The sequence below is a fragment of the Pristis pectinata genome, chromosome 8 (genome assembly GCF_009764475.1).
Source record: "Pristis pectinata isolate sPriPec2 chromosome 8, sPriPec2.1.pri, whole genome shotgun sequence".
Taxonomy (NCBI): Eukaryota; Metazoa; Chordata; class Chondrichthyes; order Rhinopristiformes; family Pristidae; genus Pristis; species Pristis pectinata.
The window spans coordinates 6,305,679-6,449,857 of NC_067412.1; the positions used below are offsets into that span (position 1 = coordinate 6,305,679).

General features: G+C 42.1%; 1 protein-coding gene and 1 long non-coding RNA gene across 4 annotated transcripts; one reads left to right on the top strand and one right to left on the bottom strand.

The window, feature by feature from the left end:
• Positions 1-1,240: 1,240 nt before the first annotated feature.
• LOC127573492 (platelet-derived growth factor subunit A-like) lies at positions 1,241-44,967 on the bottom strand. 2 transcript variants are annotated; one of them, XM_052021767.1, is made up of 7 exons: positions 44,756-44,967; positions 42,795-42,891; positions 34,897-35,001; positions 22,247-22,434; positions 9,231-9,354; positions 8,005-8,134; positions 1,241-2,171 (listed from the first exon to the last, which is right to left on the bottom strand). In XM_052021767.1, exons 1-6 carry the CDS (start codon positions 44,813-44,815, stop codon positions 8,025-8,027), a joined length of 684 nt encoding a protein of 227 aa, XP_051877727.1. In that variant the 5' UTR covers positions 44,816-44,967; the 3' UTR covers positions 1,241-2,171; positions 8,005-8,024. The 2 variants fall into 2 exon arrangements, with proteins under 2 accessions (XP_051877727.1, XP_051877728.1); XM_052021768.1 differs by lacking the exon at positions 8,005-8,134 and having other exon boundaries at positions 1,242-2,171.
• A 2,203-nt stretch (positions 44,968-47,170) lies between these two features.
• LOC127573892 (uncharacterized) lies at positions 47,171-88,095 on the top strand. 2 transcript variants are annotated; one of them, XR_007956835.1, is made up of 3 exons: positions 47,171-47,329; positions 57,387-57,517; positions 88,062-88,095. It is a non-coding gene; the product is annotated as an uncharacterized LOC127573892 (long non-coding RNA). The 2 variants fall into 2 exon arrangements; XR_007956836.1 differs by lacking the exon at positions 88,062-88,095 and adding an exon at positions 68,796-68,834.
• The last annotated feature ends 56,084 nt before the right edge of the window (positions 88,096-144,179 follow it).

The window sequence follows — 144,179 nt, forward strand, 5'->3', positions numbered from 1 at the left end:
TCCTTTCCTTTAATCACTACACTACCATAACAATGTTGAACAACGGTGGTGCCTTTCTGCACTCTACTGTTCTATGAGCCAATGCAGGGATGTACAGAGAGAAATACTACATCACAGGCCAAACTGAGGGCATCACACAAGTCCCCCTTAGTCAATGAGCAGCATAGTGACTCAACGTTGGTGTTGCTGCTGAACAATTCCAGAGACTCGAGTACGATTCTGACCTTGTTCTTGTCTGTGTGGTGTTTACACGTTCTCCCTGTGACAAGTGCTCTGGTTTCTTCCCACATCCCAGAGGTTAATCGATTATTTTAACTATCTCAAGTCGCTGGCTGGAGAGTCATGTGGAGCTGACGGGCATATGAGAGAGAATAGTTTACATAGCTTAATGTGGGGAGATACAGTGGAAGGGATAGTTATGAGAACTTGCATAGGTTTGATAGGCCAAATGGTTTTTTTCCTATGTTATAAGGAAATATGAGATATGCTTGAATTTTTGGTTCAGCTCAGAGTTTTTTGTTCCGACTTTTAAAATTAATATTTGCCAAAATTAGGATCTTTTGGTTTTTAAAGAAATGTAGTCAAAATACGCATTGATCTTTGGTCACTATTAAGCTCAAGTAAATTGAAATTGATTATATTAACGGTGGCATATTCAAAAGATACATTAACTTATTAAAACCTATCACTGTTTGCCAGATCACCACATCATACCACTGACCAACACATTCCACACACCAGTGGGACTGGTCAGCCACATATATGTGCATTTTGAAAGCTATATGCTGTATTCTTAAAGCAAAATGAATGAAAATTTTTAAAAACCTTCCTGGTGTTTAGAAAATCTCCCTGTTCCTTATTCCTGGGACTGGCATAGAGGTTTATCATAAAAATTATTTCTTCAAGTAGGCACTTGGACTTTTTTTTTTGTTTTTAATATTTACCTAAAAAATTCAAGCCCTGACAATGAGAACGGCATTTTTTAAATCACTTCACCAATTAGTAGACGTCACTTTCTTGGGTATATTCAGGAGTTTAATTATGTTTGTGACCACATAAATCAGGCTTCTTGTAGAGCTTGCTGTCCATATAGTTAGAGTGCTCAATGCAACAGATATTCTTAACTATTTCACACAGTCACACATGTGAAATAAATGTTAGAAAATACTTTTCCTTTTAAAAAACGAAAATCATAAAATGTAGTTTTACTGAATGGCAAAATAAAACAAAAATAACATTTTGCAGCGTACAGGACAAGAGATAACTGCTTTTTTGTATCATTTATTAATGCAAAATAATTTTACTTGAAATGATTTAAATTAGAAAGTAGGAAGAACGGGAGATAAAAGAAAATATTGAACCAAAAAGAGTTTTCTGAAATTTTTTTTTGCAAAATTTTCTGAACATCTTAGGTTAAAGATCATATTCTTCCAGTAAAACAAATCAACAACATACTGCAAAGTTGTACCCTGCAGTCTCATAAATGCAATAAAATATACAAGTAGTCCACTGAATAATAAAACACTAAAAAGAGTACAGTAGAAGCAAGCTTAATATACACCTAATGGTGCGTTCATAAACTCTTAACATCCATCTTCAAAGCTGCCACCCCACCCTCAGAAGGAACTGCGTAGTTCATAAAAAAACTAGAACACTGTGCAAGGTCGCTCCACAGTCTCGTGGATATCTCTGGTAGGGAAGTCACGCTTGGAGGCTTCTTGCCTGCGCTGTGTCTCTCGTTTGTCTGTTCCTCTGAGGCCTCAATTAACAGCCTTTCAATTAACAGCACCATTATAGAAGTTCTTCATTATATATCCACCGTTCACTTAAAACCGTATCCTTTCAGCAGCATTTTCCAATATTCTTTGCACTCATTTGAATGCCTATTTTTGTTTGTTTCTTTTTAATGTATTTCAAAAAAAAACAAGATGCAGTGTTGCACCAGTTCACCATGCAGTCCCAGGTCTTCCTCTTTGTTGCCTCAGAGTTAAGTCAGTTTTTTTTAAATTGTCCTTTTTCAGTTTGCTGGGGAAAGAGTTTTGTTGAGGGCAAAAGGGAAAAAACAGTCAAAATAAAAGCACCTTTGGGGTACAGGCTTTGGAATGTAACGAAAGGGTGTTTGTCCTTGCCCTCCATTACAAGTCCTCGATTAGCTTATTTTCACCTCATATCTGCAAGAGAAGAAATATTAAGAATTAATTGGAACTCCAAAAAATGACTTCCATTAAATGGCGAGCTACCAAATTAGCATGCATCGTGGCATATCACAAGCAAAGAGGCATGATTGTGTCAAGTGTTTGTGCTGCTGGTTTCTTTTTGGCATCTCCCTCATCCAAGCCCACATGTGCAAGCTTTGTAGTCAAGGAATACTGTGACTGCAGACATAACAACCTGTTAACAACAGATCAGACACGAATGTCAAACATTGGTTTAAAAGACGTATAATTTGAAAGCTGCTTTAGTTTGCAATAAAACTTATTGCAGTTAGTTATTCAAGTAATGCCACTGTGTAACTGAGTAGGAGAGATTTCTTAGACTTCTATCTAAATCTTTTGGCCTCCCCAAATACTCTCCCAAAGGGGAGATTCACGATGGGGTACATTTCAACAGGAACTGGCTGCTCTTTGTTAATCCATCAAAGGGGTCGTTATTCGGCTGACTCCAATTTTGTCCACGCCCAACGACCAACCGTACTTTCCACTAGGAGTCTTGGCAGAGTGATTAGGGGATGGAAGCCTGCCTAATTTCCGCTCTCCCTTGCTGAGGGCCACAGAAGGGTTATAGCAATCTCTACCAGCACCCTGCTAACACTCTGGGTAAGTCAAGTGTGGGGAAGTACAATGAGGTGCAGTTTAACATCAGAGACTTTAGACGTTGGGGGGGAGGGGATTTGCTAAAATTCACAAGGTTGTTCTGGGATACAGTAATGTTGTGGGTAATGAGTTGCTTAAGGAACAGCAACTTTTGAACAGCGGCGAGACCATAGAGTGCAGCACACAAGATTTATTTTAAATAAAAAGATTTACAGAGCAGCCAATGATCAGACTCGGCAGGTGGTACCTCCCACGCTGTCAGGTGGTTCAGGTTCAAGTTGTTCCGAAGAGCTCACTACAACAGTTCGGTCTGAGGCTCTGCGTGCAGTACTGAGGAAGCTGCTCTTTCACAGGTGACATTAAACCAGAGTAAAAATCCCAGGGTACTATTTCAACAAGATTATCCAATATTCTGGCCAACATTTATCCCTTAACAAATATTCCTTAAAAGCAGATTTTCTGGGAGCCTGGCTACTGGACACAGGCCTGATGGGACCCTCCTATATGTGTTGGGTTCGGATCGGGTGTATACTCTGACAAAACATTAGTGTTCAGGACAGGTCAGCCCAACTTGTACCGACCCAGCTAGTAATTCATCCAGTATTGTTGCCCCTTGTTATACAGTCGTAGGAGAGAAACAACATGGAAACAGGTCTTCTAGTCCACTGAGTCCATGCAAACCCATCAAACACCTATTTTTACACTAATTCTACCCTAACCCATTTTATTCTCCCCACATTCCCATCAACTCCACCCACATTCTACCTCCACCCTAGTGGACATTATAATAGCCAATTAACTTACCACCCCTCACATCATTGAGATGTGGGAGGAAACGAGAGCAGCGGGAGGATCTGATGGGTAAATACGCATCACTTTCATTGAAGATGGAACTGCAAATTGAGGAAGTGGTAAAAAATATGGGTTCCTAGGCTTTACAAATGGTGGTACAGAGTACAACAGCAATCAATCACGGTGAATGGGTACAGCCACAATTGGAGTATCATGTCCATTTCATGCACCGATATTTTGAAAATGCGTGAAGGCTTTGAGGGGGATGCAGAAAAGAATTACTAAATGATTCCAGGGATGAGCAACTTTTGTTATGTGGATAGATTGGAGAATCTGGGCCTGCTGTCCTTGGAACAGAGGTGACAAGGGGATCTGATAGGGAATTAAAATCATGGGAAAAGTCAGGTTAGATAGAGAGAAACTTGCCTTTGGTGAAGAGGTCAAGTACTAAGGGATAAAGAAAAGGAAGCTGGATAAGTATCTAAAAGGAAAGAATTTGTAGGGCAATGTGGAGAGGGTGGGGGAGTGGGTCTAACTGAATTGCTCATACGTAGAGCCAGTACCTATTCAATGGGCCAAATGGTCTCCTTCCATGGAGTAACCATTCTGTGATTCTGTTAATTTAGGATGGTGCAAGGTCTGGGAGGGGAACCCAAGGTGGTGACATTCCTTTACATCTTCTGTCCTTGCCTTCTGGGCAGTTGAGTTTGCAGGTTTCAGAAGTGTTATTGAGGAAGACTTAGCTGGTTGCTGCAGTGCATTTGGTGGTGCACCCTGCAAACGCTGTCCGCTGGTGAGTGTTCGGGGTGCTGAACGAGGTGACAATCGAGCGGGCTGCTTTGACCATGATGCTGCTGAGGTTCTTGAGCTTTATGGAGCTATACTCATCCAGGCAACCATCCCATCGAACTCCTGACCTGTGCCTGGCAGATGGGGGAACAGTTTTTGGATTCAGGAAGCAGTGGCATTCACTGCAGGATACCCAGCCTCTGACCTGCTCTCATAGCCAAGAAGTTCCTGGCCAATGGTCCCCAGCAGCATTCTGACAATGTTGCACTGTTGAATGTTGAGAGGAAGTGCTTAGATTCCCTCCAACTGGAGACAGCCACTGCCAGCCGCAAATATTACTTCCACTCATCAGCCCGAGCCTGCACGTTGTCCAGTCTTTGCTGCATGTGGACATGGATTGCTGCATTATCTAAAGAGTTGCAAATGGATTTGAGTATCCATCAGCGAACATCCTTGCTTCTGACCTTATGTTAGAGAGAAGTCCATGCATGAATCGGCTGAAGATGGCTGGACTGAGGAAGAATGAAGAACTTCTCCAATAAAGCCTTGGAATTGATGCTTGCCTTTCCCTTTGTGGTAGATGTGCGCCCATCCATTGGGAAACAGACGGAAAACTCTCCGCTGACTAATTTTACTAACTCTTTTTACTCAGGAGTGCCTTGAGCAATCACTCTCATGGTCCTTTGGAATTTAGCATGTTTCTCTGAGCTCTAGTCCAAACGTCCATGTGGAACCCAAGCTGAACAGGTTATTTATATCCATGCCACTTGAAAGCACCATAAATGATACTTTCCATCTTGTTTGTCATCCCTGAGAGGAGAAAGAGCAGCCACGTTGTTTGGCAGATACTATGTTGCTGGCTAGAACACAAGAAAATAGGAGGAGTAGGCCCCTCGGCCCCTCAAGCCTGTTCCGCCATTCAATATGATCACGGCTGATCTATGTCAGCCTCAACTCCTCTTCTGTGCCAGTTCCCCACAACACTCAATTCTGTAATCTTTCAAATATTTATCCATCTCCATCTTAAAATAAATCTAATATCTGCCTACTATGCAAAAATCTATCTAACTGTGTCTTAAATATATTTAATGAGGTAGCCTCTACTGCTTCCCCGGGGAGAGAATTCCACAGATTCACTACTCTCTGGGAAAAGCAGTTCCTTTTCACCTCTGTCCTAAATCTACTCCCTTGAATCTCGAGGCTATGTCCCATAGTTCCAGTAAAAACTGTGCACAGTGCTCCGGGTGTGGTCTCACCAACCCCCTGTACAACTGTAAAAAAACCTCCCTATTCTTAAACTTTAACTGCATCGCAATAAAGCCCAACATGTTGTTTGCCTTCTTAACAATTTCTTGGACTTGGCTATGATTCATGCACTGGAATACCTAGATTCCACTGAACTTCACTCGTTTGCAGTCTCTTTCCATTTAGGTAAAAATCTGCCTTTTGATTCCTCTTACCAAGTGGACCTCACACTTTTCCACCTTAAACTGCAAATTGCCTGGTTTTCACCCAATCACTCAAATCTATTTATTTCCTGCTGCAGAATCACAATGTCCTCATCACAATGTGCCCTTCCACCTAGGTTCCTATCACAGGCAAACTTGGAAACCTTACATTTTGTTCCCTTCTCCAGGTCATTAATATAACTACTAAACAGTTGAGGGCCAAGAACTGATCCCTGGGGCACTCCACAAGTAAATCCCTCCAGCCTGAAAAAGACCCATTCATTCCAACTCTTAGTTTTCTACGTGACGGCCAGTTTTCAAGCCATACGAACACACACCCTCCAATACTTTGGACTCTTAAGTTATGCACCAGCCTCCTGTGTGGTACCTTGTCAAATGTCTTTTGGAAATCTAAATAGACTACATCTACAAGTTCCTCTCCATCAACTCTCCCTGTCACATCCTCAAAGAGTTTGAGCAAATTAGCTAAACATGATTTACCTTTCATAAAACTATGTTGACTAGCTCTATTATATTCAGCTTTCCTAAATGATTAGTTATTTCCTCTTTGATTACTGACTCTAGCATCTGGTCAACATTAGATGTTAAACCAACTAGCCTACAGTTCCCTGTCTTCTGTCTTCTTCCCTTTTTGAACAAAGGAGTCTGTTTTCCAACCTTCTAGTACCCTCCTGGAATTCAGCAACTTTTGAAAAAATTCAACCAATGGGTCCACTATCTCTGCAGCCACTTCCTTTAAAACCCTTGGGTGCAGGCCATTGGGTCCTGGTGACCCGTCTGTCTTTAGCCTCATGAGTTTCTCTAATACTTTATCCCCCTTCTATTTGAAATTAGCTCTTTGCAGTGTCCTCCACTGTGAAGACTGATACAAAGAATTGCGTTAACATATCTTTCATTTCTTTATTTCTTGTTATTAACTCGCCAGCATTCTCAAGAAGTCCCACTCCCACCTTAGCTGCCTTCTTCCTATTTATATATTCATAGAAACTCTTACAGTGCGCTTTGATATTACTTGCAAGTTTTCTTTCAAAATCATTTTACTCCCTTCTGAGTGTTTTAATCTTTTGCCGCTGGATCCGAGAAACTTCCCAGTCCTCTGACCTACCTCTAGCCCTCGCCACTTTGTACGCCCTACTCTTCAATTTAACATTAACCTTGACCCCCTTTGTGCTTCCTTCTCATGGAATCCCTCTTTGTAACTGGGATAAATTCCGGCTGAGTGCTATGGGCCACCTGTGTGACTATCTGCCACTGTTCATCTACTGACCTGTTTCTTAGTCTATTTTCCAAGTCCACCTGAGACAGCGCCATCTTCATACCATTATAATTGGAAGAATGACTAGTTCACTACAGCTGGAATGGCAGTGAGCACTCTTGAGTCCACATGGCTCTTTGCTGTATTCAATATGCAGAGAATTTCTCAATTTTGGATTGAATTGGCTTAAGGCTGGCTTTAATGATGGAGGAAGTCTCAGGGAGAAGTTGAGATTCATTGTGCACTTGGTATTTTTGGCTATTTGCAACAAATCTTCAGATGCTGGCATAAACCAGTGAGAAGAGTTGGTACACCCTCCGCTACTGATTGGTCTATTATTATTTACTTTTGGTATTTCTGTATTGAACAAGGTACCCAAGAGTGGAACTATTTATGAAGTAGTGTAAGTGGTGGGACCACTTACTATTACGTCATGATGTTTATTCTGATCTACCTCTCAGCGTGAAATTATTTTACAAACAAATGTTTTTTTAAATATCATTAAAAATACACAGTCATCTCACAAAAGAAAAAATCAATTTGCACACACGTCATTGAAATTTACACAAGAAATCAAGCAGGCAACAATCAACGTCAGTACAGGGAAAGGAAGCCAGGTTAGAATTGTGCAGGCACATGCCTCTTCAAATCAGTGAAGGGAAAATAAGCAGTGAAAGACTGAAATATCCAGCAGTGATCAGCTTTCAGAAAAGACATCTACCCAAGGGGCAGAATCAGTTGAGCCAATCAAAAAATAATTTCTACCCACCCTCAAGCTGAGACGTGCTAAGATTTGGAATGTGATTGTGTTAAATTATAGCATCTGATCATTTTCTCTCATGACGTACACTGGCTGAAATTAGTCCACCAGCTCAACGAGTCCTACCTGAATGAGTCCCAGAGCTTTTATGTTGGCAACACATCCTTGTCGGGTGAGAGTATTAACTTTTTACGCTTCCGTTTTTTAATTTTTTCACTATTTCTTCCTCTAAAACGCTTTGGTTTGGTGATAGGGCCTAAGAAAATGCACTCATGTTGGAATTTAACAAGACCTTGGTAAGTGCCAGAGCAGCCACTAACCAAACACGGATCACGATCTTACTAGTTCAGCAGCTCAATGATACTTCACTAACAACCAATAAACAGGGTTACCACCTCTGAAACCAAACCACTAAATGTATTGGAGTCTAAAGTCTAGTTGTAATGACTCCTCCCTCCAGTAAGAGTTGGCTGAATAAGGGAATCTCACTGTTAAGACTGAGTTGTTTAATTAAAATTGCAATTTTTTGTGCAGTTTCCTAATGTTTCTGTTTTATTTATATTGTTCAAGTGAACTTATTGGCTAATCATTTTTTAAGGTTCAAATGAGCCCTTGAATTAACACTCGACTGTAGTGTTAAAACTTAAGTGTGAATTCAGAACAAAATTAGAAATTTGGGGAGCATGGAATTCATTGAGCCACTGTGCGACATTACACAGGAATAAACAGAAAGGAAGCTGGAAACCAGAATTAAATAATGGAAACTAATACGGGTCTCCACTTGTCAAATGTCCTTCCCCTGTTCACACATCTGCTTTGTGGATGATAAGGAGCCTAATGCTTCAAACATTAACAAGTACAAAAAAAGCAAACTGCTTCAACAAAATTATCATTCCTTTTCCTTGGCCTTCATTTAGACAGAGGACAAAGGACTTACACACAAACAAGTGAGTACTTGCTTTTTCTATCACAGGGCAGAACCTCAACCCCAACTTTTTCCCTAAGCTTATCAAAGCAGGGGATTACATTATGGGGTGGGAATGCCCAGTTTAATAGCAGCTGTATGTAGTATTCCGCCTCTGAGTGTTTGCTCCCTTGCTTTCAATGGGAATCAATCTCAGACACTCAATGCACTGAACACTGAAGATGAATTTCCACAAATTGCATGCATCCCTTAAAATCTAGCCAGTGGTGGCAACCCTACAATTTAATTTGAAACCTCAGAAGCTGCTGACGAAACTGCAAATGATTGTTTTTTTAATACAGATATTTTAACAAAAAGAACACAAAATTCAACATTTTGATAAAACAAAATATTTTAGACATACAGAACGCTAGACTCAGTAAAGTACCTTCATGTTCTCTGTACTCTGAATTGGACTGTAGAGCCGTGCATGTACACTCCAGGTGCTCTTCTAACCTCACTATCACCTCCTTTAATCTTGGTTTGTGCCTTATATATTCCACTTTTGCCACCTGCAAGTCAACAGAGTGGGTTAATGATCTAATTCTGCATTTATAATTGTATTTACAAAACAAAGAAACTCAGGTCATTAGGAGTAAGAAAAGTACATATTATTCATTATTATGAATTTGGGATTTAGAAAGCGATAATCTAGTATAAATTGACATCTGGGCAATGCATTGCAAGAGTCTTGAAGTATTTCCCTCGGTATCCCATGAGGAGACATATACAATGCTGGGTTTGAGGACTGCTGAGATCAGATGAATTAAAAGTGACCCGATTCCAGCAAGCAGCACCTATTTCAAAGCAACAGGGGGTGCCAGCCAGCTCTGGCAGTGAACTACATTTTGAGCACTGCTTGCATGAAGCCAATGAAGTGAGGATCCAATTCCTCAACAGGCTTGCCAAAACAACACACAAAATAACCCGAAGCAAACACATTAGCCAGTGAGCTTTAAACTCTTTGGTTGGATGTGGAAATAGTTTTGGATCACATCGATTGAAAATATTTTTTCGAAAGCTACAATTATAGAGCAAACAAGTTAATGAGACACTTGAATGTTGTTCTGTTGGACCTCTTATTCTTTTTGTCCAGGGCATACAATCAATTCAGACAAAGTAAGACCAAACAAATTTTCAATAATACTGTGGAATCTAAACAAGATTCTATTTGAATCATGACATCAATGCAATTCAGGAAGTGTGGATCCCAGATAATAGAAGCAGCAAAAGTTTACTTTTCAGAAGTACTCAGCAGGTCAAGCAGCATTCAAGGAGACGGAAGCCAAGTTAATGTTTCGGGTTAGTTGAAACTGTTCCATCTCCACAATTGCTGACTCACTTGAGTATTTCCAGAATCTGCAATATTTGGCTGTTACTTTTCAGAAGACCTGCATTAATGTATCCCAATCTGGAACTAGTAGCAGCTCTGTTTTAACAAATTAACGGCAGAGCTCCTGATGTACAATAAGAGATATGAACCAAGTATCACCGTACAAGATCTTGTTACCTTGTTTGCCTGCTTTCAAGATAGGTGAAACGTGAGCATCTCTCAGGTTTCTTCTCTGCATTTTAAGTAGGGTAGCTTAGAGGTTCTGGGATTGGATTAACGCTGCCAATTCAGACCTCACCAAGCAGGCCAGCAAACTTGAATTCAATAAAATTTAGCTTGTCTTGTTTCTTGTCTTCATTATTCACAATGAATCATTTTAAGTGAGACGAAGCAATGGCTCCATTACTAGATTAACAGGCATGAGTTTGAATTCAATAAATAATGGCGCTCAAAAGTTTGGAAATGTCATGAAAACTCAAACTAGTGCCATTACCCAGCTGGCCTCACAGGTAACCTTCCACGGAGCAGTGCAGTCTAACATTCCAAAGTTACTAACAAACCATTCAGTTATACAAACAATCAGTAGGAATGGGAAATACATCCAGGACGGGCACATCCACAGGATCGTTAATTTCGACATCTACCTCACCCATTCAACACAACTCACCATGAAATACAGCCAAGGAACTGGGAGAACCCTCTTTGTGGTTACTTCATTTTACTGCAACAACGTCTCTGTTCCATGGAAATATTGTTCTCACGTTGAACAACTTCTTCAATTCCATTCACTTTCTCCAGATCAAAGCTGTAGCTACGGGCACTCTACTGACTTTCAACATAGGTACCTCTGGCATGTTGTCCTTCTTTCTGAACCACGGCTTCCCCTCTACCATACTTTACAGAGCCTTTGACTTGATCTATTTCCTGCACCTCTGCTCTCATCCCCTCTCTATCTGGGCAGAAAAAGGATAAAGTTCCCCTGTTCCTCATCTTCCACTCCACCAGCCTCTGCATTTAACAGATTATCCTTCACAGTTTCCACCAACAACTTGATTCCACCACCAGACACCACTTCCCCAACCTTCCTCTTTCAGCATTTAAAAGGGACCACCCCCCTTGTGACTCCCTGGTCTGCTCTTTCGTACCCCTTAAGGTACTTTCCTATGTAACCACAGGAGATGAAATGCCTTTCCTTTCACCTCTTCTCTTCTCATCGTCCAGAGGCCTAAACAGTCTCTCCAGGTAAAGCAGCAACTCACTTGCACTTCTTCCAGTCTAGTCTACCACATTCATTGTTCATAAGGTGGTCTCCTCTCCATTGGAGAAACCAAATGCAGATTGAATGACTGCTTTGTAGAGTACCCACGTTCAGTTTGCAGAGGAGAACCTCAGTTTTTAGTTCCCTACCACTTAATTCTCCACCTCATTCCCACTCTGATCTGTCTGTGGCCTCCTGCACTGTTATGATAATGTCCAATGCAAATTTGAGAAACAGCAACTCATCTTCCATCTAGGTACGTTGCAGCCTTCCGGCCTCAATACCAAATTATATAACTTCAGGTGATTTGCTTTCCTTATCTGTATCAGAACTGGCTACTTCTGCAGTAAGCAATCCAACTACCAGTTTTTTTCTTACTCCATTATACAGCCAGCCCTGCTGGGCATGACCTACATCCATGCATTTTACAACGTTTTCTACTCCCTTTGTGTTCTCATTCTCTGGTTCCCCCCAGTAACCCATCAAACAAATGCTCTTGGCAACTTATCCCCACAGCAACCCTGCCTTCACCTTATTGGAGATATTCTCTTTGTCCAATCCCTCCCTCCTCCTCCTTCTCTGCAGCTTAAAACTAACATGTTTCGCCTCTTTTCCAGTTCTGATGTGGGATCTCTGATCTGAAACTTTCATTCTGTTTCTCTTTCCACAGATGCTGCCTGACCTGCGGCATGTTTTCAGTATTTACTGTTTTTATTTCAGATTTCCAGCATCTGCAGTTTGCTTGAGTTTCAATTGAAAAATTATTGACTGGTCTTTACCCTGGATAAATACATCCTTTAACAAATTAATAAGCAAAATGGGTCATTTTATTTTAAAAGTGGGAGAATTTCCAACATATATTCCCACTAACTGACTGTGCAAATTTGTAAACTTATGAGTAAAAATACTCTTTCCCACTGCTGTTCATATTTAATCCAGACAAGTAACGTTGTATTTTTGTAATGCATAACAGTTTCTAGTATGAAAAAAATATGAAGAATTACACATGGTTTAAAGTTACTTAAAAGCATACCACTTTTTTGGACTGGTTCCCACTGGTCTCAATTGTTAATGACCAAAACAGTGAATGCTGCTCGATCCATCAGCAAGGAACTGAGAGAGTCTCCAGTTGCCATCAACAGCAAGCTTGCACATACAGGGATGCACACACTTTAAACTAGTTTGCACACAAGCACTAAATGTACAACTAATACACAGACACGCACACAAATGTACACACACACACACACACACACACACACACACACACACACACACACACACACACACACACACACACACACACACACATAATAGACCAGCATATTTAAAGTAACAAGCTACACACATCATCCACAAAACACTTTGCAACAACTCGCCCAATAAGTAACACTGGCTTCTTCAACAGCACACCCCAAACCAACCAGCATCGAGAAGGATAAAGACGCAACACCACAACTTGCAAGTTAGTCTCCAATTCACACACTAACTTGACATGGAAATATAACACCATTCTTCATCGCTGTGTCTAAACCCTGGAACTCCCTCCCCAACAGCACCCTCGCCACCTAGATCGTAGCATTCAAGACAGTAGCTCACCACCACCTTCTCTACAGAGATGGGCATCAGAAGCTGTCCTAGCCAGTGACACCTACATGAATAGAAGGAAAGTGAAAAGAGGACACTATCTCACAGGCATGCCCTGCTAGGACATAAATAAAGGTGACAACAGTAACGTTCTCAACATAACAAGTGTGATCAATGTGAAAAGAAAATTTTCAAAGATAAATCTATTTTGAAAAAGGGATGAAGATCACCAAGGTAGCCAGTTAGACAAGCAACCATCTCCATTTTGATGCCCACAGCATCACAGAAGGCAGAGCATGAATAAACCCAACATATGGATAATGTAAGAATGTAATTGTGGAGCATTCCCTGGCTCATTTATATTAATTCTGCTCATCTAAATAATTTTTTTCTTGAAATGATTCTCCAATGGCTCCTTCCCACAGCCATTCACATTTAATCTGGACAATCAACAACGTATTTTGAATGTATTGGTATTGGTATTAGTATTGGTTTATTATTGTCACTTGTACCGAGGTACAGGGAAAAGCTTGTCTTACAAACTGATCGTACAGGTCAATTCATTACACAGTGCAGTTACATTGAGTCAGTACAGAGTGCATTGAGGTAGTACAGGTAAAAACAATAACAGTAAAGTGTCACAGCTAGAGAAAGTGCAGTGCAATAAGGTGCAAGGTCACGACAAGGTAGATCGTGAGGTCAGAGTCCATCTCATTGTATAAGGGAACTGTTCAATAGTCTTATCACAGTGGGGTAGAAGCTGTCCTTAAGTCTGGTGGTATGTGCCTTCAGGCTCCTGTATCTTCTACCCGATGCAAGAGGAGAGAAGAGAGAATGTCCCGGGTGGGTGGGGTCTTTGATTATGCTGGCTGCTTCACCAAGGCAGCGAGAGGTAAAGACATAGTCCAAGGAGGGGAGGCTGGTGTCTGTAATGCTCTGAGCTGTGTCCACAACTCTCTGCAGTTTCTTGCAGTCCTGGGTAGAGCAGTTGCCGTACCAAGCCGTGATACATCCAGATAGGATGCTTTCTATGGTGCATCTGTAAAAGTTGGTGAGAGTCAAAGGGGACAAACCAAATTTCTTTAGCCTCCTGAGGAAGTAGAGGCGCTGGTGAGCTTTCTTGGCCGTGGCTTCTACGTGATTTGACCAGGACAGGCTGTTGGTGATGTTCACTCCCAGGAACTTGAAGCTCTCAACCCTCTCAACCTCAGCACCATTGATGTAGAATGTGTGACTGTTTTCAAGTTCTGTTTGGGTATTGAACTTGTTTGCTCTTTCCAAGGGAGCACTGGTATAGCCCAAGAATACAGAAGTCCTGGAGACACAAGAAACTGCAGATGCTGGAGTCCAGATGAAGGGTCTCGACCCAAAACATCGACGGTCCATTTTCCTCCACAGATGTTGCCTGACCCACTGAGTTCCTCCAGCATCCTGTTTGTTGCTCCACTATACAAGTCCTGTTACACGTCAGCAAATGCTGGCACAGAGGTAGCTGGGTGGAGCCTGAGAGACTGTGAATTGTGACCACACTAGCTTCAGAATATTCACCCTGCTGAGGGAGGTTAATTTTTCCAGCAGCCCATCCACTCCGATCTTGTAAATGTGCCTCTTTCCTCCTCAGAGACGAAGGCCAACAGACAACCTAACAAAGGTCTTTAACATGATGGGAGGTCTTGATTGAATGGACACAGAGGTCACCCAGAGACCAGCAAAATCAGATGGTCACCAAGGAATCCAATAGTAAACTCAGAAGAATCTGCATTACCCAAAAGAATTGTGAGAAGGTGGAACTTGCTCTCACTGGGAATAGTTGAAGCAAATAAGATATGCAAAGAGAGGATGGACAAGCATATATGGGCAAAAGGAATAAAGTGTTATGGTCAGAGACTTAGGTGAGAAGAGAGAGGAAGAGGCTCGAGTGGAGTATAAAGGCTGGCATGTACTGTTTGGGCTGAATGGCCTGCTTCTGCACTGTGTATTCTTTTGTGATTCTATATTACTGAAACCTGGAGCATAAACAGTGCTGCAATATAAATGAAGCGTTATGGAAGTTGTGAAAATGGTCAAAATAAAACACTTTACATGCAGAGGAAGTTTTGTCGGGGATCGGTGTTGGTTCCAGCTGCTGGTGATCTGAGCAGGTGCATAGCAAAGCTTTGAACCAGCGGATCAACTAATGTGTAACCCTAACTAATCTGGGCAAAAGCACCAAAGGGAGTAGAAATAATACTAAATCTTCCTTTGGATGCAGTGTTTACAAAATAGAAGTACCAGAGCTGCCCTTTCAACCAAATCCTGTGATTTTTCCAATGTTACTTAAAACTGCCCTGTGAAGTTTGAGCAAGTTTCCCATGACAAATTGTTACCCATAACCACATCAAAAAAATGATTACTCCAGCCTTTTTCCAGACAGTGTTAAAAGGCTAAATTCCAATTATCTTAGTTGCATTTGCTGTGCATTTTATATGGTTACCAAGTGGCTCACGACTGACTATTAACTCAATGCCAGTAACTGGAGCCGGGTTTTACTGAAATACTGCCTATTGGAAATTTCTCACAAAAGCTGAATACAATAACCTAATATGTTCTGAACTGATTCACTGCTTAGCTGTATCATCCAGCAGATGTATCATTTAGAACATATATTTCAATGTGAGTCATTAACCCATTCTTATCCTCTATCTCCTACGATAACTAAGCAACAATCTACATTCCATTAAGATCACAGGTGGAAGAATTTATATTGAACATATAAATTTATTTGCTACCAATGTTGCACAGTGTGCATTATACCCAATAATGTACAAATATATTAAAGCATTCTGTTACTGGGAAAACCTCTCTGGCTTTGACTGTGGGTCAGAGAACCAAGACATATAACACTGTAGGCATATCACCAACCTGGGTTTAAGTCTAGTAAGATTTTGTGCTTATTGGACACTTAGGTGGGAAAATTAGTCTTTGATTGCTAGCACTAGCCTCTACCCACATTTCACCCCACAGCCAAAAACGGGATTAAACATCCAAAGATATATAAAAATGGCAGTCAATACCCTCCCACATTTAGGTATAGATGAATTTCCTCTCGATTATTAATGCAGAAAGTTCTTCCAATATAGTGCACATTTCCTTGTGGCAGTACCTTTTATTCTTATATACCAGCAACAACTTACATTTATAGAGCACCTTTAACATTGTTAAACATGCTATGTTACTTTGCAGGAGTACTACTGAACTAAATTAGACATTGAGCCACTTAAGGAGACATTAAGCAGACGAACAAAGACTTAGTCAAAGTATTAAATATTTAGGAAAACCTTAAAGGAGAGGTAGAGAGGCAAAGGTGTTTAGAGAGAAAGAGGACAAACGGCATGGCTGACAATGGAGGAGCACAGAGATTTTGGAGGGTTGTAGGGCTAGTGGTGGTCAAAGAAAGAAGAAAAGGCAAGACCTTAGAAGGATTTGAAGATAAAGGTGAGAATTTTAAACTTGTTGCACCGTTGAATTGGAAGCCAAAGTAGATCACTAAGCAGAGGCTCATAGATGAATGGGACTTGGCCTGAGTTAGATGTTGTTGTAACACTTTGCTGATAACATTCCTGAAAATATATATATTCTGTGGCTCATTCTGAGCACAATATGACACACACACACACACACACACACACACACACACACACACACACACACACACACACAGCTTAGAAGTTGGTGGGCTGTGCAAGTTGAACAATTTGTGTCTGAAGCAGCAATCTTTAGTTCAAAAAAAGCCCCCGAAGTATTCAGTACTCCTACCCTCCACTGCACATTCATTTGCCTCTGAGATAGCCTTGAGCAGTAAAGCAGTCTTTAAGCTGCTAATGGTTTAGGCAATTGTCTGAGGTTTAAATGCAAGGTCTTTCAGGTTTTAGCTGTTGCATTAGCTTTGCTTTTTGCAAATTCCTCCCTTTCTTCGGCCTCTCAGACCCTAAACCTGCTGTTGCTGACGGAGTGGAGCAAATGGAGGCACAGACTTGTCCGCCAATGTCTCAATACTGCTCTTGCTATCTGTGTGCGTGTAAGGTTTGGTATGTGCATGTGCACTGATGAATGTGTGGGCTTGGCAGGTCTCAATTTTAATTATTATGGAATTTGGCTAAGAGTTTCCTTTACAATCTACAAAGATTTTGTATCCTTTCAAACTGACTCTAAACTGAGAATCAGTCCAAACTGCTGTAGAATTTATGAAACTACTCAAGCAACTTTTGAGTGGGTGTTGGGGAAATGGATGTTTAAAAATCAGTAAGCAGAACAAGGACTATCACATTATTTATGTGCTGTTGTAGTTGCTGCCTTGAATGTTCTTCTTTCGTTCATGCTATGTTGCAAACATTGCCCTAAAAATACTTCCACTAGATGTTTCACATCTTCTCATACTTCATCATAACTTTCCCCTCTCAACTTTGGAGTGCCACCCTTCCTTAATATTTTTCCCTTCCTGTAATCTTCAGGCTCTTAAACCTGAATCACTTCTCCCGAATTCATCTGGATTTCCCTTTAATTTCTTTCAACCAGTGTCCGTTGTGCTGTGGCCATTAACCCTTGGTCTCCCAGGAAGGTGCCCCCCCATCCAATTAATCCAAGCCCGACACAAAGGGACTTGGAAAGATATTGTTGGGTGTCAACAGGAAAGAAATTTCCCACAAGTAAACGAAAATCGAAAAAACTGCAGACGCTGGAAATCAGAAATAAAAACAGAAGACGAAAATTGTCGGAAGCACTCAGCAAGTCAGGTAACTTCTGTGGAAGGAGAAACAGTTAACGTTTCAGGTCCAAACCCTTCATCAGAACTGGGAAAGAGAGAAAGGAGTTAGTCTAGTAACCAGAGTGGTAAGGCAAATTTTCCACAGCAGTTCTGGTCAGTGCTATACGATGGCTGAGGGAGCTGCAGAGAGGGTGTAGAGGGGAGGGTGTATAGAGTTAAGAGTCATACAGTCATACCCTTTGGTCCATCAAGTCCACCCTAACCATTAAGCACCCATTTATACTAATCCTACACTAATCCCATTTTATTCTCCCTATATTCCCACATTCCCAGTCCATGATGCCGAAGCTGATAATCATGAGGAGAGAGTGGCAACAGTGGGATTGTTTTATATGGCATAATGGAAGCTGAGAGGAGATATAATCAAGGTGTATAAAATTATGAAAGGCCTCGACAGCATGAACACAAAGGACCCATTTCCTTCCAGGAGAGGAATCAATAGCCAGAGGCATAGATTTAAGATAATAGGTGGAAGGATTAGAGGCGAGCTGAGGAAACATTTTTTCATCCAAAAAGTGATAGGCGTCTGGAGCTCACTGGTTGAGAGAGCCGTGGAGGCAGATACTCTCATCACACTGAATATGCACTTAATGTGCCAGAGCTGGGAAGTGGGATTAGTCTAAATAGTTCTTTCCTTGCTCACCATGAGCTGAAAATACTTCTTCTGCATCATAAGTAAGTATAAATCTAACTGATTCAACAAAAGAGATTTGACCCTGCAGTTAGGCTCCTTCATCCAAAATGACAAGACTGCCTAGTGTATGTATCAAGTGCAAAACTTTCTGGTTTACACAGACTAAGACTTCCACCATTACAATCAACTGTCTATCTTCTGCTTTTAATAAAACAGTACTTTGTTTAAACGACATATCATTTGGTGCAGATTTATCAGGTACAATCTTGAATGCAAGAATCCTGTCAGTCAAAAAATGTCATCTGCCTCTACTGCAACTAAAAACAGAGAGACGCTTATACTCCCTTTGGGCAAAGATGTTTTGAGGAAGAAGATTTATATAGAACTTCAGACAGTTCATTTTACAAGTCAAAGCACAGCAAAACACAATAAAATTCCTGAAATATGTGCCCTGAAACACCTGCTACTGCAATGGAGACTATAATTAACAACTGAAGTCAAGTCATTGGTCCAAACTTTTACAAGCAATGAAAAAGCATAGTTTTTAGATCTTTAGTTAGAAGGGTCTAATCATACACACAGTGATTAGTCCTTCAGAGTAACAGACTGTAGAATCTAATCATAGACACAAGGTTGACAGAAAACTAAGTAAAACCATCAATGTAATGTAGGTTTTTCACTCAAAGTTAATGGAGGAAATCTCACAAATATGTTTTGTCAATGTTTCTGGCAGAACTTGTTACACAAAATGCATACCACTAAATCATATTACAATAACACTAATCCACAAACTCTATCTCTCTGCAGGATCTGCCGCTCCTCCCATCCTTCCCTTATTATACAGGTGGTGACAAAGGAAACCCGACAAATTTCACACTGGGAATTGTATCTCATTGTTTTAATGCATTGAAAAAAACTTAAGTTGGATCTTTTTCAAGGTTATCTCTCCAATGCCTTTCCTCCTTTTGAAAAGGCACCAATTAATCTTGGAATAGACCTCCATGAGTTATCAGTCAAATATTCCACACGGATTGCCATCTTTCACATGTAAATTAAGCCAAAAAGAATCACAGCACAGTCTTTCAGAACATTTCCGGAAGAGGTGAATAGTTTATGACCAGGTTGGGGTATACCCCACCTGAGGTCACTGGTGTCAAGGCCAAACATAGTACCCTAGAATTTGGATGAGAAAAGCTCCAATTGTGCCAATTTTTTGCATGGATTGACTTTGGAAACATTTTGAAATGTTTGTGCCTATTTTCTGTTGAAGTCCCACCCATCAGGAAATTCGAATAGGCTTTTCCTGTTGCAATTCAGGCCAACAGTGACATAATTTTCCCACTATATCTTACCCGTGATGATGTTGTCAATGTGTTCTCGGCTCATTAATTACATACTGTACTGAGAAAATTTGGACCAAAAATTTGCAACTTCTGACCTTCATGTAACTCACAGTTCAATAAGGAATGTGAATAATGGATATTCATAAGGAATACCTCGTGCTGAAAATAGTGAAAAGTGCGTGATTGAAAGTGTCCTCCTGTAATTTTGTTGCTGGCAGTTCTTGGTACAGATCAAGGCTTCTGTGAACTAATAACAGATTGCTCCACCCACACGCAATGGCTTTGTCGCAGGCATTGGCTTAAGGGTTTGGTACTAAATGCAACCACTCTACTCTGTTCTCTCTCCGGGAAGACCCAGACACCATTTTTCCCATCCCACCGCCATTTTCCTCCCTGCCACCCCATTTTTCATGGTGCCCATCTCCATCATTTGACCACATCACCTGCCTGTTGGTGCTGTTCATCCAGCAAGCAGCAGTGTCCGTGAAACATAGAGGTCTATAACATTTCAGAAAGAAAGTAAACCACCAATACAATTTTTAAGCAAGGTTGTCCCAATTTTACAGTCTTACTGAGTGACTTCTAATTTTGCATCAGCATAACATGTAATGTTTGTTCAACACACCTGAAATGAGGGAAATCCAATTTCTAGGCAAATGGAACACTAATATTGAACACTTAACCAGTAAGGGGGACCTCCTACTTCTAGTCCTCAAAGGACAGTACAATTACTTACTAATACACCTGAACACTTATTTATGTAATCCTATTCACCCTCAGGATGTGGATGTCACTGGCAAGGCCAGCATAGGTTGCCCACCCCCCAACTGCCTTTGAACTGAGAGGATATTTTAGAGGGTAGTTGAGAATCAACCACTTTGCTGTTGGATTGGAGTCACATACAGAACTGATCAGGTAAGTATGATAGGTCATCTCTCTAATTATTTATGAACAAGATGCCTTTTTATAACAACCCAATAATTTCATGATCACCATTAGCCTAGATTTTGTCTTTAATTCCTGATTTACTTAATTGAGATTAAATTCCCCAGCAATTTGAACTTGCAACTCCAGATCATCATTCCAAGTACCTGGACTGCTAGTCCAGTAACATAACCGTAAAGCTGACATACCCATGAGTGGCATTTAACCAATCATGTTTGGACTTCCTTAGTTAGATTGCCATGATATTGCATAAACAGTAGATAGAGCTGAAGATATTGTGACACTTTGATAAAACCAGCTTGACAAAGTCTGTGAGATATTTAATGGATGACTCACAAGTAATTTTTTTTGTTTCTTTATTAGAACATAGCTAAGCAACGTGTTGTCCAAGATTAAACAGCTTCTTCAATGACTGGATGAAAATATTTGGTAATTTATTCAGCAATTATAAACTGCTGCCCGTATCAAATTCACAACTTGGCAAAAACCAGAAATGTCTGTTGGTATCAAAACTCACTGGCTAATGTGCTTCAGAGCCTTTGACAAGTTGTCTGAATTGTTCTAATCTTGCCTAAGTCACTAACTGTACACTTACATCAATAAATTGAATGTCTTACTAATATCATTAATTTTATTCAATTACACGTAATTAACTGACTCAACATGGTCACTAAAAAACTGAACTCACATACAAGAATGACCAACATTTGCAATTGTTTATGAGTCATATGCCATGGAAACTAACCCCTCTTTGCTCTTAGAGAATAGCCCAGTTCTGATAAATAGAGGTATTCATCAAAAGATACATTTTCAAAAAAAAAATGCTTCTATTCAAATCTGAACACAATTAATTACATCAAAGGCCATTCGGTAATATTAAAAAAAACAGATAAATACTTTCCCCCATCCTGCCATTTCCATTGGAAAACTGGAGTCTGTTTGAAAATCCCACAATGGACTTTGTGTTCTACTCTCATCTTTAGTATTTTTGATACTTCACATTAAAAATATTAGATGTCTTGTTGCACCATCAACAATCTACATTAATATAAGAACCCTTCAATTCACTAATATTAACTGCAACACCATAAAACTATGGTTTTGTTAATAATGGTCTAAAAAGTAAAATTTATTTATTTTATTATATAAGGATACTGTTTAAATTTCTAAGGTTCCTCTACCCCTCCTCAGCAACTAAACTACCGTAGGGTACAAATGATCTATTTTCCATTTATTACCCTGTGCCAAAAACAGACAGACCATATCTTTGTTTTTTTTTCCAAAAATGTATTCTCCAAACTTTAAAAGGACCAATTAAAATTGCTTTAAGACTTATTACAAGATGGACCAGATGAAGTCAAGCTATTTTTCACACACCCCATGCCAACGTGGAATGTGTCCAAATTTTTCCCCGCTTCCCTCCTCCCTCAGAATGGGATGAGATTATGGATGAGTGAAATTCAATTACAACGCAGTCCGTACCGATCTTTTGTTCCTCACCTTGACACTCCGGTGATGTACCCGGGAAGGCTGGCATCTGACACTGCCAGTGTTGCAGCAACCAGTGCAGCGTTGGACCTCCACACAGGCTGGCCATATCATGAAGTTGGCAGACGTCGGGTCTATCTGACTGCGAGGTATTTCATAAATGACAGTCCTCGTTTTGCACACTGCAGGAACAGCTTCTTCTGAAAAGTTTCAACAAAGTGGCTTTGAGTGCTGGCTCAAATCAAATTATAAAGACAATTTCCTTTGAACCCTCAAGACATTTTTTATGCACAGAGAAAGCATTCAAATCTTATAACCCTGTTTCAACATCAACAAAATATGAATTCCAAGCACACAGAGGAGAAATTTGTCATCAAAACGTATTTGGAAAAGTACTGAAAACTCTTTTTCTGGCTATTCATGGGCTTTTTCTCCAGTTTTCCTGTTTTCACTCTCCTTCCCACAGACAGTGTGAACACAGATTTGGGACTGCAAGCCATCATGTATTTAACTAGTCAAACGTGCGTGAACCTAAAGGTGGATGTCAACTGGCTATTCCACTGTCAGAGGCTTCATCACTGCATCCAATCCTAATTTTATTTATTTATTTTTCAGGATTTGGGGTGTCGCTGTCAAGACCTGCAATTTTTTTGCCCAGCCTCAATTGCCCTTGGTGGTGAGTCGCTTTCTGGAACATAATGGCACAACAGAGTGAAAATCAAACAAACTGTAGATGCTGAAAGACTGAAATAAAAACACAAAATGCTGGAAACACCCAGCGAAGCAGGCAGCATCTGTGGAAAGAGAAAAAGAGTTAACATTTCAGGTCAAAGACCCTTCATCAGAACACTCAGGAACAATCGAGTGGCCATTGAAGTCAACTAGATTTGGTGGGTCTGGAGTCACAGATAGGCCAGACCAGATAAGGATGACAGATTTTCTCTCCTGAAGGGCACTGATGAATCAGATGGAATTTTACAACAACCTGGTAGTTTATGTGAACATCGTGACTAATGATTAGCTGTTGTTCTTAATTCCAGATTATTAACTAAACTTAACAGCTGCTGTGGTGGGATTGGTTTGCATTGCTGGTTTAGATCTCTAGATTACTAGCCTGGTAGCTTAACCACTGCACCACCACCATCATCCCCACATCTTGATATCCAGTGTGAGGCCTTGCAGAGAGGACTACATGGCTGCCTTTTCCCCTTCATCACCAAGGACACACGAGCTATTGTAGTATCTCAGTTTCAGCGCAGCCAACTCTGATCAGGCTTCAACTCTTGGACCTTCTTCAGATACATGGTTCAGTGCACATAAAGCCACTCATTTTCATTGTTCAGTCACCCATACAATTAAACGTTAATTATCATTGTAGAATGAGATTAGTTGGCATTATTTTACCTAAAAAAATCCGATAGACAAAAGGACCTGAGCAGAGGTAGCTTAGTGAAAATATATGCTGATACAGGCCAAAATTAAGCTTCATGCTTAGACACTTCTGAATTTTACCCTTTAGGGTTGGGCACAGGTACAGCCAGAGGAGTTGTTGCCTGGCAGCTCCAGTGACCTGGGTTTAAACCTGACCTCTGGTGCTGTCTGTGTGGAGTTTGCACGTTCTCCCAAGGACCACGTGCTGCAAGTGTCCTGGTTTCCTCCCACATCCCAAAGGTGTACAAGCTTGTAGGTCAATTGGCCACTGCAGATTGCTTCCAGTGAATAGATAAGTGGCAGAATCAATGGGGAGCTGATGAGAGTGTGGGAAGAATAACATGGGATTAGTGTAGGATTGGTGTAAAATGGGTGTTTGATGGACTCAGTGGGCCAAAAGGCCTGTTTCTGTATTGCATGATTCTCTGACTCTTTGACTTTGCCGTCTGTAAAGTCCGTATAAAGTTATTTTTCCTGGTTTCAACCCAAACACAATTATTTACTCTTAGACAGGGAGGCAGGGTGAAGAGAGGCCAATAAAGAACGATGTGCCAAATGGTCAAAGCATTGACACAGAACACTGTAATACAAGTCCTTCTTTCCTGACCTTCACCCTGGGTTTAACTAACCCGCCATCGGGACAAAAACTATCACATGCTTCCTTCTCTCTCTGCCTTCTTTCAGCAGCTCACACTGGCTTACCTTTGACCAACATACCCAGGTTTCTCTATACACCCACCTACTCCTACAGTTTTTTAAACAGACAGTTCGGTCACCCTGCTGTAGGAAAGACACGGTTAAACTGGGAAGAGTGCAGAGAAGATTTACGAGGGTGTTGCCAGGACTCGAGGGCCTGAGTTATAGGGAGAGGTTGGCCTGGCTGCGTCCTTATTCCTTGGAACGTAGGAGAATGAGGGGCGACCTTATAGAAGTGTTTAAAATTATGAGAGGCACAGATTAGGTGGACGGTAACGGTCCTTTCCCCAGGTTAGGGGAGCCCAAAACTAGGGGGGGCATAGGTTGAGGGTGAGAGGGGAAAGATTTAAAAGGGACCTGAGGGGCAAGTTTTTCACGCAGAGGGTGGTGAGTGTATGGAACAAGCTGCCAGAGCAAGTGAGTGAGGCAGGTACAATGGTCTCATTTAAGAAGCATTTGGATAGGTACATGGAGGGGTGGGGAGTGGGAACGGGCCGAACACAGGGAATTGGGACTAGCTGGGTGGGCACCGTGGTCGGCATGGACTGGTTGGGCCGAAGGGCCTGTATCCGTGCTGTATTGCTCTATGACTCTATGACTTTGAGAAAGTCTTTAAGAGGACATCAATGTGATTCTACTTCTCTCTCAAGAGATGCTGCATGACCTGCTAAGCATTTCTAGTGTTTCTGTTTTTATTTTGGGCATTACCTCTCTTTTTATAACAGAGAAATTTTACGAAGTACTAATAATTATCCTTTTATGCATCCAGTGGGGCTGTGTACATTCTGTCACATTACTACAATCCTGCTCAGAAACAAAGTGTGTCACGCATAACAAACACCACACATGTGGTTGGAGAAATTCAGCTTTTGTTCCTGTGGCTGACTTCATTACGCAGCGCACAGGTTACTTTCTGATCCATTGTTTCTCCCCAGCCTGCTCCTCTCTCTACATACATCTTTTTTTGTTTCTTTTACTTCTTGTTGCTCTGTTTTTAAACTATTGCTGAATTATAGTTTCTGCACACCCTGATAGAGTAAACCCACTCCCCTATGGGCACTTCCTTATTGAGATGTGGTGGGTGGGTGGGAGGGGGTAGTCTATGAGGTAGTGATTAGAAATCTTCTATGTTGATTGCTCCCTTCCACAACTCCAAAGGTTTTTTGCAGAGCCCTTTGCTCGTGAACTGCAAACAGCAATTTGTAGCTTGGAGCAATGTGTGGCTCAGTGGATGGTACTCTCGCCTCTGAGTCTGTGGGTTCAAGACGCTATTCCAGAGGCCAGTATGAAAATCAGAGCTGGCTCCTGATGCAGTACTGACGGGGTACTACACTGTTGGCGACGATGTCCTTTGGATGGAATTTTCAACTGAACCCTCTGTGGACGCAAAAGATCCCAGAGCCACTGGTGTACGGATGAGCAGGCGTGTTACCCCTAGAGTCCTGGCTAGAAGCAAGTAATCTGGTTGTTATCACTTTGCTATTTATGGAAGCTGGTTGTGTGAAAGCTGACTCCTGAGTTTCCTACAACAGTGGCAACACACTTCCATGGCACTTCATTAGTAAGGAGACCAAATCGATGCACAACACTCCAGGTGTGGCCTCACCAAGGCCTTGCATTAAGACCTCATATCTTCTCACATTTAAGACCAGATGTCCTCCTTGCTCCTTACATGTTAACTTCCAGCAACTTGTGTACAAGGACACCTAGGTCCCTTTGAACATCAACATTTTCCAATCTGTCACCATTTAAAAAAGTAATCTGCTTTTCTGTTTTGTGCATCAGAGGGGAAAAGCTCACGTTTTCCACATTATTGCCACTTATGACTACTTTGATCACTTTGCACTAAAATGCACTTTTTTTGTTCTAATTGTGTTCTTTCTTGTAAAAATTGTGTATAATTTATGTTTAAATTGTTTTTCTTGTGAATGCTGCTTATATGATGCTATGTGCCTGTGATGCTGCTGCAAGTAAGTTTTTCATTGCACTTGTGCAAACACGTACTTGTGCATATAACAATAAACTCGACTTTGACTTTGATTTTCCTCTGGCCATATTTCTGCTCTGTCCTTTGGACGTTGCTCTTTAAATGCAAGTCTTTTCTGCTTGCTCTACATGCCTCATTATCACTCTGGATTCACCCATCAGTTGGAAACCTATTTCATGCTTCCATCTCTCTCTGCCTGCCTTCTGCACCCCACGCTGGCTTAACATCGGCCATCGTACACGGGTTTCTCCAATGAACCATCTTCCCCCACGGTTTTTAAGGTTATTGTTAAACAGAGGAACTTCAAAACACCATCAACATGAAAAACACAGATGGTACAGTGGAAATAAAACCCACTTGTCTGCATAGAGATCATCAAGATGTGAGAACACCACAATTTACTTGCCATTTAGGCATATGGTATAAAGGGTTTAAATGTAACTTTGTTTTTTCTTGCCAATGCACATCTCTCTAATTATAGTTCAAGGGTTTTAGGCCATACTCAAATCGCAGTCTCAAGAAACCTCCTCCAGATCCATCCTTGGGAACAGGCTCTTTCTGAGTCCAAAATCAGTACATCCAACTTTTCCTGTAACACTGGTCTAAGTGGGTAAGGGAAATCACTCTAGGTTCCGGGAACATCCATTTCCCTCAGTGTTAAATGCAGCTGGTTTCTAATGTAGGGAAATTGAGCTCTCACACCACCAGTACAGAGCAGCAAAGCACATCCCAAAATCAGCCAAGGTGCACGACCTGAACGCAAAGATGTCATTGCTACTCTTCAATGAGTACAGTTTCAGGTTGCTGACATTGCTCTGTAGCCACCTTTCAATGTAGGAGGAGAAACTGCAGAGCCAATGGAAAAGATTCGACGTGAGGTTGAGTGCAAGGACCAACAGGAACATAACTCCACTCTTGGAAGCTAAGAATAGGGTTGATAAATATTTTAATTTCAGCCTCTTGTGGGCAAACCCTGGCTAGCTGTAGTTCTCCTTGATCAAAGTTTAGATAAGAGTGGAACAGGTGTCATGGTCAGGATGAATTCACACTGAAGGAGGTGCCTGACTTGCAGTGATGTCAATCGAAGTAAACGGAGTAAGCCGATTTTATGGGGCTATCATTTACCTCCACTGCCAGCTAAGGGAAAACAAAAGCATATTGTGCTACCAAGAGTGTTTCAGTTTGGACAGGTCTAACCTTGCTGATCCACCCTCCCACATGCACAGCTTTTCGTATTTAATCCTCCCATGGGTTGTGAGCCCTACAAGCTAAGACTCTCCTCTTGTTGCCTTTCTCTACACTGAGCAGCCTGCTGGCCCATTCCAGAGGATAATGAAGAATCAAACACATTGCCATGGTCTGGGGTCACTTAGATGCCAGACCAGGTAAGGACAGCAGATTTCCTTTCCTGAACAGGATGGATTTCCACAACAGTCCTGATGTTTCAAGGTCACCATACGTCACACAATCAGTGTTAGACGAAAGTCCCCCCTACATAAATAGTCAGTCAAAGAAATGTGAATTAAATCAGAAACACTTTCACTCCTCCATAAGTAATCAACACCAAAACTCACCCAAACAATGAGATGTGTAGAGATCCTGTCACTGCTAACTTAAAACAGTCCCCTACTTTAGAGACACATAAGTGACATCTGGATCCTTTGAATTCATACCCAGCTCCTACACCACATTACACCGCCTAATATGGCCCAAAATACAATGCAAAAGAGCCAGAAATTTTGTGCCTTCGTAACTGTGAGAAGTTTCAGGCATATATGAATGCAGAAGCCCCAAGCATCCCCAAGACTGAGCAACACTGTCAAGTCCATTACACTCTGACACGTGGGAATATACTGCTGATTTCCAGGAGTTTCCCACTGGGAAATGTGCCTGCTGAACCTGCCAGATTAGACCTGTGGCAGGTCCAGTGCTCCATTCATTTCAATGGAAAGCCATGGCTGGAAGGGGAAGAGGTAAGTTTCAGGTAATCTCCAACTCTGTTAATGCATTAATTGATTTAACTGCCCTTAACTTTTAAGTGATTGTAAATGTATTTTTCTTATTTTTTTTAAATCACATACTTAAATTAATAGCTTTTGAATGCTAACATTGGAGATATTCACTATCAAAACATTTCAAAGCAATGTCAGCACAACATTATGGGCTGAAGGGTCTGTACTGTGCTATAGTGTTCTATAAAGCATTTCTGTGGGATTTACGATCTCAGCACAGGATATCAACAATCAAGTCAAAGCAGGTTTCCTTGAGGGAGTTTTCATTCAATGTAAGCATGGGTTTCTAGAATTCTTTTTAGATCATCGTCCCAAATGGTTCACTCTGTTCTCTCTCCACAGATGCTAACTGACCTGCTGAGTACCCCTGGCACTTTCTGTTTTTATTTCAGACTTCTGGCATCGTTATGTTTTAAAAAAAAGATTAGTTCTCATACCACAAGTCTGTCTTACATTTTGTTAAATTATTCAGGACTTCAAAAAAGGTCAAATGCTACCTCTGTATAATAAATGCCACAATGGATTGTTCCAGCATACATGGATTCATTAAATGTCACAGCAGTTTAGTTTATATTCCAGTCGATCATCAGCCAGGATGGGCACTTGTCCCAGTTTTGACTACTGATGCAGTTCAGTAACTGCTTGCTCTAACGTAACAAATGAAAATCTATATAGCTGACATTAAACAATCTTGAGCTATCTGACTGTCTGCATACATGGGTGCAGATTTAAACAAGTTCTGCAGGACTGCAATGTGTCTTCAGCTACTCTGTCGCACGCTGGGACATGAATTTGAATTTAAGGAATTTATTGGGGCAGGTTTGTTGAAGGAGGATTTTCCACAGCACGTTCCAAGTGCACTAAACAACAGAGCATTGTAGAAAAAAAGTCAAGGGGGAAAATATTAATAAAAGTCCATTTAACTCTAGAGATTTGTCATATTACGCACTGCATTACAAGATAAAAACAGAAGTAGAATATTGCTGCTTTGTGCACTACTCTTGTCTAAATAACTGAGGGTTTACAAAGGCAGCACTTACTCAGGCTACAAAAGACCACGCATTACTTTTAAAACATTCTCTTTTGTAAATGCCACACATTTAAATGGAGAGCTAGAAATCTATCACTGCATCACTGTTGTGGGATTAAATTGAACTTATTAGCACAATGATCAATAAGTACCAGTTTTGAGAATTTTTCTTAGATAACTTAACTAATCACAATATTACTAATTTCCAGACTAACCAATCATATATTCAACAGCATTAATGTATAAGTCTCTAACTGTATGTGCTTTAGGGAGAGATTTCCTCATTCTGTTTTTAGATAGGTAAGTGTAAAAAGGACAGTGCAGATCCAGTTTAGCCATCAATTCACTAAGTAAGTAGTGAAAAAACAAGATAAGAAAGAGGAGCAAGAGTACACCACATGGTGCTTTGAGCCTGTACTGCTACTCAATAGGTTTTTGGTTAATCCCGCCAGCACCTTACCTCCACTTTTCTACCCCCTCCAAAATGGTTGACTCTTTCGTCCTCCAGTTCTAGATTCCCTTTTGAGGGGATTCATCCTCAGCTTCTGTGCTGTCAAGCCCCCTCAGAAACTTAAAAGTGACAAAAAGATCACCTAAACTCCAAAAAGTATCCAACCTGCTCAAATGTTCCTCAAAAGACAACTCATTCACCCCAGTGACAGCCTAGTGAAGCAACAGCCAATCTGCTGGAAGAACTCAGCGGGTCAAGAAGCATAGCAGGAAAGGAACTGCCGAAGTTTCGGGTCGAAACCCTGCATCAGGACTGAGAGTGGAGAAGCGAGATGGCCAATATAAGGAGGGGAAAGGGAGTGGCGAGAAAGACTGTTTGACCTGCTGAGTTCTTCCAGCAGATTGTCTGTGGCTCCAGATTCCAGTCTCTTGTGTCTCCATCAACCTAGTGGACTTGCTTTTAACTGCCTCCAAAGCAAGTATATCCCTCCATAAATAAGGAAGCCAACTCAGGTGTGGATTCATCACTGCCCTGCACAGTTGCAACAGGAATTCTCTACTTGTATCCCCCATCCCCATGCAATAAAGACCAACAACCATCTTCTGAATTATTTGCTGCACCAGAATGCACTATCCAGATTAGTATGAACAGAAGAACTTAATAAGAACATAAGAAATAGGAGCAGGAGAAGGCCAACTGGCCCATCGAGCCTGCTCCACCATTCAATAAGATCATGGCTGATCTGGCCGTGGACTCGGCTCCATCTACCTGCCTTTTCCCCATAACCCTTAATTCCCCTACCGTACAAAAATCTATCTAACTGTGTCTTAAATATACTTAATGAGGTAGCCTCTACTGCTTCCCTGGGCAGAGAATTCCACAGATTCACTACTCTCTGGGAAAAGCAGTTCCTCCTCATCTCCCAAACCTTGAGGATTCCTGCCCCTTAGTTCTAGTCTCACGTACCAGTGGAAACAAATTTTCTGCCTCTACCTTATCTACCCCTTCCATAATTTTATATGTTTCTATAAGATCCCCCCCCATTCTTCTGAATTCCAGTGAGTATAGTCCCTGGCAACTCAATCATGAAGACATATATTCCAAGGAGGTCCCAAAATCAATCCATAATCCTTGCAAAATGAACTGATATCAGCTGAGGCAACAGTTATAGGGCAAACATTTGTTACAGGAGATAGGGGTGGAGGTGAATAGGCAGTGCTCTGGTGGCTCTGGAACCTTATCACCTTATCTGGAATACTGGACAGCTCTTTGGGACTCCAGTGGTGCTGAACTAGCAAATTTTCCTGACTATTGGATATTAATGTTATTAATTCCCAAACAATTTTATTTAGTTTTTTTAAAATATGCACACAGCGTATAATAAATTCTCTAGTGAATCCAGTGAGTTTAAAGGGAATGGGAAATATACAAGCAAATCGGACCCCAGGTCCAGCCCCAAACCCACCCACATTGTTGATCCCTGGTGTTCTGGAACCCAACCCCAACTCCAGACAGTCTGGACCACGGCCCCAGTAGCACTCTGAACCCCTGGCTCTGGATGCACACCCTGCTTGCACACTGGATCCCTGGCTCACATTCCAACCTAGTGAGCTAGATGCCAAACCATCAGAGTTTCCAAACAATCGGATGCCACATTATCGGAGTTTCATAGGTGCAGTTGGGTGGCAGCGGATCATAGACTCAGAGAGCAATACAGCACGGAAAACAGGCCCTTCAGCCCAACTCATCCAAGCCGGCCATGGTACCTAACTGAGCTAGTCCCATTTGCTTCTATTTGGCCCATACCCTTCTAAACCTTTCCTCTCCATGTGCCTCTCTGAATGTCTTTTAAATGTCATAATTGTACCCGCCTCTACCAGTTCCTCTGGCAGCTTATTCCAAATATGGAGCACTCTCTGTGTGAAAATATTGCCCCTCAGGTCCCTCTTAAGTCTTTCCCCTCTCACTTTAAACCTATGCCCTCTAGTTTTAGACTCTCCTGCCCTGGGAAAAAGACTGTGCCTAGTCACCTAATCTATGACCCTCATGATTTTATATGAACTTTGATGTCCTGTTTTTGTTTTATGTCTTTGCACTGTACTGCTGCCACAACACAACAAATTTCACATCACTTAAATCAGTGATAACAAATCTGATTCTGATATACCTCTATAAGGTCACACCTCAGCCTCCTACGCTCCAGGGAAAACTGTCCCAGCCTATCCAATCTCTCCCTATAGCTCAAGCCCCCAGGCTCAGCTGCAGTGCTCACTGACAGTGGAACACTTAGTACCCGGATCACACCAGGGTCTAGCTTTCTAAGGGTTGCAACAACCCTGGAGTTGAGTCGGGCTGAGTTGGAGCCTTCAGGAGAGGAAGGGAGAATACAAAATTAAAGAAATTAAAGAAACCAATACAAGTGAAACGGATGTTTTTTTAGCATGGTGGCTTCATGGTCACCATTACTGAAATTAGCTGTGTTTTTTTTTAATTGCATGATTTTTAATGCTTCAGCTGCCATGCTGGATTTAAACCCATGTTTCTAGATCAACAGTCAAGAAATCTAGTTACTAACCTAACTCTTTAGCAACTACACTACCAAATTTGTGAATGGGAAACACTCAACAAGGAATTACATTTCCAAAAGCACTTCTTTTACCATATAAAATTGAGCAATCTCTTCCTCATGTTGAACTGCAATGTTTGCTGACAAAATCATCAATTATGTTCAGGTTAATGGATACCCAGATGCATATTACTAACCAGAAACACAGACACAGACACCATCATGAAGAGTGAGAACAAAGCTCAGTGTCTTATCAGCGCCATCGGAATCCAATCCCAAGAAACATTACAGCCTCACAATTGAATTTTTCTTTCTTCTTCCCAGTTTTAATTTCTTTTATGTTATCCATACTCCTTAATGTCAGCGTTCTGCACTATTCCATACTAAGGAAGCAGCTTGCAGAATGCAAATGTTCCTTTGCTGAGATGACTAACTCTCTGAACAGTACCTAACCACCCCCACCCCTGCCTAATGGTTTAAAGTACACAAGTGAGTCAGCATGCAAGAAGTTCCAGATAATACCTTATAGCCTGGCACTTCCTAACTTTTATTACAATACTTCTACTCCTTACCATCATTAAATGCTGATTCAACAATCCCACATGCCCAGGAAAGAAATTTGGAGGGATTGTAGACAGAGATATATTCCTGATTCGGTGCCACCTAACTGTCCACAAACAGAAGTCAACAGTAGCGGAGATAGGGTGCAGGATCACCACAAAAATCCACAAATAATTCCAATGTTTATTGATTGAAGTATAATTGTGAGTGCATTGACAATGCAGTATGACTCAAGTTCAGCAATATACAGTGTGGCTTCAGTTCAAGTTAAGTTAAAGTCCTATATGCTGGTACTATCGTCTGTATTCTGTCTGTTTAGCCAATGTTTTACCATGAATGTGGAAGTGGAGACCTGTGAGGGAATCTTATGGAGTCCTGCAGCCACTTTTGCTGCATGTGTTAATTGTCCAAGCTCTCAAAGAGTCACAGAGAATCACAGAGAGATACGGCAAGGAAACAGGTTCTTCAGCCCACCAAGTCTGCACCAACTATCAAATACCCCTTCACACTAATCCTGCATCAATCCCATGTTTTTTATGTCATGACAGTTTAGATCCACAACCCACCTTCCCTGGAGAACAACCGAATGGTTGGCACTGCAGCAAATACAGTGAGGTTACTGTGCTCATGTACAAGAGTATTGCTGGTTGTGAACATGTGTTTGAGATTTTGTGTTGTACCATTACAGTGCTGTCCCTGATACATGTCCCAGCCCCGGTGAAGTTCTAAAGTGCCACACTGAAACACTTGTGCCTACTGTCTTTTGAGAAGTGAAGCTAAGTTGGTAGTGGTGGTGGTTGTGGTGGGGGGTGGGGGGGAAGGGGGCAGGGAAGGATGGGGTGAGAATTCCCAGGAAGTGTTGGTATTTTCACAGAATTCTACAGGAAAATTTGAATAGCATCATGCTGTACACCAAAAAGGTTGCAAATATTGCTCTGATGGCTCTGCTGCCTGGTGTGCAACTGGACAAGTGTAAGGGAAAACAAGGTCAGCCAGCTCCCTATTCCTGTTTGCTTTCCAAAGTGCCTGCTACAAAATGTGATCGTGCAGGCCAGCCGAACATGCACCCACCCTGAAACAAGGGGCAGCGACCATCATCTACATGAGCAATGGACGTGTGGAGGTTTCCTGGAGGGTAGATAAAACAAAGCAGGAGAGGAAAGAGTTGGGAAAAACAAAGAAAATCTCCATGTTGTGTATTTCCTTTGTTTTGGCTTTCTTCTTGGGTTGGTTCCTATTGAAATTACATACAGTATATCACAGAGCAGCAACTTCAAGCAGTTCAGATAACAGCATAAACAACAAGAGAAGATTGAACACTTTGTCAATATTAAGTCAACCACAAGGTGTGCTATGTCCTTGAGCCAAATTACAGCTGGAATTGTTCCAGATAACATTTGCAGGTGGAGTTTGTGCATTTTCTTTGTGGTTTAGGGAGGTGGTGAGAACAGCCAGGCAGCTAATTTCAGCAGTCATATCACATGACCTGAACTATAGGGGCAACTCACCTTTATTCCATAGCAACATACAAAGGAAATAACACATCTGGTTTGTAGCACAGAGAAATCTCACCTCTAAACCTTAACTGAGGAAATGAGAGCTAAAATTCTGAGTTATTTTAACAATAAGGCAAAGTCTCCATGTCAAAGTGAAGTCACCCAAATAAAATAGCATTAATCTAATCTGCAACCAATCCAAAGCCAAAAGTCATAACCATGTTACCACTAGTGAAGGAAATTTATTGGTAAAAAGCAATAACGAGTAATAGTTCACTGAAAGTAATCACTTTCACATTCACATTGTTGATTATTCTGGGTTGTCACTGTGGTAAAAGAATCATAAATGCATCAGTATAGCAAACACCAGATCCAAAATCATATTTATACTTAGAGGATTTATTAAACATAAAATGTTGAAACTAAACTTACCAACACTTCGCTTTCTCCTTACAGGTGCTGAGCGTTTTGTGTACTCATGTTTTATTGTGTTAATACTGTGGGACCTTAAATTAGAGTCTGAATGATCATCATCCCCTGTAGTATAAGAAAAACAAAACATATTGGAACAGCCATATCATTTGATGTATAACAACGTTAATGATGAATACAGATATTTTATTACTTGGTGTTGATTTATATCACTTCTTCAATGGGAAACCACAAAGCATGTTTTATACCTCATAGGTGATTCAATCTCAAACAAGACACAACAGTGCAATTTTTCAACTACAAGGTGCATCTACCCTCATTTGATGTTCAGACACGCAAGTTTCTGATCAGGAGCCCAGGAATTCAAAAGACAATTCTAGTACTCTGGTTTTTACCATGCATGAAATCAGTAAACTTGACATAGAAGAGATAGACACACAGGAGACTGCTGATGTTGGAAATCTGGAACAACACGCAAACTGCTGGAGGAACTCAGCGGGTTACGCAGTATCTATGGAGGGAAACGGACAGTCGATGTTTCAGGTTGAGATAGAAGCAATGACCCTCTGCTCTGTTTGCCTCCGTATCTCACCAAGCAATGTACTTATCTACTAAGCTAACACAGGTGCAACAATATACTTACGGAACTGCTGCCACAAAACTATAAATTTCACATCATTTAATTCAGTGATAATAAATCTGAATCTGATTCTAATAAGAAAAGTCATATTAAAATGTGCAAAACTTTGCAATGCCAACAAGTGCATGATCTCTCTATTGAATATGCATTAAATGTGGTTTGTATAATTTCAGATATGAGAATTACTGCTGATTAGTAATTAAAGGTAATTATTTATGCCAGTACAAAAACTCCGTAGCGATTCAAAGACAGCGCATTTTATAGCAGAGACACAAAAGACTGCAGAGGCTGGGATCTGGAGCAAAAAAACAAGCTGCTGGAGGAACTCAGCGGGTCAGGCAACATCTGTGGAGGGAAATGGACTCAATGTTTCAGGTCGAGACCCTGCATCAGTTTTTTTGCAATTTTATAGTGTCCTGACTCAGGAAAGTCAGGAGTTTACTCTCAACCAAATATTATCATCTTTTTATCAAATGCATTCAGCGAGTCATTTTATCTCCTCTGAGATCTTTCTAACATCGTTTTCTCACCTGCTTTGCTGACAGAGGAAAAAAAAGCCTCTGATTGCTAATGCTGAAAGCAGAGTATTGACCTAAACACAAACAGTTTCATTGACTTCAGTGCTTCAAGGGTGAATCTGCCATCCAACTGGCTTGCTAACAGCTCTGCACACTGTTGCCCATGAGTAAATGGGCCAAGTTCAAACATGAGCCTTGACATGTGTGTAGGGAAGCAAAACGAGGACATGAAAGGTTATCCTCATACTTACTCACACACAAGTGTGTGCAGAGCTATGGGCCCCTCTGTTATCAGAAGGCACATTATGGATGCACATACTTGCATGTACAACATGCCCCTGCAAAATCAGTTACACACTTTGGAAGCAGTGACGCTTCACGAATGTACAAATGTCATAGTCAGTCTCTAATATTCCAGACTGCTACCCAACTGTGAGATTGGTTAACTTGGCAAACACCAGGGAACAAATCTAGCAACTCTTGTCTCCCAATCTCAATATGTTTGTGGAGGTTTATTTTAAGACTTAGAACACAGGACATAGAAGAGTACAGCACAGGGACAGGTCCTTCATCCCACAATGTCTGTGCCGACCATGATGCCAATTTAAACTAATCCCATCTGCCATGGTTTATATCCCTCCATTCCCTGCTTGTTCACGTGCCTGTCTAAATGCCTCTTAAACATTGCTATTGTATCTGCTTCCACCCACTCCCCTAGCAACATGTTCCAGGTACCTACCACTCTCTGTTTAAAAAACTTGCCTCACAAATCTCCTCTAAACTTTCCCCTCTCACCTTAAAGCTGTGCCATCTACTATTTGACATTTCCAGTCTGAGAAAAAGACCCTGACTATCTGCCCTGCCTCTGCCTCTCATAATCTTATATACTTCTATCAGGTCTCCCCTCAGCCTCCAACGCTCTAGAGAAATCAATCCAAGATTGTCCGACGTCTCCTTATAGCCAATATTTTCTAATCCATACAATGTCCTGGTGAACCTCTTCTGCATCCTCTCCAAAGCCTCCACATCCTTCCTGATGTGAGGTGATCAGAACTATACACAATACTCCAAATGTGGCCTAACCAGTGCTTTATATGGATGCAACTTGACTTCTTCACTGTGTGCTACATTGGACTAACAGTGAATCATAAGATTACATCAGAGGTAAACAATACCTCACCTTTTACTGAAGTTAAATTAAAAAATACAACCTCTTATAACTTATACAATGCTGAATTTGGAATAAAATCAGAATATTCATTTTCATGCACCCTCATCTGTGATATATCCTATTAATTAGTTGCAAAACATTTCATTCAATGAGTAAAACCCGCTGAAGTTGTCTTTTCTCTTTAGAACATGAGGTAAAGGACAATGGGTGGGAAGAAGAAAGAGGAAACTCAGATATCTATAGCCTGCAATAATCCCTACTCGAATTCTCCAATATGCAAAGCTTTGTGTACAAAGAAAAATATGACCTTCTAAAAAAATATATCAGCAACAGTGTAAATACTCTCTATTACGTCACTGAGAAACTAAAGCTTCCAGTTTCAATACCAAATATTGATACTGAGCTCAACTCCTACATTGTCTAATTAAGACCACTAACAGTGCCTTGTAAAGTCTTCTACAAGTGCACTAGGAATTGAAGTTATGTAACAGGGTTACTAATTGAAGTTGTGTAACTTGTTTTTTTGCCATTTCTTGCAACATTTTGACAAATGCAATACAATGAAAGGGATTTTTAAGGAGAGACTGGATAGGTTGGGACTTCTTTGCCTGGAGTATTGGGGCTGAGGGGTGACCTTATAGCAGTATATAAAATCATGAGGGGCGCAGATAAAGCGGATGGCAACAGTTTCTTTATCCAGGGTAGGGGAGTCTAAAACAAGGGGACATAGATTTAAGATGAAAGGGGAAAGATTTAAAAGGGATCTGAGGGGCATATTTTCCACACAGAAGGTGGTGGGTATATGGAATGAGCTGCTAGAGGAAGTGGTAGAGGCGGGTACAATTACAAAGTTTAAAGGACTTTTAGACAGGTACATGGATAGGAAAAGTTTAGAGGAAAATGGGACAAACGCAGGCAAATGAGATTAGCTCGGATAGACATCTTGGTCGGCATGGACAAGTTGGGCTGAAGGGCCTGTTTCCATGTTGTATAACTCTATGACTATGAGGATACAGAATGGAGTTCATACCACCACCATTTGTACATACAGATCTCTTGGAGTTTACATGTCAGAAATTGCCCACATAAATGCTTTTGACATGAAATTGTATGCAATTATTTTGAAATACATGGCTGTGGCAGTGGTACAGAGCAAAGCTGAATTTAAGGTGGTTATGGAAACAGAATGGCAGAAGGAAAGAAATGGAGTCAGCCTTCAGAAGCCTAACTAAACAAGTGAACAAATTACTGATTAGCAAATCAATTCCTGAAAGCCCAAAGAAAATAAATTATAAAAGTAAAGGAGAAGGTTAAGAAAAAAGGGCACTAAATGAGATTAGGAAAATCCCTCCCCACCCCCACTGTGCTTTATGTGAAGGCACTGATTATAGCTGGGCTCTGATTCACAGGTACTGGCCACCAGTCAAACCTTGCCCAAGAGCCATTCTTCTGATATGACCTTTGACAGCAGAATTGGCAGGCTACTCGACCGTAGTGAAGGTGAATGAAACTCAGCAAAGTCCAGCCTGCCCTGTTACAGTCCATAAAAGCACACACAGGCATACGGTTCCCCTATGAATTGCTGCGTTGAAACTTGGAACAAGAACCCTGAATTATTTTTATACTTCGATAATATGTCACAGTTAGGGTCATCTCGTACCAATCAAACATGGGGCTTTTCTGATCTGTATGGCTAGTGCCTTACCTGACAGTGCATAACCCATCCAGGCAGCAGCACTAACAGGTTTAACAACTAAAATTTTTGCTTACAAAGCAGATGAACATTTGACGAATATAATTCAATGGACAAAGAATGCACCCTTCCAGTTCTCACTAAATTATAGGACAGCGCCACTGTGCAGCATAGATTTTTAGAAATATCACACTATTAATCTGTAACAGTGCACCAGTTTGCTAAATTAACAAAGCTCATCTATGTTCTAATCTGCAGTAAACTCAAAGATACTGTTTACAGTACCAGTTTTGTTATCAGTGAGAAACACAGCCAAGTTTCAGTCTGTCCTCTTCATCGGACACTCCCATTTCCAGCCCAGCCCCACCTCCAAACACCTTCTTCACTTCCAAGTGTCTACAGAACAAAGCCTGGTATCCTGTGAGATTATACTCTTTAAAAAAAGACTGCAAGGAATCTTTCAGTAAAATAAACTGAGAATATCCAGGGGAAATATCTGTCAGTGCCATGTCTCTGCTGCTGCCCTAATAGATAATTCCCCTGGATATTCCCATTTTACTTTACAGATTCATAAGACCATAACATATAGGAGCAGAATTGGGCCATTCGGTCCATCAAGTCTGTTCCACCATTCAATCATGGCTGTTTTTTTCAACCCCATTCTCCTGCCTTCTCCCCATGACCCTCAACCCCCTTACCAACCAAGAACCTATCAATTTCTGCCATAAATACACCCAGTGACTTGGCCTCCACAGCCCTCTGAGGCAACATATTCTACAGATCCACCACCCTCTGGCTGAAGAAATTCCTCATCTCAGTTATAAACATTCGTCCCTTTATTCTGAGGCTGTACTCTCAGATCCTAGGCTCTCCTACTAATGGAAACATCCTCTCCACGTCTACTCTATCCAGGCCTTTCAGTATCTGATAGGTTTCAAAGAGATTCCCCCCCTCATCCTTCTGAACTCCATCGAGTACAGGTCCACAGGCATCAAATGCTCCTCATAGGTTAAGCCCTTCATTCATGTTGTGCTGTTACCTGGTTTCTCTGCTCACCTCCCATTCACTGAGGTCAACATTTTTTTAAATATTTTTAATTACAGGATTTCTATGTGCACAAATCCTCCTAACTTGCAGTTACTTTTACGATTTATGTTAGTTACTTTTTTTGTAACTATTACAGTGGCTTTAGTATACTAAAGTACTGCTGGCAGCCAATGAAACGTGGAATTACAGGATTGTCACAGCACAAGAGGCTATCATTAGGTCCACCTATTACATCCCCTTTCCCCACACTTTCCTGAAGGACTGCAAATTACTTTTCCTCAAATGGTTTTCTAACTTACTTTAGATAGTCCAGATTGACTTTGTTTCCACCACCCCTATAGGTAGTGAGTTCCAGGTCACCGCTGCTTAATAACTTTTACATCACATCATCCCTGTCTGTATGCCAATCACTATTACATGTCTAGAAGAAATGCAGTACTTTGGTGATTTATAAAAAAAAGTGTTTGCTTTTGGTCACCTTGCACCTCATCTCAACAACAGTCAACACTGACCTAACAGAACCTCCATGCAGCTCACTAATGCTCTGCCCATGTGTTCTGGTCTATTTGTATTCAGTCTGAAGGTGCTCAGATGTCAAAAGAAAAATAAAGACAGGAGCAAGATCCTTTGTTGCGTTATTTACTAACATTTGCAGTGATCAGAGCAGAATTTTGATGGAACAATTGATCTGTATTGCACAGTACTTGATACCTCTGCTCCCGTTTTCAGGAAAAAAATACTATGCGTTGTAACATTGCAAAATATCTTCTCGATTGGCACTTTTGGTGAAATTGTAATTACACACTTTAAAAATTATCCATCCAGTTCTGGTAAAGGTAAGTGACCTGAAACATTAACTCTGTTTCTCTCTCTACAAATGCTGCCAGACCTGCTGAGTATTTCCTGCATTTATAGAATCACAGAGAATTTACAACACTGGAGGCCATTCGGCCCACCGTATCCGTGCCAGCTAAGAAGGAGCAGTGATAATGACAAGCAGTGGATGCATCTGATACCTCAGCGTGCTCGAAATGTACCAGCAGATTCAGCCATTCTCCTTGCATGTGGAATGAATGGAAAAGCTCCTGATATCATTAAGCTTTTGGGGGAAGGCGCAGAACAGTAAAAAGCTGTTTCTGTTTTTATTACGCTGTATTAAAACATGCTCAAAATTTTGCTGAACATTCTGAGCAGAGCTAAATCTTCACAGATGTATTTACTGTGTCATGACAAAGAGTAAGAAGAATATTTAGCCCTGAATCTAATGTTTTGTTTTAATTTTTACATTAACAGGGCAATAAAGGAGCCCAATGGAATCACAGAGTTAAAGAAGCACTACATCACAGAAGGTGCCATTTAGTCCATTAATTCCAGACTGGCTCTGTAAAAGAGCATCCTAATAAGTCTCTCTCCCTATGGCACTGGAAGCATTTTTCCTACTCGTAGAGTTGCTGGCCAACATTTGTGCAAAAATCTCCGCTCAAATAAACCAACTGGTTGTTTATTTCACTGCTGTTTGTGGCAACTGCTGCATTTCCACACAACTGTGACAAAAGCACTTCATTGCTGCAAAGTGCTTTGAATATCTTTGTGCGTCGAAAGATACTGTAAAGTTCTTTCCATCTTGCAATAATATTTTAAAGTGGAGACACAAGAGACTGCAGATGCTGGAATCCGGAGCAAAAAAAGACAAATTGCTGGAGGAACTCAGTGGGTCAGGCAGCATTGGTGGAGGGAAATGGGCAGTCGACATTTCGGGTTGGGACCCTTCACCTGGACTAAGTATTTTAAAGGTTGTCCTTTAAGTACTTGTTTGAGGTTAATTGCAGACAAAAGCAGTAAAATGAATAGTTCTGTGGTATCCAGTCATTGATGGAGAAGCTGTATTAATGGGATAAACCAAATTAACATGGGACTTGAATAACCACCACTGTCGTAGAGTCGTACAGCATGGAGACAGGCCCTTCAGCCCAACTCGTCCATGCCGACTGTGTTGCCCAGCAAGCTAGTCCCATAGTCCTCAAGCACTGTATTTCACTAAAACATTATAGTAAATTACAAAAGCTGTGCAATTACTGAGACAGTTTTCCCAGTTTTTATTTCACTATTTTATGGCCTTTATTACCAACTAAATAAAACTCTTTAACTATAAACTACATTTTAACTTGTCTGCCTGTTGAAATCATCTATTATTTTCTGTCTGCGGCCCTGGATGGCTGGTGGAGATGAGAGCTCTGTGTTTAATATGTAAAATACAAATAAGGGATATTTCAAGTCGTCATTCTCTGGTTAATTTTTACCACGTGTTGATTTCTGTTACTCTGAGGGTGTTGGGAAGGGGTGCTGTCATTTTGACTCTCTGACACACAGCAACCGTCTATGCAAATAGAGAATCTAATCAGTGCTTGCACTGTGAACACCGCAGATTATCAGCAAAGCACTGGCTCACTGTGGGATGGGGAATGCGTCTTTGACTGTGGACTGGGTCCAAGAATGCAGCTACAAGGTCCTAATATTTTCTATGAGGTGAAATCGAGTATTCTGCTGCTGGAACTGATGTGTGGATATGCAAGGACTGCAAAGTTACCAGGCATTTCTTTTCAGGGTCGCTAGCAGTCTCTCTGTGTGTATGTGTGTGTCTTATTTTTACGACTGGATTCTGACCTTCTGGTTCAGACAAGGTTTTTATTACACGAGAAACAAATATAAACTGCTATTGTGAAATGTGCCTTGTACTTTTACAAGGCGATAACGTGGTTCCATCCGACGGATAGAAGGAATTAAAATGCACATATCTATATATATAATATGGACTTAAACATAATTTACCTACGGATTCAATCTCCAGGAGGCGCTGAAGATCACGGATACTGGTGATATCACTGTGTGCCAATTTCTCCAACAGTTCTGGGGGAAATTCGGTTTCCTTCAAATAAAATGACAAATTAGCGTGCAGTACCGTGAAAGTCATAGATATAAGAGCGGTCCGTCTTTCCCTTGACGGTGAAAAAGTTTTGAAAGTTTCTACCAAAACTTGTAAAGTTTTTTATTTGATGTATATGTAATCAAATGTCACGTTCATCAGACATTGTGAAACTCATGATGCTTAAGGGGGGGGGGGGGGGAGTGAGATGGTGTGGGTCTGAGGGACTGAGCACGTTTCCTTTCAGGTCTGATGTCCTGCCCGAACTTTGTACTGAGGACAGCTCTGATGTTACCGACAGACGCGGAAAAACCCGCCTATAATTCAGCACTGCAGAGGCCAGCACCCGTTCTCTCTGGTTCACAGCCAGTCGCTGAATAAAGACTCCAAGTGCCAAATCGAGTGCAGCAAGAAGTTACTGGGCTAATCGTGGGGCACTTGGCGCTTTTGTTCCGTTGTGACTTTAGAGCAGCTTGTTGCACTGATAACGGGGACCCCCTCAAACTGCAAGGGGAGATTCTGCCACGAAGAGCCTATTTCTCCAACCCCCCCCCCCCCCCCGCCCAACACACACACACGACTAAAGTCCCACGCAAAACTTTCCCTGCCCCTACACACACACTGAGACACAGATCCACACACACATATACTCAGGCTTACTTGAATACAGACCCATACAGAACCACCCCAGCCCCTAATACACACACACACACACACAGCCCATACTTCCAACACACACTGAGACACAAACCCACAGACACATACTCAGGCTCACTTGAATACAGACCCACACAGAACCAACCCAGCCCCTAATACATGCACATACACAGTCCACACTTACAACACACACTGAGAGACACACACTCACACAACCCACACTTCCAACATACGGAGGCACAGACACACACAGAACTCACCTCCTCCAACACACAGACACAGACACACACAGACACACACACACACACACACACACAAATACAGCACCCACCTCCTCCCACACTGAGACACACACACAGCTCACACTTCCAACGTACAGAGACACAGACGCAGAACTCACCTCTTCCAACACACAGACACACACACACAGCATCCACCTCCTCCACCACACACTGAGACACAAACACGGACACACACATAGTTCCACATGAAACAACCCAACCTCCCAACACACACAGCCCACCGGACACAGACTGTGTGAGAGACAGAGAGACAGAGAAACACACCACCACCACCCCTTCCTCACTCATGTACAAGGATCCACACAACCCCCGTGTAACACAGCTCCCTACACACACAGATGATCACCCACAAAGGTTTCAAGCGGTGACTATAATTTGTTGTGACCCCCCCCCCCCACCCCTCTCTCTCCCCATGCCTTCCCTTCGACATCTCACAGGGTGGTTGGTGTCTTTTAAGGAACGATCGTTTCCCATTCTCTCCCTTCACGGTCCATTTGTCTGGTTTTTTTTAACTGTTAGTGAATACCGCGGCGTTTCGCAACGCAAGTCGAAACCTGCCGCAAAAAAAAATGCTGTCACACACCGACAGTGCAACACCAAAATATCCCTTTCCCGAGGCAATAAAACGCACTCCGGCTCCTGGCTGAGGGGGGAAATAAAATGAAAATTTGCAACAACAACAAAAAAAAGGTTTACTGAACATGCAGCGTCCGAGCTGGCTGTTGCGCCGAATCAAGTGTGCACCGAAACCAGCACAAAAGCAGGCTTCGTGTCACTTTCTTTGACCAAAATGCAGAAATAAAACGTAAGGGGAAAGTCTCAGAAATAGCTGCAAGCGATGCACTGGCGCTTAAGTGTGTCTAAACTGGGGAGGGGAGGGGAGGGGGGGGGGAAAGAGCACCCCTTACCTCAGTGTGCACGCCAGCCAGGTAACACAGTCCAAGCAGTAAGTAAAGTGTGGCTCTCATTTCGCTGGAATTTGGTTTCTTTCAAGAAAGGGAACCGATCGTTTCGGAGCTCCGATAGTGCCCCTGTCCGAGCCAAATCCTGTACCATCCCTCGGGAAAAGTAACGAGTTCGGGAGCAGTTATTGTTTTACATTAGGTTTTGTAAGTTTCCTTGCCGAACTCCTCTCTCTCCCTCTCCCTCCCTCCCTCTCTCTCTCTCACTGGCATCAGGAGTCCAGCAGCCGGTAAATCTGCATATTTGTTTAGATCAGACCAAACAGAAAAGAACCCATGAGTCAACAGTGCACCGTTTTGATACCGCCCATCACCTGTGTGCAGCTCAGGGCAAAGGGATGGGAAGGGAAAGGGCTGGTTAATAAACCTCAATTTATTCCCTTTCCTAAAGAAAGAACGGGTGCATTGCAAGATGCAGTTTAAGCTCCCCAAAACTTTTTATTTGCATGTGTCTGCATCTTTTTTTTAAAAAAAACTATTTCTCTCGGTTCCTGTAATTTGCAGTTGGACCCCACAGAATTGGCACTGTAATCCTTGGACAGAGGGAGAGAGAGAGGTTTTGAGACGGATGATCACCGTGGCTGACAAAGGAACAGAGACTGATTGAGTGGTCTAGCTTTTTTGCTCCCCGATTGCAAGCCGGCGAGGCTGCAAAGTGAAACGACTGCAGAATTGGGCTTTCACATCACGTCTGCTGAGAGAGAGGGAGGGAGAGGGACTGAGCACACGGTGTCCGCCCAGGGAACCTGCTGCTGGGCAGATTGTTGTGTCTTGCTCTCGCTCCATTGCCCTTGGGGGGATGAGGGGGGTCACTTTTTTAAAATGTACTGCAGTTAACCCTAGACTCCTCTCGCCCACACACATGGGGAGGGAGGATGGGGTGGGGAGGGGGAGAGAGGGTGGGGGTCGAGGACGGGAGGGAAATTGAGGGAGGGAGATGGGGAAGGGGTGAGAAAATGGGGAGATAGGGGTGAGGAGAGGGTGGGGGAGATGAGGAAAGGGTTGGGGAGGGGGTGAGGAGATAGGGAGGGGTGAAAGGGTGAGATGGGGAGGGGTGGGGAGAGTGGGAGGGGGTGAGATGAGGGGGTGGGGAGGGGGTAAACTGGTGGGAAAAGGGTGAGGGAGATGGGTAGAGAAGTGAGGTGATGGGGAGGGGGTGAGGGGAGGTGTGAGGGTGATGGGGAGAGGGGTGAGGTGATGGGGAGGGGTGAGGGAGAGGGGTGAGGTGATGGGGAGGGGATGAGGGGAGGGGTGAGGGAGAGGGGTGAGGTGATGGGGAGGGGTGAGGGAGAGGGGTGAGGTGATGGGAGAGGAGATGGGGAGGGGGTGAGGTGAGGAGTGAGGTGATGGGGAGGGGATGAGGGGAGGGAGAGGGGTGAGGTGATGGGGAGGGGTGTGAGGGGAAGGAGTGTGATGGGGAGAGGGGTGAGGTGATGGGAGAGGTGATGGGGAGGGGGTGAGGTGAGGGGTGAGGTGATGGGGAGGGGGTGAGGTGAGGGGTGAGGTGATGGGGAGGAGGGGAGGGGAGAGGGGTGAGGTGATGGGGAAGGAGTGTGATGGGAGGAGGTGAGGGGTGAGGTGATGGGGAGGGGATGAGGGGAGGGGAGAGGGGTGAGGTGATGGGAGAGGTGATGGGGAGAGAGGTGAGGGGTGAGGTGATGGGGAGAGGAGTGAGGTGAGGGGTGAGGTGATGGGGAGGGGGTGAGGTGAGGGGTGAGGTGATGGGGAGGGGGGTGAGGTGATGGGGAGGGGGTGAGGTGATGGGGAGGGGGTGAGGTGAGGGGTGAGGTGATGGGAGAGGTGATGGGAGAGGTGATGGGGAGGGGGTGAGGGGTGAGGTGATGGGGAGGGGGTGAGGTGAGGGGTGAGGTGATGGGAGAGGTGATGGGAGAGGTGATGGGGAGGGGGTGAGGGGTGAGGTGATGGGGAGGGGGTGAGGGGAGGGGAGAGGGGTGAGGTGATGGGAGAGGTGATGGGGAGGGGGTGAGGGGTGAGGTGATGAGGAAGGAGTGTGATGGGGAGAGGGGTGAGGTGAGGGGTGAGGTGATGGGGAGGGGGTGAGGTGAGGGGTGAGGTGATGGGAGAGGTGATGGGGAGGGGCTGCGGGGAGGGCTGAGGAAAGGGTATGAAGAGGGAGGGGTGAGATGATGGGGAGGGTGAGGCGGAAGGGAGGGGGTGAAGGGAGGGGCTGAGGGGGCGGGGAGGAGATGAGGAGGGCTCCCACCCCGTTGCCACGGGTGATTCTCACCCCACGTTCTTCCAATCACCGCCCGCCGGAGGGGCGGCGCTGCCCAATCAGGGCCACCTCCCTCCCACGTGGCTCCCTGACCCCGCCGCCCTGGGTGCCGCGTGCCGGGCCCGGGGATCGAGGCGCGCGGGAGTCCCGGGGCGGTGGAGCCCGCGGCGGGTCGGCGCTGGGTTGCAGCGCGCCCGGTGCATCTGCAGCGTGCATGTTGCCTCACTACCTTGAGCCCATCTCGGTTCCCCGACGAAGCAAGACAGGCACTCTCGGTCTACAAGGTGTGCATAAATAAGTTATATCATAATTCCGTGGTGTGGCGCCAATAACCGGGACTTCGAGCCTGGCAGAGGGAGAAATGTGCAAAGTAAAGTCTTGTGCAAAGAAATGTGCAAAGTAATCATTCCCTTCTTTCCACATTGGGCAGAAGGTTAATTAAGCTTTTTAATAAAAAGTTTTACCTTTTTTAATCTTTTTGCTTTAAATGCATATTTTCTTTAGCCTGAAACCACAGCAGCATCAAATTAGCTCCAAAGAAGTAGATTGCAACCACTAAAGTATTTGCAAACACAGCAAAAAGGAATTCTGCCTCCTCCTATCTTTGGTGTTTCATGCAGCTCCCATATGTATTTTCTAGCTAAGTCGCTTTTGGCTCAGTCTTTGCCACTGAGACACATGCCAATTGGGTAATTAGCCTGAAACATGACGTGAACCTGTCACCAGGAATTTCAACAGTTACACTGTAATTTTCCTGGGGGAATGGTTCATTGATTGCACCCAACAGCATGTTGGCAATGCTAAAGTTAGTTATTTGCAATGAAAGTGTTGAAAATTAAAATGCACAGAAATCTGTTTCCCACTTCCCTTAGGGAGTTCCTTCATTGGAATTCTGTTAAGGATGATGCAGGAGTTATTATAAATTTACAGTGCAAAAACACTTTCTGCTGAAAAGCTAAACACAAGGTCAATTCCACCCAGGATCCATCAATTCCCTATCATGGGAAACGGGTCACAATGCAACATATAAAGAATGATGCCGTACACGATCTGAGTTCACTTCTTCCTCAAGCAGCCTGTCACAGAAACCATGTCACATCTGCCACTCCATCACAGCAACAGGAAAGTCAGCCTGTAGACATTTGCATCAGTAGCTATATAAAGTAACAACGTGTAAAAATCCAGTATGAGACCCAGATGATAAATACATATTAGGCTTTAGTTTATGTTACATTGAACTTTCAAGCAACATTGTCTCCAAAGCTGGAACTTCTAGATCCATCTTTCTAAATAAGCATGCATGCACATTTTGCCTTGTCACATAAAGAATGCTGGCAGTGAATTCAATAGAGTCATACAGCACAGAAACAGGGCACTGAGTTCATGCTGACCATCAAACACCCACTTTACACCAATCCTACACAAATCCCATCTTATTTTCCCTGTGTTCTCATCAATTCCCTCAAATTCCTCCACTCACCTACACACTGGGGATAATTTACAGTGGCCAGTTAACCGAACCACTTGCGTGTCCTTAGGATTTGGGAGGAAACCCACGCGGACACTGAGATGTGCAAACTCCACACAGACAGCACCGGAGGTCAGGATTGAACCCTGGTCACTGGTGCTGTGAGGTAGCAGCTCTTCTAGCAGATCCACTGTTCTTGGAGCCAGCGGGATCAGAGGGTATAGGGAGAAAGCTGGATTAAGATACTGATTTTGGATGGACAGCCATAACCGTCTTCAAGTGTAGAGCAGAATTGAATGACCTCTTGTTCCTATTTTCTGTTAAAGTGTAAGGTCATAGGAGTTTGAGAGAACAAGACAGGAAGCAACTTTGCAAGGGTCCGTGAAATGTTTTGCCCACTGTCAGTGAGTTGGAGGTAGTAACAAACTCCATGGTTGGAGGGAGACTCAAGATAAGAGTGAGACAAGGGCTGCCAGTCCCCAGCAGTGGCTTGCATAAGCAACTGGTCTCCAGTAAGGGCGCACAAATAGCAGCAAAGGAGCATCTGGCTGCTTCACAGGCTAGTCCGGCCAAGTCACTCCCCACGTGTTGGATGAGATCACTAAAAGCCGGGGGTTTCCTGGAGCAGGTCCAAGGCAAGACGTTCCTGGCACAGAAGCATAATTCCCAGCGATGCCGGCACAAGAGAACCCAGGATGTTTGGATGAGAATCCCAGGCATCAGTTGACCAAACTTATTGTTTCAGTTTGGGATTCACTCCACAAACAGTCCATCTGCTGAATGGATAAAGCATGGGGAGAGATGGGCTGCATCATGTTTTCTTTGTAAGAGATCAACGTCCTCTCACTCACTGGCCCACAGTAGGATCCCATGTCTCATTCTGTCCTGCTGCTCTCTGCCTGACGTCCCAATGGATCTGATATATTTTAAGAGAAGCTCTCAGCAGTAGCATTCATGAGGTTCCAATAGGTCCAGTTGGTGTGTGTCCTACACAAGTGGCCTCCTCGAACTCCTCTCCTTGTGGAATTCCCGTCCAAACTGCTCCAACTCCCAATTTGCTGAGTCTCGAGCTGGAACGTCGACTGTCCATTTCCCTCCACAGATGCTGCCTGACCTGCTGAGTTCCTCCAAGCAGTTTGTTTTTTTCCTCCAGATTCCAGCCTCTGCAGTCCCTTTGTTGCATTGTTTGAAATAACATCAAGTCAGAGGCTATTGAGGTTGGATTGCGTGTGGGAGCTTGCTGTACATATTTGGCTGTTGTGGTTCCTACAACGTTACAAAAGTCACCTCACTTCAAATGTATGTCATCAGAATCAGGTTTATTATCACCGACTTAGATGACATGAAATTTGTTGTTTTGCAGCAGCAGAACAGTGCAAGACATAAAAATTAATCTTAAGTTACAAAGATAAATAAATAGTGCAAAGAGGAATAATGAGGTGGTGTTCATGGGTTCATGGACCATTCAGAGATCTGATGGTGGAGTGGACATCAGATTTCCTAAAACATTGAGTGTGGGTCTTCAGGCTCCTGTACCACTTCCCTGATGGTAGTAATGCGAAGAGGGCATGTCCTTGATGGTGAGAGTCCTTAATGGTGAATGCTGCCTTCCTGAGGCACCACCTCTTGAAGATGTCCTTGATGGCAGGGAGGGCTGTGCCCGTGATGGAGCTGGCTGACTCAACAACCCTCTGCAGCCTCTTTCGATCCTGCGCATTGGAGCCACCATACCAGGCGGTGATGCAACCAGTCAGAATGCTCTCCACCGTACATCTATAGAAATTTTCAAGAGTCTTTGGTGACTTACCAAAGCTCCTCAAACTCCTCACGAAGTAGAGCTGCTGGCGTGCCTTCTTCGTGATTGCATCAATGTGTTGGGCCCAAGATAGATTCTCTGAGATGTTGATGCCCAGGAACTTGAAGCTGCTCACCCTTTCCACCACCGACCCTATAAAGCGCCTAGGGATTCCTTAACTTATAATGACACAGAAGAACCAAATGTGGGTAAATGGGATAAATGTAGATGGGTAATTGATGGTTGGCATGGTATTGGTGGGCTGAAGGGCCTGGTCCTGTCCTCTGTGACTCGACAAGAAGGAGGTTATTCAGCCCACTCCAGCACAGCAATCTCATCAATCCCATTGCCTCACTGTAAACTGCAACCCATTCTCTCTCACAAGCCCGTCAACTCTCCTTTCATCCCTGAAGTCATGAAATCCGTTATGCAAGTGCAAAATCGTTCCTACAATACCAGAAGTAGTTCTTCCAACCAGAAAAATTCCATTAATTAAAAGTTAGTGGTACTTTCCTCATACAAACCCATAAAACAATCCCACATTGATTCCCACTGTACTTAAATGGTAATCTTACAAATAATTTATGTCATTATATTAATGGTTGCAAATGTAAAAAAAAGCTAAGTAAGTGGCACAAACAGATTATATTTAGTAGCAACATTGGACAGCCTTGTAAAATCTGTGCCAATTTAATTTTCCAAGATTAAACACATCTGTCTAAAAATTGGATTTCACCCTAATTCGATGTTCGAATCTGCATTTGGAGGACTTCAAAAAATTGCCAGTTTGGGAAATTTTACCTTCAAAAAGGGGAAGCAGGTTACAGCTTTGAAGACCTCTCACCATGGCATCCAGAATACAGGAAAATGTGCCATGAGGGAAAATGTGTCTTCAATGTACATGACCTCCAACCAAACCTCCTCCCTTCCATAGCCTTTGCAATCATTCTCATGATAGAAGCCCTGATCCCACACCACCACAAAGCACAGGCATGTGCAGTGCGTAAGTTTGAAGGTCTGCAACAAGTATCGTGAGACCCAGCAATCGTGCAACAGAGCTGACGATACAGTCAGGCGGTAACACATCCACGTCCCTACAAAATCCATGCAAAAACCTGAGAGCACATACCACCAGACTCAAAGTGTAGCTTCTTTCCCGCTGATATCAGACTCTTGAACAGACCTCTCAAACGCTGAGATGAACTCTTGATCTCCCAGCCTACCTCGTTGTGGCCCTTGCACCTTATGTGTCTGCCTGCACTGCACTTTCTCTGTAACTGCAACACTCTCTTCTGCAGTCCTTCTGTTTTTTCTACCTCCATGTAAATTGGTACATTGGTTTATTATTGTCACATGTACCAAGGTGCAATGAAAAACTATGTCAGCCATACAGATCATCTCATCACATCAGTACATCGAGGTAGTACAAGGGAAAAGCAAAAAACAATGCTGAATAAAGTGTTACAGTTACAGAGAAAGTGCAATTCAGGCAGACAATAAGGTGCAAGGCCATAACGAGATAGATTATGAGGTCAAGAGTCATTGTACAAGAGGTCTGGTCAACAGTGGGATAGATTATGGCATGATCTGTCTGGGTGACACACAAAGAAAAGCTTTTCCCTGTACCTCAGTACGTGTGACAATAATATACCAGTACCCTTTAATTCATGACTTCCTGCTCCTTGTTTTACTAGGAGTTATAAAACGAAGGTTGTAGGTTGCACACTGTTGTGCCGGTCTTTGACAGGAAGGCAGAGATAAGTGACACACATGTCAGTGACATCATCATGCATGTGAATGATGCTGGGGAAATGTCAGCTTCATGTAGAAAAATTTCCCAAGGGGTAATATTTCCATCATAAATGTTTGCTATTGTATTAAAACATGCGCACTTTAGTGCATGGTTTATCCATAAAAAGTGAGCAAGAAGTAGGCCCAATTTCTAGGCAGTTTTGTTAGTGAATGCTCATTGCATTCACTGTGTTTGTGTAATCTCTTTGATAAGGTTAAACAGCATGCTTGTTGAAACCACTTTCCACAGTCTCTCAAAGATTCACTTCTGGTGGTTATTGAGTGGTCTTCATGTTACATATTTCTTAGATTAGGGTGTAACACAATCCAATGCCTTCCCAGTAAACCCACTAATTACTAAGCGCATCCTGACCAATTTTTTATTTTGAGAAACATATTCCTTTGGCTTATAAGGTTATTAAAACAAGGTGCAGTTGGAGCCAACCCATACTTAGGACACATGTCTCACACATTTGACCCAGCTGGCTGGTGGGTTAGAAGTAACTATGATGATGTTAGCATGGGTTCATTGTGCTGCTGCGCAATGCAATGGGAGTTCCACTTTTGGATTCATTCCTGCAAGGCAGAGCTTCTTTCAACAATTTGACCCAGAACTCATTCTTTGTTGATCTTTTCCTTAAGTGTAAAGCTTGATTGAAACATCACCAGTTCCAATCTACCTCTGGCTTTGCTTAGAGTGAACAGTTAGACTTCGCAAAAGCTATTGCCCACTTAAACATATAAGGGAGTTACAAAGTAGGAGCAGGAGTAGGCTACCCGGCCCCTCAAGCCTGCCCCACCGTTCAATATAAGCATGGCTGATTGATGGTAAACTCAATCCACATTTCTGCCACCTCCAACACCCTTTCAGCCCCTTGTTTATCAAGAGGCTATCTAAAACTGCCTTAAAAATACTCAAACACTCTGCATTCACTCCCCTACAAGGAAGACAGTTCCAAACACTCACAGCCCTCTGACAGAAGATTATCTCATCTCCAACAAAGCAAAAAGTTGACTCTGTTTCTCTTCCATTGATGTTGTCAAACCTGATGAGTGTTTTTAGCACTTTCTGTTTTTATTTCTGATTTCCAGCATCTGCAGTTTTTCTTTTAATTTTATTCACCTCTTCTCTGTCTTAAATGGACAACACCTTGATTTTAAACAGTGACTTCTAGTTGTAGATTTCCCCCACAAGAGGAAACACCCCCTCCACATCCACCCCTCAGGATCTTACATGTTTCAACCAAGTCTCCACTCAGTCTTCCAAACTCCAGTGGATACAAGACTAGCCTGTCCAATCTTTCCTCAGAGGACAACCTACTAAAATTCAGGTCGATGGAAAAGATTCCACTGCAGTGTTTCAAGGAAAAGCAGGGGAGTTCTCTCTCGAGGTGTCCTGAAGCCAATGTTTATGCCTCTGTCATAGAGATTGTCTGGTCATTAACACTGGTCCTGTGTAGCTAGTTATGCCCATACTGGCAGCCATAGAATCTCACAGCATGGAAACAGGCCCTTCGGCCCATCCCATCTTGGAGCTATATTTCTTAGATTTAAGCAGTAACTACAAACGTTCTTCATTGTCTGTAGAGTGATTTGGGAGTGAGCTGAGACGTGAACATGAATCTTTGTCTCTCTTTCCTGTAGTAACATCCTCTCACTTCTGCGTATTCTGCGTATCCTTTGTATTTTCTCCAGTATTATAGAGCACACAGCCATCAGTCCACTGAGTCCATGCCAACCATCAACACCTTTTATGGTAATCCTCCCGTCCCATTTTATTCTCCCCCCCCCTCCTGATTCCCATCAATTTCCCTCAGATTCTACCATTCATTGGTATTGGTATTGGTTTATTATTGTCACTTGTGCCGAGGTACAGTGAAAAACTTGTCTTGCATACCGATCGTACAGGTCAATTCATTACACAGTGCAGTTACATTGAGTTAGTACAGAGTGCATTGAGGTAGTACAGGTAAAAACAATAACAGTACAGAGTAAAGTATCACAGCTACAGAGAAAGTGCAGTGCAATAAGGTGCAAGGTCACAACAAGGTAGATTGTGAGGTCATAGTCCATCCCATTGTATAAGGGAACCATTCAGTAGTCTTATCACAGTGGGATAGAAGCTGTCCTTGAGCCTGGTGGTACGTGCCCTCAGGCTCCTGTATCTTCTGCCTGATGGGAGAGGAGAGAAGAGAGAATGACCCTGGTGGGTGGGGTCTTTGATTATGCTGGCTGCTTCACCAAGGCAGCAAGAGGTATAGACAGAGTCCATGGAGGGGAGACTGGTTTCCGTGATGCGCTGGGCTGTGTCCACAACTCTCTGCAGTTTCTTGCGGTCCTGGGCAGAGCAGTTGCCATACCAAGCTGTGATGCATCCAGATAGGATACTTTCTATGGTGCATCGATGAAAGTTGGTGAGTGTCAAAGGGGACAAACCAAATTTCTTTAGCCCCCTGAGAAGTAGAGGCGCTGGTGAGCTATGTGATTACACTAGTGGCAACTTACAGCGGTCAACACGTCTTTGAAAGTGGGAAGAAACCAGAGCACCAGGGGAAGCTCACATGGTCACAGAGAGAATATGCAAACTCCACACAGACAGCCCCGGAGGTCAGGATTGAACCGGGGTCATCGGAACTGTGGGTCTACTAGCTGTGCCAGCCTGATCTCCATATTTCTCATTAGACTGGATGAGTGGTGCGGTCCAGTGGCAGCAGAGACAACAGCAGGCCCCTCCACATCCCACTGGGAACCATGTGCAGAAAGACCTTCCATTAGTATGTCCCTGATCCTCTACATGCAATGGTTTCACCCCGTTCAGTGCTGCAAATGTTGCTGCCAGGACCCAGGTTCAATCCTGACCTTGGGTGCTGTCCATGTGGAGTTTGCATGTTCTCCCTGTGACCACGTGGGTTTCCTCCAGGCGCTCCAGTTTCTTCTCACATCCCAAAGACGTACAGATAGGTTAACTGTCCACTGCAAATTGCCCCTCGTGTAGGTAACTGGCCAAAGAATCAAAAGGGAGGTAATGAACATGTGAGAACAAGGAAGTTCACAAGATCACAAGACAAGGGAGCAGAAGTAGGCCATTCGGCCCATCGAGTCTGCTCCAAAGAAAAGGGAAAAAAGAAATGAGAAATTTGGGGGGGGGGGGGGAACAAAAAAAACCACTCTACTCTAACCCCAATCTCCGGCCTTATCCCCATATCCCTTGATACCCCGACTATTTAGATATCTATCTATCTCTTCCTTAAACGCCTCCAATGATCTGGCCTCCACTGCTGTACGTGGCAAGGAATTCCACAAATTCACCACCCTCTGGCTAAAGAAATTTCTCCTCATCTCTATTTTAAACCTGTACCCTCTAATTCTAAGATTGTGCCCTCTGGTCCTAGACTCACCCACCAAGGGAAACAGCTTGACCACATCTGCTCTGTCCAGTCCTTTCAACATTTTAAATGTCTCTATTGAGGTCCCCTCTCATTCTTCTGTACTCCAGTGAGTACAATCCAAGAGCCGACAAACGCTCATCATATGCAAGCCCTAAGTTGCAGGGCTACAGGGAAGTAAGGAGACTCATGTGATTGCTCTGCTGAGAGCAACCATGAACCCATTGGGCTCGATGGACACCTGTGCCTTTGGAGTAGGTAACAGGACAATGAAACAAAAAGTCTCACTTTCCAGACTCAATACTAAATTCAACAATTTCAGTTAACGTTCCAGCCTCGTATCTCACGTTCCCAGCATTAGGCTTTTTTCTCTCTCCTCTTCTAGTAACTTCAGATTTTATTTATCTCCTAACGTTGATACCTTCCTCTTTTGTTCGTCACCACCCTCTGTCAACCGGCACTGTCACCACTAGTGTCATTGACAGGCTTCGAGCTCCACCCTGTCGCAGACATTTCTTCTTCCCTTCCTACACCTCCTGCCTTTCTTTGCAACTTAAGTTCCACTTCTAACTTTTTTTTTCAATATTTTTATTAATTTCAAATAAGGAGTACAAAATGCATGAAACAAAGGAAAAAAAAAGAAAATATTACAAAATAGATTGTCTTGAATCACACCAGAAATCACAATGCTTCATATTGATAAACAAAAAAGATATCAATTGATATTGATAAGTTGGGATAATTTTATTTATTAAAAAAAATCTAACCCCACTACCAAAACTAAAGTTGTTTAGTAGCATCCTAAAGACATAGTAGTATTGGCCAATATCTGTACATTAAGCACCAAATCAGTGGTTTTGAAAGTAGTTCAAAAAAGGTCCCAATAATATTTGAAAGTCCAGAATAGATCCAGAAATAGAGCAACGGATCTTCTCTAAATTTAGATATGACATGACATCCCGTACTATTGAGCATGAGTGGGAGGAATAGTTTCCTTCCACTTCTAACTTTCTGATGAAAGGTCATTGTCCTAAACTGTTAACTCTGCTTCTCTCTCCACAGATGCTGCCTGACCTGCTGAGTGTTCCAGTAATTTCTGTTTTTATTTCAGATTTACAGCACCTGGGCTATTTTTAACTTCTGCAGTTTTGCTCTTTCTGGGATCAATGCATATTCCTGTATGTTTCAGTGCAGAACGGTACTGAGAGTGTGTTGAAGTTCCTCAGATCAGAGGTTTAAACAGACTCTTTCAAATGGAGGTTAAGTGCTTCATGGCATTGAACCAGATAGTGCTAGAAACACTCAGCAGGTCAGTCAGCATCTGTAGACAGAGAAACAGTTCGCATTTCATAGGAAAATAGGAGCAGGAGTAGGCCATTCGGCCCCTCATGCTTTTTCTATCTTTCAATCTGATCATAGCTGATCTGCCCTGGCCTCACCTCCTTTTCTGTGTACTGATGGAGGGTTTTGACCCAAAACATCAACAATACCTTCCCTCCCACAGAGGCTGCTCCACCCACTGAGTTCCCCAGCAGATTGTTGCTCTTCTGTGCCAGTTCCCCATAGCCCTCAATTCCCTGATCTTACAAAAAGTTTTCCACCTCCTCTTTAAATACCACCCCCCCCCCTTCCCATGATCCAGCCTCAACGAACCTCTGAGGCAGACAATTCCGGGGATTCACCACCCTTTCGATAAGTTGTTCCTACCTACCTCCATTTAAACGACCGCCTCCTAATCTTGTAACTACATCCGCTCACACAAGACTCTCCCACAACTGGAATCATATTGACATCTACCCATATTGTAATAACACCCCTTTAGATTTTATATGGTTCAGTAAGATCACCCCTCATTCTTTGTGACAAAGGGCCTGAAATGCTGCCTGTTTCTCTCTCCACAGATGCTGCCTGACCTCCATGTGTTTCCAGCATTTTCTGTTTTTATTTCGGCTTTCCTGGCATCTGCAGTTTTTTGTTTTCACTCCGTGACAGCACTGCGTAGAGTGACTGCTGTGTTTCCTACATTACAACTGTAAGTACACAGTTCATTGACCTATAAAACCTTCTGAAATTTCCTGAGGTGCAGTTTAAATGTATGCCCTTCTTATTATAGGCTCTAAAATAGTGGCATTTTACTGAGAGGCAAAGTGTATTAAAAAATGTCTTGCTGGGAGAAAGTTACAATCCAACTTGAGGTTTTTGAATTGCAGCATTTTATGTGTCCCTGCCTTTAACTCTTCCCCGTCCAGTACTTTCCTGATCTCTAATTCATAGAACGTATACTGTAAATCCTCAATATTTTGGCAACCCTGTCATTCCTGACTCACAAACAAATCCTTTCCACAAGCCCCGTGCCCACCTCTGCTCATTCTGGGAGGTTTATCCATTGGGGCATGGAATGCGCTGCCTGGGGCGGTGGTGGAGGCAGGTACATTGGTCAAATTCAAGAGATTACGAGATAAGCATATGGAGGAATTTAAAATAGAGGGATATGTGGGAGGAAGGGAGGTAGTCGTAGGCGAGGTTTAAAGGTCAGCACAACATTGTGGGCCGAAGGGCCTGTATTGTGCCGGACTGTTCTATGTTCTATGCTTCTGATGGTTGCATTTCTCCATCCCACTTCAATTCTGACCTCTCTTAGTGCAGATGGGCTAAAAGTTTGGCATGGACACGATGGGCCAAAGGGCCCATTTCAGTGCTGTACAACTGTAGAATCTATGGCTCTGTCTTTGGTTGAGCGCAGGGAAGTGAGGCGGGGTCAAGTAGTCTACGTGGTCTGCATGGACGAGTTGGGCTAAAGGGCCTGTTTCTGTGCTGTATAACTCTATGACTCCTACACTGTTCCAGTGGATCTCCTCTTAAGTTAAAGGAACATCACTTCTTCTTTCACTTAGGTATATAATGCAGACACGGTAGCGTAGCGGTCAGCGTAACGCTACTACAGCGCCAGCAACCCAGGTTCAATTCCCACCGCTGCCTGTAAGGAGCTTGTACATTCTCCCCGCTTCCGTGTGTGTTTCCTCCGGGTGCTCCAGTTTCCTCCCACATTCCAAAGACGTATGGGTTAGGAAGTTGTGAGTATGCTATGTTGACGACGGAAGCGTGGTGACACTTGTGGGCTTCCCCCAGAACACTCTATGCAAAAGATGTATTTCTCTGTGTGTTTCGATGTACATGTGACTAGTTAAGATATCTTATAATGATCTTCCGGACTCAACAATGACTTCAGCAGTTGCAGATAATGATTCTGCTATTCCTATACACACTTCCTCCAGCTTTTCCTTGGTATCTCTTCCCTTGTTCTATCCTCAACCCCTCTCTCCTTCTCATCCTGAAATAGATGGAGTGAGCGGTTTGCTTTATGAGGGAGGCTAGGCTTGTATCTGCTGGAGGTTGGAAGCATGAGAAGGGATGATTGAAACATGCAAGATCCTGTGGGTCTCAACGAGATAAGGTATCTTTATTAGTCAGGTACATCAAAACACACAGTGAAATACATCTTTTTGCGTAGTGTTCTGGAGGCAGCCCACAAGTGTTGCCACACTTCTGGCGCCAACATAGCATGCCCACAACTTTCTAACCTGTATATCTTTGGAACGTGGGAGGAAACCGGAGCACCCGGAGGAAACCCATGCAGACATGGGGAGAGGATGTGGAGAGGGTTTTCCCTCTTGTGGGGGAATCGAGAACCAGGGGTCACCATTCAAAACTTAGTGTCCACCCATTTAATACAAAGAGGAGTCCATTTTTTTCTCTCAGAAGGTGATGAATCTTTGGAACTCTCTTCCTCAAAGGTCAGTGGAAGCAGAGCCTTTGAATATTTTTAAGGCTGAGGTAGATAGATCCTTGATTGGCAAGGGGATGAAAGGTTACTGGGGGTAGAGGGGAATGCAGAATCGAGGCTTCAATGAGATAAGCTGTGATCATGTTGGGGTAGGCAGGAGGGGAGAGTGGCCAACCTTTGCTTCAGGAACAGCTACTCTCCTACAACCATCAGGTTCTTGAACTGACCTGCACAACCCTAACCCTACCTCCGCAACCAAACACTGCAAGACCACCTCTTGCATTGCCATGGACTTGTCTTCGATTGTGTCTTTGTTTTTGCTAAGGTCTTGATTTTGCAGTCTTTTTTTTCACTGTATGGTATAATTTTATGTATAACATGTATAATTGATAATCTGTGTGTTGTCTGTACCTACCTGCCTGTGATGCTGCTGCAAGAAAGTTTTTCATTGTACCTGTACCTCACCGTACTTGTGCACATGACGATACACTTGGCTTGACTTGACCACCCTATCACACCGCTTCACTTTTGTTCTCTTGTCACCTACCCCCATTCTCTGCATCTTAAGACTACTCCCATCGCTGATCGAAGCTTGACTTGAAGCATTAACTCGGATTCTCCCTCCATAGATGCTGCTGGACTTGCTGAGTGTTCTCAGTGTTTTCGGATTTTATTTCAGTTTTCCTGCATCTGCAGCATTTTCCCTTTCCAATACAAACCCTTGATGCAAAATAAATTCCTGTGATCAGTCCAATGACTAGTAGGATGTCAATTAATTGTTATTTATATGGAGACACACACAATTCTTAAACTTAGCACAACTACCTGCAACCAATACTCATTCAGAATCAGATTTATTATCATTGACTTATATGACGTGAAATTTGTTGTTTTGTGGTAGCAGTACAGTGCAAAGACGTAGAAATTATTATAAACTACAAAAATAAATGAATAGTGAAAACCAAAGGAATAACAATGTAGTGTTCATGGGTTCATGGACCATTCAGAAATCTGATGGCGGAGGGGAAGAAGCTGTTCCTGAATCGTTGAGTGTGGGTCTTCAGGCTCCTGTACCTCCTCCCCGATGGTGTTAACGAGAAGAGGGCATGTCCCGGGTGGTGAGGGTTCTTAGTGATGGATGCCGCCTTCTTGAGGCACCGCCTCTTGAAGATGTCCTCAATGATGGGGAGGGTTGTAAAATTCCAGTGAAGTATCACTTTCCTCTAATGAAACACAGTTAACTTAGCCTCGTGTTGTTAACTATCCGCAAGGCCTGTGGATGGATGGAAACAAATTTGAAATGCAGAAGTAAATTTGGCCATTCGTTCAATGTGTCTTCATTCCTTTGGCCAATCAGATTGCGAATCTAGAGCCCCCACAAATGGGATTTCTCCATTGGATATCCCCGTGTTGCTTTCTCTTACTACCTGGTCCTTCTGAAACCGTGCTCTGAGTATCCTCTACTGCCTCAGTTCACTCCCAATGGTCTCCAAGCGTAGGAAGGAAACGGGATAGAAGGGAATGGGAGCAAGCAATGTTGAAGAAACAACTCTTCCAGTCAGCCTACAACGGCCCCCCGAAAGCAAAATACCGCAGCTGCTGGAAACCTGAAATAAAACGATGGATGGAAACACTCAGCAGGTCAGGCAGCACCTGCGGACGGAGAAACAGGGTTAACGTTTCAGGTCGAAGACCCTTCATCAGAACTGGAAAGGTGAGGAAAGAAGTTGCAGAGAGGACGGGGCATGGAAGGTAGGGCAGAAGGAATATCTCTGGTAGGGTGAGGCCAGGGTTGCCATGGTGATAAATTGCTCATGAAGACATCTGGTTGATAGACTAATGTGGCCATTTAGAGAGAGAATAACCAAACAAAGCTACGGAAAGCAGGTCAGATGGTGCTAATAGAGAGAGGAAAACTGAGCCAATATTACAGATGGATAATGCACAGAAGTCAGAAGTGGCCAGTTCTGATACAGATGGAATGGAAGTTGCCTGAAGTTGTTGGATTCAATATTGAGTGTGTAAGGCTGCAGCGAGCCCAGACCAAAGGTAAGGTGCTGTTCCACAAACATGTCCTACAGCTCTGCATTAAGAGCTTTTACAAGGCCCTTTGTAGGCGCCCTCTCCTCTCTAGCACGTCTCAATAACCTATCAGCCAGATGGTTATCACCATAGCAACTCCGGCCCTGTAATCAGAGATACTCCCTTTGCCTGAACCATCCCTCTCTGTGCAACTTTAAACCAACTTCTCCCTTTGCCAGTTCTGAAAAAGGGTTTTTGAACCGTTAACTGATTCTCTCTTCACAGATGCTGAGTGTTCCCAGCATTTTCTGGTTTTATCTCAGTGAAGTAAAATACTTGCCTTCACCAGCTGGGGTGTTAAGTATAAAAGTCAGGAAGTCATGTTGCAGGGGTATAAAACTTTGGTTAGGCCACATTTGGAGTATTGTGTGCAGTTCTGGTTGCCCCATTACAAGAAGGATGTAGAGGCTTTGGAGAGGGTGCAGAAGAAGTTCACTGGGATATTGCCTGAATTAGAGAGTATTAGTCATAAGGAGAGGTTGGACAAACTTGAATTGTTTCCTCTGGAGCTGAGGGGAGACCTGACAGAAGTTTATCAAATTATGAGAGGCATAGATAGGGCAGATAATCTTTTTCACGGGTGGAAATGTCAAATACCAGAGGGCATAGGTTTAAGGCAAGAGGGGGCAAGGTTAAAAGAGATTTACGAGACAGGTTTTTTTTACACAGAGTGGTGGGTACCTGGAATGTGCTGCCAAGGATGGTGGTGGGAGCAGATATGACAGCAGTGTTTAAGAGGCATCTAGACTGACACATGAACAGACAGGGAATGGAGGGATGCGGATCATGTGCAGGCAGATGGGATTAGTTCGGATTGGCATCATGTTCGGCACAGACGTTGTGGGCCGAAGGGTCTGCTCCTGTGCTGCACTGCTCCGTGTTGTATGAAACAGAATTAATGTTTCAGCCACAACAAACCATCTGCTGGAGGAACACAGCGGGTCGAGCAGCATCAGTGGGGGGAAAGGAAAGAACTTCTCATTCTCCTGCACCCTCCCCTGCCCACCCACTCAACTCCCTCTCCAGGACCTAACAATGACCTCAGCTGTTGTTCAGCTCTTTGAGTCATCGAGTTGTAGCTCCAGAGACTGCAGTACAGACACACCCGGGGCAGTACTGAGGGAGTGGTACACCGTCTACTGTGTCATCCTTTGGATGAGATCTTAAATTGAGACCTCATCTGCTCTCAAGTGAACAGAAAAAGTCCCATTGAACTATTCTAATGAAAAGCATGGGAGTTCTGCCTGATATCCTGGCCAATGCTTATCCCTCAAACAGATTACAGTTGTTCACTTCATACTGTATTTCTCATGACTTTCAAAGAGGCCATTTGGCCCATCGACTTACGGTGGCTCTCAGACCAATTCCATGAATGCCATTCCCGCACTTCTTTCCCAGAAACCTTTTCTCTCTCAACTCCTGCCACCCAGGCTAAAGAAATTTGCCATGTCCCCTTTGACACTCATCAATTTTTATCGATGCACTATAGGAAGCATCGTATCCGGATGCATCACAGTTTGGTATGGCAACTGCTCTGCCCGGGACTGCAAGAAACGGCAGAGATGTGTGGACACAGCTCAGCACATCATGGAAACCAGTCTCCCCTCCATGGACTCTGTCTATACCTCTCGCTACCTCGATAAAGCAGCCAGCATAATCAAGGACCACACCCACCCCAGACATTCTCTCTTCTCCCCCCTCCCATCAGGCAGAAGATACAAAAGCCTGAAAGCACGTACCACCAGGCTCAAGGACAGCTTCTATCCCACCATTATAAGACTATTGAATGGTTCTGTAGTACGATAAAATGGACTCTTGACCTCACAATCTGCCTCGTTATGACCTTGCACCTTATTGTCTACTTGCACTGCACTTTCTCTGTAGCTGTGACACTTTACTCTGCATTCTGTATTGTATTACCTCAATGCACTGTGTAATGAATTGACGTATGCAAGACAGGTTTTTCACTGTACAAGTGACAATAATAAACCAATTCCACTTACACTAGGAGTAATTTACAATGGCAAATTGACCTACCAACCACATGGACACAGGGAGAACGTGCAAACTCCACACAGGCAGCACCAGAAATTCCACACAGATTCGCACCAGATGTCAGGATTGAACCCGGGTCTCTGGAGCTGTGAGGCAGCAGCGCCAACCACTGTGCCATCCAAGCTCCTTGGTTTATGAGACACCATTGATTCTTTGGGGTATGTGTCCTTGATTTACAAATGTTTTTCACTACAACGAAGAGCCTGCCACTCTCCACTTGCTCCAATACACTGCACCAAACTACACAATGCATTTTGCCCAACCTTCACGGCATTTCACTGAATTAAACCTTTTCCAGGAGCCCCCTCGTACATTGAGAAATGGTGCTACCTAGTGTGGGATTCGACTGTTTTAGTTAGTTTTTTAACGTGTATAGTGTTTAATACACCTCAAGTGGTTGCACAAGGAATGGCCACTTCCTAGTTTATTGGTTCATCCATCAGGTGAATATGTGTTTTCTCATTGGTTGGTTTTGCCACAGGTATCTAATAGGTTTCCTGATTGGATTATTGTTAGCTAAGGAGTACCTCTTATCTCCGGTATAAAAGGTGTCGTTCTTTGTTAATCATTCTCTTCCCTCCCTGGCCCCAGCTCATCTTTAGTTCCTTTGTCTCGGCTCATCTCCCAGTAGTAAAGCTAGTGCCATGTGCTCTGTGACTGTTTCTTTGTTTTAAACTTTTCCAGTAAAACTTGGTGAAGCACCAAGTTGTTTTCAACTCATTCCTGGACTCCTGAAAGAACCTGCGGATTCGAAAATAACCGGATCCGACACTGGTTATTATCAAAGGGGTGTTTGGGGGATCATTCTGTGCATGAATTAGCTGCCCTGTTTCCTCTGTTAGAGTGGTGACTACATTTCACTGGCTTGAAGATATCATGGGACACCTCTGAATGGAAAGAGAGGTTAAAGACGTTACAGAAATACACATTTTTAATTTCTTTCCTCTGCTTTTTCTTGTAAGATAAGATAAGATATCTTTATTAGTCATATGTATATTGAAACACACAGTGAAATGCATCTTTTGCGTAGAGTGTTCTGGGAGCAGCCCGCAAGTGTCGCCACACTTCCGGCACCAACACAGCATGCCCACAACTTCCTAACCCATACGTCTTTGGAATGTGGGAGGAAATCGGAGCACCCGGAGGAAACCCACGCAGACACAGGGAGAACATATAAACTCCTTACAGACAGCGGACGGACTTGAACCCGGGTCGCTGGCGCTGTAATAGCATTACACTAACCGCTACACTACCGTGCTGTGTCTTACAGCTTGTCTGCTATCCCTCTCTGCAGCTCATCACTTCCGTCTCTTCTCAGTTTCCCTCCTTCAGTCCTGTTCCTTCAGTCGCCAAGAACTCCCACCAGTCCCTCCCTAAACCATCCTCCCTTGTCACATCTCCTTCCTCCTTCAGACAAATCTTGTGGTCACCATACCAGTGCGATTCAGTCAGTTCTAATCCGGTACAACTCCTTCTGACTGCCTTGGGATGTTTTGCAGTGCTAGCGGTATGAGGTAGCTAGAACACGGCCAACTCAAACCTCTTGTCTGAAGACTTATCAATCTTTTGAACCCCAAACCCAATCATCACTGCCCAGAACTCAGAAGAGATTCACAAGGATGCCCCTTGGACCGGAGGGCTTGAATTATAAGGAGAGGTTGGATAGGCTGGGACTGTTTCCCCTGGAGCGAAGGAGGCTTGAGGGGTGATCTTATAGAGGTTCATGAAGGCATAGATAGGGTAGATAGTGATAATCTTTTGTCCCAGGGCAGAGGAGACCAAAACTAGAGGGCATAAGTTTAAGGTGAGAGGGGAAAGATGTCAAGGGGAACTGAGGGGCAAGTTTTTCACACAGAGGGAATTGGTTTATTATTGTCACTTGTACCGAGGTGCAGTGAAAAACTTGTCTTGCATACCATTCATACAGATCAATTCATTACACAGTGCATTGAGGTAGCACAAGGTAAAACAATACAGAATGCAGAGTAAGGTGTCACAGCTACAGAGAAAGTGCAGTGCAGGTAGACAATACGGTGCAAGGTCATAACCAGATAGATTTTGAGGTCGAGAGTCCATCTTATTTTACTAGGGAACCATTCAATAATCATACAACAGCAGGATAGAAGCTGTGCTTAAGCCTGGTGGTACGTGTTTTCAGGCTTTTGTATCTTCTGCCTGATGGGAGGGGCGAGAAGGGGGAATGTCCGGGGTGGGTGGGGTCTTTGATTATGCTGGCTGCGAGAAGTGTAGACAGAGCCCATGGAGGGGAGGCTGGTTTCCATGATGTCCTGAGCTGTGTCCACAACTCTCTGCAGTTTCTTGCAGTCCCGGGCAGAGCTATTGCCACACCAAGCCGTGATGCATCCAGATAGGATGTTTTCTATGGTGCAACTATAAAAGTTGGCGGTGAGTACACGGAACGAGCTGCCAGAGGAAGGGGTAGAGATGGGTACAATTACAACGTTTGGGCGGATGCATGGATAGGAAAGGTTTAGAAGGGTATGGGCCACATGCAGACAAATGGAGTAGTCAGCATGGACGAGTTGGGCCAAAGGGCCTGTGTTCATGCTGTATTACCCTCTGACTGCCCTACCCGAACCAGGGCTCTCCACCCCACTTAGGTGGACCCTACCCTGGAGCCTGCTTGCATATATCGTGTTATATTCATTTATAAAGTAGTACATAGTCAATAAAGTCCCGCACATTAGCACATTTATTCATAAAGAGCCAGCCTAGTGTGGCCCAAACCAAGTCAAAACATATAACTATTTTCATTGTTGACCTGACCTGACCCAATGCCAACACAAGAAGCGAGGTCCCCTCAGCCTTGCATCGGTTGGGCGGGTTCCTGGTAGAATATGTCATCTAAATGGCTCCCCCACTAACACCCCCCCTCCCCCCACCAAACCTCTCCAGCTCTTCTTGCTACTTCCATCTTCTGCTTGGGAAGGTGTTGCTTAAAACCAAGGGTGTTGCTTAAAATCTAACTTGAGATGTTCCTTAAAACATAACCAGAGAAGGTTCATGAGGATGTACCGGGACTGGAGGGCTTGAACTATAATGAGAGGCTGGATAGGCTGAGACTTTTTTTTCCCTGGTTCCCTGGACTGTAGGAGGCTAAGGGGTGATCTTATCATGAATCTTGAGGGGCATGGATAAGGTGGATGGTCAGAGTCGTTTTCCCAGGGTAGGGGAGTCTAAAACAAGAGGGCACAGGGTTAAGGTGAGAGGGAAAAGATTTAAAGGGGACCTTTCACGCATCTTTTTCACGCAGAGGGTGATAGGTATATGGAATGAGCTGCCAGAGGCAGGCACAATTACAACATTTAAAAGACATTCAGACGGGTACTTGGATAGGAAAGGTTTAGAGGGATATGTGCCAACTGTGAGTAAATGGAACTCGCTCAAGTAGACAACTTGGTTGGCTTGGACAAGTTGGGCTGAAGGGCCTGTTTCCGTGCTGTATGACTCTATGATTCAATGACTCAAATCCCTCAATAAGATCGAATGTTAAAGATCATTAATGCTTTGGTCAAGCATATTGGGGCTTTGTACTATATTAAAGACTCCTCATAAATGCTGGGTCTTCTGACCACTACTGACAGACATTATTACTCAAAATGTTTGGAGATTTATGGAAAAATTACAAAACCCTCAGTGGGTTAGTTCAGGTCACCCTCAGATCCCTGCCACTTCATGTCAAGTTCCACAAGTGTACGGGGAACAACGAGCTCCACTGAAACATGTCACAGAACCTACACTGCATCTCCCCCACCCCCTTCCAGTGCTGTAATGTTGTTTCAGCTGAGGGCTCCCATCATAGTTCACATATCATATCCCTCTTTCTGTCACGTGAGAGATAAACTCGGCATCCCCTAACGACCATGGAGACATCAAAAGGGAAAATAATACAAGGAGTACTCTCTGTGAACTCAACCCCAACAATGACAAGACCTAGAACCTTGGGAATATGACACCAAGTCAACCAAGTTATTACATTTCCCAGCACTGGATATTGTATATACAGCATTATACAACATTACAGCTGTATAGTTATGCATTGTGATCCTGTAACATTAGCTTAGGTTCTGCTGGCTATACACACAGTGCTAAACTGAGAGGGGAGTCAAATGCTCACCCTTGACATATTCCTAGATAATAATTAAATTCTTTAAGTAAAGACCTTGCACTAATGGGACATCTTTCACAACCCAGAGCACTTTACAGCCCATTGCAATGTAGGGCATGCTTCCAGCCCCCACAGAGGGCACTGTGAATGGCCAGTTAACCCTGTTTTTTGAGCTTTTGGGTGAGGGATGAATAAATTTGGTAAATTGGTTTATTTTTGTCGCATGTACTGAGGTACAATGAAAAACTTGTCTTGCATACCGTCCATGCAGATCAATTCATCACAACAGTGCATTGAGGTAGTACAAGGTAAAACAACAACAGAATGCAGAATAGAGTGTTACAGTGCAGTGCAGGTAGACAGTCAGCTGCAAGGTCACAATAAGCTACATTATGAGGTCAAGAGTCCACCTTATTGTGCTAGGGAACTGTTCAATAGTCTTATAACAGCGGGGTAGAAGCTGTTCTTGAGCCTGGTGGTACATGCTTTCAGGCTTTTGTATCTTCTGCCTAATGGGAGGGGGGAAAAGAAAGAATGTCCGGGGTAAGTGGGGTCTTTGATTATGTTGGCTGTTTTACCGAGGCAGCAAGAAGTGTAGACAGAGTCCATGGAGGGGAGGCTGGTTTCCGTGATGTGCTGAGCTATGTCCACAACTCTCTGCAGTTTCTTGCGGTCATGGGCAGAGCAGTTGCTGTTCCAAGAATATTGGCCAGAGCCTGGTTATCTTTAGAGTTGGTGAGAATGGGAGAGTCTACACTCATCTGAGAGCAGACAGGCCTCATCCCAAACAGTACCTCCAATAGTGCAGCCCTCAGTCAGTGCTGGAGTGCTGTCAGTCTAGGTTGGTGTTTCGAGTGAGGCTTGAACCAACTACAACCTATTTCAGAGGCAACTAGTTGTGTTGAGCCACGGCAGACACTTAGAAAGTAAGAGAATCCCCTGAGACACTTGCTGGTTCCCTAGTATTGAGGACATGCCCCTAAATCACTTTTAAGCAACAGAAGCTGGCCATTCAGCCCATTGAGTCAGTACCAGATCCTACTATGACCACTTTGATCACTTTGCACCAAAATGGACATTGTTTTTTTGTGTTCAAATTGTGTCCTTTCTTGTAAAAATTGTGTAGAATTTATGCCTAATTTATGTTTTTCTTGTGAATGCTGCTATGTGCCTGTGATGCTGCTGCAAGTAAGATTTTCATTGCACCTGTGCACACATGGACTTGTGCATATTCTCCTTATCCAATTCTTCTCTTGAAAGGAGACACAAGAGACTGCAGATGCCGGAATCTGGAGCAAAAAAACAAACTACTGGAGGAACTCAGCGGGTCAGGCAGCATCTGTGGAGGGAAATGGACAGTCCTGGTTGATTCTGTTTCCACCATCCCTGCAGGCAGTGAGTTCTGCATCCTGACTATCCTCTGTACAGAAAATGTTTTAGTTCACATCCATCTTGCACCCATTGCCCCTGGTTCTTACTACTGTTTTTTTTAACCTCTATTTCCCCTCTCTAACATCCTAATCTTGTCCTTCTCTATCAAGTCTCTTCTCAGCCTCTGTTGTTCCAAGGAGAGCAACCTCAACCTCTCCATTCTAATCCCTCATCCCTGGAACCATCGGAGGTATCCTCTGCACCCTCTCCAGGGTCTTCACCGCCTTCCTCAAGTGCAGCAACCAGAATTGGATGCAATACTCCAACTGTGCCCTAACTAGTACTTCACTCCACCCAGTTCTGGGTAATGCCTCTTCTACTGAATCATTGGCAAGTGTTTCAGAATCAGAATTAGAATCAGAATCAGATTTATTATTACTGACTTAAACGATGAGAAATTTGTTTTTTTGTGGCAGCAGTGCAGTACAAAGACTTAAAAATCTATAAATTACAAAAATAAGTAAATCATGCAAAAGAGGAATAACTAGGTAGTGTTCATGGGTGCATGGACTATTCAGAAATCTGATGGCGGAGGGGAAGAAGATGTTTCTGAATCGTTGAGTGTGGGTCTTCAGGTTCCTGTACCTCCTCCCCGACGGTAGTAACATGAAGAGGGCATGTCCCAGGTGGTGAGGGTCCTTTGTGATGGATGCTGCCTTCTTGAGGCACCGCCTCTTGAAGATATCCTCAGTGGCGGGGAGGGTTGTGCCCGTGATGGAGCTGGCTGAGTCTACAACCCTCTGCAGCCTCTTGCAATCCTGCGCATTGGAGCCTCCACACCAGGCGGTGATGTAACCAGTCAGAATGCTCTCCACCGTACATCTATAGAGATTTGTAGGAGTCTTTGGTGATATACTGAATCTCCTCAAACTCCTAACTGGTGTGCCTTCTTTGTGATTGCATCAATGTGTTGGGCCCAGGACAGATCTTCCAAGATGTTGACGCCCAGGAACTTGAAGCTGCTCACCCTTTCCACCGCTGACCCCTCAATTAGGACTCGTGCGTGTTCTCCCGACTTCCCCTTCCTGAAGTCCACAGTCAATTCCTTGGTCTTGCTGATGCTGAGTGGGAGGTTGTTGTTGCGACACCACTCAACCAGCTGATCGATCTCACCCCTGTAAACCTCCTCATCCTGAAGTTAAGGAGCTTGCAAAATAAATTCTGCTGAGTGCTCTTTGTCAAGCAAAAACATTTTGGCACCACAAACCGTAAAGAGCACCCTCACGGCTAAAATCACCGGACCGGAGTGAGTGGAAATGGCTTCTGAAATAATTCAAGCCTCTTGAGTTAATTACAGGCTTTTGTGCAGGGTTCACTTCCAACGGTTTCCTGTAAGTGCAGGAAACACATGTCGATGTTTGTCTGCAGAGAAGCATCTGCGCCTCCAGGATCAGAGAATGTACTCTCACTTTCCATTAATTCCAACCATTTGACATCATACATCACTGTTTTCACTTAGGATATCTGCTGTGCCCTGCATTAGATTCACATCCAAGCCAGGCTGTTGGCCAGTTTAAAAGTGCGCTTGACTCTAATTATGCCACTGAAATTCGGCAGAGGGCAGAGAATGTTGGAGGAGTTATAAAGGAGTTGCAAATATCTTTGTATTCTGTGCACAATGGAATCCAGAACCTTAACTGAGCACAAATACTGTTTCTACAGCAGCAGGTTAGATACTGCATATCCTGCAGCAAGTGACTCACCACCTGAATGTATAAGACATGGGTCAGGAGCGTAACAGAATGCACCCCACTTGCTATGATGAGTGCACTTCCAGTAACACCCAAGAAGCTCCAGACCAAACAGCCCATGGACGCACCACACCCATCACCCGGAACTTGCACTCCCTCCATCAACATTGTCTCCCAGCAGAGAACTTCTATCAGTCCCATCCCCGCTCTCCTTATTTCCCTCCCTCCTAATCCAAACCACAACGGCGACCACCACAAAGAACATCTAAAAGACACCTGGACGGGTGTGTGGATAGGAAAGGTTAAGAAGGATACGGGCCAAATGTGGACAACTTGGACTTAGCCTAAATGGGTGTCTTGGTCAGCATGGACCAGTTGGGCCAAAGGGACTGTCTCCGTGCTGTATGACTCTATGACTAAGGACAAAGGCACCTGGCGCATGGGAACTCTGTTCCTGCAGGCTCCTCACGCTGTCTGGACTTAGACAAAAAGTGGCTGTTCCTTCCTGAACAGAACTCTTGAATGCACTCGCTCCACGTCAAATACCTCCTTCACCATCTCCAGGATGGCTCCAGAGCATGGCGATTCTTTGTGAGAGGGCTTCAGCAGGTCCATTCATTACATTTATTATAACTGTTTACTCTATTACAGCGCCAGCGACCCGGGTTCAATTCCGGCCACTGTAAGGTGCTCCGGTTTCCTCCCACATTCCAAAGACGTACGGGTTAGGAAGTTGTGGGCGTGCCATGTTGGCGCCGGAAGCGTGGCGACACTTGCGGGCTGCCCCCAGAACACTCTACACAAAAGATGCATTTCACTGTGCGTTTCGATGTACATGTGGCTAATAAAGGTAACTTAATCTTAATCTGAAACGTCAATCTCTAAGACTGTAAAACCTCTCATACGCTAATAGATGAGCTCTTGATATCTCAATCTACCTCATCTTCGCCCTTGCATTTTATTTGCCTACCTGCGCTACACTTTCTCTGTAACTACAACACTATATTCTGCATTCTGTTTTCTTTTTAGTCTTAGATAGTCTTAGGGTTAGATAGTCTTAGGTGTGATTTAAAGGTTGGCACAACATGGTGGGCCAAAGGGCCTGTATTGTGCTGTATTGTTCTATGGTTCTATGGTTCTATTATACTTATGTATGGTATGATCTGTCTAGGTGGCATGCAAAACAGAAGCTTTTCACTGTATCTCGGTACATGTGACAATAATAAACCGATAATAAGTCATGAAGGCCACCTTTTCAAACGAGGAATGGGTATGAAATGCTAGTCTTGCCAGAGATGGCACATGCTGTGATTGAATTAAAAATATCATGCCTTCAAGAAATGGTGTGGTGATATTCATCTTGGGAGGTATCACAAAACAGACAACAACAGCCTGTTTTATAACACACCCTATTTTGGCTCCCGTCCTCATACTAATTGCAAAGTATTTCCTTTATTCATTCATAGGATGTGGGTGTCAGTGGCAAGGCCGGTATTTAATTCCCATTGCTAATTGCCTTTGATCTGAATGAGACCATTTCAGAGACAGTAAAAGTGTCACTGACAACCCCGCCCATTAGAGACAACAGGTCTTGGCTGGGTTATCGTGGAAACCTAGTAGTTTTATGGTCATAAAGGGGGTGTGCGGGACATTTCTTTACACAGAGGGTGGTGGGTGCCTGGAATGGGCTGCCAGCGGTGGTGGCGGAAGGAGCTACCATTCAAGAGGCTTTTAGACAGGCACATGAATATACAGGGAGTGGGGGGGGGAAATGGATCATGTGCAGGCAGCAGGGATTAGTTTAATGTGACAAGAAGCTCATGGGCCCGAAGGGCCTGTTCCTGAGCTGTGGTCTTCTGTCATTGCTGAAACGAACATTTAATTCCAGAGTTCATAAAATTAACTGAATTTAACTTTGCGTATTGATGGGATCATTTCAGGTTACTAGACAGCAACTTAACTGCTGTATTATCACAACGCAGAGACACAAATCAAGCTGCCAATTCACTTTGCCTGTGTCCCAATCACACACCACCACCAACCACCTTTGAACAACCCATGGGAAGACAAGCATGCTGTGGGAAACAGCACTCTTTCATTCCTCCCTCCTCATGGGGAGAAATAACCAAAAATAAAACCCAGCCAGGCTTTCAAAAAACTGAAAAGCGATTCTTGTTTTGAATAAAACATGAAAGCAACTTTTGAACTTCTTCTAAAGTAATTTTGTTACAACTAATTAAGAGGATCTTTATTTATCAAACACAGCCCATCAGATCTGGAAGCAAAAAAAGGGTTACCCACTTAAAACTGAATTGTGGAGAAAGTTCTTCTCAGGGAATGGTGAATATTCGGAGCTCTCTCTCCCACAGCCCCTGGGAAATTGGTCACTGAGTGAAGGTAGTTCTGCTATAACTTGACAGTTACATTCCTAGGAAACTTGGCGCTATAGAAAGTCATGTTATAGTAGAACAGGCTGTAGTTGCCTTCAAGGCACAGATTCACACAAGTTATCCCAATTGCAATATAACCAATGTGGCACTCACTAATTTTTATAGATGCCCCATAGAAAGTATCCTATCCAGATGCATCACAGCTTGGTGTGGCAACTGCTCTGCCCTGGGACTGTAAGAAATTGCAGAGAGCTCTGGACACAGCTCAGCACATCACAAGAACCAGCCTCCCCTCCATGGACTCTGCCTATACTTCTCGCTGCCTCGGTAAAGCAGCCAGCATAATCAAAGACCCCACCCACCCCGGACATTCTCTCTTCTCCCCCCTTGCATCGGGCAGAAGGTTCAAAAGCCTGAAAGCACGTACCACCAGGCTCAAGGACAGCTTCAATCCTGCTGTTATAAAACAATTGAACGGACCTCTTGTACGATAGGGTGGACTCTTGAGCTCACAACCCACCTTGTTATGGCCTTATCGTCTGCCTGTAACTTTCTCTGTAACCAACACTTTATTCCGCATTCTGTTATTGCTTTTCCGTTGTACTCCCTCGATGTACTGACGTGGTGAAATGACCTGTATGGATGGCATGCAAAACAAAGTCTTTCACTGTACCTCGGTACATGTGACAATAATAAACCAATTACCAAATTAATGCAGATAGTGTTCCCTAATCCATCAATTGCGTTATAACCATTTCACATTTTGGAAACACACATCGTAGCAGAATGACTGTTCATTCAAGACTGCGATCTGTAGATTGCAAGAATCCAGGGAAATTGAGGGATCTGGGAATCAGGCAGGAAAGTGGGTGTGAGGCACAGGATGAATCACAATCTGAATGGCGGAGAAGCTGGCAGGGTTGCTTCACCAATGCTGATTTCATTTCCTGTGTTCTTTTTGCAAGTGGTGATAGAGGCTGAATTTTAGCAAAGTAATGTAGGTTAAAAATTCCAATAATTCAAGTTAGGAGGAAGGTTCTGATATAACTTAAGAAAACAGGTTGAGTGAACTCGGCCTTTTCTCCCTGGAGCGACGGAGGATGAGGGGGGACCTGATAGAGGTGTATAAGATGATGAGAGGCATTGATCATGTGGATAGTCAGAGGTTTTTTCCCAGGGCTGAAATGGTTGCCATAAGAGGACACAGGTTTAAGGTGCTGGGGAGTAGGTAGAGAGGAGATGTCAGGGGTAAGTTTTTTACTCAGAGAGTGGTGAGTGCATGGAATGGGCTGCCGGCAACGGTGGTGGAGGCGGATACGATAGGGTCATTTAAGAAACTTTTGGATAGGTACATGGAGCTTAGAAAAATAGAGGGCTATGGGTAAGCCTAGTAATTTCTAAGGTAGGGACATGTTCGGCACAGCTTTGTGGGCCGAAGGGCCTGTATTGTGCTGTAGGTTTTCTATGCTTCTATAACTTCATAGAGGCATACACTGGGTAACAGACCCTTCAGCCCATCGAGTCCGCACTGACTATCAACCACCCATTTACACTAATCCTTTACTAATTTTTTTTATTCTCCCCACATTCCCATCATTTTAAGATATCTTTATTAGTCACATGTACATTGAAACACACAGTGAAAAACATCTTTTACGTAGAGTGCTCTGGGGGCAGCCCACAAGTGTCGCCACACTTTTGGCGCCAACATAGCATGCCCACAACTTCCTAACCCGTACGTCTTTGGAATGTGGGAGGAAACCGGAGCACCCAGAGGAAACCCACGCAGACACGGGGAGAACATACAAACTCCTTACAGACAGCAGTTGGAATTGAACCTGGGTCGCTGGCACTGTAAAGCGTTACGCTAACCGCTACACCATCATGCTTGCCCGCACACTACCATGCCTGCCCATCAACTCCCCCCAGATTCTACCACTCACCTACACACTGGGGGCAATCTATAACGGCCAGTTATTCCACAAACCCGCATGTCTTTGGGATGTGGGAGGAAACCGGAGTACCCGGGGGAAACCCACGCGGCCACAGAGAGAACGTGAAAACTCCACACAGACAGCACCAGAGGTGAGGATCGAACCTGGGTCTCTGGTGCTGTGAGGCAGTGGCTTTACCAGCTACACCACTGTGTTGCCCGTTATATTTTAACACTTTAGAGGGCACGGCAGTGGCACAATGAAAAGCGGTTGTCTCACAGCTCCAGCGACCTGGGATCAGTCCCGACCTCCAGCACTGACTGTGGGACCACTGATGGGACAGAGTGCTCCTCTGGTGTCCTTGGCAACGTGCCCTAAGGCCACCTCTTAAGTGACGCATGAAGTGACACACCTCTCAAGCTGCCACACTCCTCCTGCATTAGAACGGTGACCACATCACAAAAGGACTTCATTGACTGCAAAGTGCCTTGGCACATCCTGTGGTTGTGAAAGGCGTGAAGGAAACACGAGGCTTTTCTTTCTCTCGTGCGTCTCTTGAGAGGTGACCTGAAGACCCGTCACCAAGGACATCACAAGAGTGTTCTGCCTGGTCTGTGGTGGAGGATAACACAAGCAGCCAAGAGCTGAAAACATGAGGTTGAATTGTTTTTGAGATCTATGAGCATGATTGCTAAAAGATTCTCATGGAGTCACGGAGTCGTAGAGAGATTCAGCACGGAAACAGGTCCTTCAGCCCATCGAGTCTGCACCGACCGTTTGATAGTTGGCCAATGGCCATCTTGATCAGGACCCTTGTGATAACCCTCCTGCACTTCTTGGAAACCATGTACCACCAGGCTCAAGGTCAGCTTCTGTCCCGCTGTTGTAAGACTATTGATAAGATAAGATATCTTTATTAGTAACATGTACATCGAAACACACAGTGAAATGCATTTTTTGCGTAGAGTGTTCTGGGGGCAGCCCGCAAGTGTCGCAACGCTTCCGGCGCCAACATAGCATGCCCACAACTTCCTAACCCGTACGTCTTTGGAACGTGGGTGGAAAACGGAGCACCCGGAGGAAACCCATGCAGACACAGGGAGAACGTACAAACTCCTTACAGACAGCGGCCGGAGCTGAACCCGGGTCGCTGGCGCTGTAATAGCGTTATGCTAACCGCTACACCACCATGTATTGAACAGTTTCCTGGTACAATAAGATAGACACAATCTACCTTGTTATGGCCTTGCACCTTATTGTCTACCTGCACTGCACTTTCTCTGTAACTGTGACACTTTACTCTGTATTCTGTTATTGTCTTACCTTGTACTACCTCGATGCACTGTGTAATGAATTGATCTGTACAAACGGTATGCAAGACAAGTTTTTCACTGTACCTCGGTACATGTGACAATAATAAACCAATTACAATTCTAATTCCAATCAATCCTGTAATGGGGTGACCAAAATTACACACAGTACTCCAAGTGCAGCATAACCGATAAAATGGACTCTTGACCTCACAGTCTACCTCGTTATGACCTTGCACCTTATTGTCTGCCTGCAGTGCACTTTATCTGTAGCTGTGACACATTATTCTGCATTCTGTTATCACTTTACCTTGTACTATGTCAATGGACTGTGTAATGAATAGATCAGATGAATGGTATGCAAGACAAGTTTTTCACTGTACCTTGGTACATGTGACAATAATAAACCAACTCCAGTTCCACGATTAGGCGAGCTTTTATTTTGTTTAGGGGGACGCATGTCTTTGGAAATCTCTTCCTCAAACTCTTCATTGAATATGTCTAAGGCAGAGGTGGAGGGATTCTTGAAAAGCAAGGGGGTGAAAGGTTACATAGTCAAAGACTAGTACGTGCTTTCAGGCTTTTGTATCTTCTCCCCCCTCCCATCAGGCAGAAGATACAAAAGCCTGAAAGCACGTACCACCAGGCTCAAGGACAGCTTCTATCCCGCTGTTATAAGACTATTGAGCAGTTCCCTAGTATGATAAGATGGACTCTTGACCTCACAATCTGCTTCGTATGGCCTTGCACCTTATTGTCTACCTGCACTGCACTTTCTCTGTAGCTGTTACACTTTACTCTGCATTCTGTATCGTTTTATCTTGTACAACCTCAATGCACTGTGTAATGAATTGGTCTGTATGAACGGAATGCAAGACAAGTTTTTCACTGCACCTTGGTTCAAGTAACAATAATAAACCAATTTCAACCAATACCAGTGCCAGAATTAAACAGTGCCATGTGATTGTGTCAACCTGAGGGGAGCAGACGGGATTTTAGTTTAATGTGGTGCAACTGGATACATTTAGAAAGACAAGACTGAGAAGGGTATGGTCCGAATGCGGGCAAATGGGATGAGTGGATAGGATGGCATGAATGTGGTGGGCCGAAGGGCCTGTTTCTGTGCTGTACAACTTTATGACTCATCTGAAAGACATTGCACCCCTCCCACAGCCCTCCACTGGAATGTTATCTTCAATTTTGTGGTCAATCTTTCTAGAAAAGAACTTGAATCCATGCTTTGCTGACTCAGAGTCAAGAGTGCCACCGACTGCAGTATTTATTTACCTATCTGCAGCTGATAAAAAACACAATCCACTCGTGTACCAGCAAATAATTGAAATATCATTTACTTGGGTGGGTTACTTTCCACATCCTCTCAGCGAAGACCTGTGGTTTTTCTCCCAACACTCTGGGAGGATAAAAAGGCCTCGTGTTCGACAGCCTCGGGACTACTCAACAAGGGTTTATAGCCAATCATAGCCTGTGGATTCTCGTCACTGTCGGAATGTAGGTAATGCCACAACCAATCACGGCCACCTGAGAGGGCAGGCAGGGCCTCGGTTCAAAAGACAGCTCCTGAGGCAGTGCAGCACTCTCCCAGTGTTGGGCACGTTGGCCTGGATTACATGCTCATGTCTTTGGAGTGGCACTTCAATGATAAGAAGATACAAAAGCATGAGACCATGAACCACCAGACTCAAGGACAGCTTCTATCCCACTGTCATAAGTCTCATGAACAGACCTCTCACACAGTAAACTCTTGATCTCCCAATCTACCTCATTGTGGCCCTTACACTTTATTTGTCTACCTGCACTGTACTTTCTCTGTAACCATATATTCTGCATTCTGCTTCCTTTTTAGCAGCTTGACGTACTTATATATGGCATGATCTGGATGGCATGCAAAAAAAGCTTTTCACTCTATTTCGGTACATATGACAATAATAAACCCAGCACACAGCCAATACACAAGCTTGTCTCAGGCAAGACGCTGGATAATCCTTTTTCAGTAATGTTGGTTGTGGGATGTTTGGACCAGGACCCTACGAAGGGTCTGGTGGAGGGTGGCAGATCCCACGGTATCTTGTAGTCCCATGATATCTTTCAATGTCTAACTTAAGGGAACTTGATTGAACGTCCTGTCAAAAGATAGCAGTCCCTTTGCAATATTTTCACAGTGAATGGTAGGGCCCTAGGGAGTGTTGTAGGACAGAGGGACCTTGAAGTTCAAGCACATGGTTACTTGAAAGTAACCATGTAGACAGGGTAGTGAAGAAGGCTTTTGGCATGCTGGCCTTGATCAGTTGTGGCTTTTGAGTATAAAAGTTGGGAGGTTATGCTGCAGTTGTACAGGATGCTGGTGAGGCCACACTTGGAGTACTGTGTTCAGTTCTGGTCGCACTGTTATAGGAAAGATGTTATTAAACTGGAAAGAGAGCAGAAAAGATTTACAAGGATGATGCCAGCACTTGAGTGACTGAGTTATAGGAATTGGAATTGGTTTATTATTGTCACTTGTACCGAGGTACAGTGAAAAACTTGTCTTGCATACCGATCGTACAGGTCAATTCATTACGCAGTGCACTGAGGTAGTACAAGGTAAAACAATACAGAATGCAGAGTAAAATGTCACAGCTACAGAGAAAGTGTAGTGCAGGTAGACAATAAGGTGCAAGGTCATAACGAGGGAGATTGTGAGGTTAAAAGTCCATCTTATCGTACTAGGGAGCCATTCAATAGTCTTAGAACAGTGGGATAGAAGCTGTCCTTGAGCCTGGTGGGACGTGCTTTCAGGCTTTTGTATCTCCTGCCCAATGCAAAAGGGGAGAAGAGAGAATGTCCGGGGTGGGTGGGGTTTTTGATTATGCTGGCTGCTTTACCGAGGCAGCGAGAAGTATAGACATGGAGGGGAGGCTGGTTTCTGTGATGTGCTGAGCTGTGTCCACAACTCTCTGCAGTTTCTTGTGGTCATGGGCAGAGCAGTTGCCGTACCAAGCCGTGATGCATCCAGATAGGATGCTTTCTGTGGTGCATCAATAAAAATTGGTGAGGGTCAAAGGGAACATGCCAAATTTCTTTAGCCTGCTGAGGAAGCAGAGGCGCTGGTGAGCTTTCTTGGCTGTGGCGTCTACGTGGTTGGGCCAGGACAGGCTATTAGTGATGTTCGCTCCTCGGATCTTGAAGCTCTCAACCCTCTCGCCCTCAGCACCATTGACGTAGACAGGAGCGTGTGCACCGCACCCCCCTTCCTGAAGTCAATGACCAGCTCTTTGTTTTGCTGACATTGAGGGAAAGGTTGTTGTCATGACACATGTCGCTCTCTCTATCTCCTTCCTGTACTCCGACTCATCGTTATTTGAGAAAGGGCCCAATACAGTGGTGGTAGGGAGGGGTTAGACAGGCTAATTCTTTATTCGTTGGCGCATAGGAGACTGAGAGGAGACTTTATAGAGGTGTATAAAATCATGAGGGACATAGATCAGGTGAAAGCCCACAGTCTTTTTCCCAGGATGGGGGAATCAAGAACTAGAGGGCACAGGTTTAAGGTGAGCGGGGAAATATTTAATAGGAATTTGAGGGGCAACTTTTTTACACAAAGGATGGTACGTATGTGGAACGAGCTGCCAGAGGAAGTGGTTGAAGCAGGTACAGTAACAACTCTTAAAAGACAGTTGGACAGGTACATGGATAGGAAAGGTTTCGAGGGATATGGGCCAAACGCGGGCATATGGGACTGGCTTAGATGGGGCATCTTGGTCGGCATGGACCAGTTGGGCCGAAGGGCATGTTTCGTGCTGTATGACTATGACTGTAATAGACTGAGGAGGTGTGGTGTCTCAGTGTGCTTAATTGATGTACATTGTGAGATTTAGGGGAGGATTTATAATGCTATCACACTGCCAGACCTGACTTCTGGCAGGAAATCTGCCAATCATTTTATCACTTTCAGCACCCTAAACTTTATCGTTCAGCATTCATACTCACTGACTGAGCACAAAGGCCTACATAAGCAGCACATTGAGCAGATAGTGCACTTTCAATTACTCAGAGGTGGGTGAGGCACATAACTATGGAAATCCATTCATACCGCAGCGTCAACAACAACTTGCATTTACAAGGCTTTTGTGAGAACATAAGAAAAAAGTTAGCCCCTCGGGGCTAATCTAATCTTGGCCTCAAATCGCCTGCCTTTCCAGGGACCCTTGAATCACTTGCAGTCCAAAAATCTATCTTAGCCCTGAATGTATTCAATGACTCAGCATCCAGAGCTCTCTGGAGTAAAGAATTTCAAAGATTCTCAAAGCTCTGTGAGAAAAAATTTATTTCTTATTTCAGTAAATGGGCAACCTTTTACCCTGAGGTAACGTCTCTTACTTCTAGACTACGCACCAGGGAAAGATTCAGAATCAGATTTATTATCACTGACTTATATGACGTGAAATTTGTTGTTTTGCGGCAGCAGTACAGTGCAAAGACATAAAATTACTATAAGTTACAAAAATATATAAATAGTGCAAAAGAGGTGGTGTTTGTAGGTTCAAGGACTGTTCAGAAATCTGATGGTGGAGGGGAAGAAGCTGTTCCTGAAACGCTGAGTGTGGGTCTTCAGGCTCCTGTACCTCTTCCCTGATGGTAGTGATGTGAAGAGGGAATGTCCTGGGTGGTGAGGGTCCTTAATGATGGATGTCGCCTTCTTGAGGCACCGCCTCTTGAAGATGTCCTCAGTGGTGGGGAGGGTTGTGCCCGTGATGGAGCTGGCTGAGGCTACAACCCTCTGCAGCCTCTTGCGATCCTGTGCATTGGAGCCTCTGTACCAGGCGGTGATGCAACCAGTCAGAATGCTCTCCACCGCAGAAATTTGCAAGAGTCTTTGGTGACGTACCAAATCTCCTCAAACTCCTAACGAAGTAAAGCCGCTGGTGTCCCTTCTTTGTGATTGCATCAATGATTCTCTCAACATCTAGCCTGTCAAGTTAGCCATTTTAATTCCCCTCCCCATTCCCACCCCGACCTGCCTGTCCTCGACCTCCTCCACTGCCAGAGCGAGGCTAAATGCAAACGAGAGCAACAGCACCTCCTCTTCCGCCTGGAGAGTCTGCAACCCGACGGCGTGAACCTGCTCTCCCTCTGTCCTGTTCTCTCTCCTGAACTACCTCGGTCCTCTTACACACCCGCTTCCCTCCAAACTTCCCCACCACCCAGTTTCTCCATCACCCACACACCCCTCCCACTGGGTCCCCTCCCCCCACTGGTCCCATCTGCCCTCCCCGCCTCCGTCCCTCTATTCCATGCTCCACCTTCCTGTCCTATCAGATCCCACCATCTGCGGCCCTGTGTCGCCTCCACCTCTCACCTCCACCCTTCCCTCTTCTATCTTCCAATCACCCCCTCACCTGGATCCACCTATCGCTTGCCAGATCTTGCCCCACCACTGCCCCCTCACTACTAGCCATCTCCCATCTATCTTCCAGTCCAGATGAAGGGTCTCGACCCAAAACGTCGACTGTCCATCTCCCTCCACAGATGTTGCCTGACCTGCTGAGTTCCTCCAGCAGCTCGTTTCTTTGGCCATTGGAATCTTACATGGTGTCACCCCACATCCCACCTCATTGTGGGTGTTTTGGTTGCAATCTTCAAAAACTCCTTGGTCAGGTACATGGACAAGGAACGGTTTGAAGGGAAGTGGGCCAAACGTGGGCAAATGGGACTAGGTCAGGTGTGCATCTTGGTCGGCATGGACGAGTTGAACCGAAGGGCCTGTTTCCATGCTGTATTACTCTATAATTCTACAGAAGTACTGCAGCATCGAAAAAGCAAACCAATGTGACACCTCTATTCAAAAAGGGAGGCAAAAGGTGGGCAACAAAGATCCAATCCGTCTGACATCTATTGCTGGGAAAATGTTAGAATGAGTTGGCAAGGAACGCACTGCCGGCAGAGGGTGTGGGGGCAGATACATTGGGGACATGTAAGAGACTTTCCGATAGCCACATGAATGACAGAGAAATGGAGGGCTATGTGGGAGGGAAGGGTTAGATAGATCTTAGAGCAGGATAAAATATTGGCACAACATCGTGGGCTGAAGGGCCTGTACTGTGCTGTAGTGTTCTACGTTCTCTAAATAACTGCAGTACATTTGGAAAATGGTTGTCTACTCAAGCAGGGTCAGTGTGGTTTCAGAAAGGGGAAATTGTGTCTGATTTTGGCTGAGGTATCGACATTGGCTCTTTGGAGCAGTTCCAAGTGTATCTTATGTCCACCTATGAAACAGGCAAGGTCTTGGTTTCCAAAAGCAGAACCTAGGGCAACACAGTGCATTGGAGTATCGACTGTGTTCCTAACGCTCAAGCCTCTGGATTGGGACACATCACCTCGCGGTGCTTTTTAGAACACAGAACAGTTTGGCAAAGGAACAGGCCCTTTGGCCCACAATGTCTGGGCCAGATTAAACTAAATCCCTTCTGCCTGCACGTGGTCCATATCCCTCCACTCTCTGCATATTCGTGTGTCCATCTAAAAACCTCTTAAATGTCAGTATTGCATCTGCTTCCACCAATTTCCCTGGCAGCGTGTTCCAGGCACCCTCCACTCTCTGTGTAAAAAACTTGCCCCGCACATCTCCTCTAAACTTTCCCCTTCTCACCTTTACACCTCTCACCATCTAGTATCTTACATTTCCATCCTTGGAAAATGACTCTGACTATCTACCTTGTCTATGCCTCTCATAATTTTATAAACTTCTATCAGGTCTCCCCTCAGTCTGTGACGCTCCAGAGAAAACAATCCAAGTTTGTCCAACCTCTCCTTGTATCTCATGCCCTCTAATCCAGGCAGCATCCTGGTGAACCTCTTCTGCACCCTCTCCAAAGCCTCCACATCCTTTCCGTAATGAGGCGACCAGAACTGCACACAATTTCCTTCGGCAATAATTGGTTATTTGAGATTTCCTTCACGAAGACCCATTGTAAGGGCAGAGAGAAGAAGGAGCTGTGAGATTCTAAACTTGGTATTGGTTTATTATTGTCTCATGTACCGAGACGCAGTGAAAAGCTTTTGCTTGCGTGCCATCCAGATAGATCACGCCATACGTAAGTATATCGAGGTAGTAAAAAGAAAAACAGAATGCAGAGTATCGTGCAACATACAAAAGAACAGGAGGAACTCAGTGGTCAGGCAGCATCTGCAGAGGGGAGTGGACAGTCAACGTTTCGGGACAAGACGCTTCATTTGGACTGAAAGATAGAGGGGAGATGGCCAGTATAAAGAGGTGGGGGGAGGGGATGGAGCAAGAGCTGGCAGGTGATAGGTGATGGGTGGTGTGATAGGCAAATGGGAGAGGGGGAAGTGGCCGGGAGGTGATAGGTGGAAACAACAGAGGGCTGCAGACGATGGAATCTGATAGGACCGGAAGATGGAGCATGGAATAGAGGGAGGGAGGTGGGGAGGGGACCCAGTGGGAGGGGGGTGTGGGTGACGGGCAGGTGGAGTGGGCAGGGGAGGGGAAAGAAACAGGGTGATGGGGGCTGAGGTGACTGTCGGGTAAAATGGGTAGGTCAGGTGGAGAGAGAAAAGGGACAGAGTGAACAGTTACCAGAAGTTCAAAGTCAAAACACAAGAGAAACATAAATTAAACACAATTTTTTACAAGAAATAACACAACTAGAACAAAACAAAAGTCCATTTTAGTCAGAGAATTCAATGTTCATGCCGTCAGGCTGTAGGCTACCCAGGCGGAAGATGAGGTGCTGTTCCTCTAGTTTGCGGTTGGCCTCATCTTGGCAGTGGGGGAGGCCGAGGACAGACAGGTCGGGGAGGGATTGGGGAGCAGGACTAAAACGGCTGGCGCTTGGCGAAGTGGGCACCCAGTTTGTGCCTGGTCTCACCGATGTAGAGGAGGCCACATCGGGAGCACCGGATGCAATAAATAAATCCGGAGGATTCACATGTAAATAACAGCCTCACTGGGAAGGGTTGTTTAGGGCCCTGGATTGGTGGTCAGGGAGGAGGTGCAGAGGCAGGTGTTACACCTCTCCCAGTTACAGGGAAATACGAAATATACTGGAACAGTTACAGAGGAAGTGCAGTGCAGGTAGACAGATAAAGTGCAAGGGCCACAACGATGTAGATAAGGAGACCAAGAGTTCACCTTTAGGGTATGAACAAACCCCTCATAAGCTTTTCACTGTATCAGGGAGAAGGCAGGAGAATGGGGTTAAAAAAATCAGCCATGATTGAATGGTGGAGCAGACTCGATGGGCCGAATGGCCTAATTCTGCACGGTAGCGTAGCGGCTAACGTGACGCTATTACAGCGCCAGCAACCCGGGTTCAAAAATTCCCGCCGCTGTCTATAAGGAGTTTGTACGTTCTCCCCGTGTCTGCGTGGGTTTCCTCCGGGTGCTCCGGTTTCCTCCCACGTTCCAAGGACGTACGGGTTAGGAAGTTGCGGGCATGCTACGTTGGCGCCGGAAGCGTGGCGACACTCGCGGGCTGCCCCCAGAACACTCTACGCAAAAGATGTATTTCTCTGTGTGTTTCGATGTACGTGTGACTAATAAAGAAATCTTATCTTATGTCTTTTGATCTTGGTACATGAGACAATCATAAACCAATACCAAGTTTAAAATCTCACTGCTCCTTCTTCCATAGCTTCACCAACCTCTATGCTACATCCCAGACACAACTTTACCATCCACCTGTATACTGTCAGTATAATTTGTTCTGATTTATAATCCAATGCCCTCCAGAGGCATCTGAGTGCTGATTTATAGCTGATAAGTGCTTCAAACTCACCAGATGCTTTCAGGGTATGATCAGTAATCACTCCCAAATCCTTTTTGGCTTCTTCTATCTGGAAATCCTTTCATGTTATTCACGTTGGCTGTCACTCGCTTCTTTACCCATCTGCTGTTCCTCAGCTCAGCTGCAGAGCTGTATTGACGGTCCCAGTGCTCTTTTGTCCATAGAAAGAAGTTACCAGACGGCACTCCTGCTCTGGATCACTTGTTGGGTGTCCCGGGCAATATATCCCCCCCCTTCCCTAAACCGAAATTTCCTCACTTGTAGAAATCTGAAGCAAAAACAGAAAATGGTGGAAATGCTCAGCAGATCAGGCAGCATCTGTGGAGGGCAAAACAAGAGTTAATGTTTCAGGTTGCTGAGCTATCAACCGAGCTCGGAAAATTTAGATATCAAACGTGTTGCAGAGAAGAGGGAGTGGTGGAGGGAACAAATGGGGTGTTTGCGTTCGAATGGAGGCCTACAGAGAATTAACGACACAAGTAGGGGCGGTGCTGGCTGGGAGAGGGAAGCGAGAGGTGTTAACTGCAGCTGATCTGTCTGAGGGAGGTGTAAAAAAAAAGGGAATAAATCAGAGGAGAAGACAATGCAGAAGCTGAGATACAAATCACTGCAGTTCCTGGGATCTGAAATTTGTTGGGAAGACTAAGAGTCAAAGGCAGAGAGATCTGCAATTTTCTGGTTCACTCTCCCATTTCCACCAATGTTCAGCATTCACGTCTTTGCACCTTGCCTTTGCAACTGCAGGAGTTGCAACATCTGCCTTTTCACCTCTTCCTGCCATCCAAGGAACCAAACAATCCTTCCAGGTGAAGTAGTGACTTGCTGATACACCTTCCAATTTAATATTCTAGATTCCATCTTCACCGCGTGATCTTCAGCGGGAGAAGTAAACACAAATTAGATGACCGATTTGCAGAACATCTCCATACATTCTGCAGAGGTGACCTGAGCTTCCAATTGCCTCCCCCCACCACACCCCACTCTGACCTCTTTGAAATTGGCCTCTTACAGTGTTGCAATGAAATCCAACCAAAGCTCATAGAATAGCATCTCGTCTTCAAAACAGCCCCCAGTACTCAACAATTTCAGATAACCTGCCTTTCCAGTTTATATTGAAGCCGGTTGGTTCTGATGAAAGGTCTTTTAACCTGAAACGTTAACCCTGTTTCTCTTTCCACAGATGTGCCGGACAGAAGTGTTTCCAGCAATTTCTGTTTCTATTTCTGATGGAAGTTCACCAACTGCTAATTCTTCTTCCACTCTCCACAGATGCTGCCTGACCTCCTGAGTATTCTTTTGGGTAGCATTCTCTTTTCTTTCAGGTTTCTAGCAACTGCGGTATTTTATATCTCCCAGCTCCTGCATTTTTATTTATTACTCTTTCCTGTGTTCTTACTCATCTTATTCAGGCTGACCAGCTGTGATTACCAAGCCTTCTCTCCTTCTCTCACTCATTCACATCATTCATTCTCCTCACCTTTTCACGGAGGATCCTTGTTCAATCTGCCCGTCCCAGTTCTCAGCAAAATAAAACATATTTGACTCCTAACTATTCCTAGCTTGGGTCAGCTAATGGAAATATTGGAGTACTGCGTACAGTTTTGGTCACCCTGCTACAGGAAGGACGTGGTTAATCTGGAAGGAGTGCAGAGAGGATTTACGAGGGTGTTGCCAGGACTCGAGGGCCTGAGTTATAGGGAGAGGTTGGCCAGGCGAGGTCTTTATTCCTTGGAAGGTAGGAGAATGAGGGGCGACCCTATAGAAGTGTTTAAAATTATGAGAGGCATAGATAAGGTGGACGGTAACAGTCTTTTCCCCAGGGTAGGGGAGTCCAAAACTAGGGGGGGGCATAGGTTTAGGGTGAGAGGAGAAAGATTTAAAAGGGACCTGAGGGGCAAGTTTTTCACGCAGAGGATGGTGAGTGTATGGAACAAGCTGCCAGAGCAAGTGAGTGAGGCAGGTACAATGGTCTCATTTAAGAAGCATTTGGATAGGTACATGGAGGGGTGGGGAGTGGGAACGGGCCGAACACAGGGAATTGGGACTAGCTGGGTGGGCACCATGGCCGGCACGGACTAGTTGGGCCAAAGGGCCTGTATCCGTGCTGTATTGCTGTGTGACACCATTAACTCTGTTTTCCTATCTCTGTAGATGCTGCCTGACCTGCTGAGTATTTCCATCATTTCTTATCACAAGCCCTCTCAGTGTTTTACAGATCATCTCCACTCAGCGACGCTGAGCTTCCAATCACCTGCCGCTTTAATTTCCTATCCCACTCTCGACGGTATAACTTTATCCCTGACCTCCAGAAAGGTTCAATGCAAGTTTGAGGAACTGCACCTCATCTTTTAACTGGACCCATCTGCCCTCTTGAGATCAACGTTTGAGTTTAATTATTTCAGATCATACCAGGATGGCCAAGTGGTTAAGTTACAGGAACTCCCCAGGGTTCCGTTCCTGAGAACTGTTCATACTGTTAATGTCAGAAATGAACAGATACAGTGTGTGGGAGAGGGTCACAGGGACAGCTGAGAGCAAGCAGGCATAGGAAGAGAGGCCTCAGAGTGAGTGAGTGAGTCTGCTCAGTGCTCCCTGCTCTGCTCGACTCCACCCTGCCCCCTGATTGTCACGGTTCATGGGTGGGAGGGGGGAGAAGGAACGCGGAAATGTCCCGTTCACATCCAACAGTAGCAGCAGTGTGAATCATCGACAGGGTGCACTGCAGCAACTCACCGCGACTCCTCAGACAGCACCTCCCAAACCCAGCACCTCTCCCAGCCAGAAGGACAAGGGCAGCAGAAGCCCGAGGAACACCACCGGCTGGAAGTTGCCCTCCGAGCCACGCACCGTCCTGATTTGGAAATATATCGCCGTTCCTTCACCGTCTGTCTATACCTCTCGCTGCCTTGAGCCAGCATAATCAAAGACCCCATCCACCTGAGTCATTCTCTCTCCTCTCCCATCAGGCAGAAGATACAGGAGCCTGAGGGCACATATCACCAGGCTTAAGGACAGCTTCTACCCCACTGTGATAAGACTATTGAACGGTTCCCTTATACGATGAGATGGACTCTGACCTCACGATCTACCTTGTTGTGACCTTGCACCTTATTGCACTGCACTTTCTCTGTAGCTGTGACACTTTACTCTGTACTGGCTCAATGTAACTGCACTGTGTAATGAATTGACCTGTACGATCGGTATGCAAGACAATTTTTTCACTGTACCTCAGTACAAGTGACAATAATAAACCAATACCAATAAAATGCTGGTTCAGCCTATGAAGCCCACATCCCTTGAATGACTAGCTATTAAAAAGTGCCTGCAGCCTTGCAGCAGCTGGTCTCCCAAACGCTTGCTCGTACATATGGGGGTGTCCATACGTCAGGTGTTTGTAACCCGGCAAGGACCTGTATTGGATTTGAGACCCAATGGATGGTTCAAGCCTCACTCCTGGGAACTTGCCTTTCCCGTGTGCACTCATTTTTAGCAAGCTTTTTTTCCCAATTGACCCAATACCGTCTTGTCTGTGCATCATCATCCCTGTTGTTGTTTAATCTCTCTTTCCTTCCATCGTGTCACAGACTTGCCCATCCACTCCTTCCTCAACATCTCACATATCTGCAACTTTTTCCAGTTGCGATAAAAGTTTACAACCTGAAACGTTAACCGTTTTGCTCCTCACAGATGTTACCAGACCTGCTGAGTGCATTCAGCATTCTCTACAGTTCGGAATTCTTAATGACTTTAAAATTAAGGATTATTTTCTCTGTCCACTCAACACTCGATGTAAGCAAATCCAGGTTCATGTAAAAATGTTTGCCCAAGTTTTTATGGATACTTACACATCAGCGGGAACTACCTACGGCCATGTGGATTGGGAGTGTAGTTACCTATTGTGTTGCAGTCGCTGTATATGTAGCTGCTCGGTAAATTGAAGTGATTTCATGCCCAAAGGTGGTTGGAATTGTGTGATCACACTGGAGGAGGAATTTGATACAGAGCCACAGTATGAACTGTGCAAACATTAATACTGATATTGTGTTCTTTGGGTTTAACTACATCCACTCTGAACACCACAGTGAAGGACAAGGGATTAAAGTACATGTGAATGGTTCAGCACCAATGAAATCCACAAGCAATGACTGAAGGGTTTATAGAAATAGAAAAAAATGATTAATTCTGTGGCTAGAGGGTTGAAATCAACGCCAGGGATAGGCAAGGTTGAGAGAAGTATGGGCCAAACGCCCGAAAATGGAACAACACACAAGATGCTGGAGGAACTCAGCAGGTCAGGCAGCATCTATGGAGGGAAATGGACCGTCGACAGTTCGGGTCGGGACCTGTCATCTGGATGGGCAAAAGGGACTAGCTTAGGTTGGCACCTCAGTCAGCATGGACAAGTTGGGCTGAAGGGCCTGTTTCTGTGCTGTGCCGCCTACCCTCATGGTCCAGGAGGGGGTTAAAGGTCCTTGAAGTTAAGAAGGGGTTGAAGGAGGGAGAGAGATGGGGAAGGGGAGACCAGATGTTTACCAGGGGTGGGGCAGATGTAAGAAAAGACCCATCTCCCTTGGTGCAGAACCTGGGCTCAACTTCTTTAACGTAAAACCAGAGCTTAGTTTAATTCAATGCCGGCTTCGTGGCGGTAATCCTGTCTCCTCACCCTCGTTTGCCCCTCTCCCTTCTCCCTCCATCCCTCCCTCCCCGCTCCCCCACACTTCCTCTCAAAGGCAAATTTCTTATTGCACTATTCAAAATATCGCTCTCCATTATCGTTGTACAATCAAGTTGTGATTAATTAAGATATCTTTATCAGTCACATGGAGGCAGATACGATAGGGTCTTTTAAGAGACTTTTGGATAGGTACACGGAGCTTAGAAAAATAGAGGGCTATGGGTAAGCCTAGTCATTTCTAAGGTAGGGACATGTTCAGCACAGCTTTGTGGGCCGAAGGGCCTGAATTGTGCTGTAGGTTTTCTAAGTTCTATGTTCTAAGGGTGAAACGGGGAGAACTTTTGTGGTGATCCATGGGGGCTCTCGCTAGAGTTGCACAGCCCTTCGCCCAAGTCACTCATGTCGATTCAAGGCTTGTGTGAATTGGCATCACGTGAAAGTGAGTGGCAAGGCTCCCTGCGCTCATGAGGAGGCAGCCAAGGAACTTACGAAAGTGTGGCTGAGATCATTTGCCTGAGCAGGCGTTTGTGACACTTGGGAGAAAATGCCACATTGTCCATTCATTGTGGAGGAGGAGAAACAAATGCCTGGATTTAAAGTGGCTGAGGATCAAATAACAAAGTTGCTGGGAGAAAGTGCAGCCCTTCCAGTGAGCTATGCTGAAAATCCTCAGACATTGAAAGGGATTAGTAGGTGCTGTCCCCTAGACGATCTGGTTACCATCCCTAGTCGAGGCCAAATTTTGTCACCACCTAATCCCTCAATTGAAGGAGTATTGCCAAGCCAATGGAATACCCCTCAAAATCCTTGACAATGACCCTGCTCACCCTCCATTTTTTGGATTAGGTTATGTACGTGCCACAAACACCACCTTCCTGTTGCAACTGTTGGATCAAGGAGTTATTGCAATCTTCAAGGTGCATAACCTGCACAGGATGTTTGCTCAAACTATCCGGGCCACAGAAGGGGAAGACTGTGTGAGGGAATTTTGCAAAGGGTTCAATGTCTATGAAGCCATCAAGAACTGCAGCACGCTTGGCAGAGGTCAGATTGATGAATACAGATGGGGGCTGAGATAAAGTGTGCCCTTGGTCCGCACACAGTCTTGGGTTTTCAGGAAGTGGCCTGTCAAGCTGGCTCGTCAACTCGAGCTGGAGATGGAAGTCACTGGAATCCCACTCTCAACTGACGAGCGAGTATTTAATAGAGTCGTAGATTCAAAGGTGACTGAAGAGACCCAAGCAGGTGATTCACCCAAAGCTGAACTGCCAAAAGGTCCTCTGGAAGACTTGGCAGAGGCATTCAAACACTTTGACGCCAGACTGCAATGCTTCAACAAGATGAACCCCAATGCTACCAGGTTTGCAAAGGTCAGCAAGATCAGCCATAATTATCTTGTTACAAGGACATCCACAATGGAAGTAGAGGCCATAAGTGCAGTCGTCCCTAGACAAGGAACAGCAACCAGTGCTTTCCCAGTCATCGACACACCACCATCCCCAACCCATCCTCCTGATTAATTTGACAGCATCCTACCACCAGCACCCCTTTGTATAAACAAGACAACAATGGGAATTAATGGATGAGAGGTTGTTAAATTATTTTCTACTAATTCGTGTTTTTATTTCTAGTTTTTTAATACGTAATGATTTTACTTGCAGAACAATGTATTCATAGGAGAGGATAAGAATCTGTTAGCATTAAAGTATAAAAGAACTTTGCGTAATTGAATTTACATAAAATTCCCCTTACAGAATGACTTCCGGAACCAAACTATTACAGGTTAGGGACGTTCTGTACTAGGAACCCATATACATGATGTAACAGTAATTAATTTGAAGGTGTCTAGAAGGTGTTAGTGGGGTCTTGACAGCTGCATTTGGGCAGAGCAGTGGTTCAGGCTGCTGGTAAATGTACATTGGTAAAGGACCTCACACCATGGAATTGCCTTTTCTGGCAGTAATGTTGCCATAGCACTGAATGTACATTAATCTCATCTGCAAAATACACTATTGTCATTATTCAGCACTCCACAACCTAATTATGCAGAGGAGTCCTTCCCGCTGAAAACTTTCAGGTTGGAATGGAACAGCCTGGGACAAAACCTGTTTGAGTGTATTTGAATTACAACAGAATCCCCACTGCACATTTACACACAAAAGAATAGAATTAGGATCTGATTACTTCATCGGTCTCTGGAGAATAGTCTCAGTGTTGAGTGGCCACTTAATCTGGGTATGGTCTCCTCTAAAACCCAGCAGAGTGCAAACAATTTTGAGCCAAGATTTAGAAGCATCCTTGCCAGGAAGATACAACTCATGAAGATAATCACAATCTTCACGGCGTTCTGACTCACTCCATCAGTTGCCATTGTTTCTGCGATTACTCTTCCCCCCCCCCCCCAAACAAAGGAGACGGGAGGGAATATTTATGACACATCAAATACTCACAAATGAATCAAGCACACTGAACTTAAATGTAAAGGATTTTTTTTAAAGGTAATCTAATTATGCACGCCCACAGATGGATCTGCCACGTGGGGCATCAACGTGGATTTCACAAAGGCTTGTTTCACTTGATCTCTGGAAAAATTAGTAAAAGCCAAGCCCAAGGACAAAGAAATGTCACTCTGACCTGAGTGAAATGTAACAATAGGAGAGAGCTCACCTCCCTTTCTGCATGCCTTGGGGAGGGAAAGGAGGGGGATTCAGCTGCACTGCATCCTGCAAGAACGCAGTCGATTTTGGAGAGTGCTAAATGATTGCAATTTGTGGTAGATTTGTATTCACAGATGTCACAAGAGGCGAGCGACAGTGGAATTGAGGGGGAGGGAGGGAATAAGGCAGTCAAGGGTGTGGAGAGGCCCCACTATCACTGTCCCACCTGCCAATCAGCCTCAGCCTCTTCCCCCCACCACCAACACCTTCCCACCTCTCCAAGCTTCTTGTCAGCAGACTCTGGAATCTTCCCAAGGATCTGGGGGCAAAGCCTGGGGTGGGCAGGGAGCTGGACTGCTGGCATCAGGTGCCACAGCTGCAGAGGGGGTGCGGGTGTGGGGAAAATAAATGGCAGGACCAAATAATGAAACCCGTGGCTGGAACTGAAGTTTGGTTCAAACTAGTTGGAGCTGAGAAAGGGAGGGGGGTTGAGGAAGACATGGATGAGAGACTGTGTCTGCCTGTGTGTGGAGGGTGCATGTGTTCAGAGTGTGGGTAAGCACGTGCACATTCATGCCATGGAACAGAGCCTCCAATCATCTTGGACTCCTTGCCGCTTGACTAAAACCTTGCTCTGTTATGACCATTTGGCAGCTGGTATGCAAAACCACCTTAGATCAAAAGTAATCATCCCCAGGTATTTTCCAGTCTTCACTGTGATGAAAGCAAGTTATCCTCAAACCTGAGGGACCTTGCATTATCCACAATACTCTGGGCTTGCAAAACAAAAATTATTCCACCTTCAAAGAAATCATAACTAAATGCAAAAATTTAAATCACTTTTATAACTATATTTGATTTAAATAAAATATTTTGTACCTTATGGTTTTACTCAACTTTTTATTTGGGCTTTATTTCCACGTTGCGCTGTTTTAAATATATTTTACAAAATCCACAGGTTTAGACCTCCAGTGGTACAGAACATCTTTAAATTGCATATAGTGTTCTTCAAGGGAAGAGTGCCAGAGAACTTTAAGCCGTTTATTCCTAGGAACAGGATTTTTGAACTATTAACTGAGACCACCAACGTAAAACAACATACTTTTCAAATACAAAAGAAAGCTTGCACAAGCATATCACCTTTCACAACTGCAGAGTGACCTACGGCACTTCACCGCAACTGAAGCACCCCTACGCAATATTTCCATCACAACCAATTATTGTCCCGTGTTCATCCTCGCTTGCTCCATGAGCCTTGAACATGTCACTGCCTTCCCCCAATCACTTCCACTTCCCTGCAGGTAGCTCAGGGCAGTGGAACAACATTAACAGTCACCGAGTGTGATCAGGCACCTATTTAATCTTTCTGCAGCACTCTTCATAGCTAATCATGTCATCTTACACAACTGCTTTTGTACAGTAATTTTCATACATGATCAACAGACTGTGCATCCTCAGCAATGCTGTTCTTCCTGAACTCAGTGTCATTTTGAAACGTCAAACCAGCATAGGACTTATACTATGAATGGTAGGGCACTAAGGAGTGTAATGGAACTAGGAGTACAAGTGCATAGTTCGTTGGGAGCAGAGTCAGGTAAATAGGGTGGTGAAAAAGGCGTTTGGCACGCTGGCCTTCATCAGTCAGGGCATCGAATACAGGGATTGGGACGTTATGTTGAAGTTGTATAGGTCGTTGGTGAGGCCGCACTCGGAGTACTGTGTACAGTTTTGGTCATCATTATAGGAAAGACACGGTTAAACTGGAAAAGGTGCAGAAAAGACTTATGAGAATGTTGCCAGGACTAGAGAGCATGAGTTATAGGGAGAGGTTGGCCAGGCTGGGTCTTTATTCCTTGGAACGTAGGAGAATGAAGGGGGACTTTACAGAAATGTTTAAAATTACGAGGCATAGATAATGTGGACGGTAACAGTCTTTTCCCCGGGGTAGGGGTGTCCAAATCAAGGGGACATAGGTTTAGGGTGAGAGGGGAAAGATTTAAAAGTGACCTGAGAGGCAACTTTTTCCACGCAGTGAGTACTGAGTACATGGAATGAGCTGCCAGAGGAAGTGGGTGAGGCAGGTACAATAGGATCATTTAAGCAGCACTTGGATAGGTACATGGAGGGGCGGGGCTTGGAGGGATATAGGTCGAATGCAGGAAATTGGGACTAACTGGATGGGCACCATGGTTGGCATGGACTGGTTGGGCCGAAGGGCCTGTATCAATGCTGTCTTGCTCTGTGACTATGACTCCTAAAAATCTTGTGTCTGCTTCCCATCTTTGCTGTCTGGAGACACTTAAACTGAGTGAATGGGTAAGACTGGCAAATGGGATTTCAAGTGAGGACATCTACTTTGGACCCAGTAAGGAATATTCTAAATGGCAACACGCTAAAAACAATGAATTGCAATTCATCCGAAACATTTAATTAAACATTCAGCATAGATTATACCACATGGTCTGGGACAGACTCAAAACCATGACCTTCAGAAAAGACCATGAGCCTAGGCTGATGAGATATCGACAAGAAAATGATGAGGATTCTGTTCCTTTTGTACAAAGTGTGTACACCAAAAAAAAGTAATTTTTTTTAATGAGATTGAAAGATAGGACACTTCAGCTGGAACAGGAATTTAGGAACATATAGAATGTAAAAAATAAACAAAGAGGAGCAAAAAGTCATCACAAAATACCTCATGTGGCATCTTTGGTCTACAAACCATACAGATGTCATGTATTAATTGTTAAACAGCTTTCTGGTGCAAACTGACATGTTATTTTGTCACTGAGTATAGGCATACATTGTATGAAATAAAGGCACTCAGCAGGTTTTGACCACAACAAAGGTCTAAATTACCTACACAATTTTAAGAACGGCATAGTTGACTTCTCAAATTTAAAAATAAATGTGAGATTAATAGATCTGATTTCACTGGACCCAATGCAGGATAATGTACCTTGCAATATCTGTACCTCAGATCCTTAAGCCATTCAATAAACTATTAAATTTAACATACAAATCTTACAGATCATTTTACAGGAAGCTGTAAAAGGAAAAAGAAAATAATGTTCAGAGCACTGTAGGATTAAAACCAATTGATGAGGCAACATTTTGTTATTATGCACTGTGCTCATGCAAGGAATTCAACGTTAACAGGAGATGGACTGCAGGAGAGGAATTTTACACCCAAGAATCAGTGAAGTATTTATCTGCATTCAGCCCTGGCGAGAGAGAAACAAGGAAATAACTGGGGTTTAAAATAATTGTAAATAACCTCTCACCAGTGTGCATACGCATTTTTATATTTACAAAACTACTTCCTATAAAGTTAATCGATGTTCTGATTTTCAAGATTGGTTTCTTTGTATTTTTAGAAGAGGCTAAAAGGTGATTGGGGAATGTGACTTGTTCACTGGTGTGCTTGTTTCATATAGTAGGCTTGACATCATTTGGTTTATTCTTCAATATGCCAAATGTATGATGTCTGTATTTTCATGTTTGCTTAAATATGACTGATGTTACAGCAGTGAAATTATAAAATATAACATGGTACATTATTAATGGAATAAATAGGTTTCAAAACATGATTCCCACCCCTCCCCCTTTACAATTTATACTGTAAAAGCTGAATGTATTTTAAAACCTAAGAGAGACATCTTACTAAAATGGGGAGGGGAGGGGAAGTAACTTGTACACTACTGCAAATCACCACCCCAGTTTCTATGGTAAACATAGAATGCTATCCCTTACCTGCCCCTCCTGAGCTGTCCACATCTGTGTAATGCTATATGACATATTCAGTCCAAGCTATAGCTATCAGGCATGTCAATGGCTACACAGTCACATGGATATATATGGTTTTAGGGATGCTTTAAAGGATTTAATCTGTTAATTGTAACAGTGCTTATTTTTAAATAAAAACAGAAATACAGAAACATATCAGAGGATGCTTTATTTGACGAGAAAGCAAAGGCATTACATATAATGATAGAAAATATAACATTACTTGGAGAATAGTAACTTTTTAAACTGAATGACATGCCAAAATGTCTGGATATGCAGCTCAGCAGTGAAAGCAATATTGTGAAATCTGCTTTCTACATGAGGGAGATAGCAATTAAATAAGTTCTTGCTATCAGACCAAAGCTTCATAAAATAAAAATAGCTAATTTAAAAAAATATAAATAAAAGTGTAAAATAAGACTACACAAAATATCATAAACCTTCATTGTGAAGTTTGTTTTGGACTTTTTTTTAAACCACAAAGACTTCAAGATTCCGAAACTTGTTTCTACATATTAAATACTGGTGTACAAGGCCTCAGGAACAGCTGCAAGATCATCTAGACTGCAGTGGAAAGCAGAGCTGATTGAGGACCCCCCACTCTATGACTATACTTCAGTGCACACAAATAAAAATGCCTGCCACACCTTGCAAGTCCTCACTGACAAGACTGAGGTTTCTGGCAGAGTAAGCTAGAAAGAAGGATGTATGTTTAAATAATAAACAAGACTTGACCCTAAGCTTGAATATGCACAGAAAGAAAACTCACAAATTTGAAGAATGTTCCATTAACTTGACTCTTAAGCGTGCAACTGTGTCACAGTAGCTCATGTCTTTCCAAGTAAATGCAATAATTAAAATTGGCCACTCAGTGGAACATTCTCGTTCTTTACACATGATCAAAGTCAGCTGGTCAAGAATAAAACATTATAACCCATTAATTTTTAAGATTCAGAATTTCAAATCATCTGATGTATGCAATTGACGAGCAACATCTTTTGAAACAGCTATAAACAGAGAAACAAGATACATTAACTGGCAATGTACTTGGCCACCTCCAAGTTTATTTAGATGGTGTATTGTCTTATTGTAGCAGATTAAGCAATAAACTGGAATCCATTATTAAATATCACTTACAAAATGCGACAAGTTTTAGAGCTTTCGTTCACAGAAAGCCCTACTTTGTGGCCAGCCTGTGTCTAATGGCCTTTCAAAATTGGTTAAGTTTGTTTCTAATGTTACTTACATATAACATGTAATATGCAATTTATTTGCATAAAGCTATGCAACACAAATCAAGTTCAAGTGCACAAGATAACACAAGGGCAGCAATTCCATCCAAGAGTTTCAAACAGTTAAAGAAATGAAACTGTTATATCGCTGAATGTTCCGCTTGAGGATTTCAGAGCATGGACCCAGAACCCGTTCAAAGCGTGGACGATCCAACTTGACACATTTCAGTGGACCACGCGCAACTACAGTTGCAGCTCGCGGCCGATTCAACAGAAGAGCAATTTCACCTAAATATTAACAAGGTGGTTAGAATCAACACTCGGCCATTATAAATTATAATCAGCTGTTTCAGTTTAAGAAGAATATCTGGCACAACTAATTGGTGGGTTCAGGAACTTGGACTTAAGAAAAGCAGAGAAATTAGGTTGGACTGCATTTATGTGACAAGTATCACCAAACATACCCTGCCTGTATTCTATGGCCTTACTGGATTTCCTGTTACATCATCAAGTGCAAATATGAAGTCCAATCCCTGTTGAGTTTTTCGATTCAGCTTAAAGTAAGGCTGAATTGACCTCCAGTAGGTTAGATAACTGGGAAAGGCCATTAAAAGTTGGGAGCACCTGCTTAGCTTGGGTTAGGGTGCCTGTGAGCTTTCCATGTTCCTTTGCTTAATATCTTCAACTTAAAATTCACCAAGGGGTTGGAACTGGAGCTGGAATTCAAAACAAGCACAGGAGAGAAAACTACCCAGCAGTGTTGAAAGTAATTTAAAATGCAATTTTATTTTTATGTTGAGCCTTGTAAATAAAACGGCCAGGTTTACTTCCTCTAATCTACACCAAATCAGTTAGCCTTAGTGCATTACTTAAAGGGAATGCTGTTATGCCCTCTGTAACCTGCTTGAAGGGGGAAAGGAGTGAGTGCCATCAGTCAAGGTCGATGTTCTTGATTGCTGTTTAGTGCCTCCTGGTGGAATCTGTGGTGCTGTAGACACCCAGGATGATCTGAAGCTTCTAGGGCAGATATTAGATGTGGGTTTTCATTTCTTATGATTTGAACAAATCTGTGCAGCTATGGACATCCTTTAAGAATAAATTTGCATAGATTCCAGGGCAAGCTCCAGGGCAAGTCCAAAAAAAGTATTGGCTTGACATTCAACTGCATAGCACCATATTTTTGTGTCCCCCATGATGGAATTTAATGGAAAACTTGAGTGCTAAACTTGACCAAGGACTTTCTGTGGGCATTGCAGGTTTCTGGATATTTATTTGCATGCCGCATAGAATGTTTTGCTATGCAAATGATGCACTACACACAAAGGCTGCTGGGCCCATCTGAGTGAAGTCAGCTGTAGTTGTGGGGCTTAAGCAACGGACTTGGGGTCTGCATGGAGTTTGCGCATTCCTCCTCCCCCCCACCCCCCCGCCGATACTGTGGGCTTTGCCCAGATGCTCCTATTTCCTCCCATATCCCAAAGATGTGTCAGTGGGAGGTTAATTAGCTACTGTGAATTGCTCCTTGTGTATGGGTGAATGGAGAATTTAAGGCGGGCGGGGGGGGGGGGTGGGAGTGATGGGCATGTGATAATAGGGAAGTAAGTGAGAGATTGGGAGGGCTGGCGTAGCCACAATGGGTCAAAGGAAAAATAAGAATATGAGAACTTTGCTTTTAAGTACCACCACAATTTTTGGTGGCAAGAATTTCAGATAAATCAGACCCAATCCTGTTTCACGTCATTCAACAACAAAGTGACCCAAAAACAGGCATTGAAATACTTAAGGGTTGGACCCAAACAACTATTTCAGGTGGCTAATCAAGTATTAGGCATCCTTTGGGTGAGGGACTTTGGTCCCTGAAATTGACCAATTTTACATTCATAAAAGAGATGCAACAAAGTCCAATTTCTACCCCAAGCTGCTAATCATTAGCACCAATACAGAAATATTTGATTTCAAAGGTACTAATGCACAGACAAACCTGAGAACTGACTGGCAATGACAAAATTTGATTACTTTAGAGTTTTGCATGTTTTACAAGCGTATCAGAAATGGTTTTCCTGTGCTCTTTGTGTAACGGTGTCTGCTTGCCTTCAGATGAATGTCTAAGAGCTTACAGATGTCAGTTAAGTAATTCAACACACTGCAATGCTACAGTTTACAGAATGTAATTGAGTGAGTGAATGTTGCTGTAGATTTAGTTGGAGTGGACCACTGTTTGCACATTTATGAATTTTCAAAGTCCACCAATATCCTCCATTGGAATCTATATGGGTTATTCCAAGGGAAACAAACAAAATTAAATCAGAATTGAATGACAATGAAGGTATTTAATGATTTAGATTCTAGATTTTTTTGTTGTTAAGCTAGAACGTACTAGCATTTTTTAAGAGATCTTTTTATTAAGTTGTTTCACAGCTTTATAAAATGCTTTTAAGTGACAAATCCACAGCTAGTAAAACACAATTCATCTTGTGCCCATTACATTAACCAGTTTGTGACCAATTCTGCATTTCTTTTAAATTTTGTCTAAAAATTATTACCAACAATTTTAAAAACAACCAGAGTAATGGGGGAAAGCATAAAATGTACTATCATTACACATCAAAACCCTTATTAAGTTACACGTTGTAGTTAAACAATTTAACAGATTTAAGAAAACAACCAAGCCCTTAACTTTATTATGGACACAAACTTGAAGTAAACACTCACCAAAATAGTCTGAAGGCCCTAGTCTTCCAACCTCCACATACTCCTCATTGTCAGATCTGCGCTGTAGAACTGAAGCTGTGCCCTAGTAAATAAAATTGATTAATTGTAAATGAAAACTCAAGGCACATTTTTATAAACAAATCAGTGGATAGCAGCAAGTAACCAGTTGGAGAAAGAGATTCGATGCTGGGTCTTTAAATTCAAAGTGGATACGATCCACTTGCCTGAGATATATATTCTAACTTGTGGTTAAGCACTATTTTCAATAACAAACTATTACTAAAAAGTTAACATTCTCCTGCCCTCTCACCACACCTCCATTGTAAAACACTTTATTTTGGCCTAGACCTCAATCTTTATAGAACACAGAACTCTACAGCACAGGAACAGGCTCTTCAGCCCACAGTGTTGTGCTGAACTAATTAACTAGTAATTAAAAGCCTACTAAACTAGTCCCTTCTACCTACACAAGTCCATATTCCTCCATTCTCTGCATATTCATGCGACAACCTAAGAGCCTCTTAAACGTCTCTATCATATCTGCCTCCACCACCACCCCGGCAGTGCCCCGGCAGTGCATTCCAGGCACCCACAACCCTCTGTGTAAAAAAAAATTTGTCCTTGTACATCTCCTTGGAACTTACCTCTCATCTTAAATGCATGTCCTCTAGTATTAGACATTTCATCCCCGGGAAAAGAAGTTACTGGCTGTCTACTTATACCCCTCATAATCTATCAGGTGTCCACTCAGCCTCCATTGCTCCAGAGAAAACAATCCCACATTTGTCCAACTGATTTGCCCTCTAATCCAGGCAGCATCCTGGTAAACCTCTTCTGCACCCTTTCCAAAGATTCCACATCCTTCCTATAATGGGGCAACCAGAATGGAACGCAATACTCCAGATGCGGCTTAACCAGAGTTTTATAAAGCTGCAACAGAACTTCCTGACTCTTGAACTCAATGCCTTGACTGATAAAGGCAAGCATGCCATACACCTTTTTTACCACCCTCTCAATGTACAGCCATTTCAGGGAGCTATGGATTTGGACCCCAAGGTCCCTATGTACATCAACACTGTTAAGGGTCCTGCCATTAACTGTGTACTGTCCCTTTAAAATTGATCTCCCAAAGTGCAACACCTCACAGATGGCTGGATTAAACTCCACCTGCCATTTCTTCGCCCATATATGCAACTGATCTATATCTTGCTGTTTTTTTGGCAGTCTTCAACACTATCCTCACCACCACCAATCTTTGTATCATCTGTGAACTTACTAACCCACCCATCCACGCTTTCATCCAAATCATTTATACATATCACAAGCAGCCAAGGTCCCAATACGAATCCTCGCAGAACACCACAAGTCACGGAGCTATAGCCAGAATAAGTCCCATCGACCACTACCGTCTTCTATGGGCAAGCCAATTCCGAATCCAAACAAGCCAAGTCACCGTGGATTCCATGCATCTCAGTCTTCTGGATGAGCCTACCATGAGGAACTTTGTCAAATGCCTTACTAAAATACAACATCCACAACTCTACCCTCAACAATCAAGTTAGTAAGACAAGACTTGCCCCACACAAAGCCATGCTGATTGTCCCTAATTAAGCCATGGCTCTTCAAATGCTCATAAATTCCATCCCTAAGAATCCTATCCAACAGCTTATTTACCAGACATGACACTCCCCAGTCTATAGTTACCAGGATTATTTCCCTTTCTTAAACAACAAAACAACATTAGCTACTCGCCAGTCCTTCAGGACCTTGCCTGTAGCTAGAGAAGACACAAAGATCTTAGACAAGACCCCAGCAATCTCATTTCTTGCCTTTCTCAATAACCTGGAGTATATCCCATCAGGCCCTATTATTATAAAATATTGACACACGAGTCGCTGTAGGTTGCTTTGCTATATTAAGGCACTGTAATAAACGGCAATTATTGAATAATTGACATCCATCGTTTATTTAATGCAAACTATCTTTACATAAAGTAGCAAAGAGAAAATCTTATAAATATCAGTTTCAATTCATAAAAATTGATGTTTAAAATTAAAAATCATCTTTCATTCTTTCAGGAATACAAATTACTATACATTTTGATTTTTGGCTTTCAGATTAAATGGGTGAAACTTTTCCAGTCAAAAATGACAGAATTTATACTTACAAGTAATAATACAACTAAAACAGCTAGATCCAAATGCATACAACTTGTTACAATGCTTTTGAGATAGTAATAGACAGTAAAGTTGCAGTCTCTTTTAAAGCTTTCCCCTTTGTAGCACTGCACCTGTGCTCCTTTGGTCTATAACTATCTTGTCCAACACTGTTTCAGGCAATCACTTATCTAACTTTTATAGATTCTTTACTGGTTAAGCACATGCAAAATTATACCAGTGGATTCTAATTATTAGGTTATAGAAGGCACCAATAAAATCTATTTGACTGTCACTCCTTAAAAATACACGCAAAACAGCCTCAATAATATCCACTTGCAGTTAAAAATCAACTAATCACAATTTTATAAATAAAGTCATTAGAACTTTTCAAATAAAATGAAGGATTTTACTTGCAGAAACTTAATGTGCACTGATTTTTGCTATTATGTAGTTTTTGCTAAATATTTAATATATTAACTTTTACTGTGACATTGACAGCAATGCCATATTTTTCTGCTCATTGCATTTTTCTGCCCTCTGTTCCTCTATTGCGTTCTGCCTTTTTGTCTGCATTTGAGTTCACCGGGCAGGGACTTGCAAGAAAATGTTGGCAGCTCATTGCAGAACTGAAGATATTTTTCCAAGTGCCATTACAATGGGGTTTCCCATGCAAACGTGAAGGTTCGTAACCTGCTGGCCGCTCTTTGCCAGCAATTTCCTGACTATGCTTTGACTCGGACCCAACTGAGTCCAGCAGCAGAAAGTGAACTTGCAGCAATCATCCCACTGAACCTGTGCCAGTCAGAACTGGTCTCTCCAAACAAGAGGAACCGTGAGGGTCCAAGGTAAGTTTCAGGTAATTTTTCAACTTTAAATTTTAAAAAAATGTAACAGATGTTTCATTGGTTCATTTTTAAAAGCCTTTGAATGTTCTGAATGACAAGGATATTCAGAAACATTCATAGTTTTTGACAGGACAAACAGTCTGGCTTGAGCCAGCTATTGAATTTTTTCTCGTTTCTTGGGCAGGGCTTACTCTGGCTCTGGCACTTCCTTGGCATGAAGTTATGCATGGCCTACAGATGGCCTTGCCACATCAGGTCCGCTTCAGAAAACACATTCAAAATGGCACTTTGTACTTGGCCAATGGTGGCCAGGCACAGCTCTCTGCTGATGGAGTTCTGGTGCATAGTCTTTCAGTTTAGCATATGGCCCACACGTAAAACATGCATTCTTCCTGATAGTGAATGAACTGTGTATTTTCAACATTTTCTCGATTTGTTTTGCATCACTATTTTCACAACATTTTTGTGTACTACTTCAGTTAATATCACATCTCTTCCAAGAATGCTTGTTTTCTTCCCTGCTTCATTCAACCCTATTACAGGGATGACTCATATTTCACTTTACCAATGCTACAAAGGGTTCTCACATACTTTTTTTCTTAAAGACAATGACACATTTGTGTCCACCCTGCATCATCAGATTTAATTTCAGACTAACAACATTTGCAGTTGTTTCTTTTTAACTAAATTATTTCTCTAGCCATCAGAGTACTGAGCACATCATCCCCTTCTCTTCAATCTTTCATCTACGATTCAAAGTTGCTTTTCAATTGTGTTATGAAAATTATTCTGAGTAACAGCTGCTGACTGGAGGAGGAGGTGGTATTAACAGTAAATGTCTGCATCATTTGAATCCAAGGATAAAACTCCTCCTTATTTGGTGGAATAGTGAAAGAGATTGAGAGAGATCTGGACAGTTTGTGTTCTTACATACCACATTTAAAGTGGCCTTATGCTCCTAAAAACCTCCAAGTGGCCTTGATTTGCTCTCAGAAGTTCTTTTTCTTCCCCACAGAAAGTCACTCTGAAAGGTCAGTTTGATTGTCTACAGGGTACCACAGCTATCTGAACAGAATGCCCTTATTTGTCTTCATCTCTGGATAAGAGGCACCTATATTGCACCAGAAGAACAATTTAGCAATTTGTGTGATGTATCTGATTACTTAATATATTACTGTCAAATAATATAACAAGAAAAAGATAAATGATTAACGTAAATGAGTATTTGTGTATAGAAAGTGACAGTTATATCTGAAAATGTTTATCTACATTGTTTCAGGAAGGATGCCATTTAAATTGAAAAAGTACATAGAACAGTACAGCACAGGAACAGGCCCTTCGACTATGCGTATGGTGACGATGAATAAACTAATCCCATCTGCCTGCATAATCCATATCCCTCCGTTCCCTGCATGTTCATGTGTGTCCCTAAATGCTTTTTAAACATCACTATTGGAATTGTTTCCACCACACTACCGCTCCACCCTGAGGCAGCCTGTGCCAGACACCCACCACTCTGTGTGGAAAAAAAAACTTGCCTCACACATCTTTAAACTTTCTCCCTCTCACCTTAAAGCTATGCCCTCTAGTATTTGACATTTCCAACCTGGGTAAAAAGACTATCCACCATATCTATGCCTCTCATATTATTATATACTTCCATCAGGTCTCCCCTCAGCCTTCGAAGCTCCACAGAAAACAATTCAAGTTTGTCCAACCTCTCCTTCTAGCTAATTCTCTCAAATTCAAGCAACATCCTGATAAACCTCTTCTGTACCCTCTCCAAAGCCTCCACATCCTTCCTGTAATGCAGCAAACAGAATATTGCACACAATAGTCTAAACGTGGCCTAACCAAGGTTCTATACAGCTACATCATGGCTTCCCGACTTTTATACTCAACGTCCCAACTGATGAAGGCAAGCATGCTGTACGCCTTGACGATTTTGATGGTAGCAGACGAGGAGATGGTAATGCCATTCAATGACTCCCTCTTGGAGATGTTCATTGCCTGGCACTTTTCTGACATAAAATGCTATTTGCCATATCAGCCCATGCCTAAATCTATGAACTGGTGTTCATTTCACCAGCACATTGATATCTCTCTGCAGCCTAAGACTACCTTCCGCACCATCAACAATTCCACCAAACTTGGTGTCATCCGCAAATTTACTGATCATGCCTCCCACATCCAAGTCATTCGTGCACATCACAAACAGCTAGGGCCCCAGTACTGACCCTTGTGGGACACCACTAGTCACAGGCATCTAATCACAAAAGCAAACCTCTACCATTACCGTCTCCAATAGCCAAGCTAATTTTGGATCCAGTTTGGCTAAAAGGGTTAGAGCCCTTAGGCAATCTTGTCAAAGGCCCTACTAACGTCCATATAAATCCCATCTACTGCCCTGAAATTGATACATTTTGTCACCTCTTCAAAGAATTCAATCAAATTGGTCAGATAGGATCTGCCCTTGAAAAAGCCATGTTGGTCATTTCCAATTAGTCCTCGCCTTTCTAAGAGATCATTAATCATCTCCTTAAGAATTTTTTTCCCAGTATCTTCTCTACCACTGACTTCAGGCTGAGGTATATAGTTACTGGGCTTTCCCCTGCTGCTTTTCTTGAAAAGGGGGACCAAATTTGCTGTCCTCCAATCATCTGGTACCTCACTTATGTCCAGCGAAAATTTAAAAATCTCAGCCAGATCTCTGACAATATCTTCCCTTGCCTCCTGCAGAAGCCTGGGATAAATCTCATTTGGTCCTGGGGATTTATCCATCTTTAATCCTGCTTAGGCATCAAGTACCTCTTCTTTATTCTTGAACTGCGTTGGTTCACTGAGTACTTGCCACAGACGCAGACTGGTAGCTATGTCCAAGCAACCACAGGAGATGCTACACCTGTCCTTTTACCTCTTCCCACCATCCAGGGATGTAAGAAGTCCTTCCATGTGAAGCACTTCTTCCAATCTAGTCTACTGCGTTTCATATTCACAGTATGGTCTCCTCGACACTGGAGAAACTGAACACAGTGTTCTGTCTGCAGGAATGAACCCGAGCTTTCTACTACCTGCCACGTGAATTCTCTATCCCACTCCCACACTGATCTGTCTGTGGCTTCAGCACTGTTATAGCAGCATATAATGCAAACTTGGGTAACAGCACTCCATCTTTAGTCTGAGCATGTTGCAACCTTCTGAATGCAATACCAAATTCAATAACTTCAGGTAAACTCACTTCCTCTGTCTGCATCAGAACTGCCACTTTTGCTGTAATTTATCAATGATATTGTTTCCAGATGCAGAGAGAAAAAGATTCAAGGATGTGCTCAAAGTCTCCTTGAAGAAATGCAACACCCCCATCGACTCCTGAGAATCTCTTGGGATTCATTTGGGATGATATTGAAAATCTTGAGACTGTGCAGCAGAACACACACAAGTTCTGCCTAAAGTGTCAGAAGGAAAGGACAACAACTACCTATCTGACTCATTAGCCACCACTTGCCTCACCTGGGGAAGAATCTGTCGTTGCCACATTGACCTCATTAGCCACCTCAGAACCCCACAAAACCAAAATGGAATTATGATGTCCTCAATTCTGAAGGACTGCCCAAGATGATAAACCTTTTGCCAGTAGATGAGATAATTCAATTTTTTTTTAATGCTGCAGATACGATAGGCTAATTGGCCTTCTGTGTGGTAAATTTTGAATGATTCCATAAAATGGAAATATAAATAATAATCAGTTAATCCTGTCTTTAATGATGCTGTTTGAAGGAAAAGTTTCAACCAGGTGACTGAAATAACCCCAAAGAATCACGTAGTGACTGTGAAAAGAGAAACAGTTAACATGTCAGGTCAAAGTAGTTCTGATGAAGGGCCTTCAACCTGAAACGTTAACTCGGTTTCTCTTTCCACAGATGCTGACCGACCTGCTGCACTTTTCCAGTATCTACAGTATTTTTTGATTTTCACATACTGGAATCACTCCATGGACACAAAAATATTACCTTGGGGTTAATTGCAAACAGCAGAGAACCTTAGATCACAAGAGCACCATACTGCAAACCCTTAGTGCTTTTGAGGTCATGCAGGTTCCACCAATTTGAGGCAGCCTCACCAGCATCCTTTAAAAGAACCAGTGATGGTTGATCAAGAAAAGTCCTGGAACTTTTTTTTGGAGGAGACTTTGCTGTAGTGTAGCGGTTAGCGTAACGCTATTACAGTGCCAGCAACCTGGGTTCAATTCCCGCCACTGTCTGTAAGAAGTTTGTACGTTCTCCCCGTGTCTGCGTGGGTTTCCTCCGGGTGCTCCGGTTTTCTCCCACATTCCAAAGACGTATGGGTTAGGAACTTGTGGCCATGCTATGTTGGCACCGGAAGAGTGGCGACACTTGCGGGCTGCCCCCCAGCACATTCTCAGTAATGCAAGAAGATGCATTTCACTGTGTTTCGATGTACATGTGACCAATAAATAAATATCTTAAACACTGGGACCTGCAGGCAATGCTGGGAAAACATCTCCCTGCTTTTATTGCTCACCTCCAGCTCACCCAAGCAAATGCTGCATTACTCACCCCCAACCTTGTGCCTGGAGTTGCTCCCACCTTGGAAGCTTGAAGCATTACGGCAGGCAAGCCTGAAAATGGCTCAGATGTCAGTGGAAGTGTAATGGACGGTCAACTCATTTTTCAATTGCAAGTTAAAAGCAAAATATTCCCTATGCATCTTGGTGGATCAGTCTTTCAGAATCTCAAAGACACAAATCTGCAAGGTCACTGCTCAATTTTTCCTAAACTGGTCCAGAATGGAGAGTGGTAAAATGTTTTGAACCATTTATTTAATTAAGAGACCCTTCCAAATGCGAGATCATATTCAAGCTGATTCCATAGGTTTCTATTCCCTGCCATTAAAACAAACCTTTCTCACTGTCTTCTCAGAAAATATAGACAAAGGATTAGTAAGAAGAAGATTAGTAAGAATCTGGGGAAAACAAAAAAAAACTACAATGAATAAACAAATAGGGCTCTGTCCAGACAAGAAAATGCCTAAATATCACTCTGTTTAGTGGAAGACCCAACTACTTAACATCTCATTACATGGTCGAAGTAAAAATAGGGAATATTATGCAATCAATAGTTATTTAGGCTTCCAGAAGATATTTCCCAATCTAATCACTATCATCTAATTACTATATTATCCTCCTACTTTCTGAAATTGTGACCATAATTAGTGTTTGTGTGGAGAACAGTTCTATGAATGTGCAAATGTTTTCATAAATTGTGCTGCACTTCCACACCCTTGCTCTGCTGAGTGCATAGTCCCTTCCAATATGCTCTTTAAAACAAGCACAGACTGGTGTGCTTACACGTGTACCTTGCCTTCGGCAGATAATTCTTTACATTTATTTGTTGACAACTGGTTTCAAAACCAGTGACCGATTAAAAAGATTTTAGGGTCAAAATAATGAATTACACTAAGAAAAAGATAGAATTTATTCCGTTTGGTTTACAATATTTGATTCAGGTGCCAGATTATATTAATTGCTTTTCAGAACTATGGTCTTGGATTAGAAGTTAATTAGCAGCTAATCAAATAAAGTTCAATCAGAAGCCACAAACTGAAACCACAATAGCGCTTGTGCCCATCTCTCACATATAACCATATAAACTGAAGATATGTTGCACAATAATTTATTAAAATCCATCCTTTTGAACTGCAGACAAGTTTAATTGCCTGGATATCAGAGACTACCAATGAGTATACTTAATTAGCAGATCTTGATAGGTTCTACAAACCACATTTTGCCAGCCAGCCTCATTTCGGCATCTCTGTTAATTGCAAACCAAATCTTTTAAAATAGTTTGCTATGAAGCAAAAATGGTGATCAAAAGTTTGAGGGGTGAGGCAGAGCAGTAAAAGACCAGCAAGATATTTTACAGTTAATATTTAACAAATGTGGAAAAATAGATTAAAGAAAATAGGAAAATAAAATGCAAGTGAGGAATGAGAGACAGAAAAAGGCAGACAGAAAAAGCAGAATTAGTGTTTCATTTTCTAAAATTAAAACCGTATTTTAGTGCTTTTTTTTTAAACAGCGTTGTGAACAATAAAACAATTATGCAAAAGGCATAATCAGAGAAAGTTCCAATTAACGTCTGTTACAGAGGCAACTGTATTTTAGTCAGTTGCATCTATAGCTAGTAATGATGTATTATTTTGTTTTTCCATATTACAAACTTACTATAATAGCCAACTATACCACCCTCCTCCTGCTCTCGGCATTTGTGCTGGCAGTTCTCACCTACTCATTTTGACCCTCTCTGCTACTACAACCATTGGCACTTGTCCAACCACACCCCTCCTCCCAACCTTGTAATGCAGGTAGCTGGCTACACACTCACTGCTGGTGGTGGCAAAATATGGTTTTAGAAACTGGTTCTTTTTGGTTTGTTCCTCATAGCTGGCTATGTAACTACACTCATCATAATCCATCCAATGAGCTTAAAGTGGCTTTGAATGAGCATGCAAGAGTGGTCTACATGTAGACAGAATATGCAGTGCCCTTATCATTATTTTATCAGTAGCTGTGTCGATGTAGGGTCTAACTTTTTGAAAAATACCGCGAATAGTCCAAGGGTTTAATAAGAGTTCACTCATATTGTACTAGCAACAGATACTTAAGAATGCAAAGTGGTTAAAAGTCTTAGAAAGGATTATAAATGAAAACATTTTTGTTCTCCAATACCAATGATTCAATGATTTTTGGAGGAAGCTTACATAGTCAACTACCCAGAAAATGCCAGAACATTACTTTAAAAATAAATCAAACAGTGAAAAGATAAAAGTATGTCAAACATGAAAAAAGTTCAAAACTGTAAAATTCGAAGGTAATGAACAATGAACTAGTGATTGAATTCATCCAATCAACTAAAAGGCCAAACATTGTTACCTGAAAAGTCACATTGGCTCCCAAACAAAGAATCACCCATTTGGAAAATGGTTAGCAATTTAAGTTAACTAAAATGTCAAAATCAAACAGAGGACAAGATTGGTATTTCAATTGCTTCTTCCGTATAAAGGCCAAATCCTGCAGGTTACATCCCAAGAACTGGCTAATTGCAACATAGTTGTGTGATTAAGCTTCCAGGAATTTGTCCAACTAGAGTTGACAATCTTACTCCGAAGGCTGCCTAAGACACGCAATAAGCCTCTTGTACATGCTAGAAATGGTCCAATACCAGTTTAAGAGCCCCTTTCTAAAACCAGTCAGATACTAGCCAGAGTACATGCCAGGTATGTCCTGCTATGACTTTCTACTTCCTTCCATGGATTAACTAGTGGTTCTTAAAAAGGGACCACTGGAGGCAACCAAAGAGGTAATGTTATCTGGCAGTAAATCAGTCACCTCTACTACAGAACCAGGGTCACGCCAATCTTAGTCATTGAGCTGCAGTACAAAGATCACTTGCTTATATGTACATTCAGAGGCCAAGCTACGTTATTGTCGACTCATGCACAGAGGCATGTGAGGGAATGATCCTATCTCAGATTCTTTGAAGATATGTAACATCCCCAATGACTGGGGGAAAACATTGGCCCATAATCATTTCAAATGGAATACCATTTACCATGGTACCAAGAATCTTCTTCAGGAGCATGTGGAAACCCAGCGTAAATGGTAAAAGGAGCAAATCACCTGCCATACTGCCCATCCACTTGCCCCGTCAAGCTCTACCTGTTCTGGGATCATCACCCACCTCAGAAAACACAGAACTAAGTGGAAGCAAGTTATTCTCAACTCCAAGGGACTACCTAAGAAGACAACAGTAAAATTAACATACAGTGAGCCAAAGACTTCAGTAAATTCTGAACCAATTGGCTCTGCTGATTACACAAATTGCAGTGATCATGGAAAAGGTTAAAGTAGAAAGCTTTTTAGTCAATTCCCCATGTAGAATCAAAGTTAAGCCAACCGGAAGCTATGGGAGGAAAATGCATGAAACTTTGTTTCAGCAGATAGGGGGAAGGGAGATTTTTAACTGATATAGTTTGCACATGACATTTCCATTAACACAAATTAAATGTCAAAGTGTCAAAAGGTAAAAGAAAAGGAATTCAGTTCATTAATTTCAATTACTTAACTAGCTGTTGTTCATTATCCATATAGTAGACATAACTTCCTGAAAGATTATGTTTTTAATATTTTACAAAGTATAAAGTGAAAGGTTTGTTGTTACTGAAGTGATAGGTGCGTATGGTTACAAATACAAAGAATGGTATCCAAGACAGCATTACACGACAGCATTTTTCTAAGCTTATAATTAAGAACTACTTGTACAAAGCATATCACAATCAAGTTTTTGGCAATAAAATGTGAAATAATTCTGATGCAGAAAGTCAGCTGACTAGAACCAACAAAATATATTATCTTGGTGAATACATCCCTTTTTTCAGGCAGCATTATCAACCAAATTAATAATCAATCAAAGTGCATTCCTAAAGGGATTTACCTCGACAGGACTGTATGCTTAAGGTAATGGCATTGGTAATCTATCTGGTCAAATTTTGTTTGCTATTCATTCCAGATTGGTACAGATGGAATGTGCCAAGGGGGCCTCATTTGAAGCAACATTGTTACACTCTGACAAATCTAAGCAAAGTGCTGGTATCTTTGGTTGCACAGTATAAAAGTAGTAAATGAATAATGCAGCTTATAACACATTTGATGGCACTTTCAATGGCTCATTTGATGCACGTGGCACTTGACGTGGTTCTTAATTCTGATCACGACACTCAAATAAACTACTAAAACAAAGCATTCATTGCTAGTAAGTTGCAGGTGGAGTGGGATGTATAATTTACAGCAAACACTCCATTGTACAGCAAAGTCAAAATCAATTTACTCAGAAAGCACAATCTATTTAAAGAATAAACTACTGCAGCTTTTCTGAATAAAAGCAGGGTAACTTCTCCATAAAAATTCAGTGAGTGAAGTACAGTTACATACAAATTATGTTTACAAGGTCAATTACAGTCACTTATCTTGACTGGCAGGGGTACTTCCAATTATCTCCACGATGACAGCATTGTCACCAATTCAGCCTTAATGATCAAATAAGCAGTTGAAACTTCCCGGCCTTTTACTATCCGGTAACGTACCCAAAATCTTGACCAGTGTAACAATTATTGTCTTCAGGCAAGGAAAAAGAGGGGTCAGGGTTATGTTCAATGATACGATACATAAAAAAATAAAATGAAACTGATACAAAGCCAAAATAATTCAGATTCATAGCATCCAGAGTAAAACAAAATCCTTTAAGTAGCAGGGAATATTCCCAGTTTTATTGCAAAGCCTTCAACACAACATTCTAACATTGTTTCCCCTGCTACAGATGCTACCTGATCTGTTGAATATTTCCAGTATTTTCTTTTTCTATTAAGTACAATTAAACTATGCCAATTTGCCAGATCACTTGAATTCATAAATACTTCCAACAATGAAACGCATTAAATGATAAATCTGCACACCACCTTGAAAATAGTATCTTACAAGAATTCAGGCAAAAAAACTGCACCAACTTCAAATATTTAAAATGTCATTTTCTTATATTACACATTCCATAATGTTGAAAAACACCTGAAAAAGCACCAACAGGAATACGAGGTGATTGCATTGAAATGTATGAATTTCCTATGTGGTCTGACCAGATAGATGTTTAGTCACATTTCCTCTGATTGGGGTGTCTATAACCGGGGGTTACAGACTCAAACTAAGAGGTTAGCCATTCAGGACAGAGACGAGCAAGAAATTTCTTCACCAAAGGATGGCAAATCTTATGAACTCTCTGCCCAAAAAGACTATGGAGGCTCATTCCTCATTCAAGACAGAAATTGATAGATCCTTGGATATAAATGAAATCAAAGGATAGAGGATTAGTACTGAAAGTAGTATGGAGGTAAATGGTCAGCAATGATCTTACAGAAGGCAAAGCAGGCATGTGTCCAAATAGCCTGCTCCTATTTCTTATATTTTTATAAGTAACAAGAGCACCAAATGTACTCTGGATGGGACATCAATGCCCATCCCAGGAATGGGTCACTCACACCACAACTGACACTACATGTTAGCTTTTAGATAGGCCGTTCTCAAAACATCAGCTTCAACATGCTGTGCACAAAACTGGCAGTCATGTCACCCTTTTAAGTGACTTACACTTAAAAAAAAAATTTTGGGAAGTATTCTGACCACATTCCAAGAACAATGAGAAATTCTTTCATCTTTAATGCATGTGCAAATATGATTTGTAACCTAAAATCTGATCATTTTTCACAAGCAGAGTTCACTTAATAACTCAAAAAGTGCACAATGTACATATTAAAAGGCATTTTATTTTGCTGAGAATGAAATACAAAATTCACATCTGCCTTCGTGGCTCAACATATTTCTTAATTATTCATCCCAAGTTGTATTTTTAATCAGAGTCCAGTCTTTCAGCTCTTTTTGCTACCTGATGTCCCTGATGTACTCATTTTGGCAGGTGGCCACAATCTGAAAGTTGGCCATTAGTTCCAAATGAAAATAGAAGTCCTTTTTTTTAATCCTCATTACATTTCGACATTTTTGTTTTTGGATTGCAACAGGCTGCATCAGACACCAGACTACTTGTTGACAGCAGTGTCACACCGAAAAGCTTTAGGAAATTATTCCATACGTCATCAAAAATGGAAATTGGAAAATAAACATGGAAAGCATGATAAATAATTTCCAGAAAGAATTTAACCAAGGCAGATGGATCCATGAGGTTTATTCCCACGCAACATTTAATGTCACATGACTCTTATAGTCAATTTGTTTGCATTCTAAATCACTGAATAACAAGTGCAGCTGTGTAACAAGCTTTCGGGTTGTAGCCATTGTCATGACATGAGCATCTTTCATGCATACTTCAAGGTGCATCAGGGTGCATCACCATATACAATGCACATTTATTCAGAGAAATAAATTCCTGTATCTGTTTTACAAAGCTTAATTTTAAATTATCTTCATATGAAGACAGTTATGTTTGCCGACATTCTATGACAAAAGACAGCCCCTGAGTGGAAATGGTGGTATACTTCACTGTGGTCTCTACTTGCCCCCGGGTTATCAAGTCCAATATGGATTTCCATTTCCCCTTATTTTATTAGAAATTTAACTAACATTCAAGACTATAGTGCAGTTTAAATGATCAAAGAATGAACTATAACAAATGAATATAAGTACTCACTACTTTCAAAAGAACTAAGAATAATTATGAAAGAATTAAATTCAGACAATGAGAAAACTATTACAATGCTCCCTGTGTGCAAGTGAGATTTGATATGTAGAAGTTTACAGGAAAAAAAACTCTGCCAGCCCTTCACTAATAGCTTGGATTTGGTCATTGCAATGATCGAGAAACTGTCAGCCTCTACTGTCACTCTTTTGTGAAAATGGCAGCAACTTGTGGAGTCTGCATATGCACTGCTTTTCCCCAGAACTGACAAGTAGCATATGGAAAAAAGGGAAGTCAGTACGTGGTGATCACTGTCTTTTCATTGATGACTGAACACTACTCCCAATAAGAATACAGGCAGTGTTCGATCTGATTTATCTGTATACATGCTCAGTCCTTTGAAGGCATCAGGACAGATTGAGAAGGCAATTAAAAAGCATATGGGATCTTGGGATTCGACGACAGATGCAGACATTACAAACACAGGGAGCTTCTGTTGAACTTCAATGAAACGCAGGCTCAGCTGCAACTAGACTGATGTACCCCAGGCAGGGCCGAGGGACTTCAGTTATGTGGACAGAGACGTAAAGATGAGAATGTTCTTCTAAGAACAGAGAGGGCTGAAAGGTAATTTGATATGTATTTAAAACCGAGGATGCAGACAAACTGAATAAAGCACAACAGTTTCTGTGGAAGCATCAAGGAACAGAGGACATGGATTTAAGGTAATCAGCAAAAGGAAAAGATGGCTGACACAAGGAAAAACATTTGCACACAGCAAGTGTCATAATCTAAAATTCACTACTTGAAAGGGTGGTGAAAACAGATTCCATCATGGCTTTCAAGTGCTCATCCAGATACTTCTTAAATGCTAACAGCGACCGAGCTTCAAGCACTCTCTCAAGCAGCGCATCCTAGGTATTTACCATACTTACCATACCTTCCCCTTATATCCCTTCTAAATCCTTCTACATTTAAGGCAGCAAATACGGATCATCCAGCAAATTATAGGCCAGTGAGTCTTATATCAGGTAGGGAAGTTGTTGGAAAACATCCTTAGGGACAGGATTTACTCATCTGAAAAGCATGGACTTATTTGGGATAGTCGGTACAGTACAGCAGGGGAAGTCATGTCTTACAAACTTGATTGCTTTTTGAGGAGGCGACAAAAATGATTGAGGAAAAGGGTAATGGATGCTGTATCATGGACTTTAGCAAAGAATTCAACAAGGTCCTTTGTGGCAGACTGATCCAGAAGATTAAGGCAAATGGGATTCACAACGACTTGATAGATTGGATTCAAAATTGGCTTGGCCATAGAAGACAGATGGTAGTGGTGGAGGAGGAGTGTTATTCTTACTGGAGGTCTGTGCCCAGTGGTATTCTGCAGAGATCAGTGCTGGGACGTCTTGTTTGAGATATACACACACACACACAAATACAAATGATGTGGACAAAAATACAGATGGGCTGATTAGTAAGTTTGCAGATGACACAAATATTGGCAGAGTTGTTGAGAGCAAGGAAGGTTGACAAGTGATATATCAGGATATAGATTAGTTGGAAATATAGGCTGAGAAATGGCAGATGGAGTTCAATCCGAGTTAAGTATTGCACTTTGGGAGGTCAAATGCAAAAGGAGAAGTATATACAGTAAATAGCAGGAACCTTAGGAGCATTGATGTACAGAGGGATCTTGGTCTGCAAATCCATAGCTCCCTGAAAGTGGAAACACAAGTAGATAGGGTGGTAAAGAAAGCATACAGCATGCCTGCCTTCATTGGTGGGGGCACTGTGTATAAAAGTTGGCGAATGATGATGTAACTGTACAAAACTTTGGTTAGGACACATTTTGAGTATTGTGTGCAGTTCTGATCACCACATTACAGAAAGGATGTGGAGGCTTTGGAGAGGGTGCAGAAGAGGTTCACCAGGTCATTAGCTTTAAGGAGATGTTGGACAAACTTGGATTGTTTTCTCTGGAGCATCGGTGGCTGAGAGGCAAGCTGATAGAAGGTTAGTAAATTATGAGAGCTGTACACAGAGTAGATAGTCAGAGTCTTTTTCCCAGGGTGGAAATGTCAAATACTAGAGGGCATAGCTATAAGCTGAGAGGGGATAAGTTAAAATATTTATGCAGTGTGTGCTTCTTTTTAAAACAGAGAGTGATAGGTGCCTGAAACATGCTGCCAGGGGAGGTGGTGGAAGCAGATATGAAAGCAATGCTTAAGAGACATTTAGACAGGCATATGAACAAGGAAGGAATGAAGGGATACGGATCATGTGCAGGCAGATGGGATTAGTTTAAATTGGCATCATGGTTGGCACAGACATCATAGGCCAAGGTGCCTGTTTCTGTGCTGTACTGCTTTATGTTCTAAGAATTCTTTATGTATTTAGATCTTATATCTAATACATATTAGTCATTGAACGTCACAATTAATTCCCTTGAAATGATCTTAAGAGATTCTAAGCAATAAGCTGAAAAGGTCCTTCATCAAAAGGTCAATTATGCCCTAGTGGTCTCCTTCATTATTTTCACATTTCTGCACCTAATTTTTTCAGTTGGTCCATGCTGACCTTGACATTATACTGATTGGAGACTAGTTGCAGGCCAGTATTTCAAGTTATACCAACTAGCTAGAAATCTGCTCTGACCTAGATTTTATTTTCCACAACATTCCTTATCCCAGGATGTATGGTCATACTCTCACAGGGATTGAGAGTTCCAGAGAGAACAGTGTCTATATTAGAATTATTAAAGTCTAAATATAACATATTAAACGTTCAGGGAGGTAACAAGAGTAGGTAAAGCAAATGTCATTTACCTAGATTTTCCAAAAGGCCTTTGAAAAGATATCCCATAATAGAGTAAAGAATAAGGGTAGAGACTGCTTGCTAGCTTCAGGATGGAAAGTGAAGATTTGGAATAATGGGTAACTCTGTGCCTGGTGTTTCTCACAGATCAGTGCTGGGACTACTGCTGTTCACAAGTTACATGAATGACTTTTATTCTGGAATCAAAAACACAATTTCTAAATCTTCAACCGATACCAATTGTGACGGCAAGGGTGTGGGGGTGGGGTGGGGAGAGGAATAGTCATTACCAAGGTAGATTACAGCACCTGACAGGAGAACATTAATAAACTTGCAGAATGGGAAAATAATTGGCAAAGTTCCACATCCATAAATGCGAGGTAGTAAACCTTTGGCTGGAAGAGATTACATTACCCGGAAGTGCAAATCCACATAGACAGAGGAAGAAAGGGGTCTTGGATTACCAATACGCCAGTCATCAAAAGTTGTGCCACAAGGAAGCAAAGTCTTTGGAAAAACTAACAAACCAAGCACTAGGGTTTTTTTTCCCCCCCCCAAGAGGGGCTTCTAGAAAGGTAGAATTGAAAAGCGGGGGAAGTTATGGTAAATTTGTAACAAACCTTTGTGAGACCACACTTACAGCACTACATCATCCTTCCGAGGTAGTGCCTTAGGATTGAAGATGACTTGCTTCCATTCTGGTTTTGTGGTTCCAAAGTGATTAAGCCAATGTGGGAGCCAGACAGATTTTTCTGCAGATGGAATAGTAGTACCTGATGGGGTGGGCAGATGCATGGTCTGTGACATGCCATCCTTCTGCTATTTACACAGAGCTTCTGTGTGCTCCCAATGCATTGTCATGAAATTGTTAATACCATCCCAAACGCTCCTTCTCTCCTTTGGGTGTTCATGGGCCATGGATTGCCAAGTGTCTGCAGAGGCGTTGAACTTCTTCAACACAGCATTGGGCACATCCTTGAATCTTTCCTTCTGCTGCCTGGCAATCTTGTCCCATGACAGATCTAAGTGAAGAATGGTGTCAAACAAAGTTGCATCACTGCCTCATCTTGACAACACTGCACCTCACCTTCAAACAAACTTCCCTCAGGATTGGAGGTAAAATCTAGAACTAATGGGGAACTAATCAACCCACATAACTATGTGCCAGAACCAAGGTCACCTGGACCTCAGTAGTCAAGCAGTAGTATGCAGATGACAGTAGCATTTGTCTGTGTTCTGAAGCCAGGCTCCAGCCTTCATCAACTCATTCACTGAAGCACACAGGAGATTGGGCTTTGCACTCAATGTCACAAAAAAAAGGTACTTTACCAACCTGCCCTCTGACAACAAGTGTTCAAATAAGACAATGGAAAACTTACATCCCGTGATTCACCTCTCAGTGAAGAGGGATATTGATGGTGACATTCACCACTGCTCACAATCCACTAGCACAGCCTTTGGTCAATTGAGGAACAGGGTGTTTGAAGATTAAGACATTGGACCTAGAACAAGCCTCATGGGCTTCTGGTAGCAGTGATCCCCGTCCCCCTATTGTGCATCAGAGATTTGAACTACCTACTCCAGGATTCAAAGCACTGCAAAGGTACCACCAAAGCAATGTCTGCAAAATCCTCTAAATTCACTGAAAGGACAAGTGAACCAATGTCAGCGTCCTCACCCAGGCTAACATTCCTAGAGCTGAAGCCCTGGTTACACACAGTCAGCTATACTGGGCAGTTGATTTAGTTCACACACCAGACACCAGATTCCTGAAGCACACATTCTATTCCAAGCTGCGTCACGTTATGTGTGGCATAGTAGTGTAGCGGTTAGTGTAGCACTATTACAGCGTCAGCAACCTGGGGGTTCAATTCCGCCACTGTCTGTAAGGAGTTTGTACGTTCTCCCCGCGTATGCGTGGGTTTCCTCCGGGTGCTCCATTTTCCTCTCACATCCCAAAGACGTACAGGTTAGGAGCAGTGGGCACGTTACGTCGGAGCCGGAAGAGTGGTGACATTTGCGGGCTGCCCCCAGCACATTCTCAGTAACACAAAAAGACGCATTTCACTGTGTTTTGATGTACATGTGACCAATAAATAAATAAAATGAAATAAAATAAAATAAATAAAGTGATTACCAGGTTAACAGTTCTCCATACAGTTTTGGGTGCCATATTTTAGAAAGCATATGGAGGAACTAAAGGTGATATAGAGAAGATTTATAAAAGTGATACCAGAGATGTGAAGGTCCATACTGTATAACAGGAAAGGATAAACAGACTGGATCTCTTTCTTCTTGAGGAAAGGCAGCCAACAGTTACCTGAAAGGTTTATAAAAGTATAAAAGGCTTTTGACAATACTCCCTGCAGAATATTTCCAATTATGGAGAAGAACAAAACTAGAGGTCCTCATTAAAGGACAGTCACCATGAAATCCAAAAGAAAACTGAATACACAATTAGGTACTTAGAGTGATGAGAACGTGGAACGCACTACCATGGAGAGTGATTGAAGCGACAGGTACCGAAGCATTTAAAGGGAGGCTTCCCAAGTATGAAGAGAAAAGGAATAAAAGAATTTTGCTGATAAACTGAGGAAAGACAGAAGGAGGCTCCAGTGGAGCATAAACATTGGTATGGACTGGTTGGGCCAAATGGTCTACTTCTGTATTGCATATCCTATGCAACTCTTCGTAAAAAAAAAATTCTCAGAATGATATTGAAGGAGGCATTAAGCTCCCAGTGGTATGATATACTTCATAGAGAGACTGAGCTATCTTATACTGTGACATTCCTAACAGTTGCTTCCTGTCAACGGCATTTTAAATAATAGAAATTCAGCTTTAAATTTAAAAAATCTGTCCTTAGCAAAAGAACAGATTTACTGCCAAGGTGCTGGTTGTGTCTCCTCCTTGCTGAGTTACTAGTTACTCCTGGAGTTGTGACACAGATGGAAAGAAAATCCAAAAAGAATCCAAGTGGCATTCCAAACAAAAATCACAATGCACAACTGGCTGGATTCCTCAAACTGTACATCCACAATCGATAATACACATACACCACACTAGTAGTCAGTACTCTAAAGCTCTAGTTAAATTTGTTCTCCTGGCTAAATTGTTGTGTATCCTAAGATTCAATTTGATCTATGGCCACCACACCAAAAGTGGCCTTAAAAATAGCCAGATTGGCAACAAAATGTTACATTTACATAAAAGTACTTTGACAAGCTTCCTTGTTTCTTTTTCTAAAACTGATTAACATTAGACTGAAAAAGAACACAAGATTAATCTTTAAGCAGTAGCATCACTGAATCACATCTGCAAATAAGAGACTCTCGCCAATCTTTAAAATCTGTCAAAATATCAAACCCAATAAGCATAAAAAATGTGCATATGTTGAGTATTGGATACGCTATATAATGGTATAATCCACAATTCAGCTGCACAAAGCATTACATCTGTCATGCTAACTTATTTGCCATAACATCTTGGTACATAGTAATGATCTCCAAATGGTGATGACAGTTCTTCACTCAGATTTCAAAAATTTCATATGTGATAATTCCAGAGTTTTGGAACAGGCTAGATGCATTCCACATCTGCTTGGCTTGGGAAGGTTTGAATTTATGTTGATACAGTGTGAATGAATGCAACAGTGGGAAACAAGCATTTCAAAACCTCCATGATTTTAATAGCTCACTCCATTAGCTTCAGTAATTTAACTCTTGGCAGGCACATTTATTGCTCCAATGATGTAATTGTTACTTAAACAGTAACTAAGGAAAGAAAAACTTAGAAGTCAAAGTATCTCCATTCATTATCCTGCATGATATTCTTAAATGAAGAAAATGAAAATCCACATACACTGACTTACATAATGTAGCAAGTCTTCAAGCTACAGTATTCAAAAAATTAACAAAGATCCCTTTTATCAATAAAATAGCAAGAAAAGATCAAACAAGGCAGGCTAGCAGAAGTTTCCCTTGCAAGCAAAGGACTTTTTAAATGATAAAAACAGCAAAACATGATTATTTTTTTAACTTCAGTATTAATAATTCTTAAATTTTATTTTTTTTATATTAGTTAACAAATTAAAAAAGTTTCAGTATTGTTACTACAGCAAGCAAAATAAATTCCAAAATCATGTCCTGGGATAATACAATTTACAATACTAAGTGTGGTTTAATCATATTGCATAGCAGCCAGAACTGACTCCAGTTATAACTTAGTGGCAACACTCTCACCTCTAAATCAGAAAGCTTTTGGTTTAAGTCTTGCTCAAGAGACTTGAGCACATTTGGTTGGTACTTCAATGCAGTACCACGGGAGTGTTGCAGAGTTGGAGATTCAGTCTTTGTGATGAGGCATTAAATTCAGGTCCCCTCTGAGGTGGATTTAAAAGTTCTGATCTACTTTTCAAAGAAGAGCAAGATGTTCCTCTGAAAGTACTTACCAATATTTAATTCTCAATCTACATTCAACAGATAATATAGTAATTTGCATTGCTACTACTTTTGGGAACAATGCCACCGTGATAACACTGAGAATGCTTTCCTTGGCTGTAAAGCACTCCAGTACATCCCAAGGTTGTGAACTGCACTACATAAAGAGAGGTTCATTCTTCCACTCATTATAGAACATGACATCACAAGCAACATGTGCAATAAAAAAAGTAACTTGAAAATAAGGAATGGCATGAAAATGTCTCTTTTTTAAATGTTCAAAACAACAGAGCAGTGTATTCCAAGGTTGAAAGCAGTCTTGGTGTGGAGATGCTGTTCCTTGAACTCATCCCTTGTAATTTATGACATCATCTTCAAAGGCACATTTATGCTCTCTTATAACCAACTCCAGGGCAATAGAGCATGATATTTGCTAGTGAACACTCTGCCCAGATGTATATTATTTTGGCAATGAAATGGTACATTTTTACTACTCAGAAGGTTTAGTTAAGATTTTATTTAAAGATAACTTTTTGTTTCAACAATTTCACCTGTACTTACAGAAAAAGCCAGAGCTAGTTCTTTGCAAGAGGCAAAAACAATACAGACACATAACTCAGAAATGTTACTTAGCCAATTATAGAACAAGAGTGCCGAAGTCCATGGAAGCATATGGTCATCAGGTCAGCTAAGGAAATGTCCCACAGGAAGTCTGCTGGAGGTGAGATGCAATATGTGGCAAAAAAGACAGAAAAGTATAAGAGCATTAACATAGCCTTGCTTGACAATAGCCTTCACTGAGAATGGATCTGTTGTGGACCCACTGATTAATATCACAGCTTGCAAGCTGTCATGGAGCAAGCACAAGACAGAGTTGTGGACAGCTGAATTTTAGGAGGGTGTTCTATAGCAGGTTGATGGTGGTGCTCCCCACACATTTCTTGGGATAGTTTCATAGTGAAGATCACATCCACTGTCCCCCCAGATGAATAAATCCACAATGTGATTTGGAGTGCAGCTCTACAATGACTGGAAGGCAGGCAAGGAGAACCGTGGCACTGACTTTCCATGGTAGATGCCAGGGAGATATCACAATGTAGCTATCATAGTTGGACTTCTCTTTTCTTGAAGATAGTCACAATTACAGCATCTCCAAGGATGGCCTACAATATCTTCCTTTTTCCCTAGATCTGGCAAGGAGACTGTGGATATGTGATTAAAACTCTTCACTACCAGGTTTTAGCATTTCAGTAGAGGTGTCATCTGCTCCTGAGGCCTTGGTTTTTTTTTTAAAGTTGAGATTTATCTCCTTGACTTCTTGTCAGTCAGGAGTGCACCAGCAAAGCCTTTGCTCAATTGAGGGAAAGGATATTTGAAGATATAGCTATGAAACCCAGCACAAAGCCCAGTGTATAGTGGAGCAGGGTTCCCTGCCCTCCAATATACTTCTGAGATCTGGATTACCTACAGCAGTCACCTCAAAGCTCTGGAAAAATACCACCAAAGCTGTTTCTGTAAAGTACTACAAGTTCACTGGAAGGCTAAGCAAATCAATATCAGTGTCCTCTCCCAAGCCAACATCTCCAGTATCAATGCACTAGTTACACACAGTTGGCTACAATGGGCAGGCCACATTATTTGCACGCCTTATAACAGGCTCCTGAAACAGATATTCTTTTCTGAACTCGGGAAAAAATTGCCAGGCAGACAGCGAAGACAAGGTTATGCTCAACGTCTCCTTGAAGAAATGCAACAGTGACTGCTGGGAATCTCTGGCCTGTGACCACTCAAAGTGGAGGGGTATTCAGATCACGCTGACAACATTAAAGCCTTGCGTCAGAAGCCCTGTGTAAGCAACAGTGAGAACTGACCATCTCACAAACTATGCACCCAAAATTGTGAGACATTGAGGGGTTCTTCAGCTTCAGAACCAGCAACAAAGGAAGAGACACCGGAAACCTCAGAGGATTGCGTCCAAACGTAATGCAGCACGTTGGAGAGAGTCAGCTCCCAAGTACTTCCTGAACATTTGCGAAACAACCACAGGAAGCTGTGGAAACATGTTGGCCAGTCTACCCCAATCAGACCTTACTATTACTACAAAATTGAGCTGGGTGCCACCTGCTGAATAGAGAACAGCTTGGACAATTAGTTCTGGAACTGTTAATGAGCATAGCTCTAATTCCTGAATACTGATATGCACTGGCAGGCTTGCCTAACTATCAGCACAGTCACATACTCACTGGCAACTGAAGGATTTTGCATGTGCCTAGATATGTTGAAGTTGACTGCATCCATCAGGATCTCTCTAGAAATATTGTCCCAGAGCACGTTTAGAAGTCAACTTCTTTATTTACATGCTTCAAGAAGAAGCAATGAATGTGGTTATACGACATTAATCTTGGACCACTGCTATTATTTCACCTTTCGGCATCCCTTCTGAATTGCTTTTTTTAAAAATAGTTTTCTGTGCTTATATCAGAAAAGACATTTGGATGTCATGCTGGGAAATCAAGAAAAGCTTCCATTACATGTGCTTAGTCAACTAAATTCCACATAGTATTCCATTTAATTTTACTACAGACACATTATTTAGCCCTATAATGAATGACCAAATGTTACAGCACAAGTTTATTTGGCACATCAAACCTACATCAGTGTTTTCTCTGTAAGAATTAGACTAACAGACCACAGAGCTCATCAAAGCTGATAGCCCTATAAAAGCAAAATAGTGCAGGTGCCAAAAATCTGAAATAAAAGAGAAAATGCTGGAAATACTCAGCAGGTCGGACAGTATTTATGGAAGTGGAAACAGAGCAAATGCTTCAGGTCAAGCTTGCTAGGTATTTCAAGCATTTTATGTTTTTATTTCCAACCTCGTGCTCTTTCAACAAACATACCCACAACAGGAGTCACTAAGAGCAATTAAAAAAATTAAACTGTAACAATGCAGAAACTGGACAATGTGTCTCATTAAAACTTCACCAGTAACTTTTTCCATTTTCAGAACTTGATTTAACTGGATTTCTAGAGTTCATTACCAGATGGTTGTGGAAGCTAGATCACTGGAAGTGTTTAAGGAGGAGGCAGATAAATTTTCGAAGGATGAGGGATTGAGGGCTGTGGGGATCTGGCACAGGAGAGGAGATGAAGCCTGGGGCAGATCAGCCATGATCGCATTGAACGGCAAGGCAGCTTGAGGGACCAGGTGGTTTATTCCTGCTCCTATTTTCTAATGTTTTAACATTCTTAATTCCATTTTTCTTCTCACTCCTTCAGCACTTTAATCATTTTTCCCCTTTAAGTAATTGCCTAATCTTCCATCTGAACCATTATTGTAGTTTCAGCAGTTGTGAATTATAGAAATAATTTCTGTAGCTTTCTTTTACCTCAGTGATCATCTTAAATTTGTGCCATCTTATCTCTTGCTGCCTAGTTAAAAGTAATTAAATTATTTGCCTTCATAATCTGCCAGATTACTGCTAATTTCTATCAGATCACCCTTTGCCTTCTACATTCTAATGAACTAGCCATTATGCAGAAATATTTTAAAATTAGCCTCCAAATTATAATAGTTATAGAAGAATAGCAAGTATGCATGTGGAAAAAAACTGAAGCAGCTTAAAGACTTTTACAATAAAATGTGTTCCCCATCATTTCATTTCATTAAGCAGCAGCAAACATAAAAAAGTTTTATGAAAATAGCCTACTGCATTTACTTGATAATATAGTTTATTCTGACAGATTCAAAGTTAACCGTCTATTTGAAGAAAGAGAAGTTTTCAACTCAGTTTTCCATCGTGCAGATCTTCCTAAAATATTACCTCTGTGATAATGAAGAAGTCATCGCCTGGTTCACCCTGGACCACAATTTTCTCTCCATCTTCAAACTGGACGGGCTCCAGTGCATCAGCTACCGTCAAACGCTCCCATTTGTCCAGTGACTCTAGAAAATGCAGAACAAAACAAATAACTATGGATCGACAGTTAATGGATCTTAAATAACTGGCCTGAATTTTATAATAACTAGGACATCAAAATTACCAAAAACATCGCTAGAAACCTCCAGCAAGTCAGTGGAGAGAGCAGCAGTTAATATTTCACTCTTCTTGATGCAAGATCATCAACTTGAAACAAGATCATGACTGAATCTTCCACCTTTGAATCTTTCTACCTTTGATCCTTTGAAAACTTTAGAGATTCACCACTATTACAATGAAAAAAATTCTCTTCATTTGAGTCCTAAATACTGCAAACCCTAGTTCTTGACTCCTCGATCAGGGGAAACATCCTCCCATTATCTACTCTGTTCATCTCTCAACAAGTTCTATATGTTTCAATGAGACCAGCTCTCATTCTTCTAAACTCCAGAGAATAGAAGCCTCGCTCACACAGTCTCTCATAACAGACCAACCATCCCAGGACTCAGGCAGGTAAATCTTCACTGCATTTCCTCTCTAGCAAAAAATATACTTTTTTTTATTAGTGTAGGAGACCAAAATTGTACAAAATATTCCAGGTGCAGTTTTACCAAGGCTCTGCATAATTGTAGTTGAACATCTTTACTCTTTATTGCAACAGGGTTTAAGTCCAAGTCCAATATGCCATTACCCCAAAATAGAACCAAAATTGCTAGAAACACTGAAGTCAAATACCATCTGCCTTCCTAACTGTCAGATGCAGTTGCACGTTAGCTTTCAGAGACTCGTGTACAAGGCTATCCAGGTCTCTCACCATTTACAAAACTGTCAGCACTTCAGTTTTCTCTACCAAAGTGGATAAGGTCACACTTTTCCATGGTATACTCCACCTGCCATGTTGTTGTCCACTCAGTTTGTCTATACCCCCACGAACTTCCTTACATCCTTATCACTACTCAGTCCCACATGGTTTTGTAATCAAACCTGAAAATGTTACACAGATACTGCCTGTCTTGCTGAGTATTTCCAGTAGCTTCTGTTTTTATTTCAGATTTTCGGCATCTGCTTTTCTTTTATTTTTTTAATAACAGCAAGACTACAGATGCTGCTGTCATTATTCTGTGAAACGGACCACAACTTCAGGATTCTTACATGTGTGGTTTAACATTGAAATCCCAAAGTTACTTTCAGCAATTCAGCATGCCTTTACGTACAGCTGTTTGCACTCTTCTCCTCTGCAGTCAAGGAAAATCACTTGAATTGATGTGAATTTATGCTACATATGAATTATAACCCAAAACCTAATACTATTTAATCCATTTAGATTGAGGAGTATGTATTCCAAAGTAGAGACTTGAGGGTCATTCAGTTTTAAATATTGCAAATGACTGTCAGAGAGAAGAGAAATTCTATATCTCTATTTGAGAAAGTGCAACTTTTAGGAAATTAATTCTTTAAGACCTTCTGTTTTTATCAGTCTATATTTTAAAAAAGTTATTGAATAATAATTTATCAAGTGAAACACATATTGTGCCTTTAACTTTTTTTTATTTAAAACATTACATCAAGCATCCAGAGATCACTGCAACAGATATGATTGAAAACATATTAACATTATTTTTGTTTTAATTCAGAACCTTGTTAAGAAAGTTAACCTAATAAATTACAAAAGGTTTAATTAATTAGAAAGATAATTTCAATTTGATTATGTTTATCAATTATGATGATTTCATATCTTCTCTCAATCCATAACATTGGGATTAAAAACATCAACGTTTCATGGCATATGGTGCCTCTTTTCCCCTTTGGAATTTGCAGTAATTATTGGGATTAAATACTTTCCTGTAAAGTACTGAAGTATCATGCTTAGCCACATTAAAAAAAACCTTAAGAGATTAAACTAAGTATTCCTGATATGACTATAAAAACATTAACAAGAAGCAGCTCAATCCATTCAACACCATCGTGTTAGTTTGCTTAGCCCATGTAAAAGTACACAAGTGTACAACACCATCTCACTGAGATATAATTCACACTTAATTAGACTATGACTAAACAGTTCAGATGATGTCATGGACTAATTTCTACACTCCACTATTTTTCAGCTATCCACATACAAACCCACTATAAGTACATAATTTGCATTTAAAAGCTTAAATCAGATTAGATATCTTGAGGGATCGAGCTCAGGTACAAAATTCCACTCATGGTGCTCAGTCTGTGAAAAAGTACCAAAATGTCAACCACTTCACATTCTTTGTTTTGTGCTGCAGGGCTACTTGAGGTCAGACACAGGAAAGTGTTTTTTGGACCTTCAGCAAAATACCTAGGTATGGAGCCTGCTCTTCAGACAAGCTACATGTGTGGCAGAGATGACATTAAACATAGTTGCCAACTGACCCAAAATGGAGACTTTGCTCAGGAATTCTTCATACATCTTGCGCTTCCTCAGTGTGCTACCCTGTTTAAAATGAAAATGCAAGTAGTTACTGTATCTGTTTATTTCAGCGGTTGTTATTCCTCATTTTCTTTTGAGCACTTGAAGTTTGCCAGTTTGCTATCTAGTACTTTCAGACAAGCACGCTGCAAAAAGGAATACATGCCAACATAATTTTTCAAAAATGACAAAAAGTAACAAATATCTACACCCAACATAAAGTTATCCACTGGGATATTTTCCATTTTATACATTTTTATTCAAAAATTCCATACTAGAAGATAAATACAATAGTTGCTGCAAGACATCTGAAGATCATTTTCGTGTGTGTGTGTGTATGTGTATGTGTATATATATATATATATATATATATATATATATATATATATATATATATATATATATATAAAGCAGTCCTTGTTGGGCCAATGATCTGCAATGTGCACACTTTATATTGTCAAAAGAGAATGAATTAAATGCACATGGAGCTTCTTCAAGGGCACTAGCTTACGTTTCACATAGATAAAAAGATCAAAATTACAGAATGGAAACTCTCCTACACCAACCCCACCCCTTGCAAAAAGTCCTACAGAATAAAACTGAACCTAACTTATTCAGTCATTCTAAATAGCCTTAATTATAGGGACCCTATATAAATTATCAGCATGACTACCAGTTTTCTACTTTCAAAGGAGAAGAGGAATCACTAACTGCAATCTGCAAAACACCTGGTATCCCATGAGATAAAAACAAAATTTGACTTAATACTCACCAAAAGCCAGAAGCCTTGCTAAGCTTTAATTGTATATTTGAACAATTATATTCATTCAAACAGGTCAGCAAATTATACAAAAAGATTTGGATGATTGTACAAGCTTCACATTCTAAGCCACGTTTATATATGTATTTAAAACACAGTATGCCGTCAGTTGCTATTTTTAAGCTTAAAAGAGATAAAGCACCATCACAAATAGTCACAATACTGACATTTTAAATGTTATGAGACTTGACAGCTTATACTCGTCTTTTGAACCTGAATACCCTTAAGTTATTCTACACAGCTTTGTGCATATACATGGTTATTACTGAGGTTTCAGAACTGTTTTCTGCCTGAGGTACAGACAAAAAGGACAGACACTACAAAAACATCATGGGAGACAATTCTCATCCAAAAATATAATATGAATTGGTAGACAAAAAAAAATGATGATAATTTTTTTTGAAACATGCGATATTACAAAAAATTATTCAGAAATAAAAAAAACTACAGCACCTCAACGTATAGACCTGGTTATAACTATTGGCTTTGATGGAAAAGCACGCATTATATTTTTGTTACATGATTCAAGTTTCAAGAAAATTAAAAATATCAATTCTTACAAAGGCTATATTTGCAATTTCATGAACCAAATTTTAGAGCAGTAAGAATACATCATGCAATTATTACATAGTTTCTTCAGAACACACATCAACTAGACCACAAAGTGAGTAAGTAGCTCCATCCTAAAGGTCAATGCTTCAAAAAGCTGACAAAAAGGCCCAGAAATAATTTATATCTATTGTCTTCCAGGATGACAAATAACAACTGGTACTGCAGATCAAACATGTGCAGTGACATCCATGTGTACATCACAACCACCTTTTCCAATGCCACGACTGCCTCTGTGCTTTGTGCATTCACCTCTCCCCTTCCCACCATCTAGGGACCCAAACAATCCTTGCAGGTGAAGCAACAATTCATTTGCACTTCTTCCAATCTAGTCTGCTGTATCTGGTGATTACAAGGTGGCCTCCTCTACATTGTAGAAACCAAACGCAGATTGGGTGATTACTTTGCGGAGCAGCTTCACTCGGTCCACAGGAGTGACCTGAGCTTCCAGCTGTCTGCCATTTCCATTCACCATTCCATTCCTACTCTGTTTATGGCTTCCTGTACTGTTGCAACAAGGCCCAATGGAAGCATAAGGAACAAAACCTTTTCCTACTCTGTTTATGGCTTCCTGTACTGTGGCAACAAGGCCCAATGGAAGCACAAGGAACAAAACCTTTTTCATCTGGGCACGTTGCAACCTGCAGGACTCAATATTGAATTCTCCAACTTCAGATAACCTGCTCTTTCTTACTGTTTGTATCAGGACTGGCCATTTGTACATGCCATTCCTCTCTCCCTCCACCCTATAGTATTCCATGAGAATATTCTGGCCTGCTTGGCATGTCCCAGTAGACCACACCCTACATCACCCAGACGTCACAACATTAGCAACATATCCCACAAAGGAGATAACTGTCCATCATTTCACCCTATTACCAACAGTCCCTTTGTTCCACTGATTGCCCTCCCACATCTTCTCTGTTGCTGAGACTAGCTTTCTCTCTTCCTAGGTTCTGATGAAGGGTTGCTAACCTGAAACATTGACTGGTTTCTCTTTCCACAGATGCTGCTTGACTGGCTGAGTTCTTCCAGCACTTCTGTTTCTGGTCACAATCTTGGGGTTCATCATAAGCCAGAAGATGGTTCAGTCTCCATATCCTCTCCAACTGAAGGATTGCTTACCTCCACTTCTATAACATCAGATGTCTCCATAACTTCCTCATTCTATTATTCCAGTGCTCTCTCTGCTAGTTTTCCATCCTGTGTGCATTTCAATTTACCTAAACCTCTGCTGCACATAACCTGTCCTGCACGAAAGTCTTGCTTGCTCATCATTCCCACTGTGGTTTTATTTTATTTTGTGATTTGGTCATCGTTGATGCCAGAATTTACTTGTCCACCCCTAATTGCTGTTAAGGTGTGGTGGAAGGGACATTCTTGAACAGCTACAATTCTTCTGAAGGTACTTCCATAATTTTGTTGGATGGGAAGTCCCAGGATTTAGACCTGGCAACAACACAGGATCAATAATAAACTTCCAAATCAAAATGATGTGCAACTTGGAGGTGAACCAGCAGATGGTGGTGCTCCTGCCTGCTTGCAGTTCTGGTCCTTCATGGTTATAAAGGTCACAGTTTGGGATGTTCTATCAATATAGCCTTGGAGAAGAAATGCAGTACATTTTGTAGATGGCACATACTGGTAGAGGAATTCAATGCTGAGGGTGTTGAAGGGAATGTCAATCAAGTGGACGGTTTTGTCCTAGGTGGTGTTAAGCTTTGAGTGTTTTTGGGGTCTAAACTCAACCAGACAAGTGCAGAAGATTCCACCACACTTGTGCCTCGCAGTTGATGCAAAGTCTTTGGGATGTCATTGATGCAGGATGACCAGCATCAGTTCTACTCTTGCAGCCACAGCATTTATTGCTGGTCTAGTTTGTTTTCTAGTTATTGGTGACTCCCAAGCTAGATGATGGGCACCTGGTGATGGTAATGCCATTACATGTCAAAATAGTTGGTTAAACTCTCTTGTTGAAGATATCACCCCTTGGCAAATTATAATGGAACATATCTCTGCTGCTGCTAATTTTTTCTGTGCCTCGTGGATGCCCTGTTTCAAGCTGCCAGATGAGTTCTGAGCTCCCCATTCCCCAAAGCTCTAAGTTTGATACCCTCATCTTTAATTCCATGCATAGCTTTATCCAACCCTTCTCTGTAAATTCCTATAACCCAAAATCCATTCTTCCTCCAACAGCCCTGACCACCAACATTCTCTCTTGATTCTGGCATCATGTGCATACCTTCCTTCCTTTACTCAAGTACTGATAGTAGACCCTCAGGCTACTTGAGCCAACTACCAGCAATTCCTTTATTAAAGTAGGTCAGAGAGATGGAGCAATTTAAAAACTTCTTCAAACTTTATCTCTTTGGCCTGTTTTAATTATATTCTTCCCTATACTTTCTTCTTTCCAGACTTCTTGCCAGCATTCCTACATTACAACACTACCTCATTATTCTTTTTTTTGCACTTTGTAATTTATAGATTTTTATGTCTTTGCACTGTACTGCTGCCGCAAAAGAACAAAGTTCACCTCATATGTCAATGATAATAAATCTGACTCTGATTCATTCCATTGACTGAATAGCTAGAAGACAGTTCACAGAATACACCCAAAACTCCAAAATCATTCCTGGGCTGAGGGTCTGATGAGATATCCCCACCCCCTGCCCAATCAGGAGAGCGGAGTTAAGAAATTATCCCTGGAATATTGCTATTTACATTTTTGAGAAAACTATCAAATGTCATTTAGTATTTATCTTCCTCCATTGATATTCTGCCCCATAACGGAAAGCGTGAACAAAAAATCCCAGGGCATTTTCCTGATGATCTAAGTTTAAATGGGTGCTTTTAATACCAACAAACAAATCAAATAACTGGTAAATATATAAAACTCATGAATAAAAAGCTGAATTTCAAACAATAGATTTGAGTGTTTTGTCAGAAGGTGTTAATAACAGCATCCTGGATCTTATTCTCTTTCAATTTGTCAATCCACACAAAAGGTTGGAGACACAAAAGGCTGCAGATGCTGGAAGGGTCTCAACCCGAAACTATCCATTTCCCTCCACTGATGCTGCCTGACCTGCTGAGTTCCTCCAGCTCCTTTGTGTGTTGCACTATACAAAGGTTATTTGCTCTCTGTGTACACAAGCTCGTTCATGAAATAGACTGAAAAAATTACAAATGCCAAATCCAATGCCTTCCCTTATGTTTTATTGGAAAACAAAATCAAACAGCTCTTAAATTCTTAATTAGTTTTTCTGTGCGTTAGCTATCCCACCTTTGTCAAATATTCCTATTTAAAATCTCCCTTGCACAGCATAGACCACTTAAATTGCAAGGTACAATGCTACACCAGCAACCTCATGTCCAAAATATCAGACAGAACAATGTATTGTTATAAATCAATAACACTTTACCACTATTATTAGAAATTAATTGTTATTATTACACATTATTAGAAAAGGCGAGCAATTATCTGAACATTAACTAGTTCCAAGAAACAGTCCAAGAAACAAGCCAGTAAACAAATGGCCTTGGTGCTACTTTGATGCATTCCTTTAATTATTCAATCTCATTGGAAGGAAGTTGTCATTTGACAATGAAAAATTATGAAGTTAATGACAAGTATCTAGAGTCAGAGCTATCCAGCACAGAAACAGGCCCTTTGGCCCAATTCACCCATGCCAATCAAGGTGCCCACCTAAGCTTGTCCCACTTGCCCATGTTTGGCCCATAACCTTCTGAACCTTTCCTATCCATGTACTTACCCAAATGTCTGTTACTCTAGACCAAAGCTACAACGATAAATTCCATCACCACACAGTAGAAACACAGATCTAGGTTAATTTAATAAAAGGATTAGAGGGGATTTTAGGAGGGGAAAAAAAATATCACCAAAAGGGTTTGGGGTTCTGGAACTCACTCAAAGGGTGATTGAGGCAGTGGAATCATTCATATTTATTTCAAAGGATTTACACGTTTTATTTTTTTTCCTAATCCAAAATTTCACAATAAATGTTTCACAAGTAGTAACTTTTACACAAAACCAGACATTATTTTCAAATGTTTGATGCAGCAATTCACTTTGTGATTTATCATTCCCATAATGCAAAGCAACCACAAAATGACATTCATGAATTAGATAATCAGATAGATTACATTCATACATTTATCTGTGTTAAAACAGTATTATTTGAATAGCTGTAACTATTATTTGAATAGTTGTAACTATAATGTTAAGATTAATTATAATAGGCACACTAAATGACCGAAAATAAATAGGCATTGAAACAAAAAGGAGACTGAGGGGAGATTTAAATCAAGTATACAAGATTATGAAGGTTTTAGAGAGGCTTAAAAGGAAGGATCTCTTTCCCCTGGTATTGAAGTCAAAGGTAGGAACACAAGTTTCATTTAATTGACGAAAGGATTACAGGGGATTTGAAGAAAATAGGTTCACCCAAAGGTACTGGGTTCTGGAAACTTACTCTGAAAGGGTGAGGATGGAAGCAGAACCCTCATTATATTTCAAAAGGCACCTGGGAGGATGCTTGAAGAACCATAACCTGAAAGATTATGGACAGAGAGGGAGTAAACAAAAAGGCTGCATTTTTGGCTGGAACGGACACAATGGCCCAAATGGCCTCCGTGGGCTATAATTTTCTGATATCAAACTCTGTACGCATGCAATATTAGGCTGAGTAAAGTTTTACGGATTTCAAGAATTCAAGAATGATGTAGTATGGTTCCTGAACAAGAATTGTTCAATTTTCAGTTTTAGAACAAAAGAAAACATTTTTATACATAGAATTATCAATCAACTCTAAAGCAGTCACAGATAGAAATTGATAACATAATACAGACCATTAGAATGCGTCTATAGCTGTCCCTGTCGATTCCCCACAGTTTCAGGTCTGTCTTAGCCTTGACAGTTGCTGCTCTTGGAGTGCCATAGATCAGAGCAAGTTCTCCAAAACTACCTCCTTCTCCAATGTTTGTAACCCATTCTCCATTTACATAGACCTATGCAAAAATAAAACCATTAGTCAACTCTGATGTCCAAATTCTTTTTCTTTTCCAATAATCTTTGCCTGGGGATTGGGGATGGGGGGTTGTGAAGGTGGGATGTTGGTGAAAAAAAAAGAATGAAGGCATAAAGTTCTAATGATTTTCTTTGTATAAGTGATATATGAAACATTCAAGTCTGAGCGTAGAATTTCATACCTTTTTACTGCAATGCAATTTGTTTTTTAAATTTCAATCTGCTATCTTTTATTGAATCACAGATATTTTGTGCACTCCTTGATAATGGTTGAAACAACAAGCAGAACTAATTTTAAAAAATCAGAATCACCAGTGTCCTGAAGTGAAATACTTCAAGAAAGGAGCAATTTTAAGATGGCAGTACAAGCATGTGTAAGTGCATGAAGATAACTTGGCAAAATAAGTGGTCCAACTGTGTCTACCAAGTTAAACATCGTATTAAAACTGAAAAGGCTTATGATATTAGCAAGCAGTAAGGCCAAAGATGGGAAAATTTCAGAGTTCAACAGAGCACAGAAGAAGTGATAGGAAAGGAAAAGTAAAATACAATCGTAGTTTAACAAAACATACCAATCAGATTGTAAAGACTTTCCATTGATAGGCAAGGAGGTAAATAGTGGGAGAAATTATATTAGGGAATAAGGAAATGGCAGAGAAATTAAACATTTTGTGTCTGTCTTCACAAGACACAGAATACTTTCTGGAAATGGTGCAGCGCTACAGCTCGACAGTAAATGAGTTCAAAGAGATTAGCATTAATGGAAAAAAAACCTAGAGAAATTAGTGGGACTGAAAGGTGATAAATCTCCAGGACCTGATGACAGTTTGATGGTGGTGGAGAAAGATAACGGATACACTGGTTGTCATCTTCCATGGATTCTAGAACTGTTCTCACAGATTGGGAGATAACAAATGTAAACCCACTATTTAAGAAAGGGAGAGAGAAAATGGGAACCAATTAACTGGACATTAGTTCCCAGCTTTGTAAATATCACTATTACAAAGGATGTGGTAACACTGCACTTAGAAAATAATAACCAGATTGGCAAGAGTCAACATTGATCAAAAAGGGAAATCATCTTTGTGTAATCGGTTTAGAATATTTTGAGGTTCAACAAACAGAATTAATTAAGGGCAAACCAGTTGATATGGTTAATTGAGTTTTCAGAAGGCCTCTGATAAAGAGGACATTAAACAAAGGATTACACAAGAGAATGTTAAACGAAAATTACGCAACATATACTGGGGTCAATATACTGATGTGGATTAGAAATGTCTGAGACAGAAAAACAGAAATAAACTGATCATTTTAGGGTTGGTAGGCTCTGATAAAGTGGGGTGCTACAGGGATCAGTGCTAGGGCCTCAGCTGTTCACAATCCATAACAATAATTTGATCTCCTCCTAGTATAATGCATCCAAGTTTGCCAATGATAAAAAACTGGATGGCAGTGCAGATAATGAGGAGGATATAGAGGCATTTAGGTGGGTTACAGACAAGTTAAGTGAACAGATAAGGATGTGGCAGATGGAATATAATGTGGAAAAATGGGAGGTCATCCACTTTGGTCAAAAAAAATAGAAACATTTAAAATAGTGAGAGACTGAATGGTGTCATTGTTTAGGGGGACTTGGAGGTCCTTGTAAACTGAGTCACTGAATGAGGATTTATCATTTAATTTTTTGAATTGCTTACTGTACCTGCATACTAGCATTCAGTGACTCTGTTTACAAGGACCTCCAAATCCCCCTAAACAATTTTGTTGGGAACTGGTGAAACTACATCTGGAGTATTGTGTTTCAGTCTAGAGTCTCTACCAAGGGAAGATATACTTGCAAAGACCAAGTGTAGCAAAGGTTCACCAGACTGATTCCTGAGGTGGCAGCTTTATCATTTCAGGGGAGATCAAACAGACTGGGTTTATACTTTGAGATTAGAAGAATGAGAGGTGACCTCACTGAAACTTTCAAAATTCTTACGAGGCTTGGCAGGGTGTGTGCAAAAGTTATGCTCCCCTCTTTGGTGTGTCAAGAATCGTGGTTCATAGTCTTAAGCTGAGGGATCAGCCAATCAGGACTGTGATAAATTGGAATTCCTTCCCTGAGAAGTGGGCAGTGGAGGCTCAGTTGCTGATTACATTTAAGACCGAAATAAATAGATTTCTTCTTAAGATATTAAGGGAACGAAGGTTAGTGCAGGAAAGTGACACTGTGGTGAAAAGTCAGCCATGATCTTACCGAATAGCAGAGGAAGCATACAGGGCTCAATGGCTACTCTTGAGACTATTCCTTTTGTTCTTATGACAAATTGTTTCACCTGGTCTACAACAGGATGACCAGAGGACATAGGCTTTACATGGAAGGGTTATCATCTACTAAAATATTTCAGTAGTCAAGTGGTTTATGAAGCTGGCTCCTTGGGATACGGAGAAGCAATTAGCACTGATTCAGTCAAATGCAAACTGGATAGATTATTTAAAATAATACTTCGTGATACAATATATGAGCAATTTGAAACATAGTTGCGACACACTTGACAGGAACCTGTGGCTTGGAATTTTGGTTCTGAAAGATCTACACCACCAAATTCCTTGCCTCATGCACATGTCCATTGTAGATTAATTGCGAGATTAATTGTTATGTCAAAAATTCCATTATCGATGTTTCATTCAGTTACGAGGATAATAGATGAGCTAGATTGAACTTGATCTTTTCTGTATAGCAATTTCTGTTCTATGTTAACTACTAAACTTACTTTGTAATAAATGTGCAAATTACCTTAGTATTTCCAACATTAATTGTTGATTACGATTAAAGTAACCAGCTTTGTATAGTATATGAGACCGATTTATAGTTCTATGGCTTCATAATAAGCTTTTGCACTAACAGGCTAGTCCCTTTTCATTTGAGCTGACCTCATTTCAAACAATTAAATAAACAAATAAAGCACCTGGAACAAATTGCCTTAGGCTCCATGTCATGGCTTCAATAGACACTGATGGGAGCTACAGAAAGCGTTTAGATGTTAAATTGTTTCTTTGCAGTGAATTACTAGTCCATCAATGGATTACCCTGACCCAACAGGTGCAGCTTGTTTAGTGAAGGTCATCTCTGTGGAGGTCCATACTACCTACAGGCATTCATCAAGGTCATTAAATGTGTATATACGCATATAATATCTTAATTTGAATCACCTTTCCTTACCCCAGAATGAAAACAGAAAACCAGTTGCACTTAAAAACCACAGTTTTCGAACACTTACATCAACTTCACCCTGATCGATTACATAGAAGTTGTCACCCTCATCACCTGGAAACAGAAATAGCAAATACAGTATATTTTAAACTGAGTTTAGGTTAAAGTTTAAGTCAACATTTCTCTTCACAAAAGACTGCATTTTAGGATGTTTTAGTTGTTTTGTCAAAAGACTACATGCAGTAACAAGCTAAAGAATTTCTTGACAAGCATTAAGGACATTTTAAGACCTCCTCTTTATCTGAAGGAAAAATCCTTTTTCTCAAGTTTCATAGATAATTTTTTTAATATATTAAAACCAAAAGCCTCTGAAGTCCCTACTCAAGTTCACAGTCTCTGAACTTTCAAAAGAAGAGCATTATTGTTGCCAGATTTGTTAAGACTTCAGATGTCCTGTTTAATCCACCCTCTACTTAAGTCCCATCTTTACAAGTACCAGTACTTTGTTTAGTGGCTCAATCACAAGGCGACTTTTCCTTTTCAGTTATATTCGGGCTATAAAGCTCATGACATCTACTTAACCTCAAAGTCAATGTTTCCAAATGTCTAAATTTCTATTATTCTACATGCAACATTTTCAGCTATTTTTGTCCGTTAGCAGCAAGATAGTTGTAGGATGAAACACAAAAACTTGGGTATCTACTTATTTTAGCTTCTATTAACCACTAGAAGAAAATACACCTAATCAAATGGTTGTTACGATATGTTTTAATCATAGAATAATAGATGAGCCAAAGAACATATGAACGTAAGAAATACTCAGTTCAGTTCACTGAGCCTGTGCCAGCTCTTTGAAAGTCGATTCATCTTACTCATCAGAACTTTTTGTATGCCTGAAAATGTTTCTCCTCCAAATATTAAATCTGCTTTCTCCATCAGTTCCAGGCAGCTCAATATGGATCACAACAAAATGCTACATAATTTTCCTCCTTCTTATTATTTCTGGGGTTTTGTTTGTTTTTGTCAATTGACATCCTCTGGTTACCCATCACTGTGTCAATGGAAATGTATATATTTACTCTATCAAACTCCTTCATGATTTTGAATGCTTCTATCAAATCTCTCCTTAATCTTTTTGTAATCCCAGGTTTTTTATCTTTCCATGCAACTGAAGTCTATCAACTTGCGTGCAATTCTGATCACCCCATTACAGGAAAGATGTGGAGGCTTTGGAAAGAGTATAGAAGTAGTTCACCAGAATGCTGCCTGGATTTAGAGGGTATGCGCTAAAAGGAGAGGTTGGACAAACTTGGGTTGTTTTCTCCGGAGCATAGGAAGCTAAGGGAAGACCTGATAGAAGTTTATAAAATTATGAAAGGCACAGACAGGGTAAACAGTCAGAATCTTTTCCCCCAGGGTAGAAATGTCAAATACAAGAGGACATGCATCTAATCTGAGAGGGCAAAAGTTTAAAAGGAGGTGCACAGGGCAATCATTTTTTAAAACAGAGATTGGTGGGTGTTGATATAGGCTGACAGAGATAGTGGTGGAAGCAGATATGTTAGTGGCATTTAAGAGGTTTTTAGACAGACACATTAATATGCAGGGAACGGAAGGATAAGGATCACGTGCAGGCAGAAGAGATCTAGTTTAATTTGGCATAGTGTCTGGCACAGACATCGTGGGCCGAAGGGCCTGTTCCTGTGCTGAAATGTTTTAAGTAGAAGGTAGATCTATCTTCCAATTAGAGTGATGACCAAAATTAGATACAATATTTCAGTTATAAATACATAGTTGTTTTAGAGGTTCAGTGCAGTTTCCTTTGTTTAGTAAAAATAATTATAAAGCCAAGAATTTCATATGCCACCAAATGCATTCTTCACATGGCTGCCAACTAGTGTAACTACTTTCCAAGGTTATTCTGTTTATGCTTCAAAATTGTATTATTTATTCTGCATTTCATTCTTCCTGCGAAAATGAATATGTCACTCTTTTCTACATTAAATTTAATTTGCCATTGATCTCTCTCTTCTACCATTATGTCTATGTCTGACAAATGTGTGACAAGTACAACTGTGGTCATTGCTGAAATTTGAGTGACAGGACAGAGAAAGACAGCGAGAGAGAGAAAGATGAAAAGAGTGTGGGCTGAGGATTGGTGGTTGATACAGCATCATTTTAGCCTCATCACCTCTTTTTGAAATAACCCAGTCAATTTATTCAAAAATCATTTACACTCGACAAACCTCTTATTTTTAAACATTAAAAAAAAATCACAGGATGTGGATGTTTCCTTAATTGCCCAGAAAAGATGGTGTTAGATCACCTTACTGAACTACTGCCCCAGAGAACTGTTGGTAGGGAGTTCCAGAACTTTGACCCAGTGATGATAAAGAAATGGTAACATACTTCCAAGTTAGAATGGTGAGAGGCTTGGAGAGATACTTTATAAGTTGCCCTTAACTTTCCAAGTGATAGAGGTTGGGAGTTTGGTAGATGTTATCAAGGATATTTTGGCCAGTTGTTGCAGTGCATCCTTTAGATAGAGCATGATGTAACGTGCTGGTAATGAAAAAAAGTGAATATTTAAGGCAGTGGATAGGATGCTGATTAAGTAGGCCGTTTTGTCTCGGAGAGCAGCAAACTTTCAGAGTATATTCAAGCTGCACCCATCCAAGCAAGTGGAGAACATGACATTATTCTTCTGTGCCATGCAGATGGAGGAAAAACTATGGGGAGTAAAGAGGCGAGTCACTCACCACATAACACTCAGCCTCTGAGCTGCTTTTGGAGTCACAGCATTGCATGGCTTTGTCCGGGTAAGCACCTTCATTTATTACCACATCTTGTTCCTCATTTCCTGTTGCATTCAGCATGGTTTGTCACCAGTTTAAGAACCAAGCACCTATCATAAACCTTCCTTTGCGGTTTCATTTTAACTTATGCCTTCACTACAAAATCCATTTATATAGCAGCTTTAACATAACTAAACATCAAGGTGCATCACAGGCATGCTGTCAATCAATAATGAGATTCTGCCACACCAGGAACTAATAGGCTAGGTTACCAAAAGGTTGGTCGAACGAGAAAAGGTTTTAATCAGCATCTTTAAGGTTCTTACAAATCAAGTACAAGGCAAGTTTTTGATGAATGCCCTATAAATGTCTATTAGCTGCTCTTTTATTTTGTAAACTGTTAGTTCCATACAATGTTGAACTTTCAAATCTAATCAGCATACACCTTTCAAGATCTGCATTAAAAAGAGATTCTATTACGAGGGATAAATTAATACATTTTGTGTTACACAGCTATACATTTCTTAAAGCCACAGCTATTGTAAATTACTTAATTCTCGTATTAACACCAGTTGTGCACGTCTTATACCAGTGCAGCGCCCTCTTGCACCAAATGTGTAATATAAAGAAGCAAGCACAGAAATGTTCCAGTGCTAGCAAAAATCCTTGGAAAAGACTGCCTTGCATTTGAGAAGAAGCAGCAGTCACAGTATATAAAACCAAATGACACGAACCTCCCTAGGGAAAAATAAGCTTTCAAAATTAAAATGTAAACATTTAACATTTTAATTACAGCTGATCATCCTTATTAAAAATTATTAAAGGCACACCAACAATGAATGATCTGTCATTCTCAACTTAGTGAAGCTTACAGGCAGAGAGAGGAAGAGTTCGGCTATGTAAAAATGCAGCCAATATTTCATTCCTTTTTGCCACAGAAGAGAAATTAACAATCAAATGGTTTATTTACATAAGCCAAATAATTCTGATGATGAATAACACTGAAAGATGGTCGCTTGTCTTAAGCAAAAAGATGGCAAATCAGGCCACTGTGTTTTGTTATGCTTGCACTACCTACATTTGTAGGCTGCATTGTAGAAATGACAAAACCGTTGTCAACAGTTCACAAAGTATGTGAGTGGCTAGATCCTATAATGTGCATCTGTTACTGAAATTCCATACTGGAGATTGAGTAATATGTACAATTACAGAATATAAAATTATTTTATGTACGATACATAGAGGAAGAAGAAAGGTAAGAGAAAGGAATATGTATTTTGTTCTCTTTAAAAAAAAGATTTTCCTTGCATGTACAAAAGGGATCATTGATGAACAATATTACATAAACATTAAATATATTAATAGCTTGGTATGTCAATGGGCAATTCACAGATTAGGAAACTTAAGTGGTTTAAAAACCACATTTAACTATACCATTATTACAAGGAAATAAGCTCGACTTTGATGAGTCTCAGAGAGCAATGAGATAAAATAATAGATAAATATGGTCTTGGCTGAGATATGATCCATATTCAAATTGTGCCATGGGATCTGATAGATCAGACAGGGGCATAGTTTAATATTTCTTTTGAAAGCTGGTGTCTCAGCACAGCACATGTAAGGCTTGGCATGGAGGCAAAATTGCCAACAGTGATCTATGGCTATTACACCCTAACCCAACATGAACAAAGGTTGGATACCTGAAACACTGGAAGGGTTTTCTGCAGCAAATTAAAAGAAAAGAAAATTGATCCAGAAAAATTAGTCTTCTACAAAATATCATGAACATTACCTTGCTGAATGACAGTTTCACCTGCAATGTGGGTCACAGGAAACATTGCATCAAAGATGTCACTGAAAGAGAACAAGACAGAAGAAAACTGAGTGTTGGCTGAAACGTAACAGAGTTGAGATTTCCTTACAATAAACTCTCTGATTATTTAAGTGTTCCTTTATGTACATTTCTGATGTGTTTTTCCAGATGTTAAGAACATAAGTAGCAGCAGTAGATCAAAAGCCCTCTGAAAGCCTGCACAGTCATTGAATAAGACCATGGTAGATCCAATCTTGACCCTCACCTTCCTCCCTGCTCCCAATTACCATTGGTTCTTGTAAAGTCTAAAAATCTGTCTCAAACTTGAAGATACTTGCCTCCAGAGCTCACTGGGATAGAGAATTCCAAACATTTTTGACCCTTGAGAGAATAAATATCTCTCCTTATCTCCATCTTTGATGACCATCACCTTATTGTGAGGGCACACCCCCTAATTCGAGATCTCCCTACCAGAGAAAACATCTTTGATTCTACTCTGTCAAGCCCCCTTTGGACCTTATGTTTCAGTAACTTCACTTCTCATTCTTTTAAACTACAGAGAGCTGAGGGCTAATTTGCTTAACCTTTTCCTCACAAGATAACCCCTTCATAACTGGGAGCAATGTAGTGAAACTTTTCTGTAAAGCCTCCAAGGCAAGTAAATCCTTTTTTTTAAAATAAGGAGACGAAAACTGCTAGCAGCACTCAAGGCGTGGTCTCACCCAAGTACTGTAATGCTGAGATACAACTTCCCTTGCAACATTCCATTCGCCTTCCTAATTACTTGCTGTATCCTCCTGCTAAATATTCACCCACCAAAAGCTTTTCTGACAGAAATAATTTATTTAAATAACAATGAAACACATTATTATTCCATTTAAGCTCAGACGACTGCTCTTAGAATTTTATTCTTCATCATTTCTTAGCTGTAAAGGCTGCCAGGCCAAAAGCAGAATGAAATGGAGCAGACTGGACTTGAAAATAAATCCTCTTTTATCCATTTATAGCAGATCATCATTCAGATACAAAGTTTGGCCTCTGAGATTAAAGATATCCATGTGCAATGATGGGCTTAATACATTTGGGAACTATTCAGTCATCACTTTTAACCTCTAAAATGTACACAAGAGATGAAGTTAATTGAATATTTCATTCATTTTAGAAAATAAGTTGTATTTGCTTTGTAATAACATGTTAAGCTTTGTAGAAGTTCTATATTAACGAGTCTGCTTAGAATTAAAAAGTGCTCAAATTAAAAACACTCAAAACCTACTACTGGGTTGAGAAGTTCCAGCTTAGGAGAAAGCAGATAAAAGGTACAATCTGCACTAAGTCTATGCAGCTCATGTCTCAGCAGTTGACACATTTACTCTGATGAGTTTTGAAACTTGTCATTAGATTTTTTCCTGGAGAGTTCAATATGTTGAAATGATCTCAGTAACTGTGCGATAAAGGATCTATTCATAATGATGGATGTTATTCCTGCTGATGACTTTTATACAAAGTTCTATTCTCTGGTCAAGAACTCAAGAGTTTATCCACATCACCAATGTCATACTTAAGTGACAAATGAAATGAGTTCCTTTCATGTTTCCACAACGAAAGCCTGTTCAGACATTCATCAATTTGCCATACAAGCACGTTACTGGAGGTAAAGACTTGTAAAATTAAGTGAAACAATTAGAGCTCAAGACATTCGATTTGATCCACAATTCTCGAAGGCCTGTAAATCCATCTGCTGAGGCACAGTGTGAGGCGAGGCCCAAAGAATCAAGTTTATCAAGGCAGCCTCCTCCTGGGTATTTGAATGATGAAGAAACACTAGATTTACTGGGAAATTTCCATGAAGAGTCTGGTTACAGTTACC

What these genes read in the sequence shown, in the direction of transcription:
- LOC127573492 (XM_052021767.1), bottom strand. Translation starts at nt 44,815, where the DNA reads ATGAGAGCCACACTTTACTTACTGCTTGGACTGTGTTACCTGGCTGGC. An exon ending in AAGGAGAAAGCGAAGTGTTG is followed by an intron (nt 22,435 to 34,896) that starts GTAAGTTTAGTT and finishes GAAACTTTTCAG; the next exon opens with AAGAAGCTGTTCCTGCAGTG. An exon ending in AGAGTACAGAGAACATGAAG is followed by an intron (nt 8,135 to 9,230) that starts GTACTTTACTGA and finishes GCATTTTCTTAG; the next exon opens with GCCCTATCACCAAACCAAAG.